The sequence below is a fragment of the Mesoplodon densirostris genome, chromosome 3 (assembly GCF_025265405.1).
Source record: "Mesoplodon densirostris isolate mMesDen1 chromosome 3, mMesDen1 primary haplotype, whole genome shotgun sequence".
Taxonomy (NCBI): Eukaryota; Metazoa; Chordata; class Mammalia; order Artiodactyla; family Ziphiidae; genus Mesoplodon; species Mesoplodon densirostris.
Window position 1 is genome coordinate 59,890,621 of NC_082663.1, and position 144,179 is coordinate 60,034,799.

The following is a 144,179-nucleotide window of genomic DNA, read 5'->3' on the forward strand; positions in this document are numbered from 1 at the left end:
CCATTCCATTCTCTGCTGTACAGTTTGTGTGCACCAACCCCAGGGATGAGCCAGATAAACTTGGTGGCCAAATTCCTGTTAGTACATATGAGCAATACTTGCTGAATGAGTGATGTGTTTGTTTCACGTCTAAGGCATTGTTTCACTTGGGCTCTGTAAGAGGAAGGGGCGGAGTCTCATCAGAGGGGGAGGGGTAATTTGCTGCAATTGGCCATTCTCCTAAGGCACGCAGAGGTGGGCATACAACTTGAATCAGGGCAGGGGGAGGTGGGATGGAGGTGACTAGAAGAGATGGCTACTCAAGCAACTGGAAAAGAGGGATCTCGTCTCACCATGGAGGAGACAGGGGATGGGGAGGCCGTTCCCAGAAAGCAGGAAATCAGATGGCAGCCTCTCTATGAACATATGAGCCAAGAAACAAGAAAACTCTTTGGGTAGTGATTAAATCTATGGCCCAGCCAGGTAGGCATCTGTGATGGGGCTGTTCACCTGGCTTCTCCCTTCTTCACTCATATCTTTGCTGTAGTAGTTAAGGGACGGCTTAACCTTGGTGTCTCTTTATGTTTATCCCTATAATAGGGTTTTCCCTTCTTTTGTTTATGATTAAGACATTTTATTTCAGGTTTTTGAATTATGAAGGTAGATACCCACTGTAACAATTCAAATAGTAAAACTGATAGTCCCTCACCCCTGTTTTATTATTTTTTTTAACTTAGGACTTTATGATAAAAAGACTTGAGAGTGACTGGTCCCATACACCAAAGTACAAGCCAATGTAATTTAGACATTATGCAATTAATGAAAAGGTACCTCCTGAGTCCTATATCAGTCCCGAATCTTTTCTTACCGAGGCCAGAGGCAACTTTTAACCCATGTAGCTAAGGGAGCCATCTTTGTGTAGGTCTAGTCTGGAGCCTCTTAGACGTTCCATGGTGACCTTGTCTTGAGCAATCTTGTCTGTGTGGAATGTCTGCTTCTTGTTTCAGTGTCCTCATAATTAAATTTTACTTTTGGCTTATAATTTGTCGAAATGCAGGTTTTGAAGACTATGTCTTTTTGAATTGATTTATACAGAAGTTTCTGCTTCTTTCTAATATGTTCTGCAAAATATTGACTGTCACTCAGGGATAGAGTGGCTCTCTGCTTCTCTAACTCAAGGGCTCATGGTTATTTTACAAAAATCAGCATCCTCTGCCCTGGTACCATTTTGAAACCCTGCCCACGGGAGAAGCCTTTAAATACTCATTGGCTGGAAAGAGGCTCTCCCTAATGGAACATTGAACTAAAGAGGGAGCAATACATCCCTGAGGGCCAGCCTGGTGGGGAAGAAAGTGGAACACATGGGCCACCTTCCTCCCCATAAAGAGAGTCTCAATGAAGTGTTAAGACCAGGAATGTGTGCATGCGTGTGTGTGTGTTTGTGTGTATTAGTTCTAAAGAGATTGTCCTTTTGGAAGCTTGTAATACCTACCACTGCTCCTTATACCACAACATGTACGAGTTTTGCTTGTTCATAATGTTAATATTTTTATAGATGTTTATGTTTGTGTCCAAATATGGTTTGCCTGCTAGTATATATTTCTCTACTGCCCATCTCTATGAGTGTTATCTCAAGTTTTAAGCTGTTAGAAATATAACTCTTTCTATACCGCTAATTTGTCTGTTATATAGCACAGAGTTTCCTATAAACAGGGTGTTTAAAAATGAATTTCAATGATGATGATAACTTATCAGCAACTTCAGTGACAGATACAGAGATGGCTTTTGAGCAAGAGTAGAGGTTTCAATATGGCTTCACGGCTGGAGTTTCTTTCTTCCTTCAGGAGGTGTAGGCATTTGGGAAACAGACAAAAGCACAATGTTAAAAAAAAAAATGTGGCCACAATTTCCAAAGGATCAGTTGAACTAGAAGAGAGCATAAGCATCTCACACTGATTGGTGATGCTGCTGCTGAAGACAGAGATCTCAGTTTTTTCCTTGGAGGAACCTGGACGTTTCTTGGAGATACACACATCTGGATAGGCTGCAAGCTAGTCATGTAAATAAGAACTAGCCCCATGCTCCTGTCCAAAAAGAAATCTAAAGAGGCTGTTTGAGATTTGCTGAGCAGGTCTTAAAGAAGCTGAACATCATCTGTCTTTCCTTGTGCTTACCTTTGTTGTTTATTTGATTTCTTTTCATAGGAATCTGTATCATCACTCCAACATGTGCAAAAAAACCAGCCCTCGGGTCTAAACATATATACTTCTCAGCTCTTGTCATACAGTTAGAGCTGGGAAACGAGTGTCGAACATGTTATAAATCCCTATGTGCTAAACGCTGCACCATCAACAGAGGCGTGGCAAAGTCTGGGACTCAGGATGGAGGGGCTTGTTTGGGGCAGTAACCTCCATGGAGAGGCCCTGGCTACACTTTGAACTCTGGCTGTAACCCACAAAAAGACAAAGTAACATTTGCTTTGTGCTTTGTTGCGTATTAGAAATTATAATTTAGAAATTATTATCAAACATTAAAACACAATTGAAAATCCAACTCTTCCCACGTGTGTGAGAATGTGGACTAGTTTTCTCCATTTTGAGTCTGTCAACTTTTTCGTGTACTTAAAAATACATTTATTTTTAGTTTCTTCACAGCTTGCTTTCAGAGATTAGCTAGCTTTCAGATATCGTTTTCTCCAGGTGGCTTCTAATCTTGCAAACTCTCAGAATAAACTCATCCTGTAGTAATTAAGGCCGTGAGAGGAGATGGTAGCATCTCATCTTCACCAAGTTGTCAGCTTCTCTAGTAAGAAAACCAGTCCCAAAGGCAGCCCACTCTGTACTATGTTGACCTTTTTGAAGGAACCAAGATGTTCATCATTGAATTATTATCCCCTGGGACCACTGTTTGACAAAAACATTTTAAAAAGGAAAATTGGTGTTTTCAGGGTCAGTTCTCCAACCTTAAACATCATTTTTTAGTCAGTATCAAATCCCCTTTAGAGATGGAAGGTGACCTCATCAGCAACCCACTGAGATTTAAGCTCAGCATATTCTTCCAGAAAATATGGATCTTGCTCTTGGCTTTCTAGCAGTGATCTAATTCTGATGGCTGTATTAAAACACACACACACACACAGGATTTGAAGAGCCTTGTTTCATGTTGGGAAAGCACTTCAATTTAGGGCCAGGCACTTAATCAAAATGCTCTGTCTTGGTACAGGGATTATAGGTTTAATTTCAAAGAGATATCTGAAGAGCCCCACTGATTATCTAGGAAACTTCCAGACATGTTCCGCTGTTGGTAAAAACATGACAGTGCAGCCTCTTGATAACTCTGGTCCTGGGGGACAAGACTAAGGTCCATGCTTCAGAGTCAGATTCTAGATCTGTGGTTCTCACACTTGAACATGCAACTGAATCACCTGGAGGCCTTGTGAAAACATAAACTGTGGGCTCCACCCTTGGAGTTACTTGGAGTAGATCTGGGGTGGAGCCTGAGAATATGAGTTTCTTCCAAGCTCCAAGGTGTTGCTGATGCTGACCACACTTTGAGAACCACTGACCTAGAGCTTGGGCAGGTGATGCCCATCCGTGATTAAAGGAAGTCAACTGGGCGATGTCAGAGCCTGGAATTAGATGCACCAAGGGATCAAGGAAACACAACTTGACAGGGGAAGTCAGGTAGCAAAAATGAGTGGGGAATGTGGAAAGAAGATGAACAAGCACTGAGATATCACATCTGCTAAGGTAGCTCACACCAGTGATGAGGAGACCTGAAGGAAGAGGTTCTCGGCAGGCCAACGAGGGTTTAGCAGAGAGATAGGAGACCTCAAGGCTCAGGTCACCCAGCTTGGGGTAAGGAAAGGTCTCCAAGTCCAAGGGGACAATGGTAACAGCAGTGCTGGGGCCTAGTCCTCAGAGACTTGGAGAAATGCAAAAGGTTACCAGAAAAGAATTCAATGTAATGTTTAGGGTAACTCTTGCTGATGTAATAAATCTCCGAGTCACAGCGATGCAACTCATAAGAGTTTATCTATTATTGCTCTCCTACATGTCAAACCAAGTATTTTTAATTGGTAGGCAACTCCCCTCCAAGTCATGACTCAGTGACCCAGGCACTGTCCAACTTGTGGCTCTGCCATCATCAAACATGACTTTTAAGGTCACTGATGAGAGGGGAAAGCATAGAGAATCACACACGGGAGGCTTGTAATGGGCAAGACCTGAAAGGGACGCATGGCTTCTGCTTAAAATCCACTGGTCAGGAATTGATCGCATGGCCCCATTAACTCAGCAAATCTAGCCATGTATCCAGCTAGCTATGTGTCCAGGAGGAAGAAGAAACAGGTATGGCGGCCAGCTAGCCAGTCTCTGCCACACTCAGGTACAGGGGAGCAAGCAGAATTATGGTTATTATAATTCAGTCATGTAAAGGATGTTCTCCACCAACCAATGTAATGCCACTGAATGTTCTAGCTGGGGCCTTAGCTCATTCAGACTGTCTCATCTCTGAACTGGTCCTGCAGGTGGGGGGCAAAGAGCAACGCAGAGACTGCCAGCCAGACGGGACCTAGAGACCAGCCATGGATTACCGGCTTTTACTGAATATACTTGAGGGAGGTTGTGGTCTCTGAACTCAAACCTCTCTCATCTAAAAACATCGTATCAAGGAACATAGTCATGTTCTGCAGCTACCAAAGAAGATAAATGCTTATCCATATTATATCTTTCAAATGAACCCATCCAAAATTTCCTGGAGAAACCAGTTCGTGTTCCAAATGTGAGTACACATTTCTTGCTTTGGATGTATTCTTAGAATTTGGTTGTACTGTTTGGAAATATTAATTGAGCAAGCCTACCACTGACCATCCCCTGTTTAGCACATTTAGGGAAGATGGTCAAGGATGACACAATTGCAGATGAGAGGTTTTTAATGGACTAAAAGATGGAGGACTGCTCACTTTGGGAAAATGAAGACAGGGTGGGAATACAATCACACACAAAAAATCTGGAAGTATCTGATCTGGGAAAAAGACTGGGAAGTGTCCCAATTCCCCTTCTCATCACTGCTGGGGAGAAAGAGCCCTCTCCCTACTTCTTTAATTTGCCTTACCCCAAAGGCATGTAACCCCCAGAATTATTCTATAAGGATTTTTTTTAATGTTCAGCCATTTAAAAAATATCACCCCATTGAAATAATGGAGGGATGATTTGATGCTGGGCATGGCACAGGATGGAGGTATGATCTGTGGGCTGGAGCAGCGTGGTCAGGCCTGAGTCCATGGTGAGACCACAGCAGTCTCACTGATAACTCGTGAGTTTTCATTGTTTTTTTAGCTTTAGTTTTAGGTATTTATCATCTGTTGCTGTTTATATTTGGGTGGTGCGAGTATTAACTGGCTTAAGACATTAATTTATAGTTGTGTAAAAATATTACATGAAAACATCTTTGTCAAGTCATAGTGTTCTTTTGAAGTTATGTTATCTTATCACCGTAAATATCCTTTGTAACAGCTAAGTCAGCCCTCAGTCATCCTGTGTATAGTATTGCAATCTCCTGCAATCCTTCCAAGTGAATAGGGTAAGTGAGAACAGAACCCTTCCGATTTCTCAAAGGAGGGAGATGAGACGGCTCACGTGCACCTAAACCCCTCATGTGAAGAAGTCAGCACGTGCTGGAGGATGGTGAGGGTTTAATGTTTGACCAGCATGGTTCTCAACACCAGCTTCACTTTAAAATAATCTGGGGACCTTTAAAAAAGAAATACCAATGCTGGTGGGTCACCCAGACCAATTAAATCTGAACCTCTGGGGTGAGAACTGGGCACTGATATTTTCTTAAAGCTCTGAGAACCACTGGGCTCAGAGGGTCTCTCACGCCCTTCCCTTGTTCACCTGACTTATGGATGAGAGTGGAAGGGGGAAAACACTCCCAAATAAGACAAGGAGGGCACCCTGGCAAGCCTTGCTGGGAAGAGAAAGTAGAATGGCTGAAGGGCCATTGGCTTCTTCTGGTCCTACAACCAGGAGCACCTCCACCTAACTGGCCTGTGCACAGGTCCCACCCATTGGTTTGGTTCTCTCTTCTTGTCATGAGGATCTCAAGGTTCTCAGAATTCCAGAACCCAATTTTGTTCGGTCTTCCCCTGTTTTCTGTAGTCATGGATCACACCCTACTTCCTCTTAGCATGGTTATCAAGCTGGTATCACTGGGTCCAGCTGCAGAATTTCTGCTTGATCTTATGCTCGTTGGCATTTATTTATTTATTGACTCCACAAATATTCACTGCTCTAGGCCAGACACTGGCAACTTATTTGGCACCTGGCCTATGCCAGGTAGAGAAGTAACCAGATTTGAGGTTCCACACTGGAGCCCTGAGATTATGGTGCCATCTCTCTCCTGAACCTTGGTGATTATTTCCAATGTCAAAGACTGGCTCCTAGGGTGCAGCCTGCTGATGCGCTGTGACAAGCTCACCTAACTCATCCGTGCTCGAGAAATGGAGGCTGCTATCAACCAACATGATACACAGCCTGATACAGGCTGATACCAACCAGTGCTATCCAGGGACTGGAATCTTCGTGAGCTAAGGTAATAGCTAGAAAGGTCTTCTTTGACGTTAACCTTTTATTCTGGGCCATGATTTCAAAGGAAAGGCATTATTTGGTGTAATTTCTGTCATTGAGCCTTTCCTTTGGGCTATGCAGACTGGCTTTTCTCTACCATTTCTGTCGCTGAAGAGGTCTCCATCCAAAAGACATAAATAAATGAGAGTATATTTCATAGCATACCAGAGGAAGAACAGCTCAAAATGCTCCCTTTGAGCGTACCATAGGATAGTTATTTTATGATTGCAACAGATACCTGCCTTTAAAAATTTCCAGACCAGAGTTGATCCAACCTCATTTTATGTGGGAAACCTCAAGCTTCAATGGGATAATTTTTTAGATAATTATTTGCCCAATATAAATTCTGGCCCTAACTGTATACATAGGTGGGATTTTTAGCCTAAAACCAGGGAAAGGTAGGATAGTCCTACCTTCACAATGAAGAAATGTTTATCTCATGATAAGACTTCAGCCTTAACACCTGCACATCAGAGCATATGGCTCGCCTTGCTTTCCAACACGTGGACCAGTCTCCAAGGTTCTGTGTAAAGGTCAGCAGAAAAAACGAGTTCTTGAGAGTGAGCGTCTCTGAGTCGTGCTAACCACCCATTCCTCTAGGCTGTCTGAGCTCTATCTGTATGTCAAGATAAATCACCTGAAAGTTACAGGTCTGGACCACATTAGCTAAACTCCCCAAAGAAATATCTTCACTGAGTTATGATTTAATAAACAGCTTGCCCTTGGTGTTTATTGCAGGTCAGTGGAAGAAACGGCTGTAAGAAAATCATTTCTACATCTTCTATAAGGCACTTTCATTCTGTCTTGTCATTTATATAAAAATCAATTCAACAAAAACCCCTGAGAGTTTATTGTCAGGAGAAAATAAGTCTCTACCAAAGAACTCACAAGATTCCCTGGTCAGACACTGAAAACTATAAAACTCAACATCTCTCTCTTTTTCCTCTGATCGCTGTGAGGAAATGTGCTTCTGTCCTCTCCCTTCTAATTTCTAGTCTTTGACCTGTTTTGATCTTATTTTTATGGTTCTAATACACGTGTCTTCATTTGTAAATGGTTAGTTGTAGAAGTGAGCTGAGGCATCCAAGCCTCAATGCTTGACCTTCCTGACTCTTAGGCTCAGGTGAGCCCTCATCTCCTCAAAGGCAGGTCCCGAGGGAGCAAGATGGGACTCGTGTGTCTATTGATAGGGTTTGGGACCACCTGCAAGAGGCTGCAGTGGGGAGTTCTAAGCATCTTGGGAAAATTGTTCTCTGAATAGGGAGACTGAGAGACCAAATGGACCAATGTGGTAAGCAATGGGAATCCTGAAGACAAACGTGTAATCTGGTGTCTGTTAAAACCATCAGGTCTAACTGAGACTGTATCAACTACTCGCACTTCTGTCTGATAAAAATGACATTTGCTGAATTGTCCTCATAATTCAAGGTCATCAAAGCAGTACTTATTATTGGTGCCTTATTTTTTGTTTCCTTCTGAGCCATTCTGCTCAACCCAGACCACTAACAGGATCTTGTAATCCTACTTTGTCGTTTTGGGAGTGAGATTCCTGTTCTCCCTCAGGGACCATATTTTGTTACCTTTTCTTCACTGAATGACTCACTCTCACATCAGCCTGAAAAGTTTTTAAACCTTCCTCACAGGTGTCTTCTGAAAATACCATTTCTTGATCTGAGACTAGATCAGGGACATTGCCTTCATCTCTGCCCAGTTTAATACCTACCAGAATTTGTAGCTTTCCTCGTAGCTCTTAGAAATGGTACCTGCAATGAACTGCACGTGTCCCATCCTTCTGTGATACACTGATTATGGGAGTGGCTTTTGGTCATGCGTCTGGTGGCAGAGGCAGAAATGGGCTGGACCCAAGGGCCCCAGATCTCAGCTGGCTGCCTCCCCCTGTCTTTCTAGGGAGGGATGCTGAGGCATGAACAGTGTTGGCCTAGAACTCTGTCTCCAAATGTGAAATCCCTGGTCCTGGTGATTTGGGCAGAACTATGGACAGATGAACACTAAGCCCTCCTTGTGACCATGCACTTGGGTTTGAGGGGAGAACATCCCTCTTCACCCCAGTTTCCTAGACCTGCGCCATCCATTAGAAATATAACGTGAGTCATAAATGTGAGCCCCATATGCAACTGTATTTCCTAGTAGCAGCTGAAATTAATTTTAAGTTTTGCTTAATATGAAGTTTTGCTTAATCCAATATTAAGTTTTGCTTAATATGAAGTTTTGCTTAACCCAATATTAAGTTTGGCTTAATCCAATATATCTAAAATATTACCATCTCAACATTTAATCAATGTTAAACATTTATTAATAAGATGGTTTACATTTTAAAATTTGGATGAAGTCTTTGAAGTCCTGTGTGTATTTTCCACCTAGAACCTACATTTCAAGTGCTCACTGGCCACTTGTAGTCCCAGACAGCACAGTTCTGGGACTACATTTTAATGCTGGCCTTGAAGTTATGTCACTGATGACAGAAAGTAAAAGAAGTTGAATTAAAAGAGTGAAGAAGGGCTTCCCTGGTGGCGCAGTGGTTGGGAGTCTGCCCGCTGATTCAGGGGACACGGGTTCGTGCCCCGGTCCGGGAGGATCCCGCGTGCCGCGGAGCGGCTGGGCCCGTGAGCCATGGCCGCTGGGCTTGTGCGTCTGGAGCCTGTGCTCCGCAACGGGAGAGGCCACAACAGTGAGAGGCCTGTGTACCGCAAAAAAAAAAAAAAAAAGAGTGAAGAAGGTAAGGGAAAGGAATTTCATTCCTTTAAGAAATGTTTCTCAGGGACTTCCCTGGTGGTCCAATGGTTAAGACTTTGTCTTCCAATGCAGGGGGTGCGGGTTTGATCCCTGGTCGGGGAGCCAAGATCCTGCATACCTTGGGGGCCAAAAAACCAAAACATAAAACAGAAGCAATATTGTAACAAATCCAATAAGACTTAAAAAAAAAATTTCTCCGTGTAACCTACAAATTTTCTGTGTCAAAATCACCTATGATACATTTTGTTTTTAATAAAAATGCAGAGTCCTGGGTTTGACCCTAAATCTACCTAATCAGAACCTCTAAGCTGGGCCCTAGGAATCCGCATTTGTAAAGCTCCTGGGCTCATTCTCTTGTACACTTACTCCTCTGGTGCCCAGAAGAGAGGTCACACATGGGGGCGGCTCTCCTCACAGAGCAGCTGTATTTGCTTTGTCCCTAAAGTGTTTTTACATTTTTGTCATTGTTTTAAAATCAGGAACACACACACACACACACACACACACACACAGATTTTTTGGATTCTTTTGAAAACTCAGAAAATCTATAAACTGGGGCCTGCATTTCCACCTGGCAACAACTGGCTAGAGGTGACCAGTGGGCATTCCTAGAGACAAGAGCTGGCCAGTTTGTGACTGTCCCAGTTTGGCCCATGTCATTCCTCCAAGTTACATGCTAGCCCCCAAAGACTTTTAACATTTAGTTTTACAGTAATTTTATACTTCTAGAAAAATGGCAACAATAGGTCAGAGATTTCCCATACCCGCTTCATTCAGCTCCCCCTGGTGTTAACAGCTTCCGTAACTGCCGTGACTTCGTCAAAACTAAGACCTTAACACTGGTATAAAACTATTAACTAGATAGCAGACTTGATTCGGATTTCACCATTTCTTCCACTCTTCTGTTCCAGGATCCAATCTGGGATTCGGCATTGCATTGAGCTCCGTAGCCTTTTCAGTTGACCATCCCCGGTCTAGTGCAGCGGTCCTTAGCTGTCCACTGCATGCCTCCTCTCCACTGGCCCTTACCCAGGTCCTGTCAGGCCGTCCAGGGTTAGGTGACTTTTCCCAAATGCTAGGCAACCCCAGACACACTTTAATGCCACCAGCTGCACTGGCCGTGCGATAACAACTAGAGCTGCAAATGGAAGCACGATCTTGACATGTGCAGTGTGGAAAGAAGTCTTCCCGACAGGGGCTTGCAGGCCCACCTACACTCACTAATGGCAATGCCAGGGGTGCCATCTTCTAATAAGTAGGGCAGCTGTATGATTTATCTAGGAAGATTATTACATGTCTATTGAGTTCAGGTGGGACCAGAGGTGCTGGATTTGTGGCCACACACCTTTGTATGCAGGTACTTTTTCCAAAGAGCTCCTGAGCCCAGTGTCTCTTTGGTGTGTGGAAATGCTTAAATATCTGAATCTCCCATCCTAGTAGTGAAATTTAGACATATAGAGCTTTCACTTTCTTTTCTGGCTCTGCTGAACATGTAAATGTTCTTTCAGTCCAGTAGGACTAAACCCCTCGAGAAGGTGCTTTTATTTCTTGGCCAACCTTTCCTTGAGCAGTATTCCAATTCTGCGGTGCCTGACACCACTAACTAGCATATATGCTGATTTGCCTTAAATGCAAGAGCAAATCCAATTAACAAATCCAAGAGGAATAGGCTGGAACACAGCCATTCTTCCAGGTGGAAATATCTTTCTGTTAGACATGCTTCTTGTACTCTTCATGCCCTGTCCTCCGTTTGTACATATAATCCATAGCCTGACTGGGGGAATTTGGAGTCTCATAAATCCATCTTCACAAGGTCTGGGGGGCAATGGCTAACGCGATCAAATACTTTTTTTTTTTTTTAATTTTTATCATTTCCAGGGCTGTCTCCCTCTGATCCTGACACCTGAAATAATTCAATAGACAATTTAAAGGAAAAGCTTTTTGCACACAGTGAAGTTCTGGAAAGGAAGCCAGTTAAGATCACATAAAAGCCAAGATCCAAACAAACCAAAATAACTCAAGGCTATCAGTGGGCTAGTTTGGGCTACTGGGATGGTGCCATAAAATGTCTTCTATCTTAAGCAGCTGTTAGTGCAAACCCAGAGTCACTCAGTTTCCTGGATGATTGGCAGTTTAACCACTGGGTTTTGTTGTGTCTTAAAGGAGACAAGACCTCCCAAGAATGCATGTACTGTTTGTAGACAACACTCTGCCTTTTAAAAGCATCAGTTCACTTCCAGTTTACTGGTCGGTACTTGTTCATCCTCAAAAGGTCAGCTCTACCTTGCACAAGACAAGAAAATTACCTTAGAAAATAACAGCCCAGATTTGTAAGAGGCTTGGGTTTTCAAAATACTTTCAAATCTATGATTCCACTCTATTCTCTCAGTGGCCTTGATTGGAGGATAAGATGTAGGATAAGTATTATCATGATCTGTCAGAGGAGAAACTTCATTCTAAGAGGCATTAAGTAACTTTCCTAAAGTCATACATGTTCCTAGCAACAGTCAGTCTGGAAATAGAAAAGCTAGGTTTGTCTCAAGACTTCTGAGCCCTATTCTTCTGTCATGGTGCCCGGGGGCCCCTTGAGCCCTTGTAATTTCTCCCTTCTTCCTAGCAAAAGGCCTCACTTGGGACACTTAAAGGTGTTACCCATTCTAGAGCTATTTGTATCTTAATGGAATTCAGAACTTTAAACTGAAGCTACAACAGTAGAATTCATAGCAAGTCAGAGAGTAGAAAGGGCCTCTCTTCATTCAGGGAGTCAGGATAATTCTGGCCAGATGCAGACATGCTTGTTGTTAATCTTCCAGAACTGGATTTCAGTTCCAAAGTCAGGCTCAGTTTCCAAAGTCAGGGTCGGCGACGAGTCCTGATTAATGAGCTTCTTAGATGTGCGAAATCAATTAGATCAAAGAAAATTAATTGTCCAAGGAGTCTATTGATTCCAAGCTAGTCTTTGTTTTATTTTTACTAGCTGGACAAAATCATTATACCATTGCTAAGTAAATAAATAAACAAACAAAAGTATTTTAATTTTCTGCTAAAATAAAAACTTAATGGTTCTACTCTAATTCCAAAAACAATGCTTCCTAAACCAAACAGTCAGAGAGTGTTGAATTTGAGAGAAAAACAGAAAGTACCAGAACTTGAATACATTTTTCTCTCACATTAATTCATTGTTAGAGAAATTTCCCAATGTCTGCCTACATCCCTCTCCCTAGGGGTTTCCCATGGGTCCTCATTTTCCCAAGACCTCCCAGCACCTGAGGTCCCACTGATCTCCCTTCCTCCCAGCAGTGTCTTTGGGACCTTGGGGGAGGGGTGGTGCCTTGCATCTTGCCTCCAGAAGCTAGTTGCCCTCATGTGGTTTGCATGTGTTCATAATGACATGCTCAGAGTATGTCAGCCAGTACCATCTGGGGCGCCTCGCGCAGTGTCTGGGAGCCCGTGACAACTCAATCTCAGGCCAGAGGATGGGGAAATATATTGGATGATTACAATTCCCTTTCAGGCAGAGACTCTCTGGCATTAGGATGTCCACATCTGCTAAACCCATTATAGTCTCTGTTCCTCATGAGTATTACAATAAGAATAGTCATCAATCTGGCTAAATCACAGCTCCTTTCTGGCCACTATTCTCTGGTCTGATCTAGTCTGTACCTAACCACATGGTAGGGTGCATCAGTCTCTAGTGAGGGCTGCTGGCCAGCCTTCTGCCTGCTTATGTTGGAAAAGTCAAACCAGGCCACTTGGTACTGAATTAACAGTCCCTGAAAAGTCTGAGGCCTCATATCATCCTAGGGGCTAATTGCTGGGGAAAGGACTTGTATCCTGAATTCAACACATCTGGCCCCTAAGCACTGAATGTCTGTACCAAGACTTCTCAATCTTTAGACTGTGTAAGAATTACCTGGAGAGTTGGTTAAAACACCATTCTTGAGCCCCGTTCCCCATGAATTCTGATTCAGTGGGTCTGGGGAGGCACCTGGGAATCTGATGACCACACTTTGAGTAATTGTTCTATCCCCTTGCAATGAAAATTGTGGTCCCCATACCACCAGCACTCCTATCACCTGGGAGCCTGTTAGAACTACAAGTACTCTGGTGCCACCCAGGCCCGCTGAATCTGAATTTATTTTTTAACAAGGGCATTCTTTGCACCTTAAAGTTTGACACGCACTGGTCTATACCATTCATTTAGTGCTGAACACGTAGTGGCATATCATGGACTTGGAAAGATCCTTAGTTCAGATGCTCTAGGTCCTTGCCTTCAAAATGGTAGGTTATTAATTCTATATTGCTTTGATTTATCAACTTTCTATGGATATCTGTGCCTTTCACCTAAATTGTAATAACCTCAAAAGGCAGTGGCCTTGTCTTAAAATCCTTGCACAAAATATCCTGCATATAGTAGGCACGTATCAAGCATTTGTGACACTATTGCATAGCCATCTGATAAAAGGAAGGTATGGTCTCTGTTTTGTCCATAAAGAAAGCTGTATCACCAGCTGTGATATGTGTTTCATTTTTCATGTAAATTTACAAAACAGAAAGCTGAAGAACAATCTCAGATTTAGTGTCTGAACTCTCACTGGGTTAACACCCATGTTCTGAGGCTGTGTTTATGGGGAAGGTAGCTACAGTAAAGAAAGAGTTGGCTGGGAAGCCCTTGTTCCTCTCAATTCCAACCAGTATTGTATTTGAAAAGGTTTACTTCAAGGAATGATGTAAACTCTAAATCAGGAGAACTTTAAAAACAAACAAACAAACCAAACCCCACTCGAAAACAGTAACTGATTTTGTCATTTCAAATAGACTAGACTCTCGTTCTTTGGGCATTTTGATAAAGGATGAAGGCCTCATCAAGCCTTAATGCTTGAGTCAGAAATACCTTCCAATGCTCGCTGGCTTGCTCTCACCCAAAGCTGGAGACTTGGCTCTTTCATGCCCCTGAGAGCTGGGAGGAACAGAAGACATATTCAACAACAAATATTTATTGGTTGCCTGCTAGGATTCAGTGTGGTCCACAGGCCAGCAGTATCAGCATCACCTGGGAACTTGTTGGAGATGTAGAATTTCAGTTCCCAGCCCAGACCTACTGAAACAGAATCTGCATCTCAATGATTTGTATGCACACTGAGGTGTGAGAAGAACTGGCATAGAAGACCTCTATAAGGACAGAATGCAACATTCAAGTCAAGACCTCAGTGATAAAAAGAAGGCACCTGCTATTTGGCTGGTCAGGGGCAGAGCCATCAAGCACAGGCAATACAGTTCATTGGCCCAAGACATAAGTGGGGAGAATAGAAAGAAGGCCAGTGTGGTTGGAGCATGGCAGGAGAGGGGCAGATGGTAAGAGCAGTGAAAATCATAAACAGGAGGCTGATCGATCATTCAAGAAGGAGCCTATCCTTCCTTGAAACCACTGTTGGGAGCTTGGATTTTTTTTTTTTTTCTTTTTTTTTTTTTGTGAGCAGAACAAGACGCCTGATAGTCTTCAGGCAGGGAAGAATCATGATCTGATTCAGATTTGGGACATGTTTTTGAGATAAAAATTCCCAGGTTTAGTTGGTGAATTGGATGTGGGGTAGGGCTTCAGCAAGTGGGGTATGAGGAGAGAACTTGAGAATAATTCCTTGACTTTTGGAAGATTATGAAACACTGGGTAATAATTAATCAAATCCATTTCCCCTGCCTTCACTAATCAAGTTCGTTTTAAGACTTGCCTGTCCTCCAAGAGGCAGGTGGCCTAAACAAGAAAATGTTTGCCTGAGTTGTTTTCCAGGAACTGGAGTCAGCTGTGTCTGGTTGGAGCTGCACTGGATAAGACTGGAGAGGACCACGACCCTCCAACTGGGCATGGGCAAGTGTCCGCTCCGGGACCTTCTGACGTCAGAAACTGAAACGAGGCTGAAAACTCCACCCTCAGGGCGTGCTAAGCGCCTCCATTTAGAACGTGCAGAGGGCTGGAGCTTAGTTACACCCGAGCGGAGTGATATTATTGCACCTTTCCCCAAGGTCCCCACGCCTGAGACCACACGGCTTCTTTATCCATTATTCTATAAATACCCGTAGTCCCTTGCCTTTGTGGAGGCAGCTATGAATCTTGTTCTGCTGTCCTCGTGGTTGTTGCCTAAACCGTGGCATCTCAACATCTTAGCTTGCTCTCCAGCAGACAGAACAAACCTGCTCACAGCACTACTTGCTAAGATGGGGAATACGAGAAGAAGAGGGTGTTGGGGGAGGCAAGGGTGAGGGGTGGAGTGGAAACGTAAACTTCAGATGCTATGAGGCATCCACGTGGAGAGCGGGCTTGGCAGTTAGAGCAAATCCGAGGAGGAAGGCAGAGCAGGCCCGGAGGCGTGTTTGGAATCTCTAGACTCTCAGATGCCAGCCATGCTGTCCTCAATTTTAAGTTGTAGGCAAAGGGCCCTTCGGCAGAATGTCAGAAAACAAGTTCTAGTGATGTTGAGTCATTTTCCATATTATCCTCAGTATCCTGTGAGAATACAGAAGCTCCACCTTTTCAGGGAGCCATGAAACCAACAATCCCAGTGCTTGGGGGTCACTTGGAAATAAACAGAGGTGGACTGAGCATGCAATGTTCTGAAATCCTGTTTATCCTTAATTTATGTGTAACTCCCCTAAGTATGATTATTCACTCTCCCAGACCAAAGCAAATTAGAATAGTGACCTTGTTTATTGTTTGCCTCTCCTGCTAGCATGGCTCCTGCATGCGAAGTCATCCTTGAATAAGAGGATGGGAGTGGGGGAAGGTTTTTAGAGACAAAGACAGCAAGACAGGGACAAGTAAAGGTCTGACATCTAGGAAATCATTAGAAAAACCGGTAGAGCTCCATAAATCTAAGACCCCAAGACATTTACCTAGGAATTTTCCCAGCGCAGCTCATAACTCACAAGGCCCTGACGTCATTGCTTTATCCGTCATGCAGTAAAATTATACATGCTGACGGTGATGACACTGAGTCATCAAGAAGAAGCTGAAATATGTTCAGTCACTAGATTTAAAAAAAAAAAGACAAGGCATATGAAATCTTTAAAGTCATTTTTCTCAAAATAGTGGCTAAGATGTATATTTTGGACCTGAAGTCTTAGGATAACCCAACAACACATATACATGGAAAACTTTAGCGCCGATTGATACTATCTGTATAAAAGAGACAAAACTGCACTGTTCTTCATAAACAATTACCTTCTGCAAACTCTAGTATTTAGCTTTGTGATGACTACATGGTTCTAATTATCTATAACATCACTGAAGACGAACAAGACGTTTCTGGAAAAATTACAGACTCTTGCTTTGTGCTAAGGAGGGCATTTTCCTTTTGAACATGTTACCACTGCAAGCAGAAGAAGGCAGGAGGGCTTCCCTGGTGGCGCGGTGGTTGAGAGTCCGCCTGCCGATGCAGGGGACACGGGTTCGTGCCCCGGTCCGGGAAGATCCCACATGCCATGGAGCGGCTGGGCCCGTGAGCCATGGCCGCTGAGCCTGCGCATCTGGAGCCTGTGCTCCGCAGCGGGAGAGGCCGCAACAGTGAGAGGCCCGTGTACTGAAAAAAATAAATAAATAGAATCTCGAGAAGAACTACATCTAGGGGGAAGGGATCTGTCAACTCCCAATAAAAGAGGCCCACTGGAGCATGAGCTATAATCATAATAAAAGGTAATGATAATCCCCAGTAAAACTTTATAGAGAACTTCTGTGCTAGCACAACGTTAAAGCACCTTAATGGACCATCTCCTCTAAACTCCACAGCCCCATGCGGAAGGTACTATTAGCTCTCCACTGGCAGCTGGGGAGACTGGGAGGCCAGGTGGAAGGCTCCTGCGGCAGTTTAGGTGAGAGGATGGTAGCTAGCAGGGTGGGCGGTGAGGCTTAGAGAGACTGAGACTTTCCTAAGGTCGCAGGACAGCGGCTGGTAGAAGCAGCAAGTGCTACGACGGCCTCCCTGTGTGGGGCCTGGGCTGGGCTCATGGGGGGCTCCATGATTGTATATTGAACGGGTCAGGTCCCCACCCCTCTTCCCAAGCCCATCCCTAAGCCCACTAAAGCTAAATAAAGTGAAATATGGAAGACTGGCAATTAACAGGGCAAAGAGAGCCTTTTCAATTCTTCTCGTAACAGCTGGACCAAAATGTCAAGTTTTATACACATCAGAATATGGTGCTTTGAGTATTAAAATACCTCCAGATACACAGACATGTCTTTATGGCTACTCAGGGAATAGAAGTTTGATAAGAGAGAGCCACCACGCCCAGGAGGAAAAAAAGTCTGAAACTCTAAACTTTTGTGAAATTGGCTCAGAGACAAATGTCAGCATTTTCACCTCTTTTCCCATATGGCAGGAGGTATTTCACACTACTTTCCATAATAAATCTGGTAAGTGATATGAGTACTCTGCATGCCAAGAGACATATAATATGTGTATCAAAATAGATGTCTAGGTTGGCTTGTGACATGAACCAGATTTCAGCAACTGAAGTGAACAAATCTGGCCTGGCTCTGGCTCAGTGAATATGGGTGCACAAGATCCAGGATCTCTTTCTGCTTATTTTCTTTTTTCCTCAATTTTCTATTAATGTTTCTCTTAGGTTTGCTTATTCTCTAAAAACCTCTGACCATCTTGATAATTTCTTCTTATTAGCAACCCCTTCATCACTTACCGCCTTACTGGGCATTGTTTCCAGATGACGGTAAGAGCAGGAAGACCCAGGGATTTACTCCATCCAATCAATATTTAGTGAGCTCCAGCTCTGTGCCAGGAATTGTTTTAGGTACTAGGGACACTGTTGTGGGCAAAAGAAAACTCCCTGCTCACACAGAAAGGCTGACAATAAACAAATGAACAAACTCATGCAGTATGTCAAGTGGTGACAAATAATATAAAGAAAACAGGGCAGGATGGATAGGGAGTGACTGGGGGTATCAAAGGCCTCCATGACAAAAATGCCATTTTACCAGAGACTACAAGGAAATAAGGGAGCCATGCTAGTGAGTGAGCACGGCAAGCGCCAAGGCCCTGGGGTAGACTTGTTTATATTCAAGGACTTGTCAGGAAGCCAGTGAGGCCAGACGGTAAGAGAGAAGGTCAGAGTTAGCTAGGCCTCTTGGGCCCAACTAAGGGCTTTGGATTTTACTGAGTGAGATGTGAAGCTATGGGTGGGTTTTGAACAGAAGAGGGATGCAGGTTGACTTACATTTTCAAAGTTTATTCTGGCTCCTGTTGGAGAATCTACTGATTTGGTTGGGGCAAGTGTGGAGGCGGGGAGGCTTTTGCAAAAGTCAGCCTAATGATGACAGTGACTGGGGCTGTTTTGAAGGCAAGGCTACAGAGTCTGCTGATAGATAAGATGTTGAGTGTGAGGGAAATTAAGATAATTTCACCTTTTTATTTTGGGGGGAACTTTGGTTACAACTACAAACTTTGCAAATACAATGTATTGCCTACAACAAAAAGATGGTTATACCCCAGCTGACAACCCATTTTGTGTTGTATTTTGTGCACATTTCAATCCATCAACAGGGTGATTGGAGCCCAGAGTATGAAGCAATGGGGCTGTGCTGTGCTGAGCTCTCATCACAGGTTGTTCTGGAGCATCCCTAGAAGGCCTGTCCCTTTTAAGTCTCCATAAAGTAATTATTAAAAACGAAAATGGGTGGCTCTTCCCTGGAGCCCTTTTAAAGGGATGACTCTATGTTGAATGGTCCTGTTGTAACACTATCCCTATGGAAAAGTCAGGAAAGAGCAAGCCAATTTTCAAGTGAATTTACAAAATTGTTCATCTGGGTGTCAACCGGGCAAGCTAAGCTCTATGGATAAACTGCTTTTGTTTCTCCAGGGAATGGCACTGCTTTTCCATGTGTTAAACAATACACAGGCCGAAGGAAGAACAGGTGAACACCTTTGCCAGTGCTTGTCTACACCTTAAGCTGGCTTAGAGGCTTGTTGTCCATTTTCACTCAAGCAAGTAGCCTGGAGCACCTTAGAGGTGGGTCCTGTATGCTAATCATTTAGACTAGACCAAGGTCGATTGTTCCAGCTGGCCTTGATTTTTTCCTCTGGGTGATTGCACATATGCCTCCCCTCTGGGCAATTACCATATGTTCCAGGAGCAGATCTAAGCCATGGGAATGCAGAGTGAAGTGAGTAGCTCCTGGGGACCACCTCGCCTTTCCTTGCCACTGCTGACCTCTGCTGCTGCTGCGGACTAGAGCACAAGGCTGCAGAAGGTCCGTTACCTGGCAGTTTCTAACTCTCCTAGCCCACAAGGAGGACTGTGAATAGAACCAGCCTCCAGAGGTCCCCAGAACTGGATTTTTCTTCTCTCCCCAAGTGAAGCGACCAGAACAACGGAGGCAGGGTGCAGAGGCAAGCTCTCCTCAGGGAGCCTATTATTTGGTCCTCGCATACCTCTCCCTTGACCCACTTCATGCTCTCAGAGAGTGCAGACACAGAGTGGTTGGAGTTTCAAAATGCCATGGGGCAAACTTGGGAGCTGGACCAGGATGTGGGAACGGGGCTTCCCTGGGATACACCATGTGCTGACTCAGGGTTGGTTCCACTTAACATGTTCTAGAACCAGGTATAGTGGCTTGAGGAAGAGATGACAATGGTTGAGTAGTTGGGGGAGGCCCAGGAGGAGGTGGCTGGGAATGGCTCAGAATGGACTCTGACAGCGTGACTGCCCCTGAGGACCTTGACAAGACTACACGGATCTCGGGGGCCCACGTCCTTCCTTGGGCAGGCACAAAAAAGATGCAAGGAAGTTCCATGACCTTTGGCCCAACATCCTAAGGGGAAGCTCTAAGAACACCTAATCACCAGGTCATATGCTAATAATGCAACCCAAGTATTTGCCTCCCTGATAACTGCCAGGTCGTCTAGTTTTCTGAGGTCCTTAATGTTCAGATGCATTGGCTTGATCTTTCCACACCTAACTTACTGTGGCAGCCCAGATCCACCCCGTAACCCCTTCCTTATTTTCTCCAGTATCCTTTCTAGAAGGGGGTTGATATCTCACTTGGTCCTGAGATAGTTCACACCATGCCCTTGTTCTTTGCTGTCTCCTGGCTCCCAGGCATTGGCTCCTGAAGCTGCTGTCCTCACTTGGTACCACTTCTGCCAACTCTGGACCCATCTACTCTTCCTTCATCCCTCAAGACACCACTCACTAAGGTATCCTGAAAAGCAGGCACTGCTAAAGTTCTTGGGAGGGGTGTGGGGAGAAGGGAATTACAATGCAGAAAAAAAAAGTCCAAGAAAAAAATGTCAAACACAGGAGACCTCAAGTGAACCACACTGTTTTTCAGCTCAGCCTCCCTGTCCTAAAGCTTCTCTCTCCTGAGAACCTTCTTCTCCATTCTGCTTTGTCACTTGTTCTGAACTGCCTAAAAAAGCCAAGGTTCTGTTCGTGTAGTAAGAAAAACAATTAAGTCCTCTGGTTCAACCTGGACTAGGCTCTAGCCCAGGGAGGCCAGGAGTACTCATTGCCTATGACCACGAAAGCTCATTAAGGCCATGGTGGACGTGGAATAAAGCGCCTGTCTTGCCGGACTCACAGCGTGTGCTCTGAACCACTACCCCATACTGCTTGCTTCCTTTCCCTCCCTCTCCAAGCTCAGCAGGGAAATGGAGAGACCACAAAAGAAAGCTGAGGAGGAAATTCTCTTCCCCCAGGAGAAGCAAACATTTCATCCAAGGGAACACACTCCATGCCTGTACACACTCATTAGGTCTCTGCCTGGACCTTTATTTGCCTTGACTCCAGCCATGGTCAGACCGGGGGTTCAGACTGAGTCTGGCTCTGGTGTCTCTTGTATGAACTGCATGGAGCCCAGTCGGCTCCAGCTGAGCTGTTAAAGGCCTAGCGTTGGTTGCAGCCCCTCCCTAGTTACTGGGGGCTGCCAACAGCGTCCTGCTGCTTCGTCTCTGGACTATCTCTGTTCAGTTCCCATGCTCCAGCTCTAAGAGTTTGTAAATGTTTACCATACACAGACCGAGCAAATGTTTACAATGAACCTTTACACAGAGCCCAGAAAAGCTCCCCAATCCAGAAAAGTGTCCTGGCAAAAAACAAGCCCACTGAGTTCCAGGTGTGCTCAAGCTGCCTGCTGCCTGCACGTTGCATGGCTCCTTGCAAAGGCCAGGAGGTCCAGCTGCAGCAGACAAGTGTCCATGCCTGTGGTCTTTGTGAGGCTTTCACAGTGAGGACCTTCATTCAGAGGGAGTACAGTAATCTTTCATGATTCCCATAAATCAGAAAATTGCATACGTCAAAGAGGGTTAGGTCACTCTGGGGGCTCCTGTCTGGATTTTAAGAAACAGGAAAAAAAAAAAAAAGGCATGTTCTGTACAGTGAAAAAAGCAGAGGAGTGGGGGGAATGTTATAAATTGTGTTCTGAAAAATTCAGCTCAACAGTGCTGATAGGGCCAATACCTAGGCTAAAATATTTGGCTGGACCTGTTATGCAATTCATCTTCAGCAGGCAGACACACACACATGATCTGACCCAGAGCCAATTAATTTTTTTATGGAGTTCAATTAGTCTATTTATAAGCTGAAGAGGTTTCAAAAAGGCTATTTAAGGAGGGGGCCATGACTTTTCCACTGGTATGTTTGCCTTTCCATCATTCTGGGTTGCTTTTGTTTGATCGTGGTTTCTGAGTCAAAGAGTGGGCAGTATTGGTCAGGATAATTCCAGCTGTCTGAGTGCCTGGATCATTCGTCCTTCAAATGGAGGTGACAGATTGGGAAACCCTAGGCTGGGCAAGGGTATGTGGGTTGGAGGCCTGAGTTAGCTGTGCAAGTACAACCAAATGTCACCTGGATGTAGGTTTTAATTACTGGCAAGGGAAGAGAACTTCATTTCCCAGCATGGCTTGGATCCCTTTCCCATATTTCTCTCCCCAGTGGATCTAGGTCTAAAGGAAGAGATGCTCCCAAATTACCTGATCCAACACCTGCTGTGACAGAGATGCTAAAGTTACCTCGAGACCCACTCCTTGGCCTCCCATGCCAGCTTTTCCAAAATTACCCATCCTTTCTTACTCCGCTATCCAAATTCATCTTCAGCAAACAAATATGAGTGACCCTAGGGAAGAACATCAGAGTGTTCAGCTGAAAGATCTGAGCAATCATTTGTTAAGAAACCACTTTTTGGGGCCTCCCTGGTGGCGCAAGTGGTTAAGAGTCTGCCTGCCGATGCAGGGGATACGGGTTCGTGCCCCGGTCTGGGAGGATCCCATATGCCGCGGAGCGGCTGGGCCCGTGAGCCATGGCCGCTGGGCCTGCGCATCCGGAGCCTGTGCTCCGCAACGGGAGAGGCCACAACAGTGAGAGGCCCACATACCGCAAAAAGAAAAAAAAAAAAAAAAAGAAACCACTTTTTGCAAAGCGGAAGGCAAGAGAAGTAGAAAGTTTGCCCAAGGCCATAAAAAGGGCATCCGAGTTAGGGTGAGAACTCAGCTCCCCATACTCCAGCCTCCCTATGGTCTACCCAGGAGGGCACAGCCAAAAGTGAGGCACTGGTTTGTGAGGGTGGGAACTGGATATAGCAGGCTGAGCTCACCACCCCAATGTTAAACCTCCTCTCTTCCCAGTCACCATTCCTAGGAGAGGAAGACCAAGATCACTTACCTACCCATCATCAGTCAAAGACCAGATCACAGAGCTTCTCTCCCAGGAGAAGGCTGCTCCAGAAACTCATCTCTCCTCCTGGCTCCTGACTGGGTAACGATGAGCTTTCCTAGTGCTCAGTAACCAGAAATCACTTATGCCTCGACCAAAATGCCTGATTTGTATCCAGATTTTATCCTACCATCTAGCAGGATTCATCCAAATACTTGTAAATTATAGGACTCAGGAAAGAAGTAACTGGCAACTTTGTTGACCACAGGAAAAATAAGCCCCCTGCCCAGCATCACCTGCCCTCCTCCCAGGTACTTTCTCTAATTGCCATTACTCTGCTTTCCCAGTACCAGATCCGGTCCAGTACGCTCCCTCTTGCTCTCTGCTCAGGATCTCCACCAGACAGGGACCCACAAAGCTTCCCCATTTGCCCCCTCAGAGTTATGTGACAAATTTACAAAGGGCAAAGAGCCGCGTTGTTTAGATACAATGTCTTACCTCCTGTTCGGCATTCCAAAATGCTGATTGCCAACAGTAAATCTGAGCACTGATTCAAATCAACTTTTGTCACCCATTGTCTCAAATCTGCCATTAATTATCTGTGTGACCTTCAGCAAATTACAACCTTAAATTATAACTTTCTCACCTACAAAATGGGGGTGATAATAAGAACTTATAGAGTGACATTTATTGGGCCCTTCCTGGGTCTCTGAACAGTGGGGATCCCCAGTGAACAAGGTGAGATGCTTGCCTTCAGGAAGCTTGTCACGAGGTCTCCGTACAGAATGTGGTACTCCACGTCAGAGAAGTTGCCCACTCTTGCACTAAACTAAGAGTCAGTACCCAAGAACTTTAGAATATTATCTTTTTGGTTGGAAAGCTACTTGTAGAGTAAAAATCTATTTTATATCTTAAGCACAGAGAAAATTGAGAACTATTTGAAAAAACTTGCCCTGTTTTCCAATGATAACTTAGCAAGGTAGGGCAAATGTAGCAAACTTTGAACACTCTGTAATATTGGGATTTGGGGGTGAAATATTTCTTGTGTTAGACCACTGTACTTAAAACAAGAATACTGATTAGGAGACAAGAAGAAACAATCCCTAAACAGCATTGTCTGAGTCAGACAAAAGGAAAAACACTGCTTAAGTTCTTGAAGCTCTGAATGTAGAGCCAGAGTTTCCATGTCACAAGTATTTTCTTTGCACTTACCAAGGTACCTAAGACTGTGCCAACTTTTATAGGAAATAAAGGAAAATGCTACCCATGGCTTTACTATGACTGAGCAAGAATCTGGATGGGAGGTGAAGACATACAAAGGAAATGATACAATTCATTGCGGCGGCACCAGAAGAATTAGGAAATAATGAGGGATCCATGTCAGGAAGGGGCTTCAGGAATGGCTGTGGCCAAAGAAGTCAGCCATGGCTTAAAAGAGAAGCTGGGTCTATAGGATGGTGGATTACGGATGTCTGTACCACAAAGGGAAGGGAAGGGGAAGTAGATGGTGCCTGGCCCTAGGAGGCCTGTACAACCTGGTGTCTGGCTGCTTCTGACCTCTTCCCCACCAATCTCTCCATTGCTTATCACAGGCCAGCGCCACCGGCCTATATACTTTCTCCCCCTCCCCAGGTGTTCGTCTCAGGGCCTTTGCACTTGCTGTTATCTCTTCCCCGATTATTCATCCCCAGTATCCACGAGGATATGCCCTCCCTTCCTTCAGGTCCTTGTCTGAATGGCACCTTCAGAGGAGACTTCCCTGCCTTCTCCTACCTCCCCTCAGCTCTCCCTCTCCCCATTCCCTGCTTTAGTTTTCCCCGTAGCATTTGTCACCATCTGACATAGTCTATAGTTTATCTATTTTTTGTCATTGCCTATCTCTCCCTCCCCAAATGTGAGAGAAGAGAATTGTGTCCTCTGTGCTCACTGCTCCTAAGACACTGTGGGGCACACGGTAGTCTCTCCCTGAGTATCTGGGGACTGGATGAATGCTGCTCTCTATGGAGCTGGAACTAACCATCAGTCTTCTCCCCAAAGGTTTTCAACGGCAGCATCCCAGTGAATTTTTTCCATGGCAACAGAGCCTTGATTATCATAAAAGTCAACTGGAAAACATCATCTGCTTTACCAGCATTTGCTGTACTTCCAAGCCTGCTAAACAGCATCTATTCCATCAATCAAGAAGTATCCTTATTGGCAAAATTTCTGCAGAATAATCACCAAGTATGTCTCCAGCTACATAAAAGTCTCTTATTCTCCAGCGATTCTGTAAAGAGTGTGTTTTGTCATTGTACAAGTGGCCTGCATTCCTAGGCAATTTGGTAAATAAGGCACTTTTTGGAGCCAACGTAGAGACTACTAACCCCTCGAAGAAAGTCCAGCAACTTGCAATATTATGGTCAAGTAGCCCAGCTTTCACCAAGTTCCTTGCAGACTGGGTCCTCCATTCTGTAGTGAATGCTGTTCATCAAGGAACCAAATTTTCCTCGGGGCTTCCCCAGCAAGCACAGATAGGGCTCTATGGGGTTCTTACAGCAGGGCAAGCATCTGCCTTAAAGAGTCAAAGAGTTTGGGCTGCAGGCACACAGGAGGTGCCAGACCAGTTGGGGGGCTGTCTGCTGACCCTGGTGGCATGTGTCACCAGGACCAGACTGTGTTAGGGGACACCGCTGGTTAGTATCTTCACTTGGAAACATGAGGATTCCTTGGGTGGTTGGCTTAAGCAAATCCAAGAAATTAAAGGGGGGAAAAAAGGATGCATTCTATGAAAGGGCATAGAGTTTGTTTTATAGTTCTAGAAAGTACCATGACGTTTCCTCTTCCCCTCCCCGAGTGCTGCTCCTACCCCTTCCTTGGCCATCCAAAATCAGGAGAGACTTGCAGAAGTTAGAAGAGCTTCAATCTCTCCCCACGGGGTGAGGCAATTTTAGCTCAAAGGACTGTCTCCCCGGGAGTTAATTCTCTCCGAGCTCTATGCTAAACCTCCACTCCAGGGAGTAGTTTCAAAGGCAGTGTAAACCTTTCTCAGGGATTTATGTAAACCAGCCAGTGACCCAAGCTTTCCTGACAAAAACTCCCATCCCTGGGCAGTCAGGTGTCTCAGCTGGGCTCACAGAACTTTGCAATCTCATCTGCTCAGCAACAGCAAAGCCAAGGAACCCTAAAGGGGCTTTCTCAGCCAAGGGGAGCTGTTGGCCTCTTGTTGCTCTTTCTGGGCCCTGCCAAGAATGACATCATCTCTCTGGATCATTAGCAGGCCCTATCAGCAAACACTATCCCATCAGTCACATCAAAGCTGCCCCACATATGTTCATGCTGGTCAGGGAGCCAGTTTCTATCAGCTTCGTGCCCTGCTTTCAAAAATCCTGAGATGGTCTCATGAACTGAAAAAGCCACTGCCAGCTAGAATAAGTTTTTAAACACAGAGGGAAGATTCAGCAGGACACTATAATAACCGAGTATATGAATATAGAGTTTCAGATATACTGCTCCTCAAGGGATTCCTTCTGAGATTTTAAACAACAGTATTTATGATAAACACCTGCATTAGCCCAACGAACCAGTAAGGTGAGATCCGCCACGAAGCTCATAAAGAAATGGATATTACCTCTCTTCTCTGGGTCAAATATCCCCACTTGTGGTGGGAATAGCCCAGAGAGTAAGGGGTTCACTGTGTGGTTTTTCTGGGGTAGAAAATAGCAGAAATGATGCACTGCTGGAAGACATTCTCTATCCTGTGGACACCCTATAGATTTATCTGGGCTGATCAGTATTTGTGCCAAGATGGGCACTTCAGAGACCATTAGCCCAGAGAAGGACCCTAGAGATCACTCATACCTACCTTTTCATCTGGAATTCAGTTCAGTTTAACTGCAAAAGGGGAGTCTGAGGCCTAGAGAAATTCAATGCCCGCTGGACAGCTAACTAGCTAACCAAAGGCCCTGACCTAGCATGAGGGTGTTACTAGCAAGGTGAATGGTTCAGCTGGTAAAAAGAAAAGAGGAAAGGGGTGTGATTCATTATTTAATAATATAACCACCCAGGCTAAAAGGTTACCAGGGACCAGTGTTCCTGCCTCTAAGGCATAACTGACCTCTTTCTGAATCCACCAGAACCTCTGCCATCTCCAAGTGCAACCAGACACACTGGGCTAGTGCTCGGCTTTCAGGAAGGGGCAGGTGTACAGGTAACCCAGCCAGGGCCTCACCGTCACCCTGGTCTGCTTTCTCCTCCCACCTCCTGCCTTGGAGGGTCTGCTTCCCTCCTGCAGCCAAGCTCATTGTAGAGAACGTCAGGGGACATAAAAGGTCTTCTACCCCTGAGGTCAGTCTGTCAGTCCACTGCTGAGGGCCTACTCCGTGCTGGGCTCTGGGGACTCTGTGTGCTTCGGCAAGGAGAAAAATGGAACCGCATTAAAACTGCATAAACGACATCAATTTCCTGAACCCTAAACAGCAATGCATCTGACAGCATCACTAACTGTGAAAAACACAGTGGGTTTATTGATTTTTTGTTATAGTTTTTAAAAAAATATTTATTTATTTGGTTGTGCTGGGTCTTAGTCACAGCAGGCAGGCTCCTTAGTTGTGGCTTACTGGCTCCCTAGTTGTGGTATGTGAACTCTTAGTTGTGGTGTGTGGACTCTTAGTTGCAGCATGCACGTGGGATCTACTTCCCCGACCAGGGATCGAACCCAGGCCACCTGCATTGGGAGCACGGAGTCTTATCCACTGCGCCACCAGGGAAGCCCCTCTATTGGATTATTTTTATTTTTTATTAACATCTTTATTGGAGTATAATTGCTTTACAATGGTGTGTTAGTTTCTGCTGTATAACAAGGTGAATCAGCTATACATCATTAGTGTTATAGTTTTAAAAACACAGACGAGCTAAATGAATCTGAAGCTATACTTTTTGAAGCTTTTGAATTAGATAGAATATTGTGTTCATCCAGGACCTCCAAGACAGGACCAAACATACCAGGATTTATGAGGGGGGGAGCTGGAGACAGCTGGGAACACCGTTGTCAGACGGTGATGCAGGCCTGACCCTGAGGGCAGGAGAGGGGCAGGCAGGGGGCGGGGGGCGTAAGGAAGGTCTGGCAGGGAGGCCACCAGCCCCACTCTGGCTGCCACAGGAGTCAAACGACGCCAGGGAATGGGCACTGACCGGGGCGCCAGCGGGAAGCGTGACCTCAGTGCAAAGGTGGGGCAGGATCTCAGAGGGTAACATCTGGGCCCTTGGTCAGTTACATTCCCTCCAGAGGGAGGTCAGTGAGGCACGTTCTCCTGGCCACCACGAACACCAAATACGGTGGCTGCACAGAAGAGTAGTTGCCAGAACCCAGCCTGGAACCTGTTTTTGAGTTCTGCCTCTGCTTTTAGCGGTGCCAGCTTGGGCACAGTACTTAACTCTGTCATGACTCAGTTTCTTCAGTTCTAAAATTTGGATTCAAATGGTACTGAATTGAATTCTCATGGCCCTATAATTAATTGGCATAAAGCGCTCGGAGCAATGCCACGTTCAGAGCAGAAATGCTCAGGGAATGTTAGCTTTTCTTATTGGATTCCAGTTTAGTTGTTGTCTGTGATGGGTTGAATTGTGCCCCCCCCTTTACATACACCAAAAAGATGTGTTGTAGCCTTAATCCCAGCACCTCAGAATATGACCCTATTTGGAGATAGTCCTTACAGAGGTCATCAAGTTAAAATGAGGTTATGAGGGTGGGCCCTAGTCCAATACGACTGGTGTCCTTATAAAAAGGGGAAATCTGGACACAGGGACAGACACCCACAGAGGAAAGGCGATGTGAAGAAACACAGGAGGAAGCGTCCATCTAAGACCAAGGAGAGTGACCTGGAACAGATGCCCCCTCACAGCCCTCAGAAGGAAACGAGCCTGTGGAGACCTAGATCTTGGACTTCTGGCCTCCAGAACTGCAAGACTGTTTCTGTTGTTGAAGCCACCCGATCTGTGGTACTTTGTTATGGCAGCCCTAGCAAACTAACACACAGTCCATTCTTAAATTCTGAAACTAGTCCTTTCTGACGAAGTTTTGAATGAGAATACCTGCCAGAAGTGGGTGCATCAGTCCCTGGCTTAAAGGGACTGCGGCTCTTCCAGCATCTTTAGCTGGGTGAGTGTTTCTGGGATCAGACGCCATCAGGCAGCCCCCACTTCCCTGCAGCCACACACGCCCCTGTGTGTGGGTCCCCACCCCAAAGGACAGAACAGGTGCCTTGCTGTTATTTTCAACCACGTACAATTTAACCCGCACTGGCAGACTTGGAAACTGACATTTGCCAATAATTGCTGTGACCTGGCACCAGCATTGCTAGTGAATAACAGTGCTGAGCTTTATCAGAATTGGATGCTCCAGACAATGAGATTACAGAATTCAAGATGAAGTTTGCTGTGATTTCACGAACTCAGCCCGAAAACATGTGGCCATATAAATTGGATTCATTCAAGCGATTTGGGGGCACTTTAAAAACCCAGCCAGAATCTAAATTCTCCATCTGAAATTCAGTATGATCTTATTTCTTGTGAACAGTTGTCTCAGCGAAGAGACGGGGTTGAGGAGGATAAAGCAAAAAAGTAACATTTCTCTGATGTTACCTGTGGTTGTCTAAGAGTCGGAGCAAGTTTAATGAGCACTGATCCGAGTTTCAACCAATTTGATTCTTTGCATTATTGGAATCGGGTTCTCACTGTGCCTCTTATACTGTTTAAAATAAGGATGCTTTACTCCCCTGAGGTAGATTGGAGACACTCCTGGAGATGTCACAGCAGAGGTTAAGGCTAGAACCACTCCGGGGACCGTGGCCCACCCCTCTGTCTGGCTGGACTGGATGTCTCCTGGGAGAATCTGTTCAATCCAAGCAGCTTGTGAGCAAAGGTATAGGTGGCCCTGATGTCACTTTACCTGTGGCAGCTCCTGCCCAGTCTCTTGAACTGATGAGTGCCTGTCACTCTGGATGGGTCATGGGGTAAGAAGCTAGTCCAAGTGGGGTGGCTTTTTTCTTATTAAGAAGATTGATTTTTCAAAGGGTTTGCAGGAAGAACTGAATGCGTGAGGTTGTAGGATATCCTGCAAACGTCAGATATTTCCAGGATAAAAGAAAATGCCTACAGGAGCAGACCCTCTCAGTTAAGTAGGTCTGGCCACGGGAGGGTGAAGCCGTGGGAGCATAACTCTTCCTCCCTTCCCACCTTACTGTGTCTCCTGGCTGGGCTTCCCCTTGGTAAATTTATTACTTATTTTAGCATCTGAAGCCAGAGAGTGGATGAGTAAGATCAACCCCTGTGTCCTAACAGATTTAGAGCAAGAGGGTGTGGATGAGAGGAGAGTAAATCATTGGTTCTCAATGCTGGCTGAACTTTAGAATCACCTGGAGAACATTTAAAACCCACCTTTCCCAGCTGGAGCTCCAGATATTCTGATTGAAAAGGGCCGGCTGGGGCTCAGGCAATGGTAGCTTTGAAAAGCTCCCCAGGCTACTCCACTGTGCAGCCTGGGTTGCAGACCCATGAAGTATCTCCTCACCTGAAGCAATGAGGTAATGACCCAGAAAGACTGGATCTCCATCCCTCAGTGCAGCCCCAGCCCAGTTGGCCCTCACTGATGGAGAAGCTTCGAGAAATGAAGGGACCCGGCCTAGCTGAGGGAAGTCCCTGAGGCTGCCAAGGGAGGGGCCCCTTAGTCCAGTCCTGGTACCACTGGAGTCAGGAAGTCTGCAGGGACTCCCTCCAAGGGCAGGGATTGGGGTGAAAAGGGGAGTGTGGAAGTTGTTATGCCAGGACAGAGAGGCCCAATTGTTTCTGCCAAAAAAAGAGGAAGGTCGAGGTGGATGTTAGAGTTTGAACCTGAAGCCAGGAATCTGTGCAGCGGCAAGAGGGTGCCATGCTGTGGACCTGCCCTCATGTCCCAGCACCACTACTCAGTGAGGGGCAGGTCACAAGTCACAGCACAGTACAGTAATGGTGGTCTTCTTTCCCACCTAAAGAAGAAATAGAAGGATGTTATTTCCCGCTTTGACGTTGATGTTTTTGCATATGTTTCTACTAGGACATCAGTTGCAAGCTGTGTTGTTTCTCTCTTCTGGAAGTTGAGGCGTGGGGCGTTTCTTTGTCACTGGCAATGCCCTTTCTGGGGGCTGCCCCACCCAGCTGAGCTTATGCTCCCCATGCTTCGGTGTCTGCAAGGGCTGGCTCTGCTCGAAGCGTGGTCACCCAGGCTGAGAGAGGATAAGGGTGACGTGGATGGGTGCAGGGCCGGCTCAGTCATTCAGTGCACCATCTGAGTCTTGCCTCAGAGATGTGATTTCTTCTGCTGATGTGAGATCTAAGTGTAACACACAAGCAAGTAATGCCTCAGATGTGACAGGAGCCATTGGTGGAGGTCTGTGGACTGCAGCCTTGCCTTCTGTACTGCATTTAAGCCCCATCATGGGAAAATAAAACCAGATTGGCTGTTAAGTGCTCAAAGAAGGATTCCCGAGGAAGCACCTAATCCCGCTGCTTTGGTCAGCCAGGCCTTTAATCCTTGTGCCTCTGAAGCCGTGTAAACGAGGGGAGAGAGTGTCCTCTGCCTCCTGGCTCCCACCTGGGATAGACTGGGAAGAGGCACTGCATTTTCTCACCTGCTTATATTTTGCTTCTGGGGGTAGTTCCTTCTACCTTATCTGGATTAAATATTTCTTGAAGCGAGAAATGCTTTTGCCACCTGCCCTGTCAAGGCATTCTAACTCAGATGGAACCACCCCAGAGAATTGTGTAAGTGCCTCCACAGCCCTCTGTGTCACAGGGAGAGAGGCTGACCCCTCGCCGGAGCCCTTCAGTTCTCCCGGAGGGCATCCCTGGCCTCTTGTCCTCCATGCAGACCATGACTTGAAAGAAGAGGCATTTCCTATAGCTGGTTGGAAGAGACACTCGGGAATAAATCAGAGCTCTGTAACAGCAGGGGTGCAGCTTTGAAACTGCCAGTAGCTAATCTTCTGAAGGAGACAGAATCGGTTTGGCTACATGGTTGGGCTCCTGTTGGCTGCTCTTAACTACCTGTCAGAGTGACCACAACTTCAGAGGGGAGAGAAAAGCCATGGCAATGACCGCTGGAGAGGGTGTGGGCCAAGAGGGTGGAGCTAGAGGTAGAAAGCCACCCTCTCCTCTGTTCCTGCTTCCTGTAGTCAGAGAGGTTCAGGCCACACTCCATCCAGCCACGTGCACCCACCCAGCCGGCCTTCCACTACTATTCTAAGCCCCCGAGTCAGCCCATAACCCATGTGGGCCACAAACAGTAGAAAAGGAATGACCTCTGGGGAAGCAGAAAGGGGTACGAAACCACAGGACTGTGCTTTGGGAAAGCAAAGTATTAGAATAAATCCTTAAGGATCTAATCGCATGCTCAGAAGCAGTATTCCCAAACCATATAGGCCTCTGACAAGTGTTGGCTCCGTCCCCACTTATTAAAGCCGGCTGCTGGCCATATCAGCAGGTTAAAGGCACAGCAAAGAGGTGCACTTGGAGATGGGCCACCAACGATTTCCTGACGGTGGAACCTCACGGAATTGGCTCCAGCCAGACCCTCCTGGGAGAGAGGGGGCTGCAGAAGTGCCGTTAAGTAGGTCAACGCAATTATCTTGGATGACAGGGAGGGCAGTGGGCCCAAGGGGGCTTGCTGGGACTTGAGCAGCAGGGACCCCAGTTATATAGACCAGAGTACAAACTGGTCCCACAGACTACAAAGTAGACTAAACTGGGCAATGACTTCATCTTCTACTCCCCATCGTCCTCATGCAAAATAGGAAGAATAATGTTCCTATCGCATAGAGCTGCCGTAAGAATTAGTGAAGTAATCTGTCTAAAGCACTTTACCTAGATGTAGAGAGTGCTCAATAAATATTAGATATTAATATTAGGCACAGGTTGGAAAAGGAAATCTATACATTTCTAAACACCCAGATTAGCCCCTTTCCAAGTGATTACATACATGAAATACTGTACTATTACACATCTCCTTTTACGAAAATGTCTTAAAATATGCTCACCACGCCTGCACACTGGTCCCCACGTGCTTTCTTTCAGACTCCCTGGTAAATGAGGTCTGGTTGCATGTTTTCAAAGCCGATTTTTGCTTTGAAATGATGCCTTTAAGGAAACTATTGGTAAGGAACATTTTGGGTAGTTTGGATACCATGAGTTAGCAGAAATTTGAGTTCCCAGGATTATTGTCTTTTGTGTTGTTGAAAATTCCAGCAATTCATGAAAAATTCTCTTTCAAGGTATATTCAGGTCTGGAGGGACTAAAGCATAGTTTGTCTAAATGATATGTCTTTTAGGACATTCCTTAAATAATTTGCTTTGTTTGAGGCTCTTTTAAGAAACCACATGTAATTACGTTCAAGTATTCAGAAAGTTAAGCCTCAAACTAGCAAATGCCAAGAAATTCGAAGTTCTGACTGCCACCCCAACTCTAATTCAGCAAAGGGGCCTTTGTTCCTCCCCTAAAGCATGATGCCTTCAGAAAAGAATGCAAGCTGCAGTGTCCATGGCTTCTGGCTTCTCTCTGTAGCATTCCTTTCCATTATTTGGGCAGGTCTTTTGATATTAATCAATTCTAGTATTTATAAACAGTCCTGTCTAGGGGGAAAAGGCATATACATATTTTAAGACTGTCACTATGTGCTAATGATGGGGTCATGAGATTTTTGTTCAAAGTCTAAGGATGAGTCAGAAACGAAAAAGATTCTAAATCCCAGTTCTCAGCGGTTTATTATTCCTTATTTTGACTAACTTGCTTCTAATGTGTATTCATGCCTCCTGCATGCAGAAGTATTGCTCTTATTAATCACGGACTAGATCTCCACTGAATTCAATATTCTTCTTTTAGACCATTGCGACCCGAGATGTTGTTTTTTTCCCCTTACAGTTGCTTAAATTATCACCAGTGTATAAGGCCAAAGCTGAAAGAAATAAGGCCATGCCTACAGGAAATCAGACTTCACACGAGTGTGATGTGCGATTAAAGACAAAATGTGTAACTATTTTCTCCATGACCAGTCTCTACGCTGGATTCTCTTGAGCATTTGGTGCTCGGGGAGTACCAGATGAATACCTGTAATGTGAATAGAAAAGCAAAGAATGGCTGGGAGAAAAGAGCTTCATCCATCCATTCAGCGAACAGTTAGTGATGTCTAGTCTGAACCAAGTACTCTTCTAGTCTCTGAGGATACAAACAATGTTTGCCCGCATGGAGCTAAGGTTGTAGTGCTGGGAAACAGACAATAATGTAGGTGTGTATGGCGTTTGAAGGTAAAGTGTGTGTTATGGCAGGTGGACGTGATATGGAAAAATAAAATACAATGAGGAAGGCGGAGAGCTGTTTCTGTGAGCACAGGACAGGTGACTACAATTTATCAAAAGGTGGTCAACGTAGACCTACTAGTATTTGAGCAAAGACCCGAAGGAACTGAATATATGATCCATGTGGATATCTGAAGAAAAAAGCATTCACAGCAGCCATGGAAACTTGCAAAGAAGAGGCCAGCATGACTGCAGCTAGGGAGAGGGTAGAGTGGCAGCAGTTAAGGCCTGAGAGAAGGGAGGGGCCGTTTCAATCAGGCACCACAGGCCATTTGTAAGGACTTGGGCTTCTACTCCAAGTGAGATAGAGCCATTGCCGTGTTTTGAGCAGGGGTGCAGGACCCAACTTCTGCTCTAATGACATCCCCTTGGATGCTATGTTAAGAACGGGTTATATGGGGCAAAGGCAGAAGCAGGAAAACCATCGAGGAAGGCTCTTTAAAGACTTGGACCGGAGGTCTGAGAAGCAGCCAGATCCTGGATTAGTTTCAAGGAAAAACTAATGGAACTTGCTAAAGGATTAGATGTAGGTTGTGAGAGAAAGACAAGAGACAAGAATAACTCTAAGAGTTTTTGGCATAAGAACCAAAGGGTGGAACTGTCATTTTCTGAGAGGAAAGAAAGTGAGAAGGGGGTGAGGATTTGAAGATGGATGTGTTAAGTGTGAGATGCCTATTAGACATCCAAATGGAGATGTTGAGTAGGCAGTTGGAGAGATAAATCTGGGATTCAAGGGAAAAGTTGAAACTTGAGACATATTTTTAGGTTTTTATCAGCATTTTGATGATATTTAGACCCATGAGACTGACTGAGATCACTCAGGTAGTGGACGTAGGTGGAAAAGAGAAGATGTCTGAGGACTGAGCCCTGTGGCATTTTTTAGCATTTGGAAGTATGTACACGATGCAACTCTGGACAGTGGTGTTATTCGTAAATGTCTCGTCCTGCATAGTTCAGAAAACCCTCTTTTGCCAAATCAAGCAATTTAACGTGGGCTTTCTCCAAATATTCTCAACTAGAGTGCTCCTGTAATAAAATAGTACTTAACACTAAGATGACAATAACTCTAAAGTTTTCCATCTTGTTGGTGCTGAAGGAGTCTTTAGTCACTGGCTTTCAGAAGCAAGTTTCAAAAGCTTCTTTGTCAATGACTAGGCTAGTGTTGCATATCAAAGCAAAGACAGAGCTCTAAATGTCTTTTTCATTGTGTACATGATGGCAAGGGGACACTGTTACAAAACCAAGAATGCAGACGCCAATCTTATGTTTCACTGAGAGTGTATTAGTTATCTATAGCTGCCTAACAAATTGCCCCCCAAACTTAGTTGCTTACAACAACTATTCATTATCTTACAGTTCCTGCAGGCCAGGAATTCAGGTACTTTTAGCTGGGTCTCACACAAGACTGCTATCAAGGTGTGGGTTGGGACTGTGGTCTCATCTAAAGGTTCAACTGGGGCATGATCTGCAACTGGTCAGAAGCCACCTCAGTTCCTTGCTGCATGGACCTCTCCAGCTTAATTGATTACAGAAAGCCTGTGGGAAGAGCCAGAGGGAGAGTGCTAGCACGAGAGTAAGGGTGAGCAAGAAGGTAGTCGCAGTCTTCTGTAAGCCAACCACAAAAATGACATCCCGTCACTTTTACCGTATTCTATTAATCAGTCTCAAGTCAGTGGGGCCTGTCTATATTCAGACTACCAGGAGGCAGGAATCACTGGGGGCCATCCTAGAGCTTTGTCTACCACAAGAAGGATGGATAATTTTTAACACCAATGAATTTAGAGTTACACCATTCCTTTCAGTATGGTAGATGCCATTTGTCCTTTGAAATTGGTTATGATAACCCAATGTTTTTTAAACTGCAAGTTGCCACTATATATAAAATAGATAACTAATAAGGACCTACGGTAGAGCACAGGGAACTCTACTCAATACTTTGTAATGACCTATATGGGAAAAGAATCTAAAAAAGAGTGGAGATGTGTAGATGTACAACTGATTCACTTTGCTGTACAGCTGAAAGTAACACAGCACTGTAAATCAACTGTAAGCCAACAAAAGTTAAAATAAATAAATAAACTGCAACTTGTAACTTAGTCATGAAATAAATTTAGTAGTCATGATCAGCATTTTAAAAAAATAAAACAGAATAAAGCAGAAACTATCAGAGTACACTGCATGTAAAAAGGTTTAGAAGAGGTTCTAGGTTGTGATATAAATTGTATCTCTTTTTAAGGGTCATGGTCAGAATTAGTGATTTCCATAATACTATTAAATATGAATGGGCCACCAAAACAGAATCTGGTAAAAACAGCCACCCGCAAACTATACAAAGGCAAGAATGTCAGAATCAAAAAAGCCCCAATGCACTCAGGTGAGCTAAATAAGCGTGAGCTTGCCAGTTCATGCTTAGAGACCCCAGTTCCCTCCTGGGGTCTGTAAAGAATAATCAATAAGAGACTGTAAAACCCTAAACAGACATGACAGATATGACATCCTGCCTCTGCAGAGGCAAAGCAGACACACCACCAACTCACGAAAATACCCTATACAACCCTACACATCTTGAAAGTTCAAAAGCAAGAATTTTTCTGACCAAAAAACCAGCTGTGAGTGGCCTAAAAACAGTAGGCTTGCTCAAGACGGATGAGGCCAGTTTTCAGCCGAATCACTCCCTTCCCTCTCGAGGGAGGCAGCCACCACGGACAGGCACGGTTTCCCTGCCACAGACAGAGTGCGGTCAGGACTTTCCCAAGGCCTTGACCGGTTTGGAGACTGAGATCCAGCTGCTCCGCGCCTGCCTCCTCCCCATCTCCAGCCCCTGGCCCATCTAATCGTGCAGGCAGCTCCAATGTTAGCAGTGATTCCCAGCAGGGTAGAAAACAAAAGACTGTCCAGCTTCATTACCTCTTTCATCTGAAATGTCCCTTTTAAGATGAATGCTCAGATTCTGCCGTGGAAACACCAAAGCAAAGTCTTCATCTCTCATCCATCCTTATCAGCCAGACAGCAAACAAGCCAAGTTTTGATTTGAGTCCAGATTTGAAAAATCTATCGTATGCCTGATGTTTCACATTTTCCACAGTGCTGCCCTGCAGATCTTCCTGGTTTCATGTGAGAGTGCTTCAGAGCAGAGCGCAGGAAACCAAAGCCAGGAACTGGGGAGACATGCTGAAAGTCAAGGCATCTTGGCAGTGTTGACTGGGTAGGAATGGAGGGTCAGTTAATGGCATGTGCAACCTATTAACATTGGGCTTTGAGGGAAAAGGCAAGGAGAAAGAAGAGACTGAGGAGGAAGGACTCACTCTGAGTGAGTTTGAGTCTAAGCTTTAGGCTCCCCTAATTCCTAGAGATGAAAAGAGCTAAGCGTTTTGGAGGCTTTGCACAAAGTGAATTTGGAGGTATTTCTGCATTTTCATTTAGTATTTAATAACTATAGTCTGAACGATTTCATTTAAAGTTGTATAATGGGTCCAAAGGTTTGCTGTTCTACACATCCCACGTGTTATATAATCACAGCATAGGTGCCTGAATGTTAAACATTGTTTGCTGATATAGTATGTTATTAATTAGTTAATTCCAAAATAACTTTGACATTAAAGTGGAGGTAGTGCCTAGGTTTTAGACCAACTAGAAGTTGAGAAAAGAGTTATTTCTCCTTTTCTGAAAAATGAGTCACATTCCTGAAAGCTTTTTATGTGATAAAATCTGAGAGACATAGCAGGAGGCTTATTTTTTTGCCATGAAGTAAGATGAAAGGGCCAAGTCATTCTTAGATTTATAAATATCTCGAATAGTGTCTTCATAAATGGCTGTTTGTGATCTCATCAGAAGGGCCCCTTCTTTTTTTTTTTTTTTTTTTTTTTTTTTTCTTTTTGCGGTATGTGGGCCTCTCACTGTTGTGGCCTCTCCCGCTGCGGAGCACAGGCTCCGGACGCGCAGGCCCAGCGGCCATGGCTCACGGGCCCAGCCGCTCCGCGGCATATGGGATCCTCCCAGACCGGGGCACGAACCCGTATCCCCTGCATCGGCAGGCGGACTCTCAACCACTTGCGCCACCAGGGAGGCCCGGGCCCCTTCTTAAAGCATTTATATTTCAATTGTTTAGATTTAGACTAAGATTAGATTTAGATAAAGGGTATAGTTAGATTTAGATTAAAAAGCAGACTAAAAATAGCCTATTTAGCTCTATCAGTGAGGTATGTTTTGGGCTGCAATTAATAGCAAGACCAACTAATGCAGGCTTAGACAAGCAGGGATTTACCTTGCCTACCTTAGGATTTCTTATTATGTGATAATGTCCAGAGCTGGTCACTATGTTAAGAACCCAGGCTCTTTTTACCATCTGCTCCACTATCCTTAGAGCATTAGCTTATTGCTCCACTATGGCAAGATGTTTGCTGCGTCTCTACCCGTCATGTCCACATTCAAGGCAAAAAAAAAAAAAAAAGATGTTGCCATTGGAAACATTGGTCCCTTTTGTCAGGAATGCTAACAACCAACAAAAGGTCTTCTTGTATCTCATTCTCCCAGCTCAGCCTCAAAGCAAAGCCTAGCTTTGAGGGAGGCTGAGAAAGCAGGTAGATAGCTTTTCCATTCTTTAGCACGGAGATGGGTGGGAGAGAAGGGTCTTGGGGATGAGGTTGGGTCAACAGGGAATCCATTAACAGAAATGCCATTGACCCAAGCAAGAGCAGCAGTTAAGTCAGCTCTAGGTGACGAGGCTTGCAACCTCACCTAGGACCTCTGCTACTGCCCACGTGGAGGACAGAGATCTGCACCCACATAAGTAGAAATAAAAGTAGAAATCTGCACTGCTAAAGGTCAATGGGAAAGTTCAGTATTATTTGTGGTCTTTGTATGGGACACTGCTATGTAGCCTAAAGTTGAAGACCCAATTTCATGGTTACAAATTGAAAGTTACATAAGATATCAACCAAATATCTTATTTAAAAAAAAAAGAAATCAAATTATAATGATTATGTGCAGCAAATGAGATAAGCATGTTTTCAATGAGAATTGGTTTAAGCCATGACATTTCTTATAATCATTTCTTACAGTTCCCGTCTATGCACTCATTCATTCAAATAGCAACTGGGTCATTGAATTATTCATCTAAATCATTCAATATATATTTGTTTGTGCTTTTTTCCAGGTGCTAGTCTAGGCACTGGGAATACAGGGCTGAGCAGCAGCAGCAGGCACAGTCCTTGCCCTCATCTTCAATCACAACCATAATCGTTGCTATAATGTACAAGGTATTATGATATCAAGTCTTACGAGAGGAGCAGGGGTAAGTCAGAAGAGTCTACCTGAGAATGTCAGGTATCTTGAGTCCTGGGAGATGGCCAGGAGTTGGCCAGGCAAAGAGAGATGGAAAAAAAGCAGTCTCCAAAGGAGAACAGACTCTTCCAGAAGCTGGAAAACAAGTAGGAGTGCAGCATGATTCAGATTTCAGAAGAGAGTTACTGAAGAATGTTTCTTCAAGCTCATTTTGGGGAATGTTTATTTTTTTTACTACACCTAAACTATAATAAAAATGATTGAGCGTGTTAGCATGTCAAAATATATATAAATATGATTATCACATTTTACATTCACATGGAAGTCTATCCCATTTACTGAAGATGAAAGCTGTTTCATTTCCAACAAAAGCTCTAACTACCAAAATGTGGTTCTCTAAGATTGACGTTATTTATGGTTTAAGTATTAAATGAAAATAAGTTAATGAGTAAATTAATCTCAGGAGGTTTACCTTGAACATACTGTAACATATTCAATTCATTACAAAGTCAGTATGGTTCTTACAACCTAACAACTTGGGACATCTTGCTAGGGCCATAGTGGGAATCTCAGTAATTATAGATACTTTTGACCATTAATGTTCATGCTGGTTCAATAACCAACTAGAAACTTCAAAATCTAATAAATGAATGATAACACTAATTATGTGCTAAAAACATTCTAAAAGCCAGAGGACATGTGACTCTGAAGACTTGGATGGAAGGAAAGGAGTTTGGAGACTTAGAAAGGAACTCAAAGTATTGGGTTAAGTACTAGAAGAACAGAGTTGAAGCAAGCAGCAAATACAGAAGTTATGTTTTAGGAAGTGGAAAGGGAGGAGACAAATGGGAAATCAGAACTGAATTGACAAGACCACAGAGGGAGGTGACGTGGGAGGATGCAGACATGGGGAGGCTGAAACCCAGCTTTTCTGGTCAGTGACTGTCTCCAGGCAGACAGAGAGAAATAAAAGCACTGAGAAAGGAGAGGAATTCTCACTGGGGAGGCTGGGGTCTGCTGTGCCAAGGGGAGCAAAGAGCAGGGTTAGGAGAACCTATACTACTCTCCTAAACACTAGGCTCTGTAGGGTTGGGCTCTTGGTTTGGTGACATATAAAGTCAATATTTCTGGAAGAACAGGGCTGTTGAATCTGCTCATGAATGGCCTTCTTGCCTAGAGCAGAACTGGCTTTTCAGAAGGTCAGGCTATGAATCTGGGCCCAAATCTGTTGCCACCAGCTGGCTTCATGCTACAGAGCTGAACTGCCAGGCCCCTGGCACTGCTGCCAGCTAACTCCTTCAGACTCTAAGGAATGAAGCCAGCCCCACACTGAAACTTCTCCACTCCCTGCTCCCTAACAGAAGCTGACTGAGAAGTTGCCCTTTTCTGAAGGTTTATTTGAGACTTTAAAAGCATAACTTCAAAGTTTCAGCCAGGTCTTACGTATAAAACTGTACATGGTCAGCAACAGGTCAATTTCTAATTTCCTGCAGGGTCAGAGAACACAACTTGGAAAGGAGAGTGAGGAAAGGTTAGGAAATGAAATCTAATCCCTATACTCAGAGAGGTCATGCAAATTCTGGGACAATTAGGACAATATTTCCTCTTCTTAGGCTTTTAACCTCAAATGCCTTTAAGAATAAATATTTATTCTGGAAAGGCCTATGTGTGTGTTCAAACAATTACCAGCAAGACAATAAGAAAAATACGAGATGGATCTCTAACTCACATTGATGGGGATGCCTCCATGTAGACTGGATGAATCATTCCCAAATGTGTCTCTGAGACTCAGAACACCAGTGGAAGGAATCTGGAGAGCCCAAGCCCACTCTGGTGATAGTGGTGGACTATGCCTCTGGAGTTCCCTTGGGTATCACTATGGACTGAATAACTCCAACTTAAGGAAATATACTATTGGAGAAAGAGAACTCAATCTCTTCAGTTTGAGTTCAAACTCAAAACAACTTCATGGGTAGAGCTGGAATCTCTCAAAAAGCGAATGAAGGGCTTCCCTGGTGGCGCAAGTGGTTGAGAGTCCGCCTGCCGATGCAGGGGACACGGGTTCGTGCCCCGGTCCGGGAAGATCCCACATGCCGCGGAGCGGCTGGGCCCGTGAGCCATGGCCGCTGAGCCTGCGCGTCCGGAGCCTGTGCTCCGCAACGGGAGAGGCCACAACAGTGAGAGGCCCGCGTACCGCAAAAAAAAAAAAAAAAAAAAAAAGCGAATGAAGATTATAATGCAGATTTTATAAAGGAGGTTCTCAAAGAGATGAGGGAAGACATGAGGGCAGACACATGTGATCTACTCCCTGTTACCCCTTTGGAGACTTTTCCTTTGTAATCTGGGCTGAGTCAGGCCCATAATGTAGTTTTAAATGACTTTCTTCATATATTGTCATTCCTTTTGGCTCTCTCAGTGTTTCACAAAATATGATGAATCCACACAAATGTGGATCATGCTTTTGCCAAGGGATGTAAGAGACAGGGCCTACCTTATGTTGCCTTCCCTCTCCATGTGGGCCGTTGTGGAGGTAGCAGAATTACAACATTGAAACCACAGTCCATTATTGGACACCAAGATCCTCAGCAAGGGGAGCAGTGACCTTCAGGGGAGCTGGAAAAGACACACTTTATGGAGGAGCAGCTGGTTGTTTTGTGGACAATTTGGGACCTGAATTGAGAGAACTTCCCTTTCTCAAGAATACCAGAGGGAGGCAATCCTTAAGGGAAAGAGAAAATTGATCCTTGGTGTGGCCTTCTTAAGACAAGGCCACCAATTTCTTGACATTCCTCCCATTGAGAAGTGGGGTTTATGTCCCCTCCCCATGAATCTGAGTGGGCTTGTGCTGCTTTGACCAGTGGAGTATGGTGGAAGGGATGTTACATGACTTCCAAGGTTACGTCATGCAATGTCATGGGATTCTGCCTTGCTTGCTGGCTTACTCTTGGAATCCTGAGCCTTGCAGAGAGGCAAGCTTTGCATAAGTGCTCTAGATGACAGTCCCAGCTAAGCCCACCCTTCCAGTCACCCCAGCCCAGGCACCAGTCCTTTACATGAACTCTCCAGGTGATTCCTATCCCCGGCTGTGCTAATCAATCTCCAATGAGGCCCCAGATATTATAGAGCAGACACAAGCCATACCCCACTGTCTCCTAACCAAATTCCTGCCCCACAGAATCTGTGAGTCTCATACAATGGGGGTTGCTGGATGCCACTGACTTTTGGGAGGATTTGTGTGGTAACAATAAATAACCAGAACAGTTGGGTTACACACATGATTTAGCTACCTGCCCTCCTCTAGTTTCCCAAGTTTTGCATTCTCTGCCCTATTAATTTTTTCGGGTCCTAGTCAACTATGCCTGTCCTGGCCATTGTCTCATGTAACAATCCTCTCAAAGGGCAATTTGATTGCATCAACTTCCAGTGAAGTGTGTACTGTGCTAAAAGCACATTAATAAGGTTTTGAGTCAGCCTGTTGAAAGGAGGATTTAGTGTATTGGTCACACCAAACCTCAGAAAGTCTGACATACCCACAATATCCTTCTAATGGGTTACTTCAGCAAAAATCGCCCCAAATGAGTTTCACTGTTTTAACCGATAGTAATAAATCAGGAACCTGACCTCAGAATAGCTAACAGCAAACTTTAAATTGGCTGTCAGTCTCTAAGCTAGACATGTCAAGAAGAAAGATGATGGCTAACTGGTCCAAGGAGATGCTCTGGGAACATCTAGACTCAAGAGAGAGAACACTTGGGAGTTGACAGTAGTTGGTAAATATGTAAAGACACACAGAGAAAACAATACATAGAAGTCCTGAGATAGTAAGAACCATCCAAGATGGACACCAGAGTAAATGAAAGTCATGAGTAAGCAGAATCTGTAGGATAAAGAAAAGGGGAGTCAGGTCAGGTGCTGGTGTAAGGAACAACGGAGCTAAGTAGGAAAATGGCACCAGGAACCAGTGAGTGCTGATTTCAAAGGGTGTTGCAAGACACACAGGTCACTAGAGCTGCACTTTATCCAAGTCTTTATTCAGGGATATACCTCTCGAAAATAACGCCGTTCTCGTGGGAAGTGAATTTCCATTCCATCAGTTGGTGCCAGGATGTCTTATCATGCCATTTCTAGGAGTCAGTTTAGGTGTAAAGCACACACTGTATATATTTCCCACCCATTTTCCCATCTCATAAAGGGACACTATAGAATCTAATATGGGTTTGATAAGATGCTGTAGGGGTCCCTCAGCACCCCCTCTTGCAGACACCATGGCCAGAGCTGAATTCCCACAGAGCTGCACGTTCCCAGGAAGCAGCAGTAGCCACAAAGGCCTGGCCTGGGAGATGCTCGCACAGCAGATTCCTTCATCTTTCCCCATCTGGTTTCTGTAAACCCAACATAGGACTATCACAAAGTGGCCAAGGAAGGGCCATGGAGGCCCCCGGACAACTCCCCAAACCCCGTCCTCCAAGATGGTCAGCAGCCCCAGCAGAACAGAATTGGGAAAAGGCCACAGCCAGTCAATCCGACACAGTATCACCGGGAGAGTCCACTATGGAGAGACTTAAAAAGGGATGCCAAGTCATTCTGAGACTGTCTTTGCCCTGAACTGAGCTCATACTGACACCTCAGAATACAGACAAGCTCATCCCCAAAGATTTTCCCTGAACAGCATCCCATGGAACCCATACCATAGCCTTGGCCTCCACCAGCAGCTGTAGGATGAGTGCTCATGGAGTCGAGGCTGGAGCAGGGCTGTCCACTTCCTGCCCTGAGGGCCACATCCCAGCGAGAGCTGGAGAGAGCCCAGGCTTTCTCCAGAGGATGCCGAAGGAAGAAACTCTGCCCATCAGCAGCCTCCGCCCCAGGGTAACTAACGGAGACACTGATTTTGCAGCACGGTACTGTGCCAACTTTCTGCTCACTGTGGGCCTGGGCATAAAATAAACAATGGGGCCTCTTTGTAGAGACCCTGTTGTTTGGCAGCTGTACCGCCCTCCTAAAGGTAACCAGTCCCTCAGTCTGAGGACAACAAGGGTGTGTCTGAAAATGCTCAGCTCATGGATAAGAATGATTTGCCCAGACATGCTGTTAACCAATCTGGTGGCTTCACGTGAGTGAGAAGAAGGGGGCTCAGAGCAGAACCAGCCCTGCCAGGTGGATGCATGGAAGTTTGGGAAACAGGAAGTAATCCGTGCCTGCCCATGTTTCCACGAAAAACACGATTTAGTAACAACAAACACGTGCCCCTGGAGATAAAGCAGGGCAGGGCCTGACCGTACATGTGCAATGCACAGGATTAGGCATGAGGAGAAGGAACCAAGGAAGGGCCAGTTAGTGTTTTGGGCAAACAGGGTGACTGGACAGGTGTGGTGCGTGTCGTGTGGACGGGGCTGTGATAGCCTCCATCAGCTTCAGGCTTAGTAACTTGAGATGTGCTTCCAGGACTGATTGGCGTTCGTTATTATATCCTTTGGCAACTGCGCTCCCTTTCTTAATGTCCCTGGAGGAAATCGGAACCCTCTCCTGGTTTTGACTGCTTTCATTGACCCTTTGCCCCAAGTCAGTCATGGCAAGGTGGTGTGTATCTCGGGTGCACTTTCTCAGTTGTGACCTGAAACTGAATGCTTCATCTTCGCGGAGCGCAGGAAGGAGACTCACGCTGCGGGTTGTAACCTGTCTCTGGAGGCTGAGCCTCAGATGTCAAGGGCTGGGGGATGGAGGCACATCCTCGCTGCTCTAAACAAATGGCTCCCAGTGTGTTTGTCCTCAGCATGCTGTGCTTAGACTTGTGAATGAAGCTCCATCCCTACACTCCTCGGCAGCTTCCCTCTGCCACAGGGCATCATCCGGCATACCCTTCCTTGGAGGACAAACCTACATTACTAGGGTGAGAGGAATTTGGGGGGCTCACGATATAGTCATTACAACTTCTCAAAGAGCACTTCCTAAAAGGAGAATTCTAGGTGAGAGGAGTTCGCTGTACCCTTCTCCCGCAACTCCTGTTTACCTAGAGACTTCCTCCCAGGAGACTTCTGCTGTTAAAACATGGAGCTTTGTTCCCAAGAGGAAGCTGTGCTGGCAGAGGACCCCTTGTTCACGGTGACAGTCTTGGAGTCAGACCCCACTTCCCTCTACTGGGGTTTCTCACTGCTCACTCGCAGGCCAGCAAGGGCCATCTCCCTTAAGCTTTGCATGCAAGGCCACGAAGTGTGCATGTTCTCTCCAGGCTCTGCCCCCAGAATCGAGCCAGGACTGTCGCTGAGACAACTCTCTACGCTCAGGCACATCGCCCTGCCGTCCCCACCTCTCACACCCAGGGAACCCTCCCCACCCGAGCCAGCCTCCTTCCTGAGCACCATCTCCTCGGGCCAGTGCATATGATTTTATCAGGCCATCTCTGACTCATTTCATTTCATTTTATTTTTTTGGCCATGCCATGCGGCATTCAGGGTCTTAGTTCCCCTATTAGGGATTGAACCCACGTCCTTTGCCGTGGAAACGCGGAGTCTTAACCGCTGGACTGCCAGGGAAGTCCCAATCTCTGACTCATTTTAAATTGTTACTTATATCATGTACGTTTACAATTAACAGCAAAAGTGACTTCTTTGGGAGTTGAGGCAGCCACCCAAAGCAGATGTGTAAGACCTCAGGGAATAGACGCTTCCGGGCAGTTGACCTGCGAGAATTATAGTCTACGTTTAGGAAGAATGAAGTGAGGGAAATGAAGTAGAGAAAATGAAACAGCAGGGGACGGAAGCATGAGAGTGGATGTCACAGTATTAGGTCCCTACAACTCTCTGGCTTGAGAAAGGAAATGACTTACTTGGATTTGCCTACCTGATAGTGCAGATAACATGGAAGTGCTGATAACTTCCTGTATATGGGATCATTTGATTCTCATTCTGGCCTAGCCTCCCCGGAGGGAACCCTGCCCTGACAGCCTGGCACCAACGCCCAGCTCCAAACAGGCTCCAAAACACAGCAGTAGACCTAAATGAGGCAGGATCTCTCTCATCAGAGGAAACCCTGTATCAAAACCCCTCAAGATTTCCGTGGTCAGGATACAACCCTGAGAGGGAGTAAGATCAAATCCTGAATCCTCTCCCAGCATCCACACCCCAAATCATGTTCTTTTGTGCTAAGGGTTTTAAAAGCATACAGCTGAATTGCTCAGACCCATTTAAGCTGGCGGGGGACATGGGCTCAGTCTTAGGACAATAATTAACTGGACTCACTTCTTATAGTCCCAGCTTGCTCCAACCATAGAGAATATTGTCAATGTCCGGGGGGAACGAGCCTAATGGCCTTGAGGAAATAGCTGATAGTGCTGGCATCTACTGGAACTGCCTCTGTGCCAGATATTTTATATACATGGTCTCTAATGCTTCCAATGGCACTATAAGGTTGGTGTGTCTATCTCAATTTTGCAGATAAAGGAAGATTCAGGGCTTCCCTGGTGGCGCAGTGGTTGAGAGTCCACCTGCCGTTGCAGGGGACGCAGGTTCGTGCCCCGGTCCGGGAGGATCCCACATGCCGCGGAGCGGCTGGGCCCGTGAGCCATGGCCGCTGAGCCTGCACATCCGGAGCCTGTGCTCCGCGACGGGAGAGGCCACAACAGTGAGAGGCCCGCATACCACAAAAAAAAAAAGAAAAGAAAAGAGAAACAGATTCATATAGGATGAGTAACTTGTCCAAAGTCACACAACAATTTATGAGGTTAAGTTCCTGTCATAGATTGAGATCTCCAGAAGCAGTGAGAAGATGCAGGTGAAAGTACTTTATTAGGAGAGATTCCTAGGCAAAGTGGTAATAGTAGAGAAGCGGGACCAGGAAGGAAAGTAGGCGAAGTAAAGGTGCGATGTCAAGGAAAGTCTTGAAAGTAAGCCCTGAAGACAATGTTAGTCTCAGAGTTGATCCAATCACGGGCAAGAGAGCTGGGGTATTTATACCTCTGAACCAGTCAGTTCTCGACTAAGGATTGCCCCCCAGAGAGATGTAAATTCCCAGATATCTCCCCGCTCTGCTGGCAAATTGTTCCGTTAGTCTGAGGGAAAGCAAAGAGAAACAGGGATTGGCTGCTGGGAAGAAAGCAGACTGAGGGCCAGGTGCTTGCAAATGGTGGGGACCCAGAGATGGTGTGGTGCCCAGGCTTCTCCACTGGGACATACCCCTGCCACAGACACAGTCATAAAGCTATAGGTCTTCTGCATCCAGGGACTGCCCAGTTGGGCCTTGGCTGAAGCACTGTAGGGGACCAGGCGGGGTGCTGGCAGAGAGGAGGAGAGGGGAGTCAGGGAGTCCATTTATCTTATGTCACAGTCATAAAAAGCCTCAATTTTAAACTTTTGCTTCTAGCAAAGATAAAGTGAGAGAGCGGAAAGATCATCATTTAATTTTAATTTCCCAGACCCAGACTGTCTCTAAGGCACTATAAATTAATATTTTCTATATTTCCTATAATTATCTTGTAATTAGCAATTTTATATTATGTGACACTTCCTTCTGTGATGGGACATTTTTGTCTCTTTTTAGAATGTAATCAATAGATAATGAAGAGAATGTAGCAATGATTTAAATCATGATAGTCATGACATTCTCATAAGTCACGACATCCCTCTAATAGTCATGACTACCAATGTTTAAAGTTACATTGTTTTGTTATAAAACTTTTGATATTTCACATCAGTCAGATATTTTTAAACCATACTTTTGTCATGTATAAAAATCAACAAAATGTGACATTTCATATTAAAAGCATCATTTTCTTGAACATAACTATAAAAAAAAGCCACAATTCTTGTTAGCCTGTTTCAGCATTTTTATTTAACATTTGGAAACCTTGATATAAGAGGGAGGCTGAGCCTCTCAAACCCTGAGTGAGCTGCCAAGGAAGCAGTGGTGACACACAGCAGTGGGGCAGCCACCCTCCTGGACAGAGAAAAAAAGCCACCAAGATGTCAGGCTCAGAATAAGGATGTCCCCTGTGTATGCAAATGACCACCAACCATACACGCCTCAGGAGCCAGACTGGAAGCGCAGGAAGGTACCACACGCTCAGGAAATGAAATGATAAAGCATCCTAAAGACCCATGGGCCATAGGGGACAGTTCCAGATGAGGCCAAAGGCCTTTGAATCTGGAGGGGCTGAGCCGGCAACCGGAGCTGCTGGAGGTTGGAAACCAGCACGGAGCCCATCCTGCAGCAGCCTGGGAACCTCCAGCTTGGGATGCCCCAGCAGCATGGCCAGGGCTGTGGGCCTCACTCTTCACACCCGCCTCACAGGGAGCTGCCTCAGACCTCAGAGGCTGAGGGGGCTGGGCATTTTGAGGGGAATGCAAGAGTGCATTTGACATTGTTTATGGCAATGATCTGCAGACTTTTGCTGAATATCTGAACTGTCCAAAAAAAAATTTTTTAACACATCCCTAATATTGGCAGAACAAGATCTTTTTTTTTTTTTTTTTTGGCGGTACGTGGGCCTCTCACTGTTGTGGCCTCTCCCGTTGTGGAGCACAGGCTCCGGACGCGCAGGCTCAGCGGCCATGGCTCACGGGCCCAGCCGCTCCGCAGCATGTGGGATCTTCCCGGACCGGGGCACGGACCCGTGTCCCCTGCATCGGCAGGCGGACTCTCAACCACTGCGCCACCAGGGAAGCCCAGAACAAGATCTTTTGACCTAGATCTTTCTGACACGGGCTGGCAAGGTGGTGTATGTGTTATGGGACGCATAACACATTATCAGGTTAACTTAATTTCTATTTTATCCAGCATGAGCCACTAGCCCCTGCATGCCGAGCAGCATGCTAGGTGCTGGGATCCGAAGATGAACGATCCCTATTCCCTGCCCTCCGGAAGGTTATGGTCCAGTGGGGTAAACAGTCCATACATTTGAGGTAGAGGTGGGGGGCAGAGGGGTAGACCTAGAGGTTAACAATAGGTCACAGAGGACCCTCAGGCTAGAGGGAAGCTCAATTTGGCCAGCTTTATAAAGAGATTACATAGAATTATCATCTCAACCACCTAATGTACTAAGGGAAGTGGAAATGCCTAACTCTAAAGGAAAGACCTTCTTCTAAGGTACAGTAGAAACATACATTTAGACAAGAGGCAAAGGAGCTCTGGGTGGGAGCTCAAGGGTGAGAGACCTTGCTGAAGGAAGCAGAACTGTGTACCAGTCTCCATACAGACCCAGCGGAGGCAAACTCTGAGCCCTAGTCTCCGGTAGCTGAAACCTGCTGTAAAGCTCGAGGGGCTGGGAGGCTGATACGGGGGCCAGTGTGCATCCTTGTCCCTTGTATGTGAGCTCTGCCCTCAGATCTCAGAAGAGAACCTTCAGAACAGAGCAAATCACCAACTCTTTTCCCTTCTTGGTGAACTGATCTTCTATAAGGCTTCTTCGTCCTTCCACACACACCCCCAACTCCTGCCCTCTCCATTCCCCTCACCCAAAGCTTGGAGTCCCCTGCCTGTACCCATCTCAGCCTCCTCGCCAATCCCCACCTGACACGGAAACATTAGAAATGCAGCAGAAGCAGCAGCGGCAAAGATGGCAGAAGCCCCACCAGGCGAGGGGAGAGTGCTTCCAGCTTCCTCTGGTGGTCCACCTTATCAGTCCCATCACTTCTCCTCTGGGAATGCAGGACCTCAAGTGTTAGTGACTCACCCAGCAGGCTTGGTATTGCTCAGCTACAAAGAGCTGGCAAGCAGTTCCAGTTCATTATAGCTCTATTTACAATAGTCAGGACATGGAAGCAACCTAAGTGCCCATCAACAGATGAATGGATAAAGAAGATGTGGCACATATATACAATGGAATATTACTCAGCCATAAAAAGAAATGAAATTGAGTTATTTGTAGTGAGGTGGATGGACCTAGAGACTGTCGTACAGAGTGAAGTAAGTCAGAAAGAGAAAAGTAAATACCGTATGCTAACACATATATATGGAATCTAAAAAAAAAATGGTTCTGAAGAATCTAGGGGCAGGACAGGAATAAAGACACAGACCTACTAGAGAATGGACTTGAGGACACTGGGAGAGGGAAGGGTAAGCTGGGACGAAGTGAGAGAGTGGCATGGACATATATACATTACCAAATGTAAAATAGCTAGTGGGAAGCAGCCGCATAGCACAGGGAGATCAGCTCGGTGCTTTGTGACCACCTAGAGGGGTGGGATAGGGAGGGTGGGAGGGAGGGAGATGCAAGAGGGAGGAGATGTGGGGATATATGTATATGTATAGCTGATTCATTTTGTGATACAGCAGAAACTAACACAACACTGTCAAGCAATTATACTCCGATAAAGATGTTAAAAAATTTTAAAAAACAGGAAACCGTACCTTTACTCATTTTATTTTTCAAAATCCTCTCTCATTCAGATTGTCTTCTCAGTTCCTCTGAAATTGTGACCTTTATTGTCCTGTTAACATATTCGCCTCACAGAAAGCAAAGAAGCGCTGATTATGGCCCTCCTCTGACTGTGGCGAGAGCAGTGATTCAAGGTTGCCCTGTGGATGAATGCTCTCAGAGTGGAGTTTCGTCAGTCATCTCATCAGAATGATTTGGGGTGTGAACTTATTCAGATTCCTGCTCCCCCATTCCCTCATGGGGGAGTAGGGGAAGGAGGGTGATTCTGATTCAATAAGTCCAGGCAGGTGCTTAGGAATTTATATTTCTCCAAGTGTTCCTGGCAATTCTGCTATGTAGTCACATTGGGGGACTCATCACTCCAGAGCATATAATTAGCTTTTCTTCCCATTTCAGACATGAGCTGGTTTTCTTAAAACTTGTGGACTCTCAGACTCTCTGAAAGCCTTGTTTTCCCTCCGAAGGGAAGTGACACGTTGAGATGTCTCCCCCGCTCGGCTGCACACATTCCACCTCCCCGTCCCTGTTCACAGCCAAGGACGGGGCTCATCGCCCAGCTGGTGGGCAAGTTCTGTCAGCCCGACAGCTCTGCAGTCAACTCTGTAAAAGTCATCATCAAAATGTGCAGAAATGACCGTCTGGAGTCGCTATCCTGTTTCTCTGCGATGTGACACTCGTCCAAAGGGATCATGTGTGGAGGAAACGTGCCCCTTTGACAGAGGTGTTATTTCAGTGGGTATCCTCTTTCAAAGCATTCCCCCTTTATCTGCACTATCAAATTGTTCCTGGTTCCATAAAAGCAGGGCAGCTATTGTGATGGAAATGTATATACACTGCGTAAATGCTGAGCTTGTTTGTTGTTTGAAAGAAGCTGCTGGAAACTGACTAGATCAGGTGTGTCCTGGGCCTTCATCCAGGCGGCCAATTCAAAGGCTGGTCCTGAAGAGAATCCCTCCTCCCTCTTCCTTATTCAGGTTACAAAGGCCACTGAGGAGGAAGCCTGAGCCTAGAACCAGCTGAGCACAGAGCGAGTCTTCTCATCCTCTCAGAGTCCTGAGCGGGTGGTGCTTGGTGGTGAGGGCCTGGGTTTGGGGGCAATAATCTCACTCTTCATCACCTGGGAAAACTCACTGATCCTTTTTCAAGTACAGCAACACTTTTTTGGTATTTACTTTTCCCACCCCCTAGGTGGACTTCTGCTACCGTGTACCAGATTTCATAAGAGATTAAAAACTACTCCTGACACACTCCAGAGTGAATACCTAAGGTCTGGTCTATGGGCAGCAATCCATGAGTCATTCTTGATTGAGAACGTTTCTGAGTGGGCACCACAGGAGGAGAGAAAAGAGAGTATTCCTAAATTTGGCAAGGGCTTAAAGTCACAGTGGGAATAGAAGTGTAAATGCCTGAAGCACAAGTCTTACAAACATATTAAAGACAATCATAAACACAATCACAGCTTTGAGGAATTTTTAACTAATGTGTCCCTGTTGCCAAAACTTAAAATGAGATGTATTGACCCAAGTATAAACCACACTGCCCAGTATCTTGCCCAGAGCAAGGTGGAGACATCCATTTTTCTCATAAAATATGAGTGGGGAAAAAAAAATAAATGAGAGGACTAGAAATTGGGAGATGAGTTCACATCCCAATTCCATCATCAGATGTGTTTCTGCCCATGTACCTCAACCCCACAAGTATTTCTGAATGAATGGTAACAGTGAACGAAGGCAGATGAGAAGAGAGTTTAGGGATAACTTCACCAAGTCCCACATTTGACAGATAAAGAAGCCAACCACTCCAGAAGTTAACTGTTATGACCAAGGGAACCCAGCAATATTTAACATAGCCTGGGCCAAATCCCATGCTTTCTGATTTCTAATCAGTGCTCTTTTCCATGGTGGCCTCAGTTTTATCACTCAGCACTTGAGGACATTAATGCTTATCCTACCTACCTCATAAAAATCTTAGAAAAATCAACTGAGATAATATGTGTGTTGGATTGAATATCTCTAAGGTAAAGTGGTATTTAAAGACCATATATTGGTTTTTTCCTGTTTTCCTTATCATAATGAATGGCCCCACCACCCATTCTGTTACACAAGATAAAAGCCTTGATACTTCCCTTTCTCATGCCCTCAAATCCAATCCATCACTATATTCTATTGAACTTCCTTTAAAGGCATCTTGAGTCTGTCTACATTTTACCATGTCTGATTCACCATCCTTGTCTAGCTACCACCATCTCTCACTCAGACCACTGCAGCAGCCTCTTAATTGGTCCTCCTTCATCTACTCTTACCCCCTTAAATGAATTTTCAACACAGAGGCCAGAGGGATCTTTAAAAATTCAATCATGGTCATGCCCATTCCTGCTTAAAACACTTCAATGACTTCCATTGCTGTTTAAAGAAAATCCTTAACCCAGTTATATAGCATCATAAAATAAAATAAAATAAAATACTTAACAATAAATTTAACAAAAGTACAAAACTTATACTCTGAAAACTACACATTATTGAAAGAAATTAAAGAACTAACTAAATGGAAAGACATCACACATTGAAGGACCTGAAGACTTAATATCATTAAAATGGCAATACTCCCCAAATCGATCTACAAATTCAAGGCAGTCTCTATCAAAATCCCAGCTGGCTTCTGGGCAGAAATTGACAATCCAGTCTTAAAATTCATATGGAAATTCAAGGGACTCAGAATAGCCAAAACAATCTTGAAAAAGAAGAACAAAGTAGAAAGACTCATACTTTCTGATTTTGAAACTCACTATAAAGCTACAAAACAGTGTGGTTATGGCATAAAGATAGACATACTCATCAGTGGAACAGAATTGAGCGTCAAGAAATAACACCTTCGGGATTCCCTGGTGGCGCAGTGGTTGAGAGTCCTCCTGCTGATGCAGGGGACATGGGTTCGTGCCCCGGTCTGGGAAGATCCCACATGCTGCGGAGTGGCTGGGCCCGTGAGCCATGGCCGCTGAGCCTGCGCGTCCGGAGCCTGCGCTCCATAATGGGAGAGGCCACAACAGTGAGAGGCCCATGTACAGAAAAAAAAAAAAAAAAAAGAAATAACACCTTCACATTTACAGTCAATTATCTTTTGACAAGAGTGCCAAGATGATTCACTGGGAAAAGAATAGTCTTTTCAACAAATATTGCTGAGAAAACTGGATATTCATATGCAAAAGAATGATGTTAAATCCCCTTCCTCATACCATACACAAAAAATTAACTCAAAATGGATCACAGACCTAAATTTAAAAGCTAAAACTATAAAACTCTTAGAAGGAAATATTGGAGAAGATCTCTGTGACCTTGGGTTAGGCAAAGACTTCTTAGATATGATATCAAAAGTACCAGTGACAAAAAGAAAAATTAGGTAAATTGTACTACATCAAAATTTAAGACTTTTGTGCTTCAAGAGATACCATTATGAAAATTAAGAGAACTTCACTGAATGGGAGAAAATATTTGCAAATCATATATTTAATAATGGGCTTGTGTCTAGAATATATTAAAACCTCTTATAATTCACTAATAAAAATACAAATAACCCAATTTTAAAATGGGTTATGAGTAAGGATCAGTCCAGGCAAAGTATAAATAAGTCATCAAACTACGAGATTCCTGGAATAAAAATGCTCTAGGAATTCAGAGAAAGGAAAAATGCATGCAGGCTGGAGGAACAGAGTTTGAGCTCTGTCCTTTGGGGGATTACTAAAAACATGATCTCCAAGTTTTAGGACCTGTGTGTCCAGTAAAAATAACAACCAGTGAGTAAGGTTTGAAGAGAGAATGATCTGGAATTCTGGGCACAGGCGTCTGTTGGAGGAATAGTTCCTACGGAGGCCTTTGGGGCAGCACAGAGCAAGGAACAGAGGGAGACTAGGAGAGAGAGAGAGGAGGTTGCAGAAGCCAGATGGATTAGGGCTTTTAGGTCAATATACTGGCTTTTTGTTTTTTTACTCTAAATGAGATGGGGAGTCAGTAGATGATTCCAAACAGAGTGCAGTGCTCTGCCTTCAGTCGACATCAAGGGCAGAAGCAAGGGTATCAGTTAGGAGATTATATACAATAACTCAGCTGAGAGATAATGATGATAATAATAGTGGAAGTGGTGAGAAGTGGACAGATTTCAGAACAGTTTGGAGGTACAGCCCAATGTATCAATAGATACCCCAGAGGAGATGGCCAAAGTTGGCCCATTTTCAAGGATTGTGACCAGCATTTGAAAATGCCTCCAGGGCAGGATTTTTCAGAGCTTGGGAAGTGGGAGTTTGGGAAGGATTAGCTCCTGTGACTCCAGCCATAACCCCACAGCGATTCCCAGAAGACACCACGAGAGGCCATGTCAGACCATCTTCATTTCATCCCCAGGCTGCTCAGTATGGTCCTTTCGGCTTTCCCTTTATCTGATCTGTCCAAGCTACAGCACAGACAAGCACCCATCCTAAGGCTATTCCTTATCCTTTACATGGTCATCCTATCTAACATGGTAAAGAGATTAGTATACACAATAATTTGCTTCATGATTTAAGATGCTGAACTACTCCTAGATTGAAGAGCAAACTGTTTAACTGTGGGAGAGCTATCAAAGGCCAGATCCAGAAAGCCCACTACCAACTCAGCTGGGTTTTAAAAAACACCTATTGTTTTATAATAAGTACCTTCGGAACTTTAAAATCACACCGCATTTTCACTTCTTTTTTTTTTTTTCTTTTTGCGGTATGCGGGCCTCTCACTGTTGTGGCCTCTCCCGTTGCGGAGCACAGGCTCCGGATGCGCAGGCCCAGCGGCCATGGCTCACGGGCCCAGCCGCTCCGCGGCATATGGGATCCTCCCAGACCGGGGCACGAACCCGTATCCCCTGCATCGGCAGGCGGACTCTTAACCACTGCGCCACCAGGGAGGCCCGCATTTTCATTTCTTATAGCTCATAAACCATGTCCCATGCATCGACCCAGATCCAAAGGTTGGCCTGATAAACCCAGATACTAATTTTTTTCCAAGAGAAAGTAACAAACATTTGCAGATTCGTGCCACACTCTTTTATGATACCTTATTCATCTTCCGTTTGAGAAGAAAGCTCAGATTCAGAGAGGTTAACTAACATGCCAAAGGCTACGCAGCAAAGAAGTGGCAGAATCGGGAATAATAGAATCAGTAGCTCTGTTCCATCACACATCCCAGATCTGTACAGCATTCCTCTGCTCTTCAGAACCCGTCAGCCCTTTAGCTCTCCTGGTGTAGTCAAAGGAGGTCCCTCTGGAGCAATCATATGTGGATTCAGAAAAAGCAAGTTCCTCCTAAACCCTTTGGGATATGAGACATGTGACCCCAAAGAATGCGTCACGACTTGCCTTTATTATTTTGGTCCTTCTTGGATTTTAAATATTTGAGATGTTTTGGTCCACAACTTCAAACTTGCTAGAGCAGGGCATGTGGAGCCTGGCACAATCTTCAGCAGCAAAGACATGATCAACTACAGATTTCCATTTCCAACAAACAAACTTGTGCTTAATAATAAGGCACAGTCTTGTTGGGGTGGGAGGGGAGGTGTTCTGATTTCATCCCCATTTTACAGATGGGGAAAATGAGATTCAGAGAGGTTAATTCACCCCAAACTCACACTACTAGTAATAATAGCAGGGCCTTTACTTTGTGCAACAGCACAGGATTATTCCCATTGCTTATATGAATAACAAATAGTGTGCTTATCTAGAGCTTACTGCGAAGGAGACTTATGTTAACTCAGCCCTCACAAAAACCCCATGAGCGGGGTGCTAGTCTTATCATCCCCATTTGACACACAAGGAGACTGAGGCATAGTGGTATTAAGTAGCTTGTTCAAGGTCACAGACCTGGTAGGAGGCAGGTTCAGGATTCATATCCAGACAACCTGGGTCCACCGACCATATGCCATTAACCACTCCATCACGATCCTCTCTCTGCCTCTCCTGGCAGTGCCAGATTCGGACAAGATCATCTGAGTCTAAGTCCTGGGCTCCCTCATGTCTCTTTTGGCCAGTGAAAAGCCTGGGCTCCAGCCCAAGGGGATGAGCACACAAAGGGAGGAGAAAGTATGTTGGGTGAATGCAATCTGCAGCAGGTGCACAGCTCTACAATGAGGCAGAACTGGTTCCCCAGCCCGATGACTCTGCAGGAAACTAATGTTATACAAATACAGACCCAGCTGAGTGATGCCTGGGAGACTCATGCTCTCTGTCTCTTTGTCTCTCTTTCTCTCTCACACACTCACACACACTCACACTCACCTGCTGTGTATTAAAATTTCCTCCATCACCTACCTTTACAAGTGGCCCTGCCAGTGGAGGAAGAAAAAAGCAAAGATCTGTAGATGTGGTTGGTTTGCAGCTGCCAAAGGGACAGGTTGGTTGGCAAGCAGTGAATAGAGCACACACTCTGTGGGGTCCTGGCATTGTCCAAAGCCGGGCAACAGGGCGTTTTCTCCAGAGGGGTGTGAGGGTGAATGTGTGTGTGTGTGCATGTGTGTGCGGGGGTCACAGCAGGGACTATGGCACCAGAGTAGTGAGTAACACATAAGGAAACGGACCCACACATATCAAAGGCAAGAAATATGTGCACAGTGATTAGGAAAACACAGTCATTTTGACGTGGGGATGGAGATCGCGGCTCTCTTTCATGTGGAGCCAAAAAAACCTTAAACTTATATTGACTGTGTCTGAGAAAGCCCCAGCCACAGGGACACAGGTGAGTGTGACCACAGCAGGAAGTGCTATACTTCTAGCCGCAGAGCTGCATCTACACCCCGATGATAATTGAAGGACCTCAGTTATTAGCTGGGACCCGCCCCCTCAGACTGCTGCCCCCTCGGGTGCCCCTGTGTCCACACAAAGCCTGATGAATCCTATCGGGCAACTCACTTGGAAAGATCCCAAGGCTTCCTTAAAGAGCCAGGGAGACCTTCAATTCTGGACCATCTGTCCCGGCACAGAAATGCTGGGGCAGTGGGAAGGGGTCCTAGGAATGGCTACTGGATAGGAAAAAAGAACAAAAGAAACACAGAAGGAAGAGGAAATGAGCATAAAAACACCTCCCAAAATGCAAACCTTGTGCAGGGCTTCTGACCCAGGGGTCCCAGTCACACACCGTTTTTTAGTGATTTGCGTTACAGCAGGAGGCAGGATGGGAGTTCTAAGAATGGGGCATTAGGATCACCCGTGAGGAGAGAACTGGTAAAGAATATACTTAGCTATAAGCGTTTTTGATCTCCTCCCAACCCCTCCCCACTCCCCACTCTAAACAGAAGAAATTCATGAATCTGGCACTGGGCTCCTCTTACCTGCCTGGGACTGTTTACAGAGTTAATGGAGTTTTAAGGGGGCAGAATGAGATAAAACTGGAGTATGATGAGAAGCTGAGATTCCCATTGGACAGGACAGAAAGGGACTGAAGGAGAAATGGACAGGTCTGCTAAGGAGCTAAGGAGCGGGGAGGGGGGGAAGGAGGGTGGGAATCACACTCCGGAAGCTGAGTTCAGGAGTCTGCATGTAGTGAGTGGAAGGGAGGAAGGGCGGGACTTTGGAAGCAGGAAGGGGAGGTGGGACGTGAGGAGAGTGGAGTGGGGAGGGAGACCCAGAGAGAAATCATGCTCTGGGGATGAACTGAATATCCTTCTCATAGTGTTTTGTTTGTTTGATTTGTTTCATTGTTTAAAACCTCAGTAAACAGTTAAATCCTTTTTCTTTTTTAAAAAATTTATTTCATTTATTTTTGGCTGCGTTGGGTCTTCGTTGCTGCGCACGGGCTTTCTCTAGTTGCGGCGAGCGGGGGCTACTCTTCCTTGCGGTGCACGGGCTTCTCATTGCGGTGGCTTCTCTCGTTGTGTAGCATGGGCTCTAGGCGCACAGGCTTCAGTAGTTGTGGCACGTGGGCTCAGTAGTTGTGGCTCACGGGCTTAGTTGCTCCGCAGCATGTGGGATCTTCCCGGACCAGGGCTCGAACCCGTGTCCCCTGCATTGGCAGGAGATTCTTACCATTGCGCCACCAGGGAAGTACTTAAATCATTTTTCAATTAATTTGCAGATTGGGTGGATGTCTACAAATGAGGGAGTGAGTTCAGATGAGTGACAAGGCAATTTTATTAAGGTTTCATTCTGTTTCAGACTCCATGGGCTTCCTTGGCGTGTCCGGATAGAGAGGGAGCAGGGCAAGGCTAGCAGACAGAGTCTGGGTCCTCCTCTATCTCAGCCAGAATCACTACACTCCATTTTTAAAAAATCAATTTCGGGGCTTCCCTGGTGGCACAGTGGTTGAGAGTCCGCCTGCTGATGCAGGGGAAACGGGTTCGTGCCCCGGTCCGGGAAGATCCCACATGCCGTGCAGCGGCTGGGCCCGTGAGCCACGGCTGCTGAGCCTGCCCGTCCGGAGCCTGTGCTCTGCAATGGGAGAGGCCACAACAGTGAGAGGCCCGTGTACTGCAAAAAAAAAAAAAAAAATCGATTTCATCAATAACAATGATTTAGTCTGTGCCCCTTACCCTATCGAGAGATAAACTGAGCCCTGGAGGTTGTGATTCACCCAAGCTCAAGCTGCTTGGTTCTCGAGCCAGCACCAGCCCTAGGTACACGTTTCTACTCTGGACACACAAATATTTCTGATCCATCCTGCTCCCTAGCTGGGAGTGGGCAGTTTAGGCTTTCACTGGGAATGTGAGGGAAAAAAAATTAAAACCTAGAGTAAAACTATTCCACAACTACTACATCTAATATATACAAATGCCACCATACAAAATGGAACACCACTAGAAAGAAAAAGTGCACCAAAATCTAGCACACTTATTTTTACTCCCAGAGCAATAAAATTTGAGTCTATATATGCGTTTACTTAATTCTAAACTCAACCATGATCTTCTTCAGACAATTCCCTACTTAGTCCAGTGACAACCTGGAAGTAAATGGCATCTTCCCTTTACTCCCTGGCTGAGAGCTCAGCTTTACAACCAGCCCCAGCAGCTCCTTAAAGACACCTGCTCTTTCCTTCCTAACGTCTCAGATCCAGCAGCTGCTATCAACCAAATGCCATGGAAACTCCTTTCCTTATTTAATAAAAACAGAGAGTTATGACTCTGAGAGGTGACCTGACCAGCCCCAGGCTTATTAATCTCTGACTCCTATTTCTCACCTGTTCTCTTCTTTTTATGGAAAGGTATGTGCTGAGGCGTCTCTGCTTCCCAGCTGTTTCTAATTATCTTCAAAGACTCAGAGTCAGTGATTCAGCACAACTCAGGAATCTGATTTTGTAAAAAGGTGAGACTGTTTGGAAACACCACCAGCCTATGCTAAACAAAACTGCAGCATTTAACGTTAATTAAAAGTTAAGGAGAAGCAACAATGAAACAGCTTTCTTCACACTAAAAAAATCCAAAATATGCAGGCAACTCAAACCAAATCTGAAATGTGTTAATTTAATTTCAACCAATATCCATCAGTAGGTTGAAAGAATTATGTCCAACTTAAAAATGCCCATTTGACCAATCCAAAAAGATCAGGTTTGACTCTCATCTTTGGGCACCTTGTACCTTACTTTCCCTCCTAGCACCATGGCTGGGGGTAGCCTTTTTCTTTTTACATTCTACATGGGCCAATCTAACCCCCTACCCCATGTCCTGTGCCGGGGACTGGAGGTTCCCATGTGATTCTGACTCACCTGCACTAAGCTCGCCATCCAGGAGGGAAATAGAGCCATGGCACCTAAACAGAATAGAAGTACAATCACAGCATATTGAAGTGTGCTGAACTGTGACAGCAAAGATGAGGAAGTAATTTATTCTCCCTAGAGGCACTGTGAAGATTCTCTGCCCTCCTTCGAGGACTGGGTTTTCTATGAGTGGTAGGATTCTCTGGGGACTTGGGGTAGAAGGAACAACATGTATAAAGACATAAGCTTATGAGAACACATGATCCAGCTCAGAGAAGGCTGAGATTCTCTTCTGCTGCAACATTGGGCAGGTGTTGGGTAGTCAAGGGAGGTGAAAATGGAAAGGAAGATGGAAATAGTATTTGCCACATTTAGAAGATATGGCTTTTTTCTGTATGGATCGTTTTTAAATATATGCATTTATCTTTTCTTTCCAAATTATAAAAGTAATACATACTCCGTGTAAAAACTGAAGAATTTTTAAACGGTGGGAAGAATCACCCATAGTCCTATACCTCCAATGAGGACAGCTGTTAACATTTTCAGTCAGTATTTCAGATACACACACAGTCAAGGGACCAGATGTACAGATGGCCTTGTAACTTGTTCTTTTCATTTAACCACATATTGTAAACATTTTTCACCTTCCATTATGAGATATTAGACCATTTGTAATTTTGCCATGTTTTAATGAAGCTATAAGGAGCATGCAGGTACAATTCTGTTTGTTTAGTTGCTCATTTATTGCCATAATTTAAAATCGCAATTTATGACTCAAAGTGAATACACATTTTAAGGCCTTATGTATTTATTGCAAAATAGTTCTTGAGAAAGGCTGCACCAATAACTTAATGTGAGGAATTAAATGAGGAAATTTCCTCATCTTCTTACATTATGGGTTCTTGCAATTTTTATAATTTTTGTCAATTTATTGGCCCAAATGAATATATCATCAACATTTAACTTGCTTTTTTTTTTTTTTTTTTTTTTTGCGGTACGTGGGCCTCTCACTGTTGTGGCCTCTCCCATTGCAGAGTACAGGCTCCGGATGCGCAGGCTCAGCGGCCATGGCTCACGGGCCCAGCTGCTCTGCGGCATGTGGGATCTTCCCGGACCGGGGCATGAACCCATGTCCCCTGCATCGGCAGGCGGACTCTCAACCACTGCGCCACCAGGGAAGCCCCTTAACTTGCTTTTGATTACTACAAGGGTACATTTTTTTTTTAATGTTCATTGACCTTTTGATTTTTCTTCTTTTGTGAAATGCCTATCCCTATTCTTGGACTATTTTCCTATTAGGAGATTTCTTTTTCTGATTTATAAAAGCTCCTCATACATTAATGATAGAAACTTTGTTGCAAAGGCTTTTTCCAATTTGTCAATTCTTTGTAATTTTGTGTATGGTAATTTTAGACCTAAACAAGCTTTTACATTTCTACATAAGCAGAACCATTAATCTTTTCTTTTATGCTTAAAAGGGCCATTCCCTTTCTGAGATCAGATGACTATTTGCCTTCATATTCTTCTATTTAAGAATTTAACACATTATCAATTTACTTGATGTATAAGGTAAGATGAGAATGTAATTTACCCCTGTAGTAGGCTGAATAATGGCCACCCAAAGAGATGAAGTCCTAATCCCTGGAACATGTGCTCCCTTGTAAGTAAAAAGGGTCTTGATGATTGAGATTAATTTAAGGATTTTGACATGGGGAGATTATTCTAGATTATCTGGATGGTCCCTAAATCCAATCACAAGTGTCCTTATGAGAGAGAGACAGAGGGAGATTTGACACACAGAGACCAGGAGAAGGTGATGGCAGATGAAGGCAGGGTGTGGGGTGATGCAGCCACAAGACAAGGAATGCCTGCAGCCACCAGAAACTTGGAGAGGCGGGGAACAGATTGTCCCCTAACGCCTCCAGAGGGAGGGAGGCCCTGACAACATCTTGCTTTTGACTCAATAAAACTGATGTCCAACTTCTGGCTTTCAAATCTGAGAGAAAAAATTTCTGTTGTTCTAAGCCACCAACTTGGTGGTAATTCATTACAGCAGCCCTAGGAAACTAACACAACACCCCACCAAATAGTTTTCCTAAAACAATAAACATCTATCATTTTCTCACTTGTCTGAAATGTCATCTCTATCCCATATAAAATATTTTTATCTATGTATATGTTTGGGTTTTATTCTTTTTATTCATTAGTCTACTCTTATGTTAGTAAACACCTTTAAATATTACATCTTTTAAATTTCATATCAGGCAATACAAGTATCCCTTTGTTAACAAATTAGTCTTTCAGGTAATAGAATTAAGAATAACTTTTCAAGTTCCCTAAAAAATTTCATTTAAGGTTAAATGCATTAAATTCACAGATTTATTTGGAAATGGGCTTTTTAAAATATTACTTGTTCCCATCCCCATTCTCTTGTTATAAAACTCTTGTTTTATGTCCTACAATAACTCCCCAAATTTCCTTCCTATAGTTCTTGTACATTTCTTAACTTTCTACTTAGTTTTTCTGTCCCCGCCTTCCTCTCCTCCTTCCCTTCACACTCCCTCTCCATCCCTTCCTGCCTTCCTCCTCCTTCCTTTTTCCTTTTTTTCCCCTTTCTTCTGTTGCTGCTTATATAATGTTCTTAAACAGAAAAGTGACATAAGATTTCTTCTTTGGCAGTTAATTTAAATGTCTAACTTTGTTTTGTTATTCTCTTTGGCTAATACTGAGACTCGCCCTTGGGTTCTAACAGATGCCTTGTGGGTGGCAAGAGGCGGTGCAAGCGATGATGTCTGTGTTATGCTGGGGCAGTGGGGCGTGCAGTGTGCAGGCCACAGCAGCGCCTGTTCAGTTTCAATTAGCTCCCCATAATCAAGGGATCATTCTTCACATATTTGAAAATTGGGTACGACAGGGCCTTATGACTTCTTAAAAAAAGGAAAATATGCCTCCAAGGGCCACAGGTAGAAGCTCTCCTATAAAGACCTTAAATTCTCATTGATTGTTGTCAGCCCTTTGTTTTAGATATGCATCCACAAGAGTTCTGAACCTCAATCTAGCCCCAATCACATTTGTATCTGCATAACGCTTTGGCTTCCCAAAACCCTGGGTGTGAGGGTGAGGAAGGCTTTCGAAGGAGAAGAGTTAGCCTACTATTCAGGTCTGAGAAATAGTCCTCTTATCACATCTTCCAGACCAAGACAGTTGTAAGATAGAATTTGGTGAAGACTTGCTCTGCAAAAAGAGAGAGAAGGGGAAGATATGATTCCATTTTTACCAGAGGGAGAAACGAGAAGGAAAAAAAAACAATCTCCACTTCATTTTCAGCACCTAACGGAACAGAAAATGCTGGGCAGACAAGCAGAGGCAGCGGTTTCCAGCCTTGGGAATAAAACGAAGCAGATGTTTTAACGGCACCTTATGTGAAGCACCACATTAATAATCACTAAAGATTAATTAATGATGGTGATAATGACTGGAGTATTATTTTTATTAAAGTACAAGAGCAATCTGTAAAAAATATATATATATCATCTTCTTAGCTAGGCAGACATTTTATATTCTTTAACTAATCAACGCTGTGCCAAGGAAAAGGGAGCACTCTGCCAGAATTTACACTGAAATAAAAGAGTCCTCGGACAAGTTTATATAAAACCCAGGAAAAGTGATACGCAATAAATTAAATATACTGAAATAAGCAAAGCATGAATATTTAACCACTTGACTGCTTTCATTTAAAAGGGAGCCGTGAGACCAAGGCTCGCTCATACAGGATGGAAAGTTTAAGGCCTGGATGGCAGTACCAGAAGCTGTCCTGCATCTTTCTTTATTTGGGAGACTGGCGAACAAAACATGGCACCAATGTGGAATCAAGCTGCGGGCCAAGCCAAACGTTTGCCAAGGGCTGACCGTGTCCCAGAATCTACATGGCTAGGGAACTTGGACACAGAACATCCTGCACATCTAGCTGCTTGCACCATTCATCAGCATCACCTAAGAAGCCTGCAGGCACCAAGTGACCAGCCAGAATCATTTTGTTGGGGTCCTGGGATGGGGCCAGCTCTGTCTTACGGAGACCAGTTCCCCTGGGTCAAACCCCAAAGCAGGGTTAAGTAAAAATACGTGGAAGCTCTAACCAGCCAGTGGATTGGATGCGTGAGGAAGAGCCTTGGGGTCAGAGATAGCATTTGAGGAAGGGCCCAGAAAGGCAAAATGAGATCCCACTGTCACACAGAGGGACATCTGTTCCAGCCTCAGCAAAAGGAGGCTCTGTATCCGCAGGAAGATTATCCTCCCTCTTTGGCCCCAGTTTCCATCTCCGTTTGAAAGCCTGCCCTTTGATATTTATATAAAATTGATTGTACACCTCCCCTTTCTGTCCCCTAAGAAGTCCCAATATTGCTCCCCAAAATATCTGTGCACAAAGCTAGCACACAATTCTCTGCCCTCGTGGGTTTTACTATCTGGGAAGGAGAATGGATATAAGACAAAATAGCAGGGCAAAACCAAAGAGGGCAGATGGACTGACTGGGTTGTGTTCTGAAGGAATATTCCACAGAGCTGCAGAGGGATGACAAGAAGCAAAAATGAGTGGGAGGCAGCATTGCAGACCATGGGGAGGGAGGCCGTTGCCTTACGTTCTGGCAAAAAGGTTTAGGACCTAACATTATAGAATATTTTCTACCTACCTGGCCCCGTACTGAGAACTTCACATGCATGCTTTTATTTAATCAACACACAGTTCTATGAGATGTGTTATTATCATCACCCCATTTTATGCATGAGAAAACAGAGAGGCAGGGAGCCTGCAAAAAGGAAAAACATCACGAGCACCAGGACTGGCACCCAAGTGCCAGCCTGCACCAAAGCCCTGGCTCTCCGTATTCACGCTGTGCTGCTTTCTGATGCAGGGGTGGAGGGGTGGCAGTGCAGATGTCAGCCCAGCATTTGAAAATGTTCTGTGGTCCGTGTCTACATGGTGTGCAGGACTGCAGGGCCAATGTTCTCTCGGGCTGTGCTAGGGCTGACATATATCTACCATAGATGTGCTTAAAATGCCAAAAGGTAATTGATTCTTGAAAACTAATATTATAGTCTGGCAGGTAGTGCCAGAAGATATAAACTAAAGCAACAGATTAAAGTACCTAACGGCCTCAGCAAGAACAGACTTTTCTCTTAGGATTAGCAGAACACAATAAAAATGCTTCGTGGTTCTAGAGCCCTTTCCGCCCAATAGCTAGTTTCCCCAAACACTTATAACCCCCATATGTCTTCATTCTTTTGAACTGCCCCAGTGTTTCTTAGTAGCTTGTAATGTAATAGAAACATCTAGAAAATTTTTCTTTCCCCCCTCAATACTATCATTAGAGTCTTTCTTCTGTATTCACTTCATATTCAAGGAGAATGAAGCAGAGAGAAATTGAGTGTGTCCTTAATGTACACTAAGGGGACAGAAACAGGTGAGGATTCTGATGATCAAAGCTGTCTCTTCTTTGAGAGTCAAGTCATCCCTCTGTGATCAAGAGGCAGAAAAATTCCAGGTTTCCTAGGAAGAGATTATTTACACAAACAGATTCTTATCAGCGCAACTAAAATGCTTTCCACACAATAATGAAAACTCTCAGGGGACATCCATGCAGGCAGCCTTTTTTCCTGGTGAGCTCTGTAAATGCAAAGGCAGGGGGATAAATGAGAGAGAAGAAAAGCTTTCTTAAAGCGTTACTCACTGCTGGAAAAAGTACTGATTTTGTTGGAGCTTTATAAAAATAGCTCAGGTCGAATGTAATGTGAAATCTGACTTGAGTCTTGCACCTGTCAGCCTTCGGAGAGAAGATTTTCACTCCTAAGGCTTCCATGTAAGCAGTTCCTCTTGGCTGGGCCTTCAGAACCATGGCCAGCCTTTCAATTCCAGGGTTGAGTCTTGTGTTTGAACTCCCATTATCTTCCTCCCAATCTGTCAGTGCTATGATGCCTTTCTGGGTGGAACTACAAGGTTCTGGGTTAAAATGTGACCAGCCACACTGGGCGTTTCTCAGGCTGGTCAGAGTAAGCCAGGCCTGCCTCTTCTGTTACTACATGGTTTCCTGACTTGTAGTTAGGCCCATTCAACTAAGATAATAAGCAGTTATTACACTGTGTTCAGATACTAACTCCATTGGTGTGTGTGTTTAACCATATCTGGATTGTGTTTATGAAAGGTGAGGGAATCTTGTCTTCTTTTTTTTTCCCTTTGGGAAATAATTTAGTGGTGAAGGAGGATTTTACTTTATATGATTATATTCATATTATACAATATATATAATTATATACATTATATATTTGTTATTTATACTATTTATTTATAATTACTGTATCACTAGAATTTTTACAATTAGAATATATCCATGTACTCTTGTGTCATTTAAAATACATTTTTTAAAGCTTGAATGTCACATTTACCTTCAGAATTTTAAAAAATAGTATGAGTATGCTCATTTTAAAGAAACCTTAGGATACACCGATAAAAAGACTCAATTACAGACCATCCATAATCATATCTTTTTGGGGTAACATCTGATAATTACTTGGATGTATAGCATTTCTTTTTTTTTTTTTTTCTCCTGGACTATACACATACATGGAAATGCGGTAGTCTCCCTTTATCCAGGGTTTTGCTTTCCGTGGTCTCAGTTACTTTCAGTCAACTGGGGTCTGAAAATATTAAATGGAAAATTTAAGAAATAAACTATAAGTGTTCAATTGTGTGCCATTCTGTGTAGGGTGATAAAGTCTCATGTGGCCCCAACCCTGTCCCTCCTGGGGATGTGAATCATCCCTTTGTCCAGCGTACCCTGCCCCTTGGTCACTTGGCAGCCTCCTGGGTTATCAGATCAACTGTCATGGTTTCACAGTGCTTGTGTTCAAATCACCCTTATTTTGCTGAATAATGGCCCCAATGCACAAGAGTAGTGATGCTGGTAATTCAAATAGCACCCTAAAGTGCTTCCTTTAAGTGAAAACGTGAAAGTTCCCAACTTGATAAGGAAAGAAAAACAATTGTATGCTCAGGTTGCTAAGATCTATGGTAAAAATCAATCTTCTATCTGTGAAATTGTGAAGAAAGAAAAAGAAAACTGGGCTAGTTTTGTTGGTGCACCTCAAACTGCAAAAGTTATGGACACAGTGCATGATAAATACTTAGTTAAGATAGAAAAGGTGTTAAATTTGTACAATAAGGTATTTTGAGAGAGAGAGAGACCACATTCACATAACTTTTATTACAGTATATTGTTATAATGGTTCTATTTTATTATTATTTATTGCTTTTAACCTCTTACTGTGCCTAATTTATAAGTTAAATTTTGTCACAGGTATGTATATATAGGAAGAAACATTGTACACATGGGGTTCAGGGGGTACTATCTGTGGTTTCAGGCATCCATTGTGATCTTGGAACACATCCCCCATGAATAAGGGGAGATTACTATATTTTCCTGGAGCCATGTACAAACACACACATATAAAACTATATTTCATTTACTCTTTTGAACTGCCTTATGCCTTTTCACTTAAAAATATATTATGAACCTCTTTCTACTTATGGATGTATATATATAAAATAATTTTTAGTGGCAGAGTATTCTATTTTAACCACCACTGTCAATTATAAGTTTTTCTAATATGAGCAACACTGGAGATAAATGCCCATGCATTTTCATAGGAAAAATCCCCAGATAAGGAACTGCTGGATCAAAAAGTCATGTCTTTTCAAAGGCTTCCCATACCTATTGCCAAACTGCCCTCCAGCAGTGTGACAGGACATTTACCCACGCTCTGGCCAATGTGATATTATAATTCTTTTTAGTCTTCACCAATTCGGTAGGCAAAACTAAAATAATGTCTCATTGTTTTTATTTGATAGGCAAATATAGAATAGTAAATCTTTTTTTATTGAAGAAATTATTAGAGAAACTAAACATTTTTCATTTATTTTGATACCTTGTTTTTCTTCTTTGGGGATTAGTTATTTATCCCCCACCCCCTTTTTTTATTCCTATTTACCCTTTCTAATTTAGTTGCAAAAGTTCTTCATGTATTAGGAATACCAATTATTTGTCTGTCATAATGTTGCAAAAGTTTCTCAGTTTTCATTTTTCCTAATTTAGCTTATAGTATTTTTGATGTGCTGAAGTTTTAATTTTGCCTTAGTCAAACCTGTTAGTCTTTTTCTTTATGGTGTCTACCATCGGTGATCTTTGCTGCATATTGATTGAGATTGCTTATTTTATGGTATATCTCATAGATGGAATGTGGGCTAGTAAAACATACCCTAAGCCAGCTCAGATGCCAAGCTGAGCTCTAGGTATGCCAAATATGCTTTGGCAGAATAAGGCATGAAATTTTTTCTAAAATCAGAATAAAGAACCTGAGTGTTAAGAGCCCCAGGAATATTCAAATGTATCCAGAGATGGTATAGTTTTACACTGAAGAAAAGCTTTGCAATGTATCTCCAAAATGTTACTGAAACATCATCACTGTGGCAGATCATATTTTCTTCCTAACATGTGACTTTGACCCACCTTCCATGGGGAAGTAGAGTCTGTGTTCCTTCCCCTTGAATCTGGCATTCCAGGGGAAGCAACACTACGTGACTTTGGAGGCTAGGTTATCAAAAAGCAACATAGTTTCCTCCTGGTTCTCTTGGGACACTTGCCTTTGAATCCCTGGTCATCCAGGTGAGAATCTGATGGCTCTGAAGACACCCTGGGAGAGAAAGCTCAAACCAGCCCAGGTGGAGAGACCCCAAGTAAAACTTCATGAAGGAGAGATACACAGCCAGCCTCCAGCTGCTTTAGCAGCTCTCTCCCCACCCCAAGCTGTTCCAGCCCCAGCTCCTTTCAAATCTGAGAGTCTAATAGATATGAAAAATGTAACGACCAGTGCTCCTCCCCCAGCTTCTTCCCTTCCCACTTGAGGGCACACCAACCTTATTTCCAACTGCTAGCACCTGCATCTTCCAACTAAGGGACTTTCTCTGACCCCCAAAGCCCACTCTACATGCCCATTCAGTGGACCAGAAGTGCCAGGAATTCATTCCATCCCTCTCGCTGAGATTAGCCCTCAACCAATGGCTAATGCACATGGTGTATCAATACCCAAGCTCCCTCACCCTCAGGTTGGATAACTGCAGTGCATATTCTACAATAGCCCACAGATTCCCCAGAAGGGTCACATTCTGGTTACCCACCATGATAACTTACTTCATAAAGACTCCTTTATTTCCCACCTTTCTTTTTCTGTCTCACTTCCCTACTCCCCTGACATTTGGGGGTTTTGTTTTATCTAGGATCACCTCCCAAGTAAATTACCTGCACTCACATCTTTGTCTCAGAGTCTGCTTCTGAGGGGACCCAAACTCATGTTTTAAGTGACAGGAAATTATCATGCGCATGACAGGGAAAATACCTGATATTGAGATAACACAGATGGGAACCTGACCTAGCCCTGGGGGTCAGAGATGATGCAGGGATTGAGTGAAGGTCTGAAGAGCAAGTAGGAATAGGAATAGGAGGGACAGACTCAGCTTGGAGGGAATTCTAGTCAGAGGGATCAGCATGGCAAAGACCTGGAGGCAAGAGCAAGTCTGATGTATTAAAAAAAAAATGGAAGAGATTCAGAGAGGCTGAGACATGGACCAGGAATGGTACAGAGATGAGGGATGAAGCTGGAGAAGTAAGAAATGAATAGATCATGAAGGACCTTGTTTACTAGGCTGAGAAGTATGGAAAAATGTGCCTATTTTCAGCAGGAATTTTTAATATTAACATTCCGAAGCTTTGTTAGGATTTAGATATAAAGTGTGGGACTTGGATAGTCTAAGCATTTTCCTATATATTTTTCTCAAAAACTAATTCTATCCATCTTGCTCTGCTCTTCCTTGTGGCAGTTTTTCTCATTCTACCAGAAGCCCTGCCCTTGTCCTTAAGCTCTGGTTTAAAGCTAAGCTTCTCAGCGTGGGGAACATGTCCTGTCGTCTTTTGTATACCCAGAGTACCTAGCACAAAGCCCGGGTCATGGTAAATGCTTAGGCATCTTGGTGTCTTCACTTGCCCATCCCTTTCCTGCCTCCCTCTATCTTTCTCTCTCTCTGTCCCCTCTTCCCCCAATTCAAAACTTTTCTGCAGTCAACCCACATGTGTGTGAATCATCAGTAGCATCTCCAAAAGGGGAAACCCCCTCTGCCAACCAGCTGGTCCAGCCTCATTCCATCAACATTGCTGAGTGGGAAATTTCCTATTACACAACCGTGATGCAGCCCAGTGTGTGCTGAGCATTCCTCTCCCATCTCACCAAACTCAGCTTTTCCACCATCTTCCATCTTGTCTTCCTTTTCCTTGAGGGTCTGATTCTTTGCTTTCAAGTCCTACTTACTGTCAAGTGGGTATGTCTTGGCCTTCAGAGGGAAAATAAGTACTTATCCAACCGTGAGACACAGAGACACACGTAAAGAAAAAGATTAGTTCAAAATATAGAGGAATTGCAGGGTTTAGAGTTTGAATAATAGAACTCCTTTAGACCTGGTTGAACACATGTTTCCAGTAAAAGACCAGATACTAAGTATCTTGAGCTTTGCAGGCCATAAGGTCTATTTTGCAGCTACTCACCTCTGCCTTTGTAGTGGGAAAGCAGTTACAGACAACACCTACATAAATGGCCGTGGCTGTGTGCCAATACAACTTGACTTACAGTAATAGGTAGTAGGCTAACTGGACCCACAGACTGTAGTGGGTCAACACCCAATCTAGACCAATTCTCTCATACAAAAGAGGACAATGAGCCCCAGAAGCGATGCGTTCCTGTTCACCCTGACAATTAATGGCAGTGCTGAGCTGAGGACCTGGGCCTCCTGGCCGGCTAGTCCTTAGACTTAAGTCCTGCTTTTTCCACTTCGACTTGTATTCCTCACCATCACTCATGCCCAACCAGTTTGTCCCATCCTGATGGTTTGATAGATCCTAATACTCAGGAACCAAAGACAGATATCAAAACTTTAAAGGTTGTGGACTCTTTCCCAGGTTTCCTGTCATTTCTAATATAATGTCTGTCTCCTTTGGGAGTGATCAACCTCCAAGTTCAGTGGAGTGTGTGTGCGACCCAATGTACAGAAAAATGCCCACTTACAGATAGGCAAGTATATAGACAAATGGTGAGATGGATCTTGCTCAAATTAAGGAAACTTTTTCTAGTTTGTTTTTTGGAACTGAAGTGTGTAAATTTTTAGGAAGAAGGATTTTAAATAATACAAATTTGAAGAGGCTGAAGTTGAAAAACAAAGTAAACAAAACAATAAAACCTAGCTGAATCCCTGGTAGGACATTCCAAATTGCTTAGTGTGCTATTCATGACTCTAAAAGACAAGAAGGACAACAGAACTGGTTCCCACAGAGAGGATTGTTTTGTCTCACATCTCAGCCAAAATTGGCCCTGTGACTTGAATGGTCCTAAGCATGTTCTCAGTTATGGAAGAACTGATCTGTCCTTTTAAACATAGGTGCCTTGAAGCTGTTCCTTCAGAGTACAAAAGAGGGTGGGCGGGACATTCTTAAAGGCTTAAGCAAAGGCTCTGTTGGCCCTTCTCTGACCTAAAAACTTGACAACCAAGGGCTTGGCTTGAGAGGACAGCAGACAGCAATAAATAACAAATAAAGTCCTTCTACTCCCTTCTAATCCTAAGGATTTGTTCAAACTATTAGATCATTTCCAACACTCAGGAACAGTGGTTACAGATGTGTAGCTAAGGACCAGTTTTACCTGTGCACTTTTGTTTCTCATTGGCCATTTCAGCCATTCTCCCAAAACAAGCCTTGATCAATTTCAGTAGGGTCGTCTTCAAAATGGCCCAACAGCACTCCAAAGTATTAATTAATAAATTCAATGATATGGTTCTATATAGCTGGAGGGATCATGTTTATTCTAATGATGACTTAGGAATTATAGGAAGTTACTGTCCTGATAATTAACATTGGCAGCTGCTGCAGTGATAACAACAGACGCTCCTTCCCTACTCTTTGCTCTAACCACTTTTTAAAATTTGACACTCAGCACCAAAAATCTCCCACCAACCAGGAATTCAAAGAACATGGATAACGGACCAAAGGTAACAAAACTCATTCTTGAAAGTGAGGGTTTTAAGCTAATGCACCTGCCCTCCCCCCAACAATCCAGGTCACCTGCCCAGATTTGTGCCAGTGTTGCCTAGACATTTAAAATTTATATTTACTTTCATGTTTATTTAATAAAGGAAAAGCTAAATTCCCCGATGTTATTACAGCATCAAGAGATACTCTCATCTCCACCTATCTCCCTGCATCAGTTTTTCTCAACTATTCCTAAAACTTAATGGGCAATCAATATATGTAGAGTGAAGAAATAAATGAAAGACTGAATAGAAGAAACATAGGAAATATAAAAAGAATCACTCTATTCACTATGCATGAACAAAGAAAGCAATAATCTTTCGTATGTTCTTGAAATATTTCCATGAAACAGGGTAGATTTTTTCTCCAGCCCCTCAGAAACTATTGATAACAACATTTTACACAGTATAGTAGGGAAGGAAAACTATTTCCTGAGAGCCTGTTATGCCAGGCTTTTTGCTTAGATTACTTTATTTCTCATCAATTCCCTGGGAGATTATTGTTATCTCTATTTCATAGATGAGGAAATTGAAGCTCACAGAGATTAAGTGTTTTGACCAAGGTCACAAACTAGGAAGTGATGGACCCCAGATTTAAAGCCAGCGCTATCTGATCCCAAAGTCCTTGTGCTTTCTATAGCATCCCTTACTCTGAAGTAAGGGAAGAAACATTTCCTGTACAATGAGATTGCCGTAACACTAGTATTAAGAGGGAAGGAGAACAAATACAGTATTTAGAAAACAAGTTTTAGTTCCATTTCAAAGCTATAGACACCCAAAGCACAGAAGATTAAGGTTCCACTAGAAGTCCCAAGTGACATCAATAAAAACTCAAAACTCTAAGTTCCCAACTTTCTTTTGTCATATCGATTTAAACATTTTGCAGAGATCTGATGTGAACAATAGACTTGGAAAATTTTAAACAAGGTGAGTGTAATGCTCGATGAAAGTGTTCTTAACTCGAGTCTCAAATGGAGAACGCTTTTAGTGCCACTGTAAATATTAATGAAATGTAAAGTATTTACTAGAACACAGTGATCAATAATGCAGCTTCGATGAATGGGCAATCATAAATAATATTTTTATTAGTAGTGAGAAATTTCTTTTATTATTTAAATCCATTAAAGAATGACTTGAGCACTTTGGAACGCTGGTCTTAAAGTGTTACACCGTGTGGAGGAAGAAATGGCCTCACTATTACTGTTTTTATACAACTCACTGGAACTCACACATTGATTTTTATGTATAACTAGCCACAAAGTCTTTTTCTTCTTTTCTTGCTTTTATGGGACACTGATCATGCCTGTAGTTTAATAGACTAAATGTTATGTATTTTTTTGAAGTAGCTGGTAGGGTACCTCCTCCACAACAAGGCTCATATTAAAGTCTCTATTTTGAGCAGAGGTAGGAAGATGTACATTTGTAAATAATGACAATGAAAAATAACCACTGCAATATTTAAGCAAAGACACTCTAACACAAATGAAAACTAGTTCTATGACCAACTTTACATACGTAAGACTCCCAGATTGCCTTGATTTAACTAGCCACTGGGCATTGTATAGATAAAACCTAAGTCCACTGTCTTGTTAGGATGAAAGAATAAAGATAATCAAATCATCTAAGTTTTTCTCTGTGTAATAAAATGATGCCATACTCAGGCTTTTGTAGGGAGGATTAAATAATGTAATGGATAGAAAATGATATAGAGTTCTCATAAGTAGCCACTGAAATGGTTGTGGTTGCTAGTGTACTACTACTTCTGCTTCTATTGTAATCACCTCACAGCCGTCATTCAGTCACCTAATCCACCCATCAGTATGGTGCATGCAATGATTCAGGTTCTTTGGGAGGATGTCATAGGGCAAGACAGAATCACTGTTCTAAAAGGGACCTTGGTCCAGAAAACCAGCCAGAAAAACACAAACGCTGCAAGACTATCTTTCTCATATTTTGTGTGGTCAAAAGTCCTCAATTCCATTCTCCTGTTACTAGTCCCTAAAAACTAAGAGAACAGCTGTTAAACCTCAAGAGATATGCTTTGAGAAGGGAGGGTGCTCAGAAACGCAAAGTGTTTTCTTAAACCTAAACTGAGGAAGAAACTGTAATTCAAAACATTTCCAAATGGAGGATCTGTGAATCATGCACAGGAATAACTTGCTTTCTTTCAAGGCAAAGACCCTTGATGTAGTGACCATCTTCAATAGGTTGCTGATAGGGTCATTCCAAAGATGTTGTCCTTCTCAGTCTACTCCCAGTGGCTCATCACTCAACACAGACGCTGAACTGAAAAGTGGACTCCTGGGCCAGTCAGGATCATTGACAGGCTGGCCATACTGGGTTCGAATGGAAGTGTGATTTTGATTCATATTCAAACTGGTCCAGAGTGCTTTCTGACCTTGTATCTTTCCACCTATACGCAAAATTTTTTCCCATCTACATCTTTTTAAAGAGATTGTCCAACCCATCCATATCATAAATTTTTCCTCCCCTCTCTCATCTTCCCAGCTCCCAACTGTGGCCACAGTATTAGACCAGGATGACACTTGATCCAAGCAAGTAGATCAGATCTACTCTTCCAGGGGCTTGGAGGTGGTACCTAGTGATTGGGCCAATTAGCTACGGGGACAGGAAGTAGAAGATCATATAGATTCAGAGAATGAGATGGCTATTGCCGGTGGCCATGGCAACTGCCTCTAAGTTGATGAGTGAATCAGAAAAAGGGTCTGCAGATAGAGAAGATGAAATGAACATGAGAAGACAAGGAAAATAAGATGCAATCTTCCAGTGATTTTCCTATTCCTGGGAGGCCCGGCTGTCCTTCCTATACATGTGTTTCTGTAGGATTCCTTTGCATCCTGTAATAAACCTCCTATTCACTTGAGCTTCCTTGAAAGGATTTCAATTCCCAGAAACCAAAAGCACCCTGGCTAAAACATTCTCTAGCCACTCTGGCAGGTTATTTTGAACTAAGCATCTCCCTGCCCTAGTCTCCCAGAGGCGTCAATAACTTTTCAGCTTAGGGAGTGCCCAACTGGTAGAAGCTGTGCTGGTTGTTGATGAGAAACAGGAAGGCGGCAGACACAGAAACTTATGTAAACAGTGAGTAGCACTGAAGAGAAGATCAAAGTTCCGTCCTGCCCTAAACGAGAAGGTGGGGCACCGCAACTGCCTTTGAAATGTAGGTTGTCTTTTCATATCTGCCTTGGGTAGGTCTTTGGTTGTTTCCATAACATTTGGAGTAAGAACTAAAGGAGTTCCTATGACCCGGCCCCATTCCTTTATTCTGAGAGGAAGACTGACAGCAATCGACCCCCATGTGTATACACACACATACACACACACACACACACACACACATATTATTTTCTTTGCGTGACTAGATAACAAATCTCTATGGTGTTTAACCACTGTAGGCAATTAATAAAGTCTTCCCTAAAGAATAAATAGAAGCATTCATGAATAAATACCACCCCAAAAGGGACCTAGGGCACCAAAGAGAAGGAAGAGAGTGATTTCAAAGTGGAAAGGGAAAAAAGCTGTGGTTTTTCTTGGGGCTTCCCTGGTGGCGCAGTGGTTGAGAGTCCGCCTGCCGATGCAGGGGACACGGGTTCGTGCCCCGATCCCGGAAGATCCCACATGCCGCGGAGCGGCTGGGCCCGCGAGCCATGGCCGCGGAGCCTGTGTGTCCGGAGCCTGTGCTCCGCAACGGGAGAGGCCACAGCAGTGAGAGGCCCGCGTACAGCAAAAAAAAACTACCTCTACAGAATTTGAAGACTTGAAGACAGAGTATGGGGCAGTAGCTTTCCTTTTCCTTGGACTTGAAGTCAAGAAGCTTCTTATTAGGAAGAGGAAGAGACAAGGGCATAAAGAGAACCACACAACAGGAAAATGTCAAATGCCCTAAGAGGAGGACAAAGAGGCGTGGGACCTCGGAGGAGGAAAATACTACTTCCATATGGGAAATAAACAAGGAGGATATCATGATAAAGAGCAGAACCAAAGGAATATTTGGGGGCAAAGTAGGGGGATTGTGGACTACAAAACCTTGGGGCAGAGCGCCTCCAGTGACTGATACCAGAAGAGGCCGGACGTGGTCATTCCACAGCATATGTCTCTGTGGTCATAGCAACTCTGGGAACAAAGCATTGGGTATCTGAATATAGTTGTTCCCACGTCTAGGAAAGAGAATAGGAAATGCGTTACTATCAGGAGAAAGGGGGATGACCAGTGGGCTGTGGCCATTTTCCTGGGCATGGCAGGGCAGGGGTGGGGGCCGTGGAGGGAGGGATGGGGAAGGGGTCTGGGTAGCGATCCAAGACCTCAGAGGCTACACATCTCCATAGACCCTGCAGGCTTCCCCCAAAGCACCTGTGAGTTTATGCAGCAGGGGAGCAAGACTGGGAGAGGGTGCTCTCCCACTGGTCACTGAGCTCATTAGTGGATGATTTAGAAGGGTCCCTATGGTTACCTGTGCCTGGAACCCACAGAGTTCGCCAGTCCAGGACAGGTTTTTGGGTGGGTCTCTGGGTTCCCACACTCCAGGATTTCCACACTACACGTGACACAAGCATTCAGGCCCCAGGGGTCATCATGTGCCACAGAACTGGGGTATGACTCTCTCTCAGTTAACTCTGTTTCCACCCATGGTCCGGGGCAAGGAGCCCAAGTCTGTGCCATTCTTGGGATGGGGTGGAGACTTTCTTGTCCCCATTCAAGAGAATCTTAATGGTTCTCAGCTTTGTCCAGAGAAGCCAGTCCTGTCTCCCTCTGACTCATGAGACCAAACAATTGCCGTTCCCATGTCAGTTATAAAACCTTTTCCTCTGAGCCACATATCTGCTGTGTATGTCACCACAGGCCATGTGGTCTCAGCTCTTTCCCCACTATGGCTCCTTCTTTATCACGGCTTCTTGAAATTTCCCTCTCTTGCTTTTGAATTCAACCAGGTATGTTAAATTCCTTAAGTTTTAAAGCATTTGTATGCATTCAGAATGGGATGGAGGATTCCCATGTAAGCTCAGTGTACCGTCTTCACTGAAAGCCCTTCTCATCTAATAAGCGATAAATCTGGGTTTCAAACCTAGGTATTCTGGATCTAAAACCAGGGGTAATTTTTATTTTAACACATTTCTTCCAGAGCATCTCAACAAGGTTGAAAGACCTAGTCAAAGTGAATTTTAACAAAGGAAGAATAGAAGTAAACTCATGGAATTATTACGCCCCAAAGCTATTATAAGTTAAAACCATACATTTGAGAAGGTTTTAGAAAACCGCACGGAATGAAACTCTGCAGTCAATTAGGATATTCTAGAGGCTGCTCCTGACCTTCTGAACCTGGCATTGGAGGCAGCTGTGTGAACAGGCGTCTAGCCCAGCCTGGTAATCCCCATGTCCTTTCTGGCCGTAGCAAGAAGGAATCACTGCTTGCAGGTGCTGATTCTCATATACAGATCATCTCCCCCCATCTGCCGGTGAACATAAACACACACATACCCAGGGCAAAGCCAATAAGACGATGTTATGAGCATGGGCTTTGCTTTGGGAAGAAGTGAAACTTGTCACGCAACCTGGAATGTCTGCAGAAACAGGCTGCAGGAGAAAACAGGAGCCACAGACACTCCTAGAAAAAGAGGACTTTTGCTCTTTACCTGCTGCAGCCCTCAGGTAGGCCGTCATGTTCTTTACACCAAATTTCCATGTACCTGGCATCAGAATTTCATCACAGACACAGCTGGATTATCCACAGTTTCCATTCCACTCTTGCTACCTCCTATAATGCAGGTAACTGAGTGGTGATTGAGTACTGATTGTACGATAACTGACCTGGCTGGAAAATGGAACGATTGGTTGAGTGAGTTTCCTCTTTCTAAATCATTTAAGAGATTAGAACCTGTGTCTGAAATCTCCTTTATGCATATGCAGACATATAGATTGACTTAAATTAATATGCATTTATCAAGTACAAAATACAAAAGCTTGGGCATTGGCACAAGCTTGGGTTTCCATCAAGGCTGTCCATATTGTTGGCTGCATGATCTTGGGGAAGTTACTTAACTCCTGAGCCTTGGTTTCCTCACCTATAGATTGGGATGATAAGCCCCATTTCCTAGGATTGTTGTGGGGATTATGTGAGGCCCCGGACATAGAATATTTGGCATGGATCCTGATGTAGAATTCATGCTCACTAAGTAGCACCTATTATTGCTGTTATTATGATAGAACTGAAACCGTGTCACTGCCGAGGGGCCTCTCACAGCATGATGATCAGGGATAGACTCAGAGCAACCCACAACAAAAGTCACTTGGAGAAGGTGGGGTTGGAAAACCAAGCCAACGATTGGCCTAGAGATTTGCACAAGAGAAAGTGGGCAAGTAAGGACTAGGTCCCGGGCACCCTGGCTGGTGACTGAGCTCACGCTGCCTGAGTCAGTGCCCCGAAGCCCGTGTGGTTCACTGTTGACAGAGAAGAGAATTCCTTGTCCCTATAAGATGCAAATCCCCAAGAGGTTCCCTTTAAGAGTCATTTTTGGACTGGCTGCTGTAACACAGCATTTGGAGCCAAGATTGTTTTTCTGTGTGATGATAGCTCAGTAAAAAGAATCATGGCCTGGAGTCTAGCTGAGGAGATTTAGACTGTTGTCATTTATGGAATTCCAGCTAACAAACTCTCACCCAGCAGGACACGGTTTAGACAGATAGGGAGACATTTACTCTTAAGAGAAGCCACCCCCTCTTTGGCCTCTCCCGTCCCCCTTCCAGAGCCCCTGTCTGGTTTCCCACACACAGTGTTTGTTCCTCTGGGCATTGCTTCTCAGGAGGCTGGGAAAAAAAGGGATTTGGTTCTCCAAGGTTACCAAACTTATCTCTTCTCCTTGGCTGTACAAACAACTCGTGTGAAGGCCACCCAGGTTTCTGCAATTAAAGATAAACTTGCAGAGAAGGGGATGGCCAAGGCTGTTTCATATTCTGCCAAGTTGAGGCTCAAGTTGCCTCTGTGGGAGAATTCCCCTGCCATTGCTAACCAAGCCAGCTGCCTGTCCACGGGGCAGGGGGTGTGGAATGGGGCGCGAGAGTCCCAAGTCACTTTTCGGGCCTCTGCGCGATGTTCCAAGCACAGTCAGAGTCTGCTCGTGGACCCCAAGTTGAAAGTGATTTCACATTAGCAATAGAGATTCCAAGAGGGAAAATCCAATACAACTTGATGACCTGTAGCAGCGGTTCTCGGAGTCCAACCTGGACTGGTAACACTGGCATTACCTGTGAAAGGGTTAGCGAGCCAATTCTTGGACCCCACCCCATTCCTGTCTACTGACTGAGAAACTGAGGATTAGGCCCCAGAAGTGGTTTAGAAAGCCCTCCAGGTGATTCTGATACACGTTATAGTTGAGAACCACCAGCTTCTGGAAACCCCGACCATGGGAGTAAAGCAAGCCATTCTAGAGTCTTATGAGAACCAAAGTGTGGCCAGACAGGTATGCCTGTACTAATTCCCACCTACCATTTCCCCCATAATGATCTAAGAAAGGAGGGGCATGTGGAGGTAGGAGATGATGTGAACAGAGCAAATAGATGAGGGGGACACACCTGAGCCTATGTGAGTGGTGGTTAGTGTCTGTTTTCAGTTGCTCATTTATTAATTAATGTTTTCAGTGGCATATTAAAGGTTTCTGTTTACCCTTCAGAAATAGCCATCATCATGCACAGGATTCTCAAACTAGCAAGATGGGGAAATGATCCAGGACAGGCAAGGAAGCAGAAAGAACATCAACACCACCAGCCCTGAAGGTCAGTACCAGAAGTCAGCAAATCCCAGTGATAGGGTTCAGAGGAGAAGAGAAGATGGGCTGAAAAGGGAAGAGGAGCACAGAAATAAAATAGCAAGAGGACTGGATGTGAACAATCCCACCCCAACATGGCAGGGCCAGGGGACAAAGGACAAACAGAGATTCATATACTGTATGTCTGAATTTTTGAAAGTTATCAATTAATTGTACATCAAGTGAACAGACTATTAAGTAAAACATGTAATATCCTCCTACTTTGACAGACATGTCTTCTTAGCAAACTGAAAGTCCAGGGCTGGTAAATTCAGTATTCTTGGACTCTTCAGAGTTCCAGAATGCAATCATGCAAGGAGAATGGGTACCTATCCTGGCCTCTGGTCCACGACTCCACTCCCTTTCTCTTCCCATCCTAGCTCAGTCCCCAGACCACCAGGGGCTTCATTCATACACACAGATAAGCTGTCAGTGAGTCCTGGCCCCATCCACACCCCCTTGTAAATAGCTCTTCTTGGCTACCACACCGACCTAAGAGGAGCACCACAGCAACAGAGGCTGGATCCAGGGAAGATGCCCATAAAGGCTCTGGAAAGACTCAGGGTCTTTGGGGCAGAGAATTCTGCTTGACTTCTTAGAGCGAGGTCTTGAAGTGCAGGCTCTAGGTGCGCGTGACCCCTTGGCTGGTGAATTCTTCATCCCTTGGGGAGGGGTAGGAAAACAAGAGCAGGTCCCTGGAAGCATGGGTCCAGGACAGGGGCCATCTTGCTCAGGGCTAAGGATGTGACAGAGAGGAAAGAGGAGGGAGAAGGGAGGAAATAGCAGGTGATAAAGACTTAGAAGACATCCCTCAAAAAGTGGCTTTTACTGTTACCCATACATGAGGGACCAGGTATTCTTCTGGGTGTCAAGCTCTGAGTCTTCTTCTAGACTGAATGAACCACCGACACCGTGGAGAAAAGTGAGTGCCCGTGCCTGATTCATGTTTTATTCCCCCACCTACATTACTTCTCAGAGACTAGGGACATCTAATTTTCCTGTGATAATAACTGTAGATCCATAAAAATTTCCTATACTGCACACTGGGGGCAAGGGAGGAAGGAAGTTATGATCACAGACCAGAAGTTTCTCTGGTGAAACAAAAGAGTATTTCATTAGATAAACAACTGAAAAGCAAGATTACACAGAAAATTGGTAACTTGATGCAGCATTTTGGGCTTTGTGTTGTGGGTTGGTTACTACTTGGCTTAGCTTCTGATGTTGCAAAAGTTTCATTTGTGAACGTTTCTATGAGCAACTGTTTTGATGTAGATTACTTGAGTTTTGTTGTTTGCTGTTTAGCAGACATGAAATATGATGCATTTTCTCGGGGAATGTTTCATTTCCTGGAGCTGGAAGTGCAGTGGGCTTAGGGGAACTGCTCCATTTCTGAGCCATGTGTTCATAGTACTGAGGGCCAGGGCAACCTTGATCACAACACTCTCGTGCTTTCCAAACCATTCTTTAAAGTATTGTTTCTTGGGAGAAAAAAATACTTTTTAAGCATAAAATGAACAGAAGGAATCACAAAGGAAAAATCGATAGAGAAGCATCGTGCGAAAAATTTAAAAGGCAAACAGCAAACTGGGAAATAGATATGCAGCAAATATAGCAAAAGCAACAGTTATTAATATATTAAAAACTTACATATATTTTAAAAATCATTAGTGTTCCAATTTTTAAAAGAGTGGTAGAACATTCCCAAAAGAAAAATTATAATGACTGAAAAATATTTTAAAATATTCAAAGGAACGTATATAACATGAAAATGAGATATGTTGGGCTTCCCTGGTGGCGCAGTGGTTGAGAGTCCGCCTGCTGATGCAGGGGACATGGGTTCGTGCCCCGGTCCAGGAAGATCCCACATGCCGCGGAGCGGCTGGGCCCGTGAGCCATGGCCGCGGAGCCTGCGCGTCCGGAGCCTGTGCTCCGCAACGGGAGAGGCCACAACAGTGAGAGGCCCGCGTACAGCAAAAAAAAAAAAAAAAATGAGATATGTTAATTGATATAACTTTTCTGGATGCAGCTTTCCAAATGTGTCAAGAGCCTTAAAAAATGTCCATGGTCTTGACCTTGGCAACTCTGTCCTAAGAACATGCTAGAGATGTGGGGAAATATTGATATAAACAGGTGATCTGTGCAGCAGTATCTGCAGTAGAATTTAAAAAAACAAAACAAAACAAAACACCGTCTCTTCTCCCATCACAGTCCACCTGTGCTCTAGAACTTACACTCTGGCCCAGCTCCCTGGGGCTTTCATTGCTTCGATTATTCCCTCTCTCTCCTTTATCATCAGTCTCTCTCTAGTGGATATATCCCATCAGCATACCAATATGCTCAGTATCTCTCGAATTTTTAAATCCTTTTTTGTTCCCACATCTCCATCTGCTACAACTCCATTCCTCTGCTTCCCTTCAGAGGGAAACTCAAAAGAATTATCCCCACCCACTCCCTTCACGTCCTCGCCTCCCATGAATTCACTTGCTCTGTCTTGTCAACATGAACGCCATCTCTCCAAGTCCAACGAGCTCTTTACAGCCCTGTTTTTAAACTCTCAACAGTATTGCACATGGTTAGCCACTCCCTTTTGTGTCTTTCCTTGGCTTCCAGGGCACCAGTTTCCTGTTTTTCCTCTTACCTCACTGGCCACTCCTTACCAGGCTGCTTTCCTGAATCTTTCTTCTCCATCTGCCTTTTACAGAATAGAGTTCCTTGGGGTTCACCTCAGAACATCTCCTCTACCCATATTTATTTCCTTAGGTGTTCTCATCTAATCTCATGGCTTCTGATGCCATTTTACGTGGCTCCAAAATTTATGTTTCTGCCTTGAACTTTTCCTCTGAAGTCTGGACTCCGATAGCCAACCTCTTAATTGATATTAACACTTGTATATCTCAGTCATCTCAAACTTTCCATACCTAAAACAAACCTGTTAATCCCATCTCCTCTCCCCAAAATACCAGATCTCCCCCTGCTATCCCCATCTCCTTAATTACCACCACCCATCTGTTCAGTTATTAAAGCCAGGTGATTGCATGACATCCCTGACTCCTCCCACCCCTCACCCTGTACATCCAAACAAGCAACAAATCTTGTTGGTGCTCTTTCCAAAATATGTCTTTCTTGCCTCTCTACCACCACTGCCACCCGCTTCATCCCAGTCACTACTTCCTTTACTAAATCCGGAGTCTCCTAAATGGCCTTTCTTCTTCTACACTTGCTGCTACCTCTACAATCCTTTCTTTAAGCAACACCAGGATTTTAAAAATGCAAAGCAGATCATGGCTCTCTATTTCACTTAGAATAATTCCCAAATTCTTACAGTGAATTGCTAAACTGGGCATGAGCCAACTCCTACCTAGTCATCTGACTTTATCTCATGGCACTTGCCTCCATGCTCGCTCCAATCCTGTCCACTCTTCCCCTCCTACTTTCTGGAGCAGATTTATGTGCCTGTGCCCACACAGCAGTGTTCTCAACTGCAGTCAGTGGTAAGACACGAAATGTAAGCTTTGAAGGACATGAAGCCAATTTATTTTGAAACTCATGAGTTTATGAACATGCATGTTAAATTTTGCAACTGATCTCAAATTCCACACCAGTTAGGAATTATTTGGGGTTAAAATAACAGTAGCATAAATAATATAGAGGGTTTTTCTTTTTTCTCTCATGTAACATGAAGTCCTGAGGTAGGCAATCTAAAGCTAATGGGCATCCACGTAATGTCATCCATGCCCTGGGTGTCTTCTGTTTTTCACACCTTTACCTTATATGGGGTTGCCAACGTCAAGGTCATCTCCTAGTCTCATTCCAGTCATCATGTTGACATTCCAGAAGAGAGGAAGAAAATTGTTGGAATTCCTTTTGAGACTAATGAAGTAGTATCTTTGAAAAAGAAAAACATTAAGATAGATCATCTTCCCATGATTTCTCACAAATAATTTCCTGGGAAGAGAAAGAGGGAAAGTTAAATTGAGGGTAAAGGAAATACATTCCTTTCTACCAAGGACAAAGGAATCTCGAATTGAGAGAAGGAAGAACGAGAGCTAACATTTTTAGCATCTGTACTGTGTACCAGGAACTTGATTTTACAATATCTCAAAACACCTTTTTAGGATAGGTATGTGTTATGGGCTGAACTGTGTCTCCTCAAATTATGTTGAAGCCCTAACCTGCAGTACCTAATCCAATATGACTGGTGTCCTTGTAAGAAGAGGAGATTAGGACACATGCACAGAAGGAAGATCATGAAGACACATGGAGGAGATGGCCATCTAAAGCCAAGGAGCGGGGCTTCTCTGGCGGTGCAGTGGTTAAGAATCCACCTGCGAATGCAGGGGACACGGGTTCGAGCCCTGGTCCCAGAAGATCCCACATGCCGCGGAGCAGCTAAGCCTGTGCGCCACAACTACTGAAGCTTGCGTGCCTAGAGCCCGTGCTCTGCAACAAGAGAAGCCATCACAATGAGAGACCTGCACACTACAACGAAGAGTAGCCCCCATTCGCCGCAACTAGAGAAAACCCGCACACAGCAACAAAGACCCAATGCAGCCAAAAATAAAATTAAAAATTAAAAAAAATAAAGCCAAGGAGCGAGGCCTCAGAAGAAACCAACCATGACAACACCTTGATCTTGGACTTCTAGCCTCCAGATCTGTGAGAAAATAAGTTTCAGTTGTTTAATCCACCAAGTCTGTGGTACTTTGTTATGACAACCTGAGCAAACTAATACATGTGATTATGTCTACTTCTCAGATAAAGAAACTGATACTCCAAGAAGGTAACCTGCCCAAGTTCACAAGCCAGTAAGTAGCAGTGTCAAGATCCAGTCCCAAGTCCAGCCTCTGTGGCTATGCTTTTTCCATTCTGCCAGATGATTCTTTTCCTCACCCGAGAGCTTATTTCCCCCAAAGACCCTTCTGATATTCTCATTAAACGGAGGAACACAAGGGCTTCCCTGGTGGCGCAGTGGCTGAGAGTCCGCCTGCCGATGCAGGGGACATGGGTTCGTGCCCCAGTCTGGGAAGATCCCACATGCCGTGGAGCGGCTGGGCCTGTGAGCCATGGCCGCTGAGCCTGTGCGTCCGGAGCCTGTGCTCCGCAACAGGAGAGACCACAACAGTGAGAGGCCTGCGTACCGCAAAAAAAAAAAAAAAAAAGTAGGAACACAAGAAAGAAGTGCCAATCAGGAGGAACAAAAGAATGTTTCAGGACTCAACATCTGGAAAGGACAAGAGGACAATGAAAATCCTCTGTAATAAGGCATGTTCAGGAATATTTTAAACACCTAAAATCATCTGTCAACCCAGATGGAAAATGATCAACTGTTTATTCCCCATTTGACAAAACTGTAATATTTTAGGAATTTTAAGTTTTGGTTTTGACATTCTACTTACAGCTTCTGGTGATTTTGGAATTGTTGATTCCACATGAAATTAGGAGGGAATTATTATTTTTATTTATCCTTACCTAACACTCTGCTCTGGTTTTTTTGTGTCGAGCTGCCTAGACGGACTGACAACATTTAGAAGTAGCTTATCCTACCTATTGAGCAGATGAACATATATAAATCCCACTAAATTATAAATTAATGTCATGTATACACACAGGCAGGACCAAAGAGTGTAACAGAGCTGGCCTAATGACAAGGGCTCATCTGACAAACTCATTCACACTGTCATGGGAATAAAGGATGGGAATTTAAGCATATAACACGGTATCTGCATTGAAAACTAAACCATTATTTTCTGTCCAAGGTGGCAATTTGAGGCCACATTTTTATCTTCTCTTCACCTACAAGTCTAATGAAATGACCGAGAATAAAATTTTTTAATTATAACTTTTTATATAAATAAAATAAGAAATAAAAAATAAATTAAATAAAATAATGTCTTTATCAATATGAAACAGGGAAGGGTAACATGAAAGGCCAGATATTTTGGAAAATGCTGCAATATATGGAAATGGAATGGGGTTAATGAAGTCCCCACCTGCAAGTTAACATGAGTTCCCCTCATCTGCTGCTGTGTGACTAGGCACCCTGAGACTCATGACTAAAAAAAACAACAGCATTTATTTTGCTCCTGGATCTGCATTGGGGGCAAGGCTTGACAGCATCAGCTTATCCTTGCTCCATGGAGTGTCAGCTGGAGAATCTTTTTTTTTTTTTTTTTGCGGTACGCGGGCCTCTCACTGTTGTGGCCTCTCCCATTGCAGAGCACAGGCTCCGGACGCGCAGGCCCAGCGGCCATGGCCCACGGGCCCAGCCACTCCGTGGCACGTGGGATCCTCCCGGACCAGGGCACGAACACACATCCCCTGCATCAGCAGGTGGACTCTCAACCACTGCGCCACCAGGGAAGCCCATGCTGGAGAACCTTAAAGGCTGGAGTGTGGAGTCATCTGGAGGCTCACTCACATGTCTTGCGGTGCATGCTGGGAGGACTCGTGGGCGTCCTGGGGCACTTTTACCTCTGTGTGGTCTCTCCACACCCTCTCTCGCTCCAGCACTTTGGCTTTAGGGCAGCAAACTTACAAGTGGGCTCAAGGCTCCCAAGGTGCATAGAGGGACAAAGAGAAAACCAGGCTGAAACTAAGCTGCCTTCTACATCACAGCATCAGAACTCACGCAGTGTCACTTCGACTGCCATCTATTCATAAAGTCCAGTTCGTTTTCAAGGGGAAGGGAACTACTCGTCCTTTTGTGACAGAAAGGGCTGGAAAGTTCTGGAAGAGGATGACATGTGGCCATTTTGAAAATACAATCTGTCAAATACGTGACAGAAAAATTTAAGTAGGTGGAAGAGACTGTGATCACTAACAAAGTCAAGATATACCTTCAAAGTCAATGGGACAAGAGCAAGAAGAGGGGTGAGCTCAGGGGCAAATAGATCTGGGAAAATCCCAACCCCACACCTGAAGCAGCTCAGCCTGGGGATCACACCACAATGTCACCTGATGTGAACCAGTGGACTGGGTAAAATGGGTATTGTTTCAACCATCTATTCATGAGGGCATCCACCTCAGTTAGAAATAATAGCCATTAGCCGTTAGTGTGTCACAGCACATATATCCAGGAAATGCTTCTTGGCGTCGTGACACACCTGCCTGTGGCTGCCTCTGATATTGTTTTCTTCCTGTGCCTCATAGACAACTAGGCTAGAGAAAATGTAAACTTTCAATGTTCCTATTTAGTCTGTCACTAGAATATTTGGACAAGTATCTTCTAAAACTCTGATGAAATCTATCTCAACATCCAATATTAGACATACATAGACTTCCCCCTGAGGTTGAGAGGGAAGAAAGAAAGGGAGGGAAAAAGAAAGCTCACTGGATATAGCAAAAGATAAAGCTGTTCAAAAAAATGGCTGTTCTTAGATTCAGAGCAAAGACGACCCCCATCTCCAAGAAACAGGGAAGCACTTGGAAAAAATATGAGACCCCTAGGCAGAGATCTGAGAAGACATAGTCTGAGATTAAGAACTGCTTTTGGGGGCTTCCCCGGTGGTGCAGTGGTTGAGAGTCCGCCTGCCGATGCAGGGGACACGGTTCGTGCCCCGGTCCAGGAAGATACCACATGCCGCGGAGCGGCTGGGCCCGTGAGCCATGGCCGCTGAGCCTGCGCGTCTGGAGCCTGTGCTCCACAACGGGAGAGGCCACAACAGTGAGAGGCCCGCATACCACACACACAAAAAAAGAACTGCTTTTGGATTTTCGAAAATTAGTAAATTCAAGATGCAGTGGAGGCAATAGAGGTAATACACAGCCAGCCACATACTGAAATAATAAATGAGAATTAGGAGAAATTTGTCCACTATTCACAGGGAAAGGATAAAGAAAATTACACATTGGGCCACCTATAAGAGACACAGAGGAGAAGTGTAGGAAGAAAATTTTTTTCCAGGAAAGAACAGTAATAATGTTCCTGCAGAATGACCTGAGACTTCTAATCAAAAGGTTACAAATTATTTGGGAAAAGAAGATCCACACATAGGCATACCCTGGTGACTCTGTAAACACTCAAACTTTGAATTTAAAAACTATGGAAACCCACAAATGTGTATATAGGTATAAAAAAATAAATTACCTTCAAAATAAATCAGATTATCAGAGTTTCCTGTAGTACTAAATCACAAAAGTTAAGAGAGTCATATAAAGGCTCTGAATTCTGACAAATAATTAGAACAAATAGGGTAACTTGATAATGTGGTTGCTTACAAAATGAATAATCAAAAATAAATATCTTTACCTGTTCTGGACAGTACGGCGAAGTAAACTCAATTCTGGAACATGCTGGGAAGTGACAGGAAAATCCAGGACCCCAGAGCCTAACATAAAACCAAAGAGAAACCCGTGGAGAGGTACACGATGGTTAGGTCTTGACTGCGGATTTGGCAGAGAGACTGGGAATCACCCCCAGGGCAGGAATCCTAGTGTTTGCTCTTTCTGTGATCCCACTGTGCCTTGGGCAGCTCAATGCCTACCTTACTGCCCCTGTGGGACAAGAAGCGTCAACCTCAGCCCAATGCCAGCTGCATCCGTTGGGGGTGACAGGGCAGCACCACGGCAACATCACGGGGTAGCTGAGTGGAAATGGAGGAGAGCCAGCACAGGCATGCTGGCCAGCCCCCGACAGCGTCCCCTCCCACAGATCAGGTACCTAACACTACACGATCCTGCCTGCACAGAAGGCCAATTGGGTCTCCACGGAACCATGATGAACACACTCATTGTCTCCTTACAACTAAATCCCAAGAACCTGTGTCATCTAGCATTTTCTTTCTTCAACTTAGGATGTCTGCTGGATTTCATCTGTGGTGGAAAATGTGTATCAGGAGGGGTGCTCGCTGTTCACCTATAAGGGGCTGTTTCACTTGATTAAGTGGAAGCGAGAAGTCTTCCCTCGACGGTGTTCACAATACCTACTGTCACACCACATACACACAGGCACCACACACACATTCACCACCATCACCACCACCCCTACCCCAGCCCATGCTACACACATGCCACACCATACACACCACACCGTACACACCGCGCACACACACGCTTGCTTCTCATTTGAAGATTCTATTTGTCTCCATCATAAACCAATGACTCTCCCAACATTTTTAAGCTAGTGGATAGCCCTGGGAGCAATCACCATTCACTCATAGTTACGAACGAGAACAGAGAAAGGGTTTTATGTGAATATAAGAGAAGAGTGTCGCCAGGGAGTCACTGTTGCTTCAGCTTGTGTTATGCTTCTTAGGGAGAAAAGGTCACCCCTGCCGACCGTGAAGATGGGTCAGCGCCTTCCTGAATCTCTACTCCTCCACACCACATACACACTTTTGGATTCACTCCCTCTCACATCCTGCTGTAAAATATTTCTGAAGGCTGAGCCATCCCTCCCTTACAATATGTCTGTCAAGTCAGTTTGCTTAAGAGCAGCCCTTGGTTAGTGGTTTCTCCAGGGTGTCTCCCTCCCACTGGCCCGGAGGAGACTGAAGAAGATGGATGGGTTGGGAAGGAGCAAGGCAGACAATCTTCTCCCTCTGGCACTGGCCCGCCAACTTTTCTCAGGTCCACAAGAATCATGGCGGATGCTCCCATGTCCCTCTTGGAAGGGCCCCAAGGTAATGGTGCTGGCTGGATCCAGTGCCTCCGTGAGGATCTGGACCCCCACTGGAAGGGTCTAAGAGGCCAGTTGGGGGAAACTCAGCCCCAAAGTTGGCTGGATCATTCAGGAAATAGCAGAGCTGCCAGGGCTGGCAGGGGACAGTCTCCCTTTGACCTCTGTCCTAGCACACCCAGTTCTTAGCCAGAACCAATCCAACCTCTGAGCTGCTCCTACAGTTATCTCAAGGAGAGAGAAGGGGGGCAGGTGGGGAGGGATGGAGGGCAGATGTTCTTAGAATCAGCACAGTATTTAATCAAAGGTTTGTTTTTTTTTTTTTTTTGGCTTTATTTCTCAGGATTGTCATCCAAGACCATAGCATTTAGGAATCCGGAGAACCCCAAACTGTGCTCTGCCCTTCTTCCATTGGACCAGGCTCCAGCTGGATTTTCCTAAGCCCCATGTTTGGAATGATGAGGACATTTTCCCATAGAGATGGTGTCATAGGTTAGGGTCAGGTGCCAAGGACACACAAAAGCCTATGTAATTTGTGATGCTTTTTAGCGTGGAGGCTGACCCTTGGAACAAAACCTGCCAGCCATGTGGGCCAGAACAGAGTGAAAGCAGGACCACCATGGCCTGGGTTCTAACCCCAGCTCTTTGCTTGTTAGCAGTGAGACCCTGGTCCCAAAACCTGATCTCAGCTTCATCCCTAAAATGAGGATAATAATAGGATCCACCACCTCGGGTCATTGTGCAGATTAAATGAGATACCATGAGTAAAATGGTTAGCATGGTTCCTAAGTCACTGTAAATACTTAAAGGAGTTTAATACTTTATTTTACTATTCAACTAGTATTGATTGAGCGTGGCCAGGCACTGTGCCGGGTGCTGGGATACGGTGTGAGCGAAGATGAAAAATCGAAACCCTCTCCCTTGCTCCGCTGCCTCTCAGTCCTTGGGTGCAGGGATGTCTGGTTGGTACGGGTCCAGGCGAGTGGATGAGAACATGTAAGGGGGGCAGACCTTCTGTCAGGCCAGCTCCTGGACACCTCTATGTCCTAGACTGACTCTCCATCACTTTGTTTCCTACTCAGGGCTTCAGGGTGCATCTGCCCATCTCCCTGTTGCTTAGTCTAGGCCCACCTCTCCCTTCCTGGGTGATGGCCAAGTTAAACAGAGTCTCCTGCTATTCCCCTCACTCCCCTGTCTCTGGCAGGCAGTGTTCAAGAGATGTTTTTCTGCTTGGTAACAACAGAAAGGGCACACTCCCAGGCTCACGAAAGCCTTCTCCTCATGGCCCTCACCCCCGCCAAGCTGCAGTGGGTCTGCAATGGGGCCCAGGCAAGAGCATTTTTCAGAAGATCCCTGGCAATTCTGATGATCAGACAGATTCCAGTAGGCTCAGAGGGACGCCCAGCTCCCTGGGACTGCTGGGCCCTGCAGTCCGAGGACACCACCACCACAGGTGTGAGCAGAGTGAAGCAAGGCAGACCACAGCCACGAGGGGCTTCCTCCCATCCGTTCCCTCGGTCAAGGCCACCGGGGAGAGGGGACAGCAGGAAAGGTGGCAGGACCCCTTTAAGCAGACGCTGGGGTACATGGGGAGGAAGAAAGAGGAGGAAACCCCACAGCTGATGGGGAGGGTGGAGAATGCCTTTGGTCACAGGGCTGCCCCAGCCATTCTCAAGATCCCAAGTGACCTCCAGCCTCTCAGGACTGCCTGTAAATCAACTCACATAAGCCAGACACTGCCTGTGTATTGGAAACTGCCTTAAAATATTCTCCAGTCAAAAGTTCTGGCCCTTTCTTTTTTAAGTCACAGGACCCCAACCCTCCTGGCAGATCCCGAGGGAGACAAGTTACTGCAGAAGAGTGAGCTCTGTGCCCTGGCCTCTCCACTTGCTGGCCTGCAGCTGGCCCTCCATGAGCGGGGCTGTTGTGATTGCCCTGGGGACGGCCACGGGCCCCCTACCCCCGCCTCTCCCGGCAGGTGTGCCAGAGAGGCACCAGGAGTCTGGAAAAGACAGAGCTCTGGACCTCGAAGCTGATCCAAGCTACATTCTTATGAAGAGTTATTAACTGATATTCAGTTACAGGATCATGGGCGGAACAAAGAATGAGGCCCAGTGCAGCCGAAAACCATATGGCCTTGAAGGGCGCACACACCTGCGAGAGAACGGGCAGGCCTGCCTAGAAACCGCCGTCAGTTCTAGGAAAGCCATACAGTTCCGACTTGCTTCATGGCACTTTCTAATTAGTTGTGCACTGAGTTTTCTCCACTTCCTTATAAAGGCTTGTGCCCCCTCTCCCACGGCCCAGGACATCTGGGGAGGAGGTTCCCACCCCGACTCCCAGCCCTCAGGCAGACCACAGAAGACCTTGCAAACAGGAAGTTAGCATTTACTTCTGGATCCAAAGCAAAACTAGAAAGGAAGTTATCATGAGGAAATAATCCCAAAGGGAAAAAGCAGAGTGCTGTCCTCTAACAGCAAGAAGCTGGAAGCCATTCATATTGATTAAGTGTAGGGAAACGGTTACATCAATTATGTGCATTATATTCACCCAATGGGATGAGTAAGCAAAGAGTAGAAAGATAAACGCAAATGCTACGTGATGACATGGAAAAAGGCTTCCCGTATAATGTTCAGTGTAAAAAAGTTGATGCACAAGGTCTCTCTGCTATGATTATGCCGGTAAAGTTACATATTCATGTGGCTCTGAGCAGAAGAGGGTGACTGAAAAACTGAAAACAGCTTGGTTGCTTGTGGTGGTGGAATCGGGGATGGTTCTTCTTGCCTTTGACTTAGAATTCTGTTAATGCTTTTGTGATGTTTGCGTAATGCACACTTAAAAGGAAAAGGAAAATAAAAGTAACGAATATCGGTTTTAAAAAGCGTGGGAGGGCTTCCCTGGTGGCGCAGTGGTTGGGAGTCCGCCTGCCGATGCAGGGGACACGGGTTCGTGCCCCGGTCTGGGAGGATCCCACATGCCGCGAAGCGGCTGGGCCCGTGAGCCATGGCCGCTGAGCCTGCGCGTCCGGAGCCTGTGCTCCGCAACGGGAGGCCACAACAGTGAGAGGCCTGCGTAACGGAAAAAAAAAAAGCGTGGGAGGGGGCAGACGAGAAAAACAGACAATGTGGCGGCCGAGCCAAACCTACACCAAAGGTTCCCAGAACGCAGCCACGTGAAGCGACTTTTGTGAAGAAGAGTTCATTTTCACCACTACTCATCCCTCTAGGAAAGAAGAAGAAAAATGAAGAGTGTCTTGGAAGGGAGCAGAGGTTTCCACTGGCTTCTTCCTGGCCGGTAGAGATGCTGAAGTCACAGGTTGGCAGTTCCCAGGGTGAGGCTCTGCCTGGGTTTACTCCACTGAACCTGCATGATGTGAGCTTGTCACAGAGATCAATGTCAACCGAACGCAGAACGAGGCTTCCGGTACCTGGGTACATGAACGCACCCCCAACAGCTGCTGGGAGAACGCCGGGGAGATTTGTGAAGAATTCCCAGAAAACAGTGCTCGGCGCCCCTCCCAGGCTGGGCCCCCCTGCTCTGGGGCCGGCTCCCCGGTGCTTTACCAGAAGGCTTGGCCACCAGCCCCCTGGCTACTGGAATGGCCGAGCTGACAGTGCCCGGCCCCCAGCCCACACTGTGCTTTGCAAAAGGAATGACCTTGGAGCAACTCAGGACTTTACTCTTGGTCAAGGAAAATATACATTTCTACTGTCTTTGGATTCATATGCATTCAGAGTCAGGGGCCGGTCACTCCTCCTAAACTTGAGGCCTGAATAAATATGTCTTGTATTTAATATTCAACAGACTCATCACAGCGGGGAAACTCATCTTGGGCTAGGTTTCCATTCTTTCCCACTCTGGGGGTGAGCATAGGTCTCGGAGGAAGTGTTTGTGCACTCAGAGGAGGGGGACAGAGTGTGTGGGAAGGGTCAGGGGAAAGCATCCCCCTCTGTGCTTCAGAGGATGAGACAAGCTTGCAAAATATCTCATCTTCCAGTCCCAGAAGGGAGGCGGCTGCACCGAGTAATATTTCCAGTTAAGGGAAACACATGAACGTTCAAGGAACAGCCTGGAACAATCAGGGTTATAATTCCTGGCTGCAGCAAACGGAAGGGAGAGAGCAGGAACCAAGCAAGAGTAATTAGGCAATCAGTGAACGCAGCTCAGGACCTGATAACATAAAAATGTTTTAGGGCCGCGCTGCATGGAACACAGCTTCTATATCTGAGAAGCATTCAGACTTTGCCCTCTTAGGAGGCAACTCAAAGCTTGTAAGTTACACCTGTGATTCTCACACAGCTCTTTTCCGGCCAGTGCGCTTGCTGCCTGCCCCCCTGCCCTGCACTTTGTAACTGCCATTTGTATGTCTTCTTTTGAGGAATTGGCCTCTTGGCGCTTCCAGGATGCTTTAGAGACTGTGAAAATAGTTTTACCAGTTGCTGCATCCTGGTCACTCAAGGATGAGATGAAGTCTGGGGGCAGTTAACACTCCCTGGAGAAATGAATCTGCAAGAGAAAAGTCTTTCTTAAGCCCTACAAGATTCTCTGCTTTCAAGCATCTTGGGTGTTTTAAAAACCTCTCCCTTGCTCTCTGGTCGTGGCATTTATCTTTGTGTTTCAGCAGACAGATGGGAGACATGACAGGCATGGGGATTTCCACTGGAAGTAGATCCAAAGGAAGAAATCCTGCATTCCCAGAATACATTGCTCTCTCCTGCCCTGTGGTCAAAGCTTCCCAAACTCTTGCGTCTTGCAGCTGAGCATCAGGAAGGGGGAAAAAAAAAAAGGAAAAAAGAAGAAAACTAGGAAAATCAAATGTAAACACACAATGGATTTTATTTATTTACCCTTTCTCAAGTGGAGGTTGAGTCCTACACTTGGCAACATTAAGTTGTACAAAAGAAACAGACTACCTGGTCCCGGACCTTAGGACTGTCACAGATGTGCTGGCATTCGGAAAACACTCCTACCCTTCAGCTGAAATGCATGCCCTGCCCCTGTTTCCAAACAGCCAACTCCTGTCTATTGCTTCAAGGTCAATGCCCTGTCCTCCACGAAGCTTCCCCTGATATTCCACTCCCACGGGTATGAGAGATGTCACTGTGTAAAAGCACAGACACTGGAGCCAAATATACTGTGTTCACATCTCAACTGCCACTTGGCATCTGTGCAACCATGGGCAAGTTGCTCAACCTCTCTGTGCCCCAGTCTCCTTACCTACAAAACGGGGATACAAATAGCATCTACTTCATAGCTTTATTAAAGGTGTCAATACGCGTGAAGCTCTTACAAGAATGCCTCCCAGGGCTTCCATGGTGGCGCAGTGGTTGAGAGTCCGCCTGCCGATGCAGGGGACACGGGTTCGTGCCCCGATCCTGGAAGATCCCACATGCCGCGGAGCGGCTGGGCCCGCGAGCCATGGCCGCGGAGCCTGTGTGTCCGGAGCCTGTGCTCCGCAACGGGAGAGGCCACAGCAGTGAGAGGCCCGCGTACAGAAAAAAAAAAAAAAAAAAAAAAAGAATGCCTCCCATACAGTGATCACTTAGTAAGTATTAAATTATTACCCTCCTGACCATGTTTTATTTTTCACAGAATTATCCTGATGCTCTCTAGTGGCACACCCATTTTTGTGGTTTTTTTTTTTTTTTCTTTTTTTGCCTTGGATTCGTCTTAGTTGAACCATATCTTCTGTCCTATAAGGAAAGATTTGGGGCCCTGTTTTCTTTTTTTCATTCCTTAAACTCACCTGGTGGCAAAGAAGGATTGGCTATTAAGTGAAAGAATAATGAGAGACAGAAACACGAAAGCAAATCACTATATTGTATCTATGTGATTTGCTATGTATTTGCTATGTACCAAGCTATGTATCCTTCCTGCCTGCTGGGATCCTGCTGCAGAGAAGGGAAAGCGAAGGAAACATCATAGAGGGTCGACTACTGAGCAGAGTATGTAAGAAGAGAAAGACATGAAATAAAGAGAGGAGAAAAGACCCCAGGGTAGTCCAGGCTGGGGAATGCCACGTGGGAAGAAGTGTGTGTATACAGTATGTATTCTTTCCAATATTCATATAACATATATGTGCTGAGCTTACCATGTGCTAAAACCTGTGCTGGAAACAAGGGAGGAGGTTGGAGCAATGGTGGAAAAAAATTCGACAAAGCTCTAACCTCAGGGGGCGCTGTGACTTTTGGGGAAAAAAATCTCCTTTGGCATCCAAGTAACCACGTCTTCTGTGTCTCCCCAGGTGCCGCCCTCCACCCCGCCCAGTTGCTTCCAAAGCAACTCTCTTTTTGCCAAGGGGAGAGGAAGACAAACCCAGGGCCCCTGCACTGCCCACCAGCGCCCTCCCTCTCAGTGGCACCTGCTGCCCCCCTCAACCTGCACTCCCTACCACCTCAGCCCCCCCAGAAGCCACGCCCTAGCCCCGAGCCCCGTGCCCCATTCTCCCACACGGGCAGTACGGCATCCCTGCGGGCCCCCTCATTGGCTGGTCCCTCCCCTGCTGCAGCGAGGCGAGCATTCCCAAGAGGGGCCTCTTGCCTGCTCTCCCTCTATGCCCAGTCGGGAAGGGCCCCTGCACTCTGACCCACTCATGAAGCCAGGGTTGGGGGATAGCAGCCCAGGTGGGTTTGCACATCTGCAGCACTTCAGAAATGGCCTGGACACCCGGAGTATAAGAACTAATGAGAACTCCACAGATGGTCTGACTGAGCCTGAAGGGGTGTGGCACATTCACCCCAAAATATGCCACTCTGGCATAAGGAGTATTTTGAGCTGAAGACAATCGAGAAGGAGGAGACACAAGGAAAATTCTCAGCCCTCCCCCTCTTTACCAGGAAGGGCCGGACAATTCCTAATCACCACAGACAATTCCAGACTCTTATCACCCCAGAGACTACACCAGAGGCAGCTATATAACAAACCTCCTTAAAAGCAACGCATCTTCCATTACTTTCCCCTATATATTTACCTTCCCAGAGTTTGCTGCCCCCCAAGGCCCCCTTTTCTTTGTCTTGTCATTTCTCTATAAACTTATTGTTCTTTTGTTAAGATGCTCCATAACCCAAGTTCTAACCAGCCCTTTGAGTTACTCGCCACTGAGGCCTCCCACGGATACGCTCAGATGCACACATTAATAAACTTCTGATTGATTTTCTCCTGTTAATCTGTCCTTTGTTGTTCTAATTTGCAAAGCCCAGCCAATGAACCTAAGATGGGAAGAGAGAAGAAGAATTGTCTTTCCTCCCCTAGAAGCCCCTCAATTTAGAAATGTGAAAAAGGAAACCTGGGGATTACAGGACCAGCCTCACAGCACACAGCACGTTTGCTGCAAAGCTAAGGCCGGCAGCCAGGCTCTTTGCATGTCTTTATCCTGTGGGAAATGCCACTTCCCAATTCAGATGCTGTTGTTTTCTTCATCTCTCTGATCTCATTTCCCTTATTGAAATTATGTTGGCTTTTCATAAGGAAAATTGTCAAAAGCACTTAGAAACTCTGTTGACCGTGACCCACAGGAGGAAATAAATTCTTACCGTGACCCAGTATACATCCATATGTGGAGCTGAACCAAAGTGTCCATGATATAGGACATACACTCACTAACTGGGACACACAGTAATATTTCCTATTGTTTGAAAATGCTGGTTGGGTCCAGCACTGAATTCATGACAGACAATTTGAACACCATTGACTTAGGAAGGATCTCTGTGTGGGAACCATGCAAAAGCAGACACCGAGATGAGGACTTGCGTTCAGGTAACGACTTGGGAGGTGAGTCCAGGAAACACACCTGAGGGGGTGGGGAGGTGAGAAGGGAAGGGAGGAGAGCCGCAGGTCCCTTCCTTAGGCACATGGGGCCTTCTGGCACTAGGATGCTCTGAGGAACATTTAGAATGCATCCCAGAACTCTCCCAGCAGAGCTGGGGAGCCTGGCTTGCTCACCCATTACTGAGGATTATTGAGGATTTCCCCGGGAATATTAAACCTGTGAGACTTCGCACTGCTCTGGGAAGGCTGAGATGCATCTTCGGTACCACAGAGAGCCCTCGGGCAGGAGGAAGCCAAGAAAAGCAGAGCGTGTAGGTGCTTGATGTGGGCTGCAGTGAGCTCAGAGGTGAGTGGAGGGAGGGGACGTGGAGTGGAGCGACACAGCACCTGCCACAGAAAGCGCCGTGGTGTCTGGGGCTCTTGTGAGCCCATAAACCATAAACCATCCCAACTAGATTTCAAAATGAAAAAGCAACAACAAAAAACAAACAAACAGGGCCTCCCTGGTGGCGCAAGTGGTTGAGAGTCCGCCTGCCGATGCAGGGGATACGGGTTCGTGCCCCAGTCTGGGAGGATCCCATATGCCGCGGGGCGGCTGGGCCCGTGGGCCATGGCCGCTGAGCCTGCGCGTCCGGAGCCTGCGCGTCCGGAGCCTGTGCTCCGCAGCGGGGGAGGCCACAACAGTGAGAGGCCCGCATACCGCAAAAAAAAACAAAAAAACAAAAAAACAAACAAACAGCAACAACAAGAAAGCCAAGTTAAGAGGAAAGAAAAGGTTAACCAAGAGAGATGCTGTGAGATTCAGACCCAGAGAAAATACAAAGCACGCCCTTCTCATTTTTCACTTAATTGTAATATCACTGACATAAAGAAAAGGCAAGGAGAAAATTGACTGCCGTCTGTAATCAAACCATGTAGCACACTGGCTGCTTGAAAGGTTATGATCTAATGTCTGTGACAATAAATCCAGACATTCGTGGCATAAAGAGTTCGCCTGCAGATTTTTCTTTGTCTCTTTTGGATGTTCTACCCACACTCCAGCGGTGGAGGTCCCACAGCTAAGCACCTCCATGATGCTGGAGCCTGCAGAGTGACTCACAAAGCCAAACAGAAGGCACTAGTATATTTACAATCTAAAAGGGGTTTGAGGGCTTCGAGGTTGAAAGACTCCGTGTAATTACTAATTGTCATCATAATACAAATATGTCTGGAGAGACAAGTCCAAGGGACAAGTGGGTTTTCACCAAGGACTGAGTCCTCGTCATCATTGATCAAACACACATTTCAGATTTCCCGGCTGGCATGTTGACACCACAGCATGTGCAGTCCATCTGGAACACACGGTCAGTGCAGGCAGATGGGCTGCGGAGCCGCTGGGGAAAGAGACCTGGATGCTTGGCATGCTTCTGCCCATAGCTGTGTGACCCTGGACGGGTTGCTCAGGTTCTCTGAACTTGTTTCCTCCAAAGCAAAGTGAAAAGCACTTTGAAGAGTAAGAAAGGGCAACGTCATAGTCCTTGTAAGGGATCAAAACAGAGAATTGCATCTTCTGCTAATTGCATAACTTGGGATAGCCCACTTGCTCACTGCCTGGACCCTTTCATCCCATTTCAGATGCGAACACTATACAAATAAAAGCAAATGTCAGTTTATTCAAAGGGAATTCTCTTTATCTTGCCTTAAGCTCCATATCAGGTCCGAACAAATCAATGTGCTCCCCTTTTATCTTTATTTCTTACCTCATTGCCATCATCTTTTACCATAGCGCACTTATTGAGCACCTACAGTGTACAAAGCATTGTGCTAAGTAATCAGTGGGGATTCCAGGGCTCATAGTCATGGTTCTCAACAGGATTTTACTGACAGATAAAAATAATATGTGTACATAGAGACACAACAACATGAGGTATCACACACTGAGGTCCGGATGAGCAGCCTGAATAGCTGGTGCGACTGGAGGTCAGAAATGCCCTCCTCGTATGTAAAGCCAATACCTTGTGCTTTGAGCCCCATTTCCTTCCAACTTGTAGGCACCACACCCCATCAACCATCCCTTATCCTCCCATTACATACAACCAGTTCCTTTCACTGGATGCTTCCCATCAGATCTTCAAGAGGCTCAAGTATTCACCATTTAAAACAAAATCCTCTCTGAGCTCCTTCCTGCCCTACCCTCTACCCAGGCAACCACCATTTTCAGGCTAACATCTCAAAAGAGTCACCCACGCTCACTCTCTCCATTCCTTCCCTTATCACTCCCCGCCTCACCCTCTTCCAACCCAACTGCCACCCAGAAACAGTTGTCAGTAGGGTTACCAGTACCTCCATGCTGTGAAACCCAAGGAACGCTTTGCCCTCCTCGTCCTGACTTCAGCTGACTTTGACATGCTTGCTCACTACCCACTTTCATTCTTTTTTTTTTTTTTTTGCGGTACGCGGGCCTCTCACTGTTGTGGCCTCTCCCGTTGCGGAGCACAGGCTCCAGACGTGCAGGCTCTGTGGCCATGGCTCATGGGCCCAGCCACTCTGCGGCATGTGGGGTCTTCCCGGACCGGGGCACGAACCCGTGTCCCCTGCATCGGCAGGCGGACTCTCAACCACTGCGCCACCAGGGAAGCCCTCCCCCTTTCATTCTTAAATAAGCTTTTGCATTGACATAGAATATAATTTAGAAAAGTGCAAAAATCACTACTATACATGTTTACAAAGTGAAAACGCCCTTATAACGACTATTTAGATAAAGAGAACGTCACCGGTACCCTAGAAGCCTCCCCCCGCCTTGGTGCCCCCTTCCTGGTTACTGAGAGGCCAGCACTAGCAGTGGATGCTGTGTGGGAGTCACCCAGAGCCCCCCAGATGGGAAGCAGTCATTCCCCCAGCTACCGGGAGTCTTAGTGGCCAACAGCTCTCAGCCTCCCCCTCCAACACTTCCGAGGGATAAGGGGAGCCTTATCCAAGCTCACACACCCTCCCGGGGGGCAACCCACATCCACTGACTGGTTGATGTGGGAGTATAAAGACCTGGCCCCTCATCCCAATTCAATACAACTCTGAAGGGCCGTAGCAGTTCCAGAGCCCCCTTTAGGTCAGCTGATGTCTTTGCTGTGACATCATCACTGTTCCCCATGTCCTTCTGCCCTCTCCACCTCCTTCATCCCCTCACAGGTGCTGATGTCAACTCCCCGAGTACTCCCCCCAAATTTCTGTGCACAAATCTTGCTTCCTGGGGCCCCCAAGCTGTGATACCACCAGCCTAACTTCCAACATCGTGGCTTATTCCATGTGATTTTGAACTTTACAATGAATGGAATCATATGACATGTCCTCTTTTGTGTCTGTTTTTTTGTTCAGCATTATGTCCGTGGGGTTTGCACATGTCATTGTGTACAACCATAGTTTTCTCTGTTTTTATTGTGGCGCAGTATTCTTGAAATAAATGCACCACGGTAATCTATGCTGCTTTTCTTGTGGATGGCATTTCATTCAGGTCTTTTCTAATTTTTGGTTCTTATGAATGATGCTGCAATGGCCATTTGTGTGGGTATCTTTTGGTGCACATATGGAAGAAATTCTGTTGGGTATATACTGAGAGGTGTCATTTCTGTTCTGTAAGGTGTATGTGTGCTCGGTTCTACTGGAGAGTACTAAGGGGGTATATGAAGTATTTGTACCAGTTTATAGTCCAATTAGCAGAACATGAGAGTTCCAGTTGGTTATGCTACCTGGAAGTTTACAGAAAAAGTTGGCTGATCCCTGATCTAAGCTGAAGAATGAGAGGGACAAAAACAAAGTACTAAGACAGAAAAGTACCAATATGTCGTCAAGAAAATGTAAGAACACCAGTGTGTCTAGGTAGATAAGACTGGGTAGAAAAATATAGTTTATGTCAGAGATTGGCAAAATGTTCCATAAAGGGCCAGATAGTAATTTTAGGCTTTGCAGACCTTATGGTCTCCATTTCAACTACTCTGCTCTGCCGTCCTAGATCAAAAGCAGCCACAGACAATGAGTAAGAAAACTGAGAGTGGATATATGCCAATAAAACTTTATTTTGGGACACTGACCTTTGAATTTTATATCATTTTCACAAAATATTATTCTTCTCTTGACTGGAAAAAAATCATTAAAAATTATCAAAACGATTCTTATCTCATGAGGTAAACAAGGCAGGGATGGAGCCAGATATGGCCCATGGGCTGGCGTTTGCTGACCCTTTTTGTAGATCGTGGAGACCTAAATAAAAAGTCAGAACTCTATTTGGTCAACACGTTTGGGATTTTTGAGGAGGGGTATGATGTGTAAAAATCAGCATTTCAGGAAAATCCAGGTGGCATCAATATTTAGTGTGAATTGGAGAGCTTGGAGGTGGGCCAGCCAGGTAAGAGGTGGCCTAGGTAACCTAGTAAGGTCTAGTGAGAATCTGGACCTCGCGGTGGAGGTGGGTGGCCAGGTGGGTAATGAAAGAGACAGGGTGTGCGCAGGAAGGCATTACGAAGGTGTAAGAAAAGGGCCTGATGACTGATGTGAGAGAAAGAAAGAAGAGTCAGTGCCTGACACCAGGGTCTTAGGTGTGGGAGGCTGGAAGGCTGGGAGTCTGATGTGAAATTGTGGAGGGACAATAGGGCTCAGTATTGAGGGCACAGGAACCGATGCCAAGTGCTGGAGTCTAAAACCTGGCTTCCCGACCCACTAGCTGTAATCACTCTGCTTCCTCCTCTAAAATGGGACTAATAGGAGCACCTACTTATTGAGTTTGTTATGAGGATTAAATGAGCTGACATCTAAAGTGCTTAGAACAGTGGCTAGCACGTAGCATACATGAACAGGTGCTAGCTTTTATTATTAACCGCAGAGTCTCATTTTTTAAAAATCACACACAAAATTTTAAAGCTAGAAAGCAAATTTAAGGGAAAAGGTGAGATCTGGCTTTAGATGGGTGAATTTCAGCTCACTCTGGGCAGCAGACAGAACACGGAGAATGGAGGCTCAGAAAGGTCAAGGGAAGTGCCAGAGATATGCGTTCATATAGATGCGGATGTGTGCTCGTGGAGAAAGCAACTTGACTCCATGGGAGCAGATGAGAATGTTGGAAGGTCCAAAATAGAAATATAGAAATACATACTGTGGTCAAGACCTCAAGCTCTGGAGGGGAGTTCCCTGGCGGTCCAGTGGTTAGGACTCCATGCTTTCACTGCTGAGGGTCCAGGTTCAATCCCTAGTTGGGGAACTAAGACCTCAAGCTCTGGTTCCTTCTCTCTTCTAGTAGCTCTGAACCCTTGGTTGGGTTACATAACATCTCCAACCCTTTGTTTTCCCATCTGTAAAATGGGTATAACTGTAGTACTTACTACATGGAGCAGTGGTAAAGATTAAAAAAGTAAATGGGGGCCCAAATAGAATCTACCACAAAATGAGTGTTCATTTAACTGTTAGACTTTATTATTAGGACCACATTTATGGAAACTATGGAACAGGGAAGCACCAGGAAAGGAAGACCCAAAGACACAAAGGAATTTGCTCAGCGAGCTAGTCCTTATGGAATTTCTCTGTCCCCACCTCTACTGCCCCACATCCGGGTGAAGAAGAATGCTTGTATGAGAACTTGTTCAACTCCTTTAAGATCAATGGCAAAAACACAAACTTTCCGGTTAAGTGCAGTTGACCTAAATCTGCTGAATGACAACCTCTTTAGGAACAGCCCCTGGTGCTCTTCAAGTGGCTGATTGGGCTGCCTGGAAAATCCTCTGCTTACATAAATCTCCTCCTTAGTAAAGCTCACAGAAAACCCCCAAGTTGCTCCTTTTCAGTCCCGGCTTAGGGGCTGCTCATCATTTCAGAGACCGCATGGGCTCCACCTCCTGCTCTCAAATTTAGCTCTGTATCACATCAATCAGGACCTCACACTACCAACTTGCTCATCCACTAATCCACAGTGACTGAGGGTTATTTCTTTTTAAGCTTCTTAATTTGCTGCTTAGAAAATTACTTTGGATGGAGGCAATTAGCATTGCATACTTTTGAGGAGAAAATTGCAGCCTAGCCCGCTCTGACTGCATGGATCAGGGATTTCCTCAGCTCCCCATTCGATCCTTCTCTTTCCTTTTTTTTTTTTTCTTAACCCCTGTTCAAACAATGTGGCCCCTTCAAAGTTCTGAGATGCTACCCTGGTGCCATATTTAAAATTAAAGCTTGGGGTTTCCTGGGTGGCGCAGTGGCTAAGAATCTGCCTGCCAATGAAGGAGACATGGGTTCCATCCCTGGTCTGGGAAGATCCCACATGCCGCGGAGCAGCTAAGCCCGTGCACCACAACTACCGAGCCTGCGCTCTAGAGCCTGTGAGCCACAACTACTGAGCCCACGTGCCACAACTACTGAAGCCCATGCACCTAAAGCCCATGTTCCACAACAAGAGAAGCCACCGCAGTGAGAAGCCTGCGCACCACAACGAAGAGTAGCCCCTGCTCGCCGCAACTAGAGAAAGCCCGCGCGCAGCAACGAAGACCCAATGCAGCCAAAAAATAAATAAATTTATTAAAAACAAAGAAAATTAAAGCTTGGATATAAGGAATATAGGTGACAATCTCCCCAAATAAGATCAGCTTCAGGAAGGTTTTCCCTGCTGTTATTAATTGGTAAACTCTGTGGATGGGTTGTTGGTGTGTGTATGTGTGTTGGAGTGGGTAGGGGTGAGGGTGTCTGGGAAGGGAGTGGAGACTGACTAGAAAACTTTCTTTTAAAATTTTCTTAGTAATCACAGCCTCTCTAAAGTCCTCTTTGTCATTTCTGGAAAAGTCATAGTGGAAATCTCTACTGGGCCAGCAAAGTACAAGTCACTGATGGGGAAGCCAGACACAGTCAGTCTTAGTTGGAGGCCACCAGGAAGGGACACTAGCCCCCATGGGGGTCAGTAGCTTTGCCTTCTCCACTGGTAGAAGGAACAGTACTAGCCAAAGTCTGCTTCTGCCTCTCCTATGTGACCACTGCAGCCACAGACACACCCTGCATACTGACTAACTGATTGGCCAAAGGACTGTTTGTGTTCTGAATGCCTAGCGATGTGGACTAGAGTTGCAGCTAGTGTGTCCAGGGCCATTCTCTGCTGTTTTCTGCCCCAGATCCCAGGGTTCCCAGATCTCAGGTTTCACAGGAGACAATCCTCCACCTGAGACATGTTCTCTACCCCAGACAGTCGGGGGACACTCTAGTGGCTCCTTTACCTTCACGCAACACAAGATATGGGTCTTATGGTATCAAAATCATCTTGACCTTCCTCAGGTGAAAGGCCCGGGACCTACTGGGCTTGTAGAGAAAGTAAGCAGGGTCCAGAAGGCACAATGGTAGCAAGTTTTATGACAGCTCTGGGTAGAGCCGGGCAGGTCTGTCCTCCGAGTGACACGGATGTGTGATGTCAGTGACCCATGTTCCCTGTTACTGCCCACAACCTTCCCTTGTCCCTGCGGCTCGTTTCTGAGACTTTAGTTTTTTGTATCTGGCTCCTGGGGCTATGAAAAATCATACCTCTTACAACATCTTTACCAGAATAGAAAGATAATCTGGGCTAAAAGTAGACTCCTGAGATTCAGTCCCTGGAGGTTTCCTCTCTTAAGAACTTAGTATTTATTAAAGGAGAGAGAATAAATGTGTCACCTATCTCCAAATATGTGGGAATGCTATTGAACTGTAATCAATAAGAAGTACAGCCTTAGTGAGCAGAACAAAACTTTTCTCCCCTGATGGATTATTGTGTTTTTGGAAATCGGTGGGACCATTATACTAACAGGGCTGTCTGGATTCTATAACCTTTGGAGTGGTTTACTCATTGGATTCTTTCAGTCCTACAATTAAGTCTTCCCCGTAGACCCACACCCCCTCATCAACTTCTCCCTCATAAATCCAGTGCTGTTTTATCTGAAATACAACAGATTTGCTTTCATTTTCATTCGAGTTTGAAGTGGGAGGTTACATGGGTGAGGTCTGGACTCTAATAGTAAGTATAAGTTATAATCATATTTCTTCCCATTATGCCTTTGATTAGGTTTTGATTTGATGGATTGCATACCTCCCCGCTGCACACACCAGGATCCTTTTGACACATGCTTTCATTAACCTTCCCAGGGACTTCCCAGACATACCTTTTGAAAAGTCTCCCAGTGTTCCACGACAGCCTCTCTTGCTAAAATCTTAACTCAAAGCCACAAAATTACTAGTAAGAAATACTCTCTAGAAACCTTGGGATATTTCTTTTCTAACACAGTCTGTGGAGGGACACAGACAGGAGCATTTGGACTGAGTTCATCATTTGCTTTATTCAAATACTAGAATGGACTGATGATTACCTCCCTCAGCTAAATGAATGAACACTGAATCACTAATTTATGGGAGCTTGTATGGTGATGATCTCAGGGTCCTGGTATCTGAGCCCAGGTTCCACTTCCTTGGTACATGACCACAGATAAACTCACTTGCTGTCTCAGTTTTCAAGACTGTGAGATGATAAGCAGAGAATTCCATTTGTGCCCCCCAACATGGCCAATCAATATTCAGAACTGATAGGCTGGGATATCTATTATTAAGAAACATTCAATAATGTTCATAATGATTATTGTTATTCCTAACATGTATGTGCCTTGAGTTGATAGGCATGGGAGATTTTGTTTTCGGGGCTGAAAGTGGGGGAAGAAAGTTGAGAGGCTGTACATGTATTTGAGTGTTTCAAAGCCCCCATTCCTGAGAGTGAACGAGAGACAGGTCACATGGAGGAGGAGAGCCTGTTATCTGTTCTCCACTCCTCCACTTAGGCTGGTGTTAACTTAGCTCCCTGGGGAGTGGGTTAGAACAGCAATTGAAGGAGCTGGATTTCTGAGAGACTTTGTGAGACTCGGGGCAAGAGCCATGCTGTGTTAGGTCAGGAGTCCTCAAGTTGAAAGTTCGTCTCCCCACTGAAACGTGGAACCTGGCCCCCTCTGACACCTGGAAAACTGACAGCAACATTGCAAATAGGAAGATGGCACTCCAGAAGACCATGGGCATTTTCATGTGGCCCCAGCAGGGCAAATGGTAGGACGGTGGGCTGACAGTACAGCCAAGGCAGAGGGGGAGCCCATGGCACATACTGAGGGATGGACTCAGCTCACGGGCTCTTCCCAACACATGGGTGATTCTCTTTAGGAGCCCCAAGAAATACCTAGAAAGAAGACACTTTCAGGGGGCTGAGCTAGTTGGGGAAACTGGAGACTCTTCCTAAGCAAGTAGGGAGAATAAAACCTCAGGTTATTGGCATTGTGATTTCATTTGTAGCTGCAGAAAATAATAAATCAACGTTGTTTAAAATATTTTTAAAATAAACAAAAAACAATTAATCATAAATGTGTGGGTTTCTTTCTGAGCTCTGTTCTGTTCCATTTTTCTATATGTCTATATTTATTCCAGTACCTCTCTGCTTAGTTTACTATAGCTTTACAGTAAGTCTTAATATGTAATTTATAGTTAGTCCACTAAAATAAGACCTCAAAAATTGGGTTTTTTCCCACAATTGTTTGGGCTATTCTAGGTCCCTTGCACCTCCATAAAAAATTTTTAAATCAGCTAGTCATCTTGGTTAAAAAGCCTGTCGGGCTACGGATTGATTTTGACAAAAGTACAAGGTAATTCAATGAAGAAAGAATAGTCTTTTTAACAAATGTTTCTGGAATGATAGGCTAGTTATATAAAACAAAATAAAAAAGAACACCTTGAACCTTATCTTACCATAGAAAAAAGTAACTTGAAATGGATCCTATAAGAGCTAAAACAACAACACTTCTAGAAGAAAACATAGTAGGAAATTTTTGTGACCTTGGGTTAGGGAAACACTTCCTAAACAAAACATAAAGAGCAGAAACCATAAAAGACCTGATAAATTGAACTGCATCAAGATTTAAAACTTTTGCTCTTAACTAAGACACTCTTAAGGAAATGAATAAGCAAGACACAGACTGGCAGAAAATATTTGCAAACATATGTCTGACAAAAGTTAGACTCAATAATAATAAGAAAAGCCACAAAAAATAAACGGGCAATAGAGTAAATAATAAGTCGGACACTTCCCCAAGAAGATCTAGGAACAGCAAATATATGCATGCAAAGATGCTCAATATCATTAATCCTTAGGGAAATGAAAATTAAAACTAACAATAGGGCTTCCCTGGTGGTGCAGTGGTTGAGAGTCCGCCTGCCGATGCAGGGGACACAGGTTCGTGCCCCGGTCTGGGAAGATCCCACATGCCGCGGAGCGGCTGGGCCCGTGAGCCATGGCCGCTGAGCTTGCGCGTCCGGAGCCTGTGCTCCGCAATGGGAGAGACCACGACAGTGAGAGGCCCGCGTACCGCAAAAAACAAAAAAAAAAAAAAAAGAGGAGGTCAGACAGGACAATGAGCTAAAAGTCAAGGTAACAAAAGAATTGAAGGCTGTAGTGGGTCCTCTTCACAAGTCAGTGAACTTGATTCTGGCTTATTGGGATGTGAGGAATCTGGGACTATTTCTGGAATGTCAGCAATTTTGCCCTAAAGCAACTTTGATCTTGTTGCCCCTCCCCCTGCCTGGTCATTAACTGGAAACTTGGGGACCACCTCCATGGCTGCCTCTTATCAGAGAGCCACTACTTATTGCTTAAATAAATCTCCTCCCATTGTTCTCTTTTCCTGGAAGAAAGAACACCAATCCTCTCAGCTCCCCTGAGAGGAGCTCTCACTGCTCATTTTAAGACTATTTACTCCAGCCAATGCCCTGACTTGGAGGCATGCCTTTGAAACCGGTAAACAAAGGCCAGAGGAGGAAGATGAGAGTCTCGGGCCACAATTTCCTAAAGTAATAATTCCATCCTGTCTTCCCCCTATCCACGCTCAGATCCCAACAGACTCGGGGCAGGGTTTCCTGTGACTTTAGAAAATTCCTTAAAAGGGGGGGAGGAGGAAATCATATGTAATTTCTATCATATTTTGTCACAAAAAAGTAACTGCTTTTCCCACCCTTTCTTTCCTTTAAGCTTTTAACTGTTAAAAGTGGCAATTAATATGAATTCCCCACAGCAAGGACGTTCTATACCTCATTTTTCTGGGAACAACTAGTTTAGGAATGGTTAGGCCTCCTAGAGAAGCCACAGGGGTTCTTTGGATGAAGAAGCCCTCCAAAATTCTCATGATTCTGAAACAGGAGGGAAGGGGGCAGGGCGACCTTTGAAAGAATGACACAGCCCGAGGACATGACATAAACTGATTAGAACCAAACGGGTCCAAGATGGCGGACAAGTCGACTTCAACTAGACCCTGAGCCTCAGTATACACTCACATCAGCTAGCTAAATGACACACCCACAGGCGCCATGACAGTTCCAAGACCCACCATAAGGATCAAAAAGTGGGCGGTGGCCCAATTCCTGGAAATCCCCTCCCCTTCCTAAAATAGCTGGAATACTCCTCCCACTCATTAGCCTATGAAATTACCCACCCCTATAAAAGCTGACAACCCCTTTCCCTGGTGCCTTTTCTCACCTTCTGAGATGGCCCACGCTCTGTCTGTGGAGTGTGTTTCTCTCTAAACAAATCCACTTCTTACTTATCACTTTGTCTCTCACTGAATTCTTTCTGTGATGAGACATCAAGAACCCGAGCTTCATTAAGTCCTGAAACCAAGTGTGTGATCTCAGCTGGAAGACCGTGGGTTTTGGCTGGGTTCGAGTCCTGGCCACGTGGATTCGAGTCCCAATATGAGTTTTGGCCAGGTTCAGGTCCTGGCCTCGTGGGTTCGAGTCCCAGTCTGAGTTTTGGCTCGGTTTGAGTCCCGGCTGCGTGGGTTCAAGTCCCAGTCTGGATTTTGGCCGGGTTCAAGTCCCAATCTAAGGTGCACAGTTTCAGTCCCTCATAAGCAAAGATCAGAGCAAGAATCCCACTGTCTCCTTTTTAATTCTGTTTCTCAAACTATAGCCTGGGCAGAGCCATCTTTCATTCAAAACTCTCTCCCCATATGTCTGAGGTTTAGGGTCTGTCATCTACAGGCTTTAGAGACTTGCATGGATTTTACTGTGTTTTCAAAAATTAAGAGGCCAAATTCCCTCAGAGCAATTACTAAGACTTGTTTAAGAGTCTCTCACCTTAGGAAAAGAAATGGTCAGCACACTTGTTCAAACAAGACGTGTGCCAGTTTTCTTTATTTTATAATCTTATACAAATGTTTTACTTACACCATGGGATTCTGAACATGTTTATGAACATTTTCCAAATGCTTTGAAGTCCAGAGTTGGAAGCCCAGTAATTGTCAGTTGCTGAGTTTGGGGGAGCCATTGGAGGGCACGATAGCACCACCCCGGCTTTCCTCTTTTCTCCCCACTCACCAGGACCTTGTCTCAAGAAGATTCTCCATGGCCTTGGCCTGCTTGCTCAAGGTAAGCAATCAGGGCAATGTTTTACAGTGAGCTGCTTGCGTGGCCATCAGCCTGATGGTTTCCTGAACACTTTCCTACTCACTATCCTGTTTTCCTCAGTAACAGAAGAGGGTGGGCCAACGGCACAAAGTTTGAAAGGCTGGGATGTTCAATTCAGTCCAGTTTTCTAGTTAATAGAGATTTCTCTCCTACCCTGTCTAATCAATCAAACAAAATTTATTGAGGGCTTCCTAATTGTTCAAAGTTAGTACTCAGTAAAGCATCTTTAAAAGTTTTTAAATTTACCTGGGCAAGATTTACCTATCTTTTGTGATACAAAAAGTCTATCAGAATTCTGCAGTATTTCAGGCTCATTTTGTGGAAGCTCCCTTATCTCTGTTCTTAGCGTCGACTGTGGAAATACTCGACGCTAGAGTATCTTAGCCGTGAATTCATGTACACATTTGTGGAGCTCAGCATGGCATTCAGCACTGCCACAGGCCCAGGACAAGTGATAATGCGTGCTTACAAAACAGATGCATGTGGCAGTAATTTTTCAATTTACAAAGCATTCACCTTTAGAATTCCTTTGCATGGCACTTAAAGACTAAAGTCATTTACATAATTTCAAATTACACCTATAGTTGTATGAACATTGTTATGGTGCATATCGAGTCCCCTTACCCTCCCTCCAATATAACCACACACACACACACACACACACACACACACACACACATACACATCCCTACGCACATATACTCAAACTTCCCTCCCAAGCAGCAGGGTCATAATAATAAAGTGAAGAAGGATCTCATTGCTCTCCTATTCTGCCTTCGGCCTAAAATCAAAATACACTGCATGAGGTCTTTTCGATCACCTTGTCCAATCAGTTTGTATAGATGAGAAGCTGGGGCCCAGAAAACTTACCTGGCCAGAATCACAGAGCTCATTAGCAGCAGAGCTGAGACTACAACCCAAGCTGTGAGCCTCACCTCATAGCCTCTACTCTGTCCACTAACTTCTGTTCCCACACCTGGGAAGATAAGTGCTTCTTTATTCACAGACCTGCAGAGAAGACAACTCTACAACCTGCCTGAGAAGCTCAGTTTCCAGATTCAATAATGCATACTCTCCCGGATACCTCCCTCTGAATTACTCTAATCAGAATGGTCCATATTATAGAAAAAAAGGTCATGTCCAGATGGAGATGAGTCAAGATGTGTCACCATTTAATGCAACCTACTGCTTCTTCTACCAAAAATGGTTAACCTAACCCTCAAGGATAACCTAACACTCTAGGTTGTTTTTTGTTGTTTTTTTTTTTCAACAAGGCTGAATATTCTAAATTCCTTCAGCTTTGTCTCCAAGCCCTATGTTTCATTCTTTAATTATCTTTATAGATTCCTCAGAACCCACTCTACATTCTTAGCATCCCTCTTGAATGGTGCCTCAGACTGAAATATAGGCTTGTACACAGGCCCTGCTTAGGGCTGACCTTTGAAGAAAGGTAGCACAGACTTACTGACAATTTCAGCTCTTTCATTTTACAAAATTTTTGTACTGTGCTTTGATGAGAAGAAAATTCCCACACGATTAAATCATTTCTTCGAGGCATGTGTGCTGAAGCGGCCCTTTCTTAGGGGCTGTGAGTAGAACCATACAATTTTCATCATTACAACTATTGTTGCAACAAACTTTCTTTTTAAACTACTTACTATGCTGCTCAGAGGCCTGTTTCATCTTTTCTTTGAGGTGGAAATATTTGTCACAATCTTGCTCTGCAGCCCCATAAATCAAAATGTTGAGCCTCTAGTAATAAAAATAGTTGCTTTGAAGTATAACCTTAAATGTCTAATTTCCTACCAGCAATAATGAGGATTTCTCCAGCCATCTGGGGGGGACTGGGTTTTCTTTTTCTTTTTCTTTTTTTCTGTCCTTTTGTTTTTCTAACATGTGAGCTGTCTAATGACAGGATTTGGTATTCCAGAAGTCTGGGTGAGAGAAAGCAGTAAGCAACGGGTACACATCTCAGAGTTCCATACCACCCAAGTGGCTGTTACATCACTGATCAGCGTGAGCCTGTCCAGACGGTCTCCACCAAGGCCTCCCCACCCTTGTATTTAATGTTGCTAACCCTTTAGTCATCAACACAAAATAACAGAAATTCTTCCATGCAGCCATTATTCCGCGACATCCAAAGAAGGGGGGAAAGAATCTACAACCGCACAGAAGTTAAAACCCATGTGGTTTTAATAAGAAAAGAAAGAGATGGCTTAATTCAGTAATAAGACTAGACTCCCTGGTGGTTAATAAGGTAATTTGCCACATGATTAAAGGTAGATGCAAGTGGAATTTCTGTGGTAACATTCTCGCTCAGATGGATACTTTGGGGAAACTGAGATTGTTAGTCTCTTGAAAACCACGATTCTTTTGAAACAAGAAGAGAGCAACAACAAAGAGTGGCTTTTGAAATTCTCTCATCATTATCTCGACCTTTTCAAAAAGGCTGAGGAAACAGAGGACCGCCCGGGAGAACACAATCCAGCAGCGGGGCGGGCAGGTTTCCGAGCGCACACCTTGCTGTGTGCACAGCACCGAGAGGGACCGCAGAGGCCCCCGGGGAGGCTCTCCAGGCAACAGAAACCAGGTCCTGCTCTGGCTGCTCTCTGGAGTGGGGGATGCTGAAGGTTTGACAAACCGATGCCTCCAGGGCACCAGCTCAGTTAAAAGATGCTTCCGTCTCACCATCTACCTTCCTGCCCGTCTCTCTTCCTCCGCCTCCCATTGTCCTGTCTCCACTGCTTTTTGAAGTCTTTGCCCTCCCTGGGGAATTGTCTTTCTTAAGCTTTGCTGTATATTCAGGTGACGGGGCCCAGGCAGAAGGCCAGAAGACCCTGCTGCCGGCTAAAGGGTGAGAGCTACACAGCTGCAGGCGACAATGGTGACTCTTGTTCCAAAGCGCTCTGCCAGAGACCGGTGTGCTGAGAGACTGAACTGTCCTATCTGGATTCCGGGCTCCTGCATCTGGAATCCAGCGCCTGCCTGCTGCCATCTGGGTGACCCTGAGAAAAGTCGCTGCTTCTTATCTGTTAAATGGAGGCACAGGATTCAAAAGGCTCTGTAAACTCCAAGGATACTGTATACACATGTCACATGTTATTGTTGCCTCTCCTAACAGCTTCCAAGTATCCCTGCCAGCCCTATCGGTCTGCATTTCTTCAGTCATTCACTCACTATTTCAACAAATATTTATTTAAAAAATTTTATTGACCTTCAGTTGATTTACAATGTGTTAGTTTTGGGTATACAGCACAGTAATTCAAATATATATATGTATGTTCTTTTTCAGATTCTTTTCCATTATAGGTTATTATAAGTTGCTGAATATAGTTCCCTGTGCTATACAGTCGGTCCTTGTTGTGTATTTTATATATAGTAGTGTGTATCTGTTAATCCCAAACTCCTAATTTATCCTTCCCACTCCTCTTCCGCTTTGGTAACCACAGGATTGTTTTCTATGTCTGTGAGTCCATTTCTGTTTTGTAAATAAGTTCATTTGTATCCTTTTTTAGATTCCACATATAAGTGATATTATATGGTGTTTGTCTTTCTCTTTCTGACTTACTTCACTTATCTAATCTCTAGTTTGTTCCGTGTTGCTGCAAATGGCATTATTTCATTCTTTTTTATGGCTGAGTAATATTCCATTGTGTGTGTGTATATATCTATATCTATATATCTATATCTATCTATATATAGATATAGATATATAGATATAGATAAATAGATAGATCTCACATCTTCTTTATCTATTCATCTGTCAATGGACATCTAGGTTGGCTATTGTGAATAGTGCTGCTATGAACACTGGGCTGCATGTATCTTTTCAAATTATGGTTTTTTCCAGATGTATGCCCAGTAGTGGGATTGCAGGATCACATGGTAACTCTATTTTCAGTTTCTTAAGGAACCTACATACTGTTCTCCATAGTGACTGCACCAATTAATATTCCCACAACAGTGTACGAGGTCAACAAATATTTATTGAGTTGAGGCTACCACAGTGAATAGGAATGCTAAGTTCTTGCCCTCATGAGGCTTAATTTTTTATCAGAATGACAGATAATAACCAAGAAAGCAACTAGGATCATTAGAAAGTATCATAAATGCTATGGAGAAAATTAACAGGCTGATGTAATGGGGAGTCAATGACATGGGAGCTGCTTGAGACGGGGGTCAAAGAAGGTCAAAGGGGCACTGCAACTATAACATAAGAATAAGCAAGAATGAGCTGCACAAAGAACAGCAAGAGGCCTGTTCCAAGGAGTGGGGTGAAGCTTCTGATGGGAAACAGCTTGGCTGGGGAAGCAACAAAAAGGCAGCCAATGTCCCTAAGACCAAGTGAATCACTGAGACGAGGTTAGAGAAATAGGCAGGGGCCAGGTCATGCAGGATCCTGCAGGCCCTGGTAACAAGTGCAAATTTTATTCCAAATGCAAGGGGAGCTATCAGAGGTGCTGAGCAAGAGTGTGACGTGATCTGCTGTGCATTGTTAGAACATCACTCGGACTGATATATGGAGAACACATTCTAAGGGTGCAAGACAGAGGAAAGAGACCAAGAAGAGAATATTGAAGTAATCCACATGGGTTGTGAGGGTGACCTGGACAAGGAAAATGGCAATAGATAAAGAAAAGTGTGGGAAATTTTGAAGGAGAGTTTGGAGGTAGAGCTGAGAGGACTTACAGAAGGTCTGGGTGTCCATAGTATGTACATTATCAGGATAGACCAGACCGTGCACACAAAAGGTCAAGGCCAGAGGAGGAGAAGGAAATTCCAAATAGGGAAACGTTCTATTTTGCGACCTGTTCTTCCCTAGGAAAACTGGGTTTTGGGCCTCTCAATTGGCTTCCTCAATGCTGTGTCTTTTGATGCACAGGGAGAGGAGACATGGCTAGATAAACCATGTCCTGACCACATATGGCCGGGTAAATGAAAGTCAATATATTGATTCCCTTGAAAGGCACAGGAAACCAGCATGTGTTTCAGACACAAAATCATCTTGTTGCAGGCTGACCCGCAGATGCCTCAGTTCAATCAGTGGCGTCTCTATCCAGCCAGAACATAACTCAGACATCTTATAACCTCTTGGGGTTTTCCTACACAACCTGAAGTCAAACTACACCGGAAAAGTCCAAGTATTGAAAATCATAGCCCTCTGTGCTCTCTCTCTCTCTCAACTTTTTATTTTGAAATAATTACAGATTTATAGGAAATTGCAGCGATATGACAGAGTTCCCATGTATCCTTCACCTAATTCCCCCAATGGTTACATCTTGCTTAACTATAACACAATATTAAAACCAGGAAACTGACATCGGAACAATGGTTGTATATAGTTCTATTCCATTTTATCACATGCATAGATTTCTGTAACCACCATCACAATCAAGATATAGATCACCACGAGGATCTACTGGAGCCAACGTTTTATCAGTTTGAGTGAAGTGTAGAAACCTTATATCCCTTTAAGTTCCTTTGTCGTCCTTACCCCCAGCCACTATTTATAATACAATCTTCTCAACTATTTCCTCTACAAGCACTGAAATCCACATCAGACAATGTTATGCTTTTTGCTTAGACCAACAAATACAATTTAGAAAACTTAAGAAGAAAAGGAACGTCTATTGCATTTACTCATATTTTTTACTCTATTGTTCCTTTTCCCTCCAGATGTTCCAAGATTCCTTCTTTTATCATTTCCTTTCTGTCTCAAGAACTTCTGATAGCCATTCTTTTAGGGTAGGTCTGCTGGTGATAATGTCTCTTAGTTTTCCTTTATCTAAGAATGTCTTGATTGCCCTTCCTGAAGGATAGCTTCACAGGATATAGAAGTCAGACAGTTATTTTCTTTCAGTTCTTGAAAAATGTGCTACTTTATTCTGACCTCCATGGTTTCTGATGAGGGCCCCACTGTCTTTGAAACTGTTTTTCCTCTTTGGAAAAGTGGCATTTCTCTCCCACTACTTTCAAGATTCTTTGTTTTTGTCTTTAGTTTTCTGATGTTTGATTATAATGTGTCTTGGTGTGGATTTCTTTTGATCTATCCTATTTGAAATTCTCTCAGCTTCTTGAATCTGTATATTTCACATTTTTGCCAAATTTGGGAAGTTTTCAGCCATAATTGCTTTGAGTACTTTTTCAGCCCCCTCCCCCTTCTCCTCTCTGAGATTCTGATGACATGAATGTCAGATCCTTTGTTAAAATCCCACAGGACCCTGAAAGTTTCTGTTCATTTTTTCTTTTTTAGTCTCTCTTTTCTCTGTTGCTCAGATCGGGTAATTTCTATTGTTTTTTCTTTAAGTTCATGGATCCATTTCTTTGTTCTCTCCATTTTGCTGTTGAGCCCCATTAAGCTTTTAATTTTGTTATTGTATTTTTGGAATCTAAAATTTTCATTTGGTTCTTCTTTGTATCTTTTTTTTCTGATATTTTCTATTTTTTTCACTATTTCAAGTATGTTCATAATTGTTTGTCACAGCACTGTTATGATGGCTGCTTTAAAATCCTTGTCAGAGAATTCCAACAGCTATGACATCTTGGTGTCTATGACAGTGTTGGTGTCTGATGATTCCTTCTATTCTCCTTTGGAAACTTTTTATTCATTACCTCACTGTCAGAATGACTTGGGAATCCCTTGCAAATTTCCTGTTGAGCCCCAGGAGATTTTTTTTTGTTTTTTTTGTTTTTTGTTTTTCATTTTTTTCATGGTACGCGGGCCTCTCATCTCTGTGGCCTCTCCCGCTGCGGAGCACAGGCTCAGGACGCGCAGGCTCAGCGGCCATGGCTCACGGGCCCAGCCGCTCCGCGGCATGTGGGATCCTCCCAGACCGGGGCACGAACCCGTGTCCCCTGCATTGGCAGGCGGACTCTCAACCACTGCGCCACCAGGGAAGCCTGTCCCAGGAGATTTTGATCTACATTGTCTTTTGTTGCATAACACAGGCATTTTACAGACTTTGGGGTCTGACAGACTCAGGTTCAAACTTGATTCTACTACTCACAAGCTATGTGACTTTGGACAAGTTATTTAACTTTTGAGCCTCAGTTGTCTCATCTGTAATTGGATATGGGTACATTTCTTATAACATTTGTTGGAGAGGGGACGGGGAGGAAGGGACCGGATAAATAAGATGGTGGTTCTGTAATTGGTGCAAATTGTTCCACAGTATTTCAGGAGCGAGAACACTTAAACAAACATTTATTATGAAAAAGAACATATAAAACATATGAACATTTCACAGTCAAAAAATAGAATAGCCATGGTCAAGAAATAGAACATCACTAGTACCTTATATATGGAGTGGCCCGAGTTACCAAATAAAAATATAAGAATTGAATTTCAGATAAAGAAATGAATGATTTTTTAAACTATAAGTCTGTCCCAGGCAATATTTGGGAAATACTTTCACTAAAATATTTTTTATTGTTTATCTGAAATTGAAATGTAACTGGGTGTCCTGTATTCTGTCTTGCAATCCTACTTAGAAGCCTACTCCCCATCACATTACCCTTCCTCCCACCATATGAATTTCCTCATAATCATCCCTTCGTTTTTCTCTATAATTTTACCACATATGTACTGATTCCAAAATGTAGAGTTTAGTTTTGCCTGTTTTGGACCATCGTGATGGTTGTTTTACTTTTTTCTAAATCATGTCAAATCTGGGTCCCACACTCCACTCACCAATGTCATGACCAGTCTAATATCTGTCATGTTTTTATGGCTCCTGACCCCTTGACCTGGTAATCCAGGAACCCAGTCAAGGAAATCTGGTGGGGGAGAGGTCTCAGGTTACCAGTCTGCTGACATGACCTCTGAAGATGCATCTTGCCACATTCACACAGCCTTGTCAAAGGCAGATGGCCCTGCTGGTGGCTGCACCACCTGCGTGCCTAGCTGGCCTTGGGAGATTCATTGCTTTTGAATTCCAGCACCCATATGTAACCCTGAGCCATCTCCTTCCAAGTTCCAGCACCTTCTAGAGTGCTGGGTGCATATGGGCTCAGGTTTTACCACCATCAGAACCAACCACCCCTCTTTCCTTATCCTGACTTCTGGAGAACTCCACTCTCCTCTGCCTTAAGCCTTTGTTTCCCAACCCTTAAAAAGAAAAAAACAAAACTTCCTACTCTTTGGTTTCATGAGGAGGTTTAGTGGCTCTAGGGGAGAAGTGCTGGATGATTTATGAAGCCAACAGCCCCATCAAGGAGCTGGTTTATCTTTCCTCAGGGAAAGAAGGATCAGCCTTCAGAAGAGCAATAGTGGCCTCCCTTCCCCCAGGAATGAAGAGCTTACTTCCTCCAAGCAGCAGAAATAAATAATGTATTCATATTTGCATATCCTGCTACATTAGATTCTCAAAAATTTACATATAAAGCACCCATATCAATGCCTGGAAAATAATGAGAGTCACTAAAAATATAGCCTGTAATATATATATATATATTTTTTGCTATACGCGGGCCTCTCACTGCTGTGGCCTCTCCCGTTGCGGAGCCCAGGCTCCAGACGCGCAGGCTCAGCGGCCATGGCTCACGGGCCCAGCCGCTCCGCGGCATGTGGGATCCTCCCGGACCAGGGCACGAACCCGTGTCCCCTGCATCAGCAGGCGGACTCTCAACCACTGTGCCACCAGGGGAGCCCTAGCCTGTAATATTTTTTATGTGATCTTTTCTTGTGCATCAGAATTTTCTCCCCAAGTTGCAGAAGGCCGGAGTTTAGCCTTCAAGCCCTGTCCACGGAAAAATACACTGTCTCCCCCTGACCACAAACCTACTGTCTTTTTTACCAGGTGCAAACTAGTGAAAATACATCCTGGAAAGGAAAAATCAGTGGTGATAGGGCAGCATGCAACCTGATGGGCAAGGACATGGGGAAGGAAGGAAAGGCTGGCTTTCCCTCCTCGCCTTGATGGGCAGGGGGTTATAGGCTGTCTGTGTGCCAGTAAGGGTCTCTGGTCTCTTTTCCACCATCCAGCAGGTCCCTCCTCCCCAGCTGCCTCTCTGAGTCTCTGCCCAGCTGAGCCCCATGAAACAGCTACAGAAACAGAGTGGGGAAGAGAGCCGCCTGGCCAGACCCCAGGGACAGCTGGCCCAGCCAGTATTTGTTGCCACCATAACAAACTACTGTCTGTCAAAACCAAAGACACAAACAAGGGCAAAGAAGTCAACCAATACCCTGGCTTGTATTTGACGAGGGTCGAGGCCATTAGGAAATAAGTCAGAGAGCTGGGCTTATAGTCCTTGCTCAAAACAGAAGGCCTGACATTCCATATCTGCAAAATGAGAAATTTTAAAACTGGAAGATCTGATCCTGCCCTAGAGTCTGTCTCTCTCTCTCACTTTTGTTTTGCAAAATTTGAAAGTGGGGTCACTGGGACTTTGATCTCAGAGAGTTGCTTGCATTGTCACCATGTCACCAGACATTGAGGGACCTACCTGCAAAGTTCCATCTAAGCCAGCGCCCTCCAGGTTTCCACATCACATCTGTACTAAGAGAAGCAAGGGCCTGGAGGGCTCTCTGATCAGCCTACTGATTGTTCCAAATCACAGCACCCCAGTCTGTAAGTCAAAAAGGGTCTTGGCCTCAGCCACCCCCATGACTTAGGCACCACCGGGCCTGCAGGACCAAGAAGCTTCACATACGAAGATCTAACGCAGAACGTTTCAGTCTGTGTAAAAAGAAGGTTCTCCCATTTATGTTGAATTGGCCTTATAGACTATTCGATTTATTTGTTAGTCATACCTACCCTAATTTCAACGACCTACTCCAGATCTCAGACATATATATCCTTTTTTGGGGTTTTTTTGTTGTTGTTGCCTGAAACTGGGGTTATCATTCTTCATATAGAAACTCCACCCACTTGTTTCAAGGATGCCACTGTCATGCTGGGAGATGAGGACTCAATAGAAAACAGTGTGGCTGGGTCCTAGTGGCATTAATGAGAGATGCTGCTCTTGCCTGACAGATGGTAGGTGGCCTTCTGTTAAGAAAAGTTCAGAAATTCTCTCTGTCAAATTGGCCAAAGGGGAAGAAGAACTTTGGGCCGGCATAGGCTCTCTTTTGTAGAGAGGAAAGTCCCTTTCAGAGGCTGGAGACTTCCCCTGGAATGAGCCTGAGGCAGACACTCTCCACTGCCCACCGCCCTGGTGGGCCAAGGGCAGGAGCTGGAAGAACTGGACGACCTGGACGAGCTCCGAGGAAGGACTCTGCTTGGCCCTGCGAGGCCACCTCAGCTCTTACGCTTGTGTAGCATGAACAGTTCACCATGTCCTCCACATCCAATATCTTCCCAGCCCCTAGGGTGGGCGACAGCATTGCACTGTACATAGGAGGGAGGAGAAGTCGAATGAGGTTGCATAACTGTGGACGGCACAGCTGGGAAGGGCAGGGGTCCCTCTGGACCACAGGTCTTCTGATTCCACATCCCCTGCTTCTTCTTGTCTCCCTCCTGATTACAAGTGTATTACCAGCTCACAGAGAAACTTTGGAAAGTACAGGAGAATGTGAAGAAGGTAGGCGTGATTTCCATCTTGCTGCATTTTTCTACTTATAGTTACCTACCATCCCTGCAGAACATTTGCAGAGTACGAAAATGTAGAAAAGTAACATCTGAAATCACACAGAGATAAACTGAGTCCATTTCCTTCTGATCTTTTTTCCTAAGTGTATTTTTCAAAACAACGTTATTGACTGTATACTAGGCCCTTGATTATATACTTTGCTTCTAGTGAAGATCCTAACCAGCTACACAGGCCACTGAGTCTTCCAAAGGCCTTTCCAGCCTATGGCTATGAAGTGGTCCTGTTGACAGTTTTAACCCAAAGAGGGCTTGCATGTAACACAAGATCCCCCCTTTCTCCAAACCCGCATTAGTTTTTTGTTTTTTTGTTTTTTTTTAACTTTTGCTTATTAGATTGATGATTTACTATAAAAGGATACATACAACTCAGGAACAACCAGATGGAAGAGATGCATAGGCAAGGTATGGGAAAAGGGATAAGGAGTATCCATGCCCTCTCCAAGTGAACCACTCCCGGAGTACCTCCCCAGAACCTCTCTGAATTGCATTTTGGGGGGATTTTATGGAGGCTTCATTACATAGGCATGATTAGTTAAATCATTGGCCATTAGTGATTGATTCATTCTCCAGCCTCTCTCTCGTCTTTTTTTTTTTTTAGTTTCTGCTTCATAACAAAGTGAATCAGTCACACATATACACCTGTTCCCATATCCCTTCCCTCTTGCGTCTCCCTCCCTCCCATCCTCCCTATCCCACCCCGCATTAGTTTTGAGACCTCCCAGTATATCTCATGTTTGTTCTCAAACAATCCTGGCATACTTTTCTCTCTCAGTCCTTTTCATTGGTTTCCACCACCTGAAAAAAAAAAAAATTCGCTTGAAGATTATGCTCTAACTGCCATTCCTCCTTCCATGAGAATCCCAGGGCCCTCTTGGTTCCATTTTATACCCTGTGTTCCAACCCAGGGCAGTGTCTAGGCAGACGAGGGGAGATGCTGCTCGTTTCTGCTCTCTGAGACGTGCTTGGATGTGCTGGGTCTTCCAGAGCGGCACTTCCCAAACTTCAGTGTGCACACAAATCACCCAGACCTTGTTAAGATGCAGATCTCCACTCACGAGGTCTTGGGTGGGTCTTGGGTCTAAATGCTCCCAGGTGATGCTGATGCTGCTGTTCCCAGCACCTGGCTTTGAGCAGTGAGGGCCTAGTGTCCCTCTGTGAAAATAACCTCTCTGCTTAGGCCTTAGAACTCTGCCCATGGACCAGGGGGTACCACTCTGTCTCCCTTACCCAGCTTGCCTCCTTTCCCTTTCTCTTTCCCCCATTCAAAAAGCTCAAACAGAGAGATGCCTGCAGACTACCCACTCCTTCAGCTCACCCATAAGCCAAGACATTTCTATACAGCACCTCTGCTCCCCGCCACTTCCAGATACTCTGTTCATTCTCTCTCTATTCTATCGTCAGCTCTTCCTAACACTCAGATTCCCAGAAACTTCATAGGCAGAGAAGTTTCGTTATCTCTTTGTCCAGCTCCCATTCATCACTAGAGAGCCTCACTCATCTTCATAACCAAAGCTACCCCCAGAAGTTGTGACCCGAACCCAAGGCAGTTTTCTCTCTTAAAAAATTATTTGCCAGCTCTTGGACTAATATTTCTCAAAAATATTGACTGCAATCAATATTTTTACACATAAAGCTTTGTCTGCATTTCTGAATATTTCCTCGTTAGGATAGATGCTTAGGGTTGCAACTACTACATCCAAAGATGTGAAAACTTTGGGCCTCCTGGTACATATCAGCTCCCCCTCTTCTTCCCTGGGGCCACACTGCCTATCATGAGGTCCTTGTGGCTTAATTTGAGGGTCTCTGAAAAACAGAAAGACACTCCCTGTTCCCAGATAGTTCCAAAACCAGCTCTTTCACAATGACTGAAATCTACCGCACCCTGCTTTGGTTATATGCACAGAATTTGCGGGGAAACTACCAAAGTTCCCATTTATTCCTCTAGAAAATGGACCACACTGTTGGGAGGTGTGCTTTCCCTCCTTCTCTGAGCCCAGAGTGCCATTAAGTTTGGGTTTTATTGTTGTTGAGGAGTATGTATATAAAGATGAGAAATGGTGTGAAAAGGAGGGGACATCTGAAACATGGATCTTGTCCCCCAGCCCCAAAGTCTCCCCACCCCACCTTGCATAAAGCAAGTGACTGCTGTGGGTGTCATGCTGTGGTGAGAGAGAGGAAGGAAAAGTGGCCACAGACAGAGGGAAAGAAAGGCCCCTCCGCCACTCCCACTAACCCATCACACAATCCTGCCTTTTCCGGTCTGGAGATGGTAGAAGAGTCTCCAGCTGTCTTCACCTGTGAACTCTCACTCTCCTCTCCCCGACTCGGAGGGTTCCTACATGCTGAGGGCCTGTGTCAAGGAGGTGACACAGGCTCTTTGGGAACCTCCCACCCAGAACCAAGTCTTCCCATGTCGCTTCACAGAAAAGCCCAAGGTCTCTGTGAGAGGCAGCCCTGTCCGGTCATGATGAACACTTGGGGTTCATCAAAAGCAAATTGTGCAAAGGGGATCACACAAAAGAACAATTAACAAACTTGAGGGAATCAAAGGGGCATCGGGAGCTGGACATTTTATAGAGTCTCCTCATTAAAAGAGAGAAACAATGAGCCCTCTGACCCGGGGCCACTCCCTCGAGGCCAGCCACAGTGGATCCCACTGTCCATTATCTCGGTACCTCATTTCCAGTTTGAATGGATGCCACCTATCCTGTGTCGGTCTGCAGTAGATGGTGTTTTCTGGTTTAAAAAGCAGGAAGAAAAAGACTCGTGTTCTGCTTTTTTTCATTTTTTTTTAAGGTTTATGCATTTTTTTTTAATTAAAAAGAAATGGGGCTTCCCTGGTGGTGCAGTTGTTGAGAATCTGCCTGCCAATGCAGGGGACACAGGTTTTGAGCCCTGGTCTGGGAGGATCCCACATGCCGTGGAGCAACTGGGCCTGTGAGCCACAACTACTGAGCCTGCGGGTCTGGAGCCTGTGCTCTGCAACAAGAGAGGTCGCGACAGTGAGAGGCCCGCGCACTGCGGTGAAGAGTGGCCCCCGCTTGCCGCAACTAGAGAAAGCCCTCGCACAGAAACGAAGACCCAACACAGCAATCAATCAATCAATCAATCAATAAGTAAGTAAGTAAGTAAGTAAGTAAGACAATGATAGTCAATATGCAGATCAGCACCTAAGCTTTTTCTTTAGCCACGCAGTATCTGTTCTCATCCCCAACAGGACTGCTGGCTGAAGGACATATGCCAGGATTCTTTTTTTTTTTTTTTCTTTTTGCGGTATGTGGGCCTCTCACTGTTGTGGCCTCTCCCGTTGCGGAGCACAGGCTCCGGATGCGCAGGCCCAGCGGCCATGGCTCACGGGCCCAGCCGCTCCGCGGCATATGGGATCCTCCCAGACCGGGGCACGAACCCGTATCCCCTGCATCGGCAGGCGGACTCCTAACCACTTGCGCCACCAGGGAGGCCCTTTATGCCAGGATTCTTTTTCCAATAATGATTTTTGAAATTCCCACGAAAGTTCCTATCACAGCTTTTTGAATGGTATCTTTTCTTTACATCTTCCTCCCCTTGGCTGAAAGAACTGGCATTTGCAGGCTAAGGACCTACTCAGTCCCAGGTTGTGAGTTGGTGTCATCACCTGATGGATCAACTGTTCACACACGTGCTGTCTGGGGCCCTGGAATTTTTCAGAAGTGATTTCAGTCCCCACATGTGAAAAATGGCTACTAGCAAAATTCGTTCTGCAACAGCCGTTATTTTTTATAATTAATCTTTTTGGCTTCATTTTTAAAAGAAAAACTCATAAAAACCATTGGTAGCTTAGTTGGTGCCCCGTTGGTTTAAAAATCAGTCTTTAATGTGATGGTTTGAATTCAACAAAGATGAATTAAGGAGAGACTATGTGCAAAACACCTCTTAGCCCATGGTGTGGGCGAGCTTGAGTAGTATTAGAGAAATAGAAGATTCTGGAACCACGTGACATTAAAGAATCACTAAGGGTAATAATACCCATCTCACACCTCTTCTTACCTAGCACCTTAAAGAGACGATATTCCAAAGTTGGTAACTAAGGAGAGAGTGGGAGAGGCCTTTCTCACTTCTGATCTCCTGGATCACATGGCTGTGGTATCTGCTTGATGGAAAGCCTTGCAGCTTCCTTTCTGAGGCTGAAGACAGATATTAAGGTTGTCTGCTGATTCACTTGGCAAGATGAGTCTTCTCAACCTTATCTCGAGAAAGTGGTAATAGTACCGTGTCCAAGGATATACTCCTTGGGAAAATGGAAGTAAAGTCTACGCCAGACTTTTTACAAAGACACACTAGAACAACACCAGGGTATCCAGAAGCCCTGAGGGAGTCAGGCAAGATGGGGGACAGAAATAGCACCAACAATAACAGCCTCAACAGAAAAAAAAGGGCAATGATTATAACCACCATTAACACAACACCTGCGATGTACCAGGCACAGAGATACAACTTCCATTTTATGGTTGAGAAGACTGAGGTTTTAATTCAAAGAGGTTGAGTAATTCATTCAAGGTCACAAAGCCAGTTAATGTGGTAATTGAAAGCATGAGTTTGAATGGGAGTTTGGTATTAGCAGAGGCAAACTATTATATATAGCATGGATAAACAACAAGGTCCTCCTGTATAGCACAGGGAACTATATTCAATTTTCTGTGACAAACCATAATGGAAAACCAAAAAATTATATATATACACACACATATATGTATGTATAACTGAGTCCCTTTGCTGTACAGAAGAAATTCACACAATATTGTAAATCAACTATACTTCAATAAATTTTTTTTTAAAAAAGCATGAGTTTGGGCAAAAGACTGACTTGGGTTGAAAACTCAGTCCATCACTTAATAGTTAAGTGATTTAGAGCAAAACACTGAGCTCTCTCTGCTGGCTCATCTCCATTTGAAATCTTGTAATAAAGAATCTGAGCTTTTAAGACTCACTCCTCCCTCTTCTCCTTCTGCCTCTCATCTGGGCAAGCTAATTAGATAGGCCGGGCGCTCTCTCCTTTGGCACGAGCCAGAAGTTTAAACCATGCATGCAAGTTTAAACCCTCACTCTGGTCCCACCCCCCAACCTCCATAAAAATACCAAGCCAGTCTCCTTTCTCTGCTCTCTCAAGCTGTTTTTGGACCTGCCTGGGAGCTGCCAGGCTCTCCCTGAAATCCTCATATGAGCTCAACCTCTGCATACCATTTTGGTGTATATATGGCATCACCAGTGTCAACATCCAAACTAAATTCTGGGTGGGATCCGATCTGCTTCTTCAGAGTGTTCAACCCTCAACCCATTCTCCTTATCCTCTAATCTGCCTGTGCCCCGGATCTGCAGTGTCACCAGTCTCCCTTACCCTCTGGCTTCCCATTGGGTTTATTAGTCAGCAAGAGGCATAGACCGGAGATCAGAGAGGAGAAGAGAGAGAGGAGAGGTGCTCTTCCCATTTCCTCCCTGATCTGATGATACACTTCTGGCTGTTGCAGCATCCCCCGACCATGACATCAGCTCCCACCAGGCAGGCCCTCCTCCACAGGCTAGCACTCCGTTTCCTCCTCTTGCCCCTTCAGCACCAAGGGTGGTAACAGATCTCCAAGGCTGCAGTCTCCCGAGCCTCAACATCCTTTGTTGGGTCCCTTATCCCTGCCCCACCTCTGCTAGGAAAGGCTCCATATTGGAACCATCTGCATTCAATTCTGTTTCCTTCCAGGACCCTGACTGATTCATTCTCTAAAGCCTCAACCTTCTCACTTGTAAAAGAGAAATGACTAATAATACCTCATGATAAAACATCAGAGGGGGCTTCCCTGGTGGCGCAGTGGTTGAGAGTCCGCCTGCCGATGCAGGGGACGCGGGTTCGTGCCCTGGTCCAGGAAGATCCCACATGCTGCGGAGCGGCTGGGCCCGTGAGCCATGGCCGCTGAGCCTGTGCGTCCGGAGCCTGTGCTCCGCAACAGGAGAGGCCGCAACAGTGAGAGGCCCACGTACCGCAATAAATAAATAAATAAATAAAACATCAGAGGATCGTTGTGGTGATTAAATAAGATAATTCAGGCAAGCATCTAATATACTGGCTCTATGTGCAAAGTAAACTAGACTCTTTTTGTTATTATTACTATTACTTACAACAGCAATAATAGTAATGAACAGTGACACTAGAATTAAAAATCCAAGTCTTTCTACTTGTAAAGTTCATGGTTTTCCCACCAAGTTACACTTTTCCCTTCTTTTGAGAAAAGGTCTGACATCTCTCTCCTAGCCCATCTTGGAAATACCATATTTAGACAGTCACATGAATTAAATCATTCCATATTCCTTAATTAAACAAAGCTTCTCCAGCTCAAAAGATTTGTCAGTTAAATGGGAGCTCGCCAAAAGAACAAAGTGTACTGTTTTCCTTTTAACATCTCAATGCCAGACATGATTCTATGTCTTTCACCCAGCAGGGACTTTCTGGAACATCAACTTCTAAGGCAGCCAATGAGAATTCAGTATAAATCATAGTAATTAGTATTCAAATGATAGGTGTTTGTCACAAGTCCATTATCAGAAATCAAATATCCATTAGGCAATAGACATGACCTTTATAGCTTCTAAACATTGGTGACCACTGCTTGAGATGCTCTCCATCTGTCAGTGCTCCGAGAGGCAATCTCCTATGAAGGATCGTACAGCCTTTAAAAATAGCCAGGAAATGGGATTCTCAGAAAGACTCCCAGGTCGCGGTGACACAAATAATTTTGTGTGTGTGTGTGTGTGTGTGTGTGTGTGTGTGTAGAAGATGAGGAAGAACTAAGGAAGGAGGTAGAGAAGCTGTGGAAAATTAAGGAGACTTGGGTGATTATAGAAATAACCTGAGTTGAACAGGTCATCCGGCTCTGAAGGACCTCCATCCATTTTCCCAGACGGTTTTCCTACAATTGTCTCCTGTCCTCCCTGGGGTTCAGAAAGCAGTGAATTAAAGAGGCAGTGCTTTTTGTGACCTATCTACTTGCGGGAAGGGTTCCATCACTGAAGTAATTTTAAATGATTGCCTCTCCAGGGCACAGTCTCGCAAAGGATGAACCATGTGTAAGAACCTGGCACTGGGTGCGGTGACACAGAGGTATAGCAAAGAACTTGGTCTCTGAAGCAGGAAAACCTGGTTCAAGTCCTGATTCTGCCCCCACTAGCTGTGCGCTCTTGAGCAAGTTACTCAGCCTCCACCACCCTTTCTCTTTAGTAAGACGAGGGTAATGATACTTATTATAAAGGTTATTGGGAGTCATAGCGAAATTAGGAAAACCACTCAGCACAGACATAGTTTATGTTTAATGAACAGTAGCTACGGTTACTCTTGGCCTCTAAGTAAACACTTGGAACAGAGCTAACATGTGAGTTGACTCCATGGGAAATTGTTCATGCATGAGTAGGAGATAAACAGAGCACCCGGAGTATATGGGAGTCACAACAGCAGGATCCCAGTCTAATAATATTGCCAACACCTTGCTGTGACCTTGGGCGAGTCACCATACTTTAGAGGCTAGTGGGGGCCCTTGAGCTATTTTCAAAATTTCAGAGAGTCCAGTGGAGGGTATCTAATTGTTGGAGCTGAGGATGTGCAAGTTCTGCCTTTGCTTCCAGAAGGAATTATCTCAGAGTCACACAATGACCCTGGTTATTTTCACTCTGATGTGATGTTCTAATGGACATTACACATGTATTGAATTAGTAAAACTGAGAAAATCAATGGATCGTTATTGAAAAAGTATAAGGTTTTGGTAGGAAGATCTGACAAAATACAGGAAAGAAATTTAAAAAGAGACCTTTGTGGATGAAAAGTCCAGAAAGCTTTTCCTAAGGAACTTTTAGCTCAACCATATTACATATCTATTGTTCTCCGTCCTGTTTCTCCAGAATTTTCTCCCATAGGAGGAGAGTAAAAAGTATTTCAACTCATTTTCCCGTGCCTCTCCTCACCACACACATTTCTAGTCACATAACACCAGCCACTGGCAACCCGTCTTTTTACGATGACCTCTTTTAGGCCTTTTGTCATCCACAGATGAACAAGGATATGAAGTATTGACTTACTGTTCCTCAAAAATTTATTGAGCACATACTGTTCTAAATGATGGGAACATAACAGAAAAATCCCCTGCCCTTACAGAGTTTACATTCGAGTGGGGAAAAATAGACGATAAACCAAGTCATCAAACAGATAATATAATGTTAGTGTTAAGTGCCTTGAAGAAGAAGAAAAGGCTTGGTGAAGTTGGAGAGATAAGGCAGCCAGGGAAAGGCACAGTAAGGAGGTAAAAATCGAGTGGCTACTTGAGGGTAAGGGGCTGAGACGTGTTGATGTCTGGAGAGGAACGCCCCAGGTGGAGAGGAGAGACAGAGGGGGAGTGTACTTGGCAGAGGCAAGGGACCGCTGGCCACCACGCCTGGAGAGAAGCCATGTAGGAGTGGATGGCAAAGGGAGCGGGGAGGTGGCCGCCCGCCAAACCCTGGGGGCGCCCTGTGAACCACGGTCACGACTGGATTTTAGTCCAAGTGTGTGAGGGGAAACCATTGGAGAGCTGTGCATACGGAGGGGACATTTCCCAAATGTCATCTCTCCAACAGCAAGCCTGGGGCAGGGACACCAGTAAGATTCTGGACCGCATATTACTGTGGGATGACCACAGGAATAAAAAGCAGCAGAGTCTGCTGCCCTCGTGTCCCTGGATTTGAATAGAGTTTTCCCCTAACTAGACAGAGGGAGTCTCTGCCCTACTTAAAACCCTCGTGCTGCTCTTCAACCCTGGCAATAGCTCAAAGGAATTAAATGTAAAGACTCATTTTTTTTTAGTTACTTTTTTTTAAGTTCTTTAATATATATATGTATATATATATATTTAATTGGAGAATAGTTGATTTACAGTATCATGTTAGTTTCAGGTTTACAGCACAGTGATTTAGTTATACACATATATATATTCTTCAGATTATCTTCCCTTATAGCTTATTACAAAATATTGGGTATAGTTCCCTGTACTATATAGTAGGTCCTTGTTGGTTAACTTTATTTTTTTTTTGAAGTATAGTTGATTTACAGTGGTTCAGGTGTACAGCAAAGTGATTCAGTTTTATATATATACATATATATATGCTATATATATATTATATTCTACTATATATATATTCTTTTTCAGATTCTTTTGCATTATAGGTTATTACAAGATATTGAATATAGTTCCCTGTGCTATACAATAGGACCTAGGTGTTTATCTATTTTATATATAGTAGTGTGTATAAGTTAATCCCAAATTCCCAATTTATCCCTCCCCCACTTTCCCCTTTGGTAGCCATAAGTTTATTTTCTATGTCTGTGAGTCTACCTCTGTTTTGTAAATAAGTTCATTTGTATCATATTCTAGATTCCACACATAAGTGATATTGTATGATATTTGTGAAGACTCAGTTTTAATGTGAAGATTAAGTTGACAGCAAAGAGTATTGTAGGTAAATGCAGAACCCTTCACCAAATTGAATCAATTTTAAACTAGAATAGCATCGCTAACTCACAGCTTAAATATTTCTCAGTCAAGGCATGTCTAGGTGTGCCAGCATTTGTGTGTTGGCTGGTACAAAGCTTCTTTGCTCAGAAGCAATGATGGTGCATCCACTTAAAAACAAGTTCTCATTTTTCCTGCCTGTCTGCTTGGGACAAGGGCACAGGCATCCTGTCTCAATCCACAATGTCTGCCTTTCAAATACTTATTGGGGACCCCAATTTTGAATTGTCAGCCATATAGCTCCTATTAAAAACTCAGGTGAAATAACATATTTGAGAGGGTTTTCGGATTTTTCCATCAAATCATTCCCAGGGTCAGCACTGAGAATAGATATATTTATCTCAAGGTCTGGGGGTATAGACTGAAGTGGCCTGCTAAGAAAAGAAATTTTTTCAAAGAGATTTCAGCAAACCGGGACAGAGCCCTTCCTCTGCCGAGCCCTGAGCTGGGCTGGAATGTAGGGTAGTAGGAGTGCGCAATGGGTTTCTTCTTTTTCCCTGGGGAGAGACTAAATGGCCTCAGAACACCTCCTATAGTCTAATGTTTCCACTGTCTTTCCTTTAAAAGAAATAGAACTTTATTTTATTTTATTTTTTTGCGGTACGCGGGCCTCTCACTGTTGTGGCCTCTCCCGTTGTGGAGCACAGGCTCCGGACGCGCAGGCTCAGCGGCCATGGCTCACGGGCCCAGCCGCTCCGCGGCATGTGGGATCTTCCCGGACCGGGGCACGAACCCGTGTCCCCTGCATCGGCAGGTGGACTCTCAACCACTGCACCACCAGGGAAGCCCCAGGACTTTATTTTTAAACTAGGTGAGCTTTATTCTGTAACCAGCCGTGAAGGATCGTATTCTGAAGCCTGTTTCCCCAGAGACACCTGCACTCCCCACCCTGCGTCCCCGAGGGATCATGCTGAAGCCTGTTGAAATTCATGCTGTATCATTTGCCGTTTTCAAGCAAATTCCTACTTTAAAATACCAAACATGTGTGGCACTGAAGGTGAGAGGACTAGGTCTGCTGCCTCTGGAAGCTCGGGTTTGGGCTGTGAAGGCTTCCCTGTGTAAATCGTGGTCCAGGCTGGGACTCCAGACCCAGGAATCCATGAGCCAAGGTCCACAGCACTAATTTGTTTCTCAATAGCCAAGAAGCCACGTCTCAGACGCCCTCAAGGAGGCACACACCGGTGTGAGTTACTGGCAGCCCTTGGGGAAAATGGTGCCAAGCTTGGCCAGACTCTCTTTTGGTTTTGATGTGGTCTACACCGCTTTGCAGCGGCTGCAGAAACCTCCCTCTGCTTTCCACCATTTCAAGGTCCACTTCATGCTAGATCCACACATGGGAGCCGAGCTCACCGCCCACCAACAGGAGACTCCCTGGGAAGAAACCGGACTTTCTCACTGCCCACAGAGCAAGCATCCAAAAATGACCAACCACAAGTGACCGCTCTCGTGAGAGCCTGGGGGAGGTTTACAGAACCACTAAGTTCTGCACCCTTCTCACTCCCACACTGATACCTGCATTTTCCCCAGACAATGCCCTTTGCTTCAAAAAGCCCTGAATCCTCTGCTACAGCACGTGGACAACTTAAAAGCAGTGTTATAAAATTACCTTCTAATTAACTGGCTCTCCTGTTGACAAGCCAGATGGCTAGAGGGTGAGCCCCTTTACTGGATGATTTGCTTATTACTCAGGCCAAGTCAAACAAATCATAAATATCTCTAAGGACAATGTTGAGAAGGCTAGGGACCAGCATAGAGCCATTCCCCATCCAGCTTCTGCATTGGCTCCTGCACATGTCAGGGGCTAAAGATGGGATTCATCTACCCGTGAAGACACGTTGGGAAACCTTTGTAATATCAGTCTCCCAAGAATTGATCATGCTTTGCACGTGGAGGCCATTCCATAAATATTATCAGATTGGGAATGTTTCTCACTGTGTACAAATATTTACTGATCCTGGACAGCCCAATAATTCCTTCAACTGAAACCATTTGGGTTCACTCTCAGGTTCCACTTTGCCCTAGTTTCAGGACGAGCCTAAGCCTTAGACTGAGAAAAATGGACCATCTCTGGATTGACATAACTTGTGCGTCAGGAACTCATCATTCTTGCTGGTAACTTTTCTTCAGACACTACTACTTGTTGGAATTCGACCATTCTCTGTTCTAAGCTGGCCAACCTCCTGGTTCGTCCATGTCATCACCCATTCTTTTTTTTTTTTTTTTTTTTTTTTTTTTTTTTTTTTTTGCTGTACGCGGGCCTCTCACTGCTGTGGCCTCTCCCGTTGCGGAGCACAGGCTCCGGACACACAGGCCCCGCGGCCATGGCTCGCGGGCCCAGCCGCTCCGCGGCATGTGGGATCCTCCGGGATCGGGGCACGAACCCGTGTCCCCTGCATCGGCAGGCGGACTCTCAACCACTGCGCCACCAGGGAGGCCCCATCACCCATTCTTAATTACTCCCTCTTGTCTCAGAGGAAGAGTCCCTGTTCCTTTTTAAAGCCATCTTCCACCTGCCACCCCTACTCCTCATTAGATGGCTTCCTCTTTCCTGTCTTTGGAAGCTGGGTCTCCCCTCTCTGCCTACCAGCATTTTTAAATCTTTCAAGTCCATTCTAAAAATAAATTCCCCTTGATTCCGCTTCCTGTTCCACCAGAGCTCTCTCCCTCCTGCTGCTTCCGGGGATGACGAGGCTTGCCACCTCCTCTTCCCACTTGCCATTCTCTACCCAGTCCATGCCATCTGTCATCTTTTTCTGCCTGGTTTTTCTGTCTTCTGACCATCTTTCACTGTCCCTCTGCTCTGCTCTTCCTCCTCTGCCTTCCCCCCACCTGCAAACATTGATTCTGCCCCCGCCTTCCTTCTCTTTCTCTTCTACTTGCTTTTCCTGGAGACGGTGCAGCGCAGTGCTGAGGCACAAATCTTTAAATTCAGACACACTTGAGTTTTATATTCTGGTTCTGCTACTTGTGAGCTCTCAGAACTTAGACCCCGACCTTAGAAAATCACTTAACCTTTCCTTTCTTTAAAATAAAAGAAAGGTTTTTCTTTTCTTTCTTTTCTATAAAATAAAAGCAAATGATGGGACTTCCCTGGCAGTCCAGTGGTTAAGTCTTCACCTTTCAATGCAGGGGGCACAGGTTCGATCCCTGGTCGGGGAGCTAAGATCCCACATGCCTCACGGCCAACAAAACATAAAACAGAAGCAACATTGTAAAAAATTCAATAAAGACTTTAAAAAAAATGGGCCACATCAAGAAAAAAATTTTTTAAAGCAAATAACAACAATAATAATAAAAATCATAATCAGTTTCCTAGAGTTATTATTTGCAGAGTACCAAAGGTTCAGCCTAGTCCTAATACACAGAAACCTCAATACATGGACGCTATTACATTTTATTATCTTTATCATCACAACCCCCAGAGTGAGCTATTCTTTTCATCTTCTCCCCTGACCTCAGCTCATGCATTTGACTCATGCCACTCATCTCTACATGCCCAGCCCTGACCTCTCCCCTGAGTTCCAACTGACGCTGCAAACCACCTACTACACCTTCTCTGGGATGTCCACAGGTATGTCAAATTCTATGTCCTGTTATAGGCTATTTCTGTCCCCCCTCCCCAAATTCATATGTTGTAGCCCTACCTCAGAATGAGTCTGTATTTGGAGAGAAGGCCTTTAAAGAGGTGATTAAGTTAAATGAGGCAGTTAGGGTGAGCCTTAATCCAACCTGACCAGTGTCCTTATAAGGTGAGGAAATTTGGACACACAGAGGGATCCCAAGGATGCATGCACAGGGCCAAGACCATGTGAGGATGCAGGGAGCAGGCAGCCACCTGCAAGCCACAGAGAAAGGTCTCAGGAGAAACCCAACCTACCCAGCACCTTGATCTTGGACTTCTAGCCTCCAGAACTATTAGAAAATACATTTCTGGGGCTTCCCTGGTGGCACAGTGGTTGAGAATCTGCCTGCTAATGCAGGGGACACGGGTTCGAGCCCTGGTCTGGGAGGATGCCACGTGCCATGGAGCAACTAGGCCAGTGAGCCACAACTACTGAGCCTGCGTGCCTGGAGCCTGTGCTCCACAACAAGAGAGGCCACGATAGTGAGAGGCCCGCGCACTGCGATGAAGAGTGGCCCCTGCTTGACACAACTAGAGAAAGCCCTCACACAGAAATGAAGACCCAACACAGCAAAAATTAATTAATTAATTAATTAACTCCTACCCCCAACATCCTGTTTAAAAAAAGAAAAGAAAAAAGAAAAGAAAATACATTTCTGTTGCTTAAGCCACCCAGTCTGGTATTTTGCAGCCTAGAAAACTAATACACACCCCAGGCTCTCATCGCTGTATCTTTCCTAAAACACACTCCTCCACCTGTTTTACCCCTTTCCGCTGACCAATGACTCTTCCTCTGCCTCATCACCCACACTGAATCAGTCTCCAAGGCCTGCTGATTTTAATTTCTGAATAGCTCATAACCTATGCATCACCTTTTGTAGCTCAGGCCCACATGGTTTTTCATCTGGTCTATTGCAGTAGCCTCCCACCTAGTTGGTCTCTCCCACCACAGCATTTCTCCATTTCCATCCATCCAATACACCAGTTAGATGAATCATTCTAATGTGCAGGTTGCTTGCCTCTGTCTTCAGCAAAAAGTCCTTCGTCAGCTCCCCACTGCCTGGTGGACCTTTCTCAGCCTGACACCAAAGCCCATCAATAATTTGGCTCCAGCTTACCAATCACTCTTGTGTCCTGCTTTATCTTTCCTTAGCCCTTTGCTCTGGTCAAACAGGAAAATTCGCTACTCCTGGAAAAGGGCTCCACCCTTTCTGACCACTCCCTGAACTAAAATGCCTCCCCATTCCTCAGACTGTTCTATTTATTCCATTCTTTAAGTTTCAGCTCGAATGCCACACCACCAAGCCTTTCTTGCCTTCTTCTCTATGGGAGGAGTCTTTGCACTGGGCTCTGCCCCTGACTCATCATGATGCCTGTGTCACGTGTGTGTCCTCTCATCTCTCCTGCTCAACACTGAACCCACCGAGAGCCACACAAATGGCTTTCATTCACCTTTTATCCCCCTGGTGCCCAGCATAGCACTGGCATGTATCTCTCCCACAGTGTTGACTGATAAGCAAATGAAGCAATCCCACTACTGGGCATATACCCTGAGAAAACCATAATTCAAAAAGAGTCATGTGGGCTTTCCTGGTGGAGCAGTGGTTGAGAGTCCGCCTGCCGATGCGGGGGACGCCAGTTCGTGCCCGGGTCTGGGAGGATCCTACATGCTGCAGAGCGGCTGGGCCCGTGAGCCATGGCCGCTGAGCCTGCGCGTCCAGAGCCTGTGCTCCATAACGGGAGAGGCTACAACAGTGAGAGGCCCACGTACCGCAAAAAAAAAAAAAAAAAAAAAAAAAAGAGTCATGTACCAAAATGTTCATTGCAGCTCTATTTACAATAGCCGGAGATGGAAACAACCTAAGTGTCCATCATCAGATGAATGGATAAAGAAGATGTGGCACATATATACAATGGAATATTACTCAGCCATAAAAAGAAACGAAATTGAGCTATTTGTAATGAGGTGGATGGACCTAGAGTCTGTCATACAGAGTGAAGTAAGTCAGAAAGAAAGACAAATACTGTATGCTAACACATATATATGGAATTTAAGAAAAAAAAAAAAGCCATGAAGAACCTAGGGGTAAAACAGGAATAAAGACACAGACCTACTAGAGAATGGACTTGAGGATATGGGGAGGGGGAAGGGTAAGCTGGGACAAAGTGAGAGAGCGGCATGGACATATATACACTACCCAACGTAAAATAGATAGCTAGTGGGAAGCAGCCGCATAGCACAGGGAGATCAGCTCGGTGCTTTGTGACCACCTAGAGGGGTGGGATAAGGAGGGTGGGAGGGAGGGAGACGCAAGAGGGAAGGGATATGGGAACGGATGTATATGTATAACTGATTCACTTTGTTATAAAGCAGAAACTAACACACCATTGTGAAGCCATTATACTCCAATAAAAAATTTGTTTAAACAAACAAACAAACAAAAAAGAATGTCTAATGTCGGAAGTCATGACGACAAACAGGCCTTGATACCCTAAATCAACCATGCTCACAAAAGAGCTGCTCTTCCTGACTTCACTCTAGTAAACTGGGTCATTTGTTCAACTAGTCAAAGTGAAGCACTAGTCTCTAATATATTTAAGCTCTAGAGATGAGGCAAATAATAAAAAAAAATTTTTTAAGAAAATGGCAGTAGGAGGCAGAGGGGCTGGTTGTGATGTCATAAACACCCAGCCATCATATCTTTTGGTTTGTTTGTTTTATTGAAGTACAATTGATTTACAGTATTAGTTTCAGGTGTACAGCATAATGATTCAATATTTTTATAGATCATACTTCATTTAAAGTTATTACAAAATAATGGCTATATTTCCCTGTGCTATACAATATATCCTCATTGCTTATTTATTTTATATATAGTAGTTTGTGTTTCTTAATCCCATATCCCTACTCTTGCCCCTCTCCCATCCTCTCTCTCCACTGGTAACCACTAGCTTGTACTCTATATCTGTGAGTCTGTTTCTGTTTTGTTATATACATTACTTTGTCTTAGTTTTAAGATTCCCCATATAAGTAATAACAGAGAGTACTCGTCTTTCTCTGTATGACTTATTTCATTAAGCATAATACTGTCTAGGCCCATCCATGCTTTTGCAAATCCAGCCATCATATCTTGACCTTAACATTTCTCTGGGAACATAAAATATTTACCATGTTGTTATATGGTAAATAAGACGATGCTAAGGATTCTAATTATTTTCACATCATAAAAGATGTAGGGCCTCCCTGGTGGCGCAGTGGTTGAGAGTCCGCCTGCCGATGCAGGGGATACGGGTTCGTGCCCCGGTCTGGGAGGATCCCATATGCCACGGAGCGGCTGGGCCCGTGAGCCATGGCCGCTGGGCCTGCGCATCCGGAGCCTGTGCTCCGCAACGGGAGAGGCCACAACAGTGAGAGGCCCGCATACCGCAAAAAAAAAAAAAAAAAAAAAGATGTAAGTCAGGACCCCTGAAGTTGAAACATCTTTTTTTTGATCGTCCAAGTATGAACATGACCATGGTTCTTAAATGCAACCACATTCTTCTCAATCCATTTTCTCCACAGGCATTTTCTGGGGGCTGCTGAGGGCCGGGCACAGGGCTGGGGGCTGCTGATCCTTGTCTTCATGGAACATTCCAGTCTAGCTCTGTCCTGGCTTGAGTCACAGTTCTGAGAGCCACCCTCTAAAAAACAGAGTGATGATGTGCATATAGCTGAAGGCAAAATATATTCTGGGAAAATAAAACTTTTAAAAGTAGATTCATGTCTCATCACACCATATGGCCACATGAGTGATCAGATGCATCTATCTGTGCTATCGATAGAAAAACAGAGCAGATTACATATACTTATAATTGTGAGGAATTACATCATTAAAGAATTTAGATTTATTGGGAGGGTGTTGGAAATAAGATGCATCACCATATGGAAAACTTTAATTCTAATTTGCATTTTAATGAAAATGAAGCTTCAAATGCCTCATTCTCTTCAGTAAGCCTTTCGTAGGTCTCTCTAGCTTGAGCAAACCAGATTTCTGCTGGAATCTGATTTTCCAGAAAGTTCACACCACCTAAGAGCATTTAAGGTGAGAATATCATAGTGATATGTTAAGCCACATATATAGGGAATCCTTAAATACTGATGCTAAGAGTACATGGCTCTTTTTTTTAAAGAAATATTTTTCCCTGATGTTGAACATAATCCATATTCTTTGAAAGAGAAATATAAAATTCAATTATCTGGAATCCCAGCACCCCAAAATAAACACTCTATACTATTTTATATCCTTCCTTTCTCAACACACGTAAATGATTATAATTTTTATTGTTATTTTTGTTTTTACAAAAATGGACATCAGACATTCTATTTGTGATCTATGTGTGTTCCCTTAAAGCTTATGGTGAATATCTTTCCCTGTTCATATATGTAGATCAACATTAAGATTCTTAGGGGCTGCAATATTCTACTACATGAATATGCCATAATTTATTTAACTTGCTTCCTATTGCTATATATTTAGATTGTTTCCAGTTATTGCTATTGTAAACAATTTTGTAATAATCAAGCTTGTATCTTTGCCTTTCCAATAAGTTTCTAATTTTTAAAAATGGTACACATAAGTTTGTCACATCCTTTTTTTTTTTTTTTTTGCGGTACGCGGGCCTCTCACTGTTGTGGCCTCTCCCGTTGCGGAGCACAGGCTCTGGAGCACAGGCTCAGTGGCCATGGCTCACAGACCCAGCTGCTCCGTGGCATGTGGGGTCTTCCCAGACCAGGGCACAAACCCGTGTCCCCTGCATCGGCAGGCGGACTCTCAACCACTGTGCCACCAGGGAAGCCCTGTCACATCCTTTTGAAAGAGACATTTTGGCATAACTGAAAAAAAAAGAAAACTTTCAGCTCTTAAAAGTCATCAGGTATGTCAACATAATTCAAGGATAGTCTTCAGCCAATGGTACTGGAAAAAATGGATATCCGTGTGCAAATAAATGAACCTCAACCTTGACCTTACACTATAAAATAATTACCTCAAAATAAATCCTAGCTGTAAGAGCTAAAACAATATAAAATTCTTCAAGAAAATATAACCTTGGTGTAAGCAGATTCTTAGAACACAAAAACTTCAAGCCATTAAAAAATTTGATAAATTGAACTTCATCAAAATTTTAGATTTCCGCTCTTAGAAAGACATCATTAAGAAAATGAAAAGACAAGTCACAGACTGGGAAAAATAACTGCAGAACGTAGTCTGCTAAAGGACATCGATAATATGTAAAGAACTCTTACTATGTAATAAGACAAACATCTGATAAAAATAAACAGGCAAAAGATTCAGGAGACACTTCACCAAAGAAGATGTGCAAATGGCCTAATAGCACCTGAAATGATGCTCAACATCACACACATTAGGGAAATGAAAATTGAAATCACAACAAGAAACCACTCATACCCACCAGGATGGCTAAAATAAGGAAGAGTAACCATATAAAGTATTAGTAAGACTGGGGAGCTGGAACTCTCATACTTTGCTGTTGGGAGTATAAAATGGTTCAGTCACTTTGAAAAACAGACTGACAGTTTCATCAAAAGTTAAACATATACTTACCGTACAACCTGGCATTCTCACTCCTACATATTTATTCACATGAAATGAACACACAGGTTTGTGCAAAAACTTTTACATGAATGTTCATAGCAGCATTATTCATGATAGCCAAAAAGTGGAAACCATTCAACTGGTGAATGATAGACAAATTGTGGTATGATGGAATACCACCCAAGAATAAAAAGGAATGAGCTACTGATCCATGCAACAACATGGCTGAATCTCAAAAGAATTATGATAAGAGGAAAAAGCCAGACATAAAGTCGACATATCAGATGATGTCATTCATGTGGAATTCTAGAAAAGGCAGAAGTATAGTGATAGAAAGCAGAGCAATGGCTGGAACGGACAGGGGGTAGTGGATGGGGACTGACTGCAAAGGGACACGAGGGACCTTTCTGGAATGGTGAAAATATTTTCTATATCTTGATGTGGTAATGGCGTATATGCTTCTAAACTCCTGAACTTGTATACTTTAAATTAGTGAATTTCATTGAAAGTAAATTATACCTCAGTTTTTCAAAAATCATGACCTATAAATTGTAATATGTGCAAGACTTATTCTCACCTCATTCCTAATCTTCACCCCATCCTTCATCTTGCAGGGATATATGATGATTTACCCATTTTTCTGGGTAAAAACAACTTTTAAAATTGTTTTGATTCATCAAAGTATCTTCTATATCAACAAGCTGTGACAAATTGATTACATCCAAGTGTTTTGCTTCTTCCCAGCCTTGTCCAAGATAGGGCAGTGTCTTCTGATGCCGGACATCCAAATGCAGGTTAAAAATTTCAGTCAGTGCTCCAGATATTTAAGACAACCTAAGTGTTGGTACTAGATATATTGAATATCTGAACATCTGATTGAGTTTTTCATCTGGGTGTTCAGATGCAAAATGGACGTGAAAATTCTGAGGTGGATAGGTAGACATTTTGGAGGCCCGGGCATCTGGAAATCGATTAGGCAACTACATGACCTAATGATGTAAATTCAAGGGTTCACATTTAAAGCAAGTCAGAAGATAACTACACCGTGGACACGTGAGAAAGATTGTTGGTAAGACTTCTGCACCTCAGGAATTGGTGATGGTGATTGGTGGTGATGGTGATGGTGATGGTGATGATGAATAATTCTTGAGTGCTTACTAAGTTCCAGGCTCGTGTTAAGCCATTCACTTGCACTAACTCATTTATTCTTCGCAATAGCCCCATGAGTGAGGTGCTGTCAACAGCCCCACTTTATTGAGGAGAAAACTGAACTTGAAAGAGTATGCGAATCCTCCCCCAAGTTTGTGCAGCTAGTAGATGGTGGACCCAGGGCTTCAATCCTAGAAAATGGTTCCAAGAGACACAAAGTGCAAGGGGAAATAGGGCGCTGACTAAGCTTGCCGCCAGCAGCAGATTGGAGTGTTGGAGCCAATAATTCACAAGCACACAAGGCTAGTGATTGAGGGGAAGCTGGGTGCATGGTAAGATGAGAGGATGAAGATGAGATGAAGAGGGCAATATGATAGCCACAGAAATTATTGAGAGAACCGTAGGAGTTCCAGTTTTGTGCCCAAAGGACATTGCAAGCTTCCACTAGTCGGCATTTTAATTTAAAATTGTCTTAGGGGAAATTCAATCCAGTTTCCCCTTTCCTTACTATGAACTTTAAAAGGATTATTTTCTTCTGCCAAAACCTTACTTCATCCTAGGGGGTCTCCCACCCCCCGCCAAATGCAAGTCCGTGGCAGGAGAAAGTCCCCCATTGTCCCCCCGCTCCTTGCAGGGAGTGGGGCCTCTGAGGTATCAAAGCCATAAAAGGCCAATTTGATTTTGGAGACATAACCAAGAGGTTTGTACAGGTCAAAATACTCAAATTCAATCCTAGTCAGTTGTTTCAAGCATTCCAAAGCTCATCTAGTACTGCATTCTGCCAGCCTAGAACTCCCTTGTTCTTTCACTGGGAAGATGGTTCTTAGAGTAAAATAAGAGTTCATGTTCACTGAGCATTTACCATGGGCCCAGCACTACAACATGCGTTGTCCTATTTGAGTCTCACCACAACCCTCTGAGGTAGATATGATTATCATTCCAACATTACAGATAAGAAAACTGCAGTTAGAGTCATGTTTAAATGACCCAAGATAAAGACATGACGGCCTGACACCCTCCCTCTTCACCTCTACTCCTTCCTGCCCTTCCCTCTGGACCCCACACTGGTGAGAGACAGAGGGCTGAGTGCCCACGTTTCTGCCTCACCTGTATTTCATTGTGGGTAGAAACCTGGGCCACGCAGAATCTGGCTGTGCTGCTGATGGAGGACTCAGGGAGCTTCAGAAGCAAAGCTCCTAGGCTTGGGTGGCCATCACACATCAGCTCAGCCCACTAAGGCTCCACGGCTCCCGTCCTGTATGGAGGATTCAACAGTTCCAGCATGTTCCATTAGAGTGCTCCAAAGCATCAACAACACCTTCTTTGCTGTAAGGTGACACCATCAACTCCACAGAGTTTGCTAGGAGCTAGCCAAGAATAGCAAGGCAGCCACAAAGGTGAAAGCCCACCATGGATTCAGGAGGAGATTGTAGTGATGCTCTTACCCAACGGCTATTACTTCTTACCTGGGCACTTCCCGCACTGCTGGGATTGTTGGCTTATTTTTTAGAGGGTACTAGGAGTATCACAAGGAGGGGAAAGATCTGAAAAGAAAGGATTTTTTCTAAGAACTATGTCCACTGCCATTTTATTATAGAAAGCATTGCTGGTAATGTCCAGTGCAAGGAGTCAGGAGAGCAGTTACCCCTGGGAGGGGCAGTGACTGGGCAGGGGCACAGGGATGCTCCTGGGTGCAGGTAACATTCTTTCTCCTGATCTGGGTGCTAGTCACACAGCTGTGTTCAATCTGAAGATTCATCAACCAGTGTACTTATGATATCTACACTTTTCTACATGAATATTATGCTCCAATAAAAAGTAAAAGAGATATTGAAAATGAAGATGGCCAGTTAATAAATCCACCCTCTTTTAACCTTTCTGGAGCACAAAATCTGGCGAGAAGTGAAAATGAAGACTTATTTGTGATACAGGCTCGGGTCTCTGCTGCTCTGCTAAGAACCTCAGCAATACCCACTGTCCTGGGTTCCTGTTGGTGACTTCCCGTGAGTAGATCTCTCTCTTTATGACTCTGGATACTTCTAATGGAGAGAGGGGAAAGGAGGAAGAGCAGAGGTCAATTAACTCGGCCTCCTGCCTCCCTCAGAGACCGGAGCTGTGGTTCCTGCTCATTTTCCACACTTGGGTTCCGATTTGAGTGACTGTCAGCATGAAGACCCCTGTCACAGCTCTGTGCCTGGGCTGATGAAGAAGGCTGGAAGGCTGTCTGTACTCAGCAGAGGCATTCCCAAGAAGCAGTTCATACCATGTGCATATACTGTCTTAAGCTCAGGGACATCCTGAATTGAAGCTAGGGAAAGCCCAAGAATAGGATCTATCAGCCAATGTATTTTGCTACAGTCATAAACAAGTAATCTTAAAATTCCAAAGAGAAACAGTGCTTTTTATTTCCTGAAATCTAAGCTCCATCAATTTCATCACAAATTTCATTTAAACAAGATGCTCTGTGCTACATAGACAAGGGTTGACTCTCAGTGAGACGTAGGAAAACTCAGCCAGCACACTCCCCCATCCAAGAAAATGAGTGCTGGAGAGGATAGAAGTGGTGGGGCAAATGAGACAAGTCTGGTCAGGTACTGATCACTGTTGAAGCTGGGTGATAAGTATTCATTCAAACATCTCTTCCACACAGAGGACTCCTGAACTTGCAGCCGAAACCTCTCTGGCCATCAACACAGGGAGGTATTGGATGTTGTACTTGGTCACCGGGCCTTCACCTGAACCTCAACATCTCGGCCTAAATTTCTCATCTGAGCCAAGAACTGTCTCCTCTCCAGTTTCCTCCATTTATTCCAATCTCTTGGGACTAAAATCTCAAACTGAGGTCTCCTTCCTCCTCTTCTGGAAAGTATCTCACTAGTGACTACCTCTTGTTTTTACTTCACAATAGGATTATAGTTCTACTGCCAACGAACTAAATCAGACCCTTTAAGCTTCCCTAGTATTACTGAAAAAGGCCCCTTAATTGTTTCCTTGACTCTAGCACCTGTTACCTCCATTCTGCCCTCACCTCTATTTCAAATTAGTCATCCCCAAGATAGTTCGACCACGCCACTCTGCCACTCAGAACCTTTCCCTGACTCCCCATTGC